Raw genomic sequence first — 120,498 nt, 5'->3', positions numbered from 1 at the left:
AATTAATATGAAAATAGCACTGATGTTGAGAAAAATAAATGGTTGTATTAGTCATAATTAGTTCTATAAAACAATTTTAATGCCATGCCTAATAAAGGATAAAACATGCTCACAGTGATCATTAAATGCTAATTTCCTGAGAATTCCAAGTTTTCTAGTGTTATTTTTTAAATTAAAGATTTGTTTCCACAGAGATGGGCTGCCTTAAACTGAATTTCTCTCAATACTAGGTTTTAATATGTCACACAAAGACTATAACTTAATCATTTGAACTGCTTATTGTGAAGCGATAGTAAAGTAAAATTTTAAATTAAGCGGTGAATTATAAAATATCAAAAAATAAAATTAAAAAAGTTTATTTAATCACTTAATTTCAAATTGACACAATCTTTATCAGACAGAATTAAATCATTTTTACAAAATAGAATATGCTGAACAAAATGTTATTTATTTGAAAGTTCCCAGAGTCTCAATGTGATATTTTTAACTCATATGAAAATTAAATGAACTCTTATAGAAATCTAAACAAATATACACTTAAATAAGTACAAAATTATCACACAGTACCCAATATACAATATTATCTACTTAAAGTAGTAAAATAAATACTAACTAAATAATTCCATACTTTAAAACTGGTTAACATTAAAACACAGTGCAAACTTGATATACAAAGTGTGATATTTGAAACAATTATTAACAGATATATTTAATATTTTAAAGCTTTATTTAGTACCAAGAGCCCTGAACTATACGTAAAATATTTTTTTAAAGAAATTCAAATTAGCTTATAAAATCAAACACCCTTTCATAGTTGCACAAGTGTGCATATATTCACATCAAACAATAGTATGATATTCACAATAAATAAGGTGTCATACAATGGTAGGATATCCATAATATTATGAGTTACTGGTTAGTTTATCATATGCAGTGTTTGTCACTTAACTTATATAATAATGAGTGAGACATTTAGTCTAAGTTAAAAACTTTAGTTAGTACTAAATTCACTGGAACACAAAACAATTTTTTAAGAAATTTCAGCGACCCTTTAGTATAATCAAAACCTTTCCTGTGTAGTGCAAACAAAAAAAAATTATGCTTATGGTAACCGACAACATTATGTAAGATCAATAAATACAACACTGTGTAAGATATCTTGCTATCAGGATAAGGTTTCTCAAAAGTAATCTCTTGCAGTGATCATCATATTTACTATTCAATTATTTATATAAAATTAGGTGAGAAGTCAAATATGCGAGTCTTTTAGTGCAACAAAAAAAAAATATAATCATTTGGCACGAAAAGCAACAGAACTAAAAAAGAGAAACTAATTGTCACACAATACAAGCATAAAAGAGAATCGAAAGATTGAGCAGACCCAGATAAAAAAAATTATTCATTAAGGTCCTGATATTTGGTTTATACCATTTTAGTAAACTTGTTTAAAGTTTTTTGTTTGAGTTGTAAACTGTCAACATTTAAGAAGTTGTTTAATTTCTTCTTTTTCAGCGGCATCAATGTAACTCTTACCATCTGGAGCAAATCCAGACTTTGTAGCTCCCTGGAAATATAATTATTATAATAATTAATATAATAAATAACATACATATTATATTTTTGTAACATATTTATATTAATCAGTTAAATATAAGGTTGGTAAAAAAAGCTTTTCCTGGAATTTCATTTCGAACTACAGTCAAAACTACAAATCCACAGTCTGAATAAAATGAATGCGTATCATTCACCAAAAATAAAATAAGTTATTAAAATAGTAATTACAGTATACCTTCTGATTATTTGTTGGTGGATCATCCCAGCTTGAATAAAAAATAGATTTTCGCAAAAAAAGAAAAAGGTTTTGATTTGTTGATGTGCTATTAATTGTGATAAATAAAAAACTTCCATTAAAAAAATGTTCCTGGCTAAAAGTTGAATCATTAACATAACGTATGCCTTAAGGCCATATCACACATACCGATAATTCGTTCAATTCAACCATCAACTCCGAAGACAACCCCGTCCGAAAACATAGGTGTGCTATACTTATCCGAGTTGGAACAACTACTGTTCAACTCTTTCACATCTCTTCGAAAGTGTTGAAGCAACTTCACAATTCAACCAATCAGGTGGCAGCAACCGCATGGGGTTATGGGATAGCACAAGTCAAAACAATATGGCGGCAAAGTTTATGCGACGAAGCAGCGTATCTAATTTGTTATATATTAATTTAGATGAGTTTTTAATTGAGTATTGATTTTAAAGTTATTTTATAAGAAAATAAATATGTTTCTAACCATTAAAGAAGTTTATGTTATAAATGTGTTATGTTTTTAACCGTGAATTAAAAGTATGATTTTCTACGCCAAATTCGCCAATCTGAAGTAAATTTAACAAGTACATAAAAGTAGTAGTTTTGTTTTACATTTTGACATTACTTTAAATGATAAACAAATTTTATGAATTGCATTTAATCTTTTTTGTACGTAACTGTATATTTGTTAGTATTCGCCAAATTAAAATGTAGTTTGTTTTTTTTTTCAATTACTTTGCTCTTTTTATAGTTCCGATAAGATTATACCAGCAATTATTCTAGAGTTGGTACTGAATTCAGTGATTTTGAATATTTTTTTACAAAGGAAAAAATTGCGTTATAAAAATTAAACTTTTCTGAAAACTTACTCATACCTAAACAACATGCTGACAGAATTAATTTCTTTGTATTATTTTATTTTTAAACTGTATATTTGTCAGTATTCACGGAATAAAAATTTGGTTTTTTCCAATTACTTTGCACTTTCTATCAGGGTTCGACAAGTGGCCCACCTTGAAAAAACCCACTTGGGACGCTAAGAGGGTTTTATTTAAAAAAAATGTTTTTATTAAAACTTATTGATTCACATTTAATTTTATGTAATTTATTGTGTAGCATAAGTTTGTCAAATAGATTTGCATGCTTTATATGATTAAGTTTTTAATATTTATAAAGTTGAAGAAACTTTAATCTGTAATTTTATATAACTGTTGAAAATTTTAAGCGGGTTTTTTCAAAAAATAATATTTAATGAAGTTAAAGTAGATAGAAATTTAAATAACATAGTCTGTAAGGATCAATTTTTCAAATGCAGTTGCATGCTTTATATTATTAATAAGCAGGTTTTGAATAAATAATGAAGGAAGTTGAAAATATTTTTTTACCCGTTAAAGCACTTAACAAGTTTTTTCAGGATAATATTTTTAATAAAAAAGTATTAACACACATTTAACTTTAAATATACTAATATGTAGGTACTTTTTATATCTCAGGGGTGCTACTCGCAAAATATCAAATTGTCTCACCAGAAATTGCATTTCGTCTCAGTTAAAATCTCTTTTTGGCTCAGTTTGTCTCAGCTAAAATTATTTTTTGACTCAGTTTATCTCAGCTAAAATAACTATTAATCAGTTTGATAACAATATAAAGATAATTTTCAGGATCCATAAAACCATTAATAACATACTAGGAGTACTACAATTATACATACATTCACTATTGCTAGGATTTTAAAAAACCTGCATATGATTGATTATAAGAGTCCACAAAATTGTTTTGTGGACTCTGTTGTTTTCATATATATTGCATTTATCATTTATGCCAATGAATAGTATCTGTTCCAGAATTTTACAAAGTAAATTTTAACTTTCTTATTTTTTAAAATATAATGGTGTAACCTTTCTAAAAAGAAATATCTATTTAGTTTTGGTAATTCAAAAGGGAAAATACCCATTGAGCTCAAATTTCATCTCAAAATATATAACTATTCAGTTACAATGGAAGGTCTACAGATTTCAATAATTAAAAGAGAAATTCAGTAATTAAATAAGGAGAGTTTAAGAAAATGTAAATAACACCTAAAAAAACACTCTTTGATAGAATTCAGTAGGTGCAGTGAAATTTTTAAATATTTTAGGTAGGAATTTTTCAAGAAAATTTTAGGGAGCACTTAATAGCCAAAAATTAGCATATATACATTTTTATATCATAACAGAAATATATAAAAACTATTATAAACAATTTAAAAAGACACATATAAATATACTTTTCTTTCTAAAAAGTAAACTTTTTAGTTAATTGGCATTGACTAGTCGATTGTACTTTCTTGCATTCACAAGATCAGTTAGTTGACTATGTTCTTTTAATTTATATAGCTAAATATCCAATCATAAAAAGTAATTATGAATGCACTTAGTAATTGTTTAAATGCAACAACTGTAGAAAAATATATCACATCTTTACAGTAACTAATTCAAGAAAAAACTTAATTCTACTTCTTTCTACAATCGTGATACAGGATTTTAAAATCGCGTGAATATGAATTGCGACATTGGGCTTTAAAATGGCGTGAATATGAATCGCGATATTGGATTTTAAAATCGCGAGAATATGAATCGCGATATTGAATTTCAAAATCGTGTGAATATGAATCACGATATTGGATTTTAAAATAGCGTGAATATGAATCGCGATTTTGGATTTTAAAATCGCGTGAATATGAATCGCGATATTGAATTTCAAAATCGTGTGAATATGAATCACGATATTGGATTTTTAAATAGCGTGAATGTGAATCGCGATTTTGGATTTTAAAATCGCGTGAATATGAATCGCGATATTTGATTTCAAAATCGTGCGAATATGAATCACGATATTGGATTTTAAAATAGCGTGAATATGAATCGCGATTTTTGATTATAAAATCACGTGAATATGAATCGAGCTGCTGGATTTTAAAAACACGAAAATACAAATCACGATATTGGATTTTAAAATCGCGTGAATATGAATCACGATTTTGGATTATAAAATCACGTGAATATGAATCGCGCTGCTCGATTTTAAAAACACAAATCACGATATTGAATTTTTAAATCGCGTAAATAAGAATCACGATGCATAACTTTTAGATCACGTGAATACGAATCGCAATGAGTAATTTTTAAATAGCGTACAAATACGAAAAACGAGATCTGATATTACAACTGCGTGATAACGAATCGCAATATTGGATTTAAAAATGCGTGAATACGAATCGCGTCGTTGGATTTTAAACTCGTGAGAATACAGATCGCGATATTGAATTTTTAAATTGAGTGAATAGGAATTGCTAGTACGATTTTTAAATAGCGTAAAAAAATCGCAACACGTAGTTTTTAAATCAGTTAAATACGAAAATCGATGATTGATATTAAAATCGTCTGATTAAAAATCGCGATTTTAGCATATTCCAGCTCAATTCCTAATATTTAAAATTCCGAAAATCAGCCAAACAAAAAAAAAAATCAAATATCGGCGGTCGAAACGAAACGCTTAGACTCTTTTTCCACTCTGTAGCGGAAGTCGCGGTAATCCGACTATCGTTCCGGCGGCTTGAGTTTCTCTAATTGGACTCCCTAAAAATTTTAGTTTTTGAACATGGTCGGAAATTTTAAAAATTGGGAGAAAAAAGCGGATTTCGACTTTTTTGCGGAAGTCTTTCATCCCTGAATTATGTGCACTGTACAGTTTCCTAAGAAAAAAAAGCAAGATAATAACCAATAGTATGTATAAGGAAAGAATACCCTCTTTTTTTACAAGATCACGTGCATACGATACTGATTGCTACTCACTGCTGTACATAATCCAATAGTAGACACCAAACGCATATTCTATATGCATTCCAATAGCTGATTTGCCAAACGGAATTTCTGACATTTAAATGACGTATTTAGGAGGCGTGAACGGCAAAATGCTCTCCAGGCGTAGCATCCCTGATATCTGCTTTTTTCATAATTTAATAGATTAATTTATTATTTGAAATTAAAGATAAAGTTAAAATTATTTATCTAAAAATGAAGTCTTTTTCTTAAGGTTAAATATTTGAAAAAATGGGACAAGTAACTGATACTCCTTGTAATTATGCATAATTTTAATTTCACTTTCTATTAAAAACATGGAAGACCATTAAAAAAAATTTTCAGTTTTTTCTGATTATAAAAAACTTACTCATACCTTAACAATATGTTGACAGAATTAATTGGTTGGTATTATTTTATTTTTAATGACTGTCCCTTATTGTCTGTTGCCTTAAATACACTTGCTTCACCTTTCTTAATAAAATTTTTTACTTGTATTGCAGCAAAGATGAGTCAAAATTTTGAACAAGCTCCTGTTGGGGAAACTTTTAAATGGAGCATCGAAATTATTGAACTCTAGAAGAAAAAAGAGAACATTTGGAATGTAACATTTCGCCACCACAGGAAACATCATTTAAGAGCTCATAAAAATTTAATCGAAACTGCTTTTACATTTCTTTTGGAATAAATTGTTCACTTTTATCAGTTCTTGTTTTTTCTAATTTTTAAATAGTTTGTGTTTATTCATGTTAACAAAATAGTGCCTTTTAATAGCTTTCTTTTTTTAAAAATTCAGTTTCACATAAACTTTTAATTTTTTATAAATAGCACAATTTTTTTCAAACTAGAGTATTTCACTAAACATATATATAATAATACTTATCGAACTCTAAAAAAACTATTTTAATAATTTTTCAAAAACTTAAAGTCAACATTAAAAAAATAATTGTTATTGCATTAATTTGGTGCAAAAATTATCAAACTCCTAAATTTTATTCTTTCTGTTTATTTTTACTTTCATATTAAATTTTGTTTTCTTCGTTGTAAAATATACATATATTAAATGTAAATTGCAAAAAGCTATATTATGTTATTAAATATATGAAAAACTTTAAAGGTAATTTATTTGAATAATTTAAAATAAGTATATGACTAAAGATAAAGAATAATCTAAAAATATATTTATAAACTAAAGATAAAAATCCATTGCGACTTATGTGTTTAATTTATGACAATAAGTGAAATTAATACAGCATGCAACGAATATATTTATAACAAAATGGTGATTTTTTTTCCTAATTTACTTTTCCAATAATAAAACTAATTATATATTTTTAACTTTTATGTCAAACATTGCACAAATGAAAGCAAACAGTTCTCTCAATAAATTTTCAAAACAGCCTAATCTCTGTCTTCGTAAGCGCCATGCTTTACTCCAAAGTGTCCTTCTCTTATCTTTGTTTTTCTTTATCAAACTGTAAATGATCAAACTTGAAATTGCTAAGGAAGGATCCATTGCCGTCGATTAAATGAAATTTAACTACAGTCTTTCGATGAAAAATTTTATTCGTCTATGTATAAAGCGCTAAATCGCCTAAAAAGAAAGAAATCACTCGTTAATCAATGGTCAACTCTTTTCAACCGTATGGCAACCATAGTTCAACTGTTTCAGGTGGTTGTTGAACAGAAAGTCGAAATTGGGGTTGAGTTGATGGTTGAATTGAACAAATTTTCACTATGTGTGATATGGGCTTTAAAGTGGAGGGTTCTTTCTTAGAAAAGTACAATTTACTAAAATGGTCAAGTAAAAAAAAATAATACACTATTATTATCTACTAATTAAAAATCTGTAACAAGAATTTTAAACGAACAAGCTTTCAGAATAATTTTGGAAATTAAAAAAATATTCTTTAATAAACAGAGAAACCTCCTGATATGGACATATGTATTTTTAATTCCCCGTGAATCTTCTATGAATAAACCATTATGTACATTCTCCTCAAAGCGGACACTTACATAACATAGTTTGCTTAGCTTAATATAAAACTGAAACAGTTTAAAACGTTGTTTATTTGATTCCTACTTGAAGCAAGTTAAAAATTAAACAGCAAATGTGGTTATAAAATGAATTTCTTAAATATGAAATCAAAAAACAATAATTTAAGATTATTTTTAAAAAAAATATATATATATAACATGCGGTACACTAAACACCTAAAAAATAATAAACTAATTTAACTGGTCCACTAATCGATAAAGGTTCTCCATCTCTACTTTATTGCATTGTTCAAAAAGTTCTCTTCAGTTATCAAGAAGATTTTAGATACCTTATGTTATGCAACAAAATTTCTGATAACTAAAGATGGTCAGCAAAACTGCTGCCATTGCTTAAATTATCATTATTTTAAAATTAAATTTTTTATTTTCCACACAAAAATTATAAAAGAAAGAAAGGACCAGGGATGAGATTAGCCAAAACGCAAAAAAGCTGAATTTTCACGATAGTAAATTTTACGCAAGAGCAACCCTTTAATAATAAATTCCAGACAGTTTAAGGTAATAAATAATGTATTGACATACAATTGTGTACTAATCTATTATTACAAAAACGATTACACTGATACTTAACATTTAGTGAGAAAAAAAATTACCAATTGAAAAAATAAAGTTGGAAATCATATTTTTCCTCAGTTCACATAAGAGACAATTACTACTTGAAAAACTACCTGGTTTAGCAAATTAAAACTACTGAGAATATAAATTAATATTTCATTTCTTTATGTGATTTATAGCAAATATATCAGTAATATTACGTTTTAAATTATATTGGGGGAAAAAATTTAACAACGGACCGAATCATTATGTTCATATCATAGTCTAATCTAACTACAGCCCTCTGAAACATATCAATAACAGTGAAGTAGAAATATATAGTAACTCCTTAATATACAAAAATTGCTATTTTAGTTTGAAAAATTACTTGACAATCAGCAACGGTTTAAATAATTGTTTTTTATTTGATAAGAATTTTGCATTTTATAGCATAAATAACAGCAATTATAAATAAAATTTTGATGAGTTAATTAACTCTTTCCCCCCCCCCCCCCAAGTATTTTTTTAATTAAATCCCTTTTTAAGTGATTGCTTTTGCTTGCGATATCTTTTAGGTTTGCTATATTTAGTCGTTAGTCCATCTTCAAACATCTTGTGACAAATCCTATTTTTTCTTCTTTGCAAGCCCAGAGTAAAAGTTTTGAATATATTCTATTCCAGTTTTGCTGATGTTGTAACACCTACATATACTAATAATCGTCGATAGAAAAACAGTCACCATTATAGTAACTAATTTTAAAAAAAAAAATTTACTTCTTACAAGAATCGCGATAGTTGATCTTAAAATTGCGTGAATATGAATAACAATTATGGATTTTGGAATATGAAACTAGATATACAATTTTGAAAATGAGAAAATACAAACTGGGATATAGAATTTTTAAAACGCGTAAATACAAATCACGATTCATAATTTTTAGATAGCGTAAATACGAATCATGATGAGTAATTTTTAGATTGCATAAATAAGAATTATGATGCATAACTTTTAGAATGCGTGAATGCGAATCCCAATGCCTTATTTTAAAATCGCGTATAAAAACGAAAATCAATGTTTGATATTATGAACCGCATGAGCAAATCAACACATTGAATTTTAAACTTGCGTGAATACGAATCGCTACATAGGTTTTTAAAAAGACGTAACTACGTATCACAATATCAGATTTTTAAATCTCGTAAATAAGAATCTCAACGTACAATATTCAAATCGCGTGAATAAGAATCGCAACACGCAAATATTAAAAGCTATGTTTGATATTAAAATCGCGTGAATAAGAATCGAGATATTAGCAGATTCCAGGCTTGGGATCTCTAAAAGGCTGGTCAGAAGCAGCGTCGTTTGAACTATGAAAATCAGGTCTATCAGGAGGGCGGGTAAAAAGTTCGGAAAATCTTATCTGCTGCGTGTAAAAGGGGAGAAAATAGGTAAAATAAGTAAAAATGAGAAAGGATTGGTAGCTATGTAGTTTGAATTTTCTGCTTCTCTTTGAAAATCAGTGAATTTTCTGAAAAAGCGGAATACTTGTAAAAAAAAAAAATGAAATTTTTAGAAAATCTGAATTTTTGATAAAAAAAAGCTGAAATTTAAGAGATAAAAGTGAAAAAAACGGAAATCCGTTAAAAAGCGGAAAAATCTCATCCCTGGAAAGGACCTTAAATTAATATCAGATTATTTATGAATGCATACTACACAAAAAAAAGTATTAATAGCATCTGAATCAAATTATTCAAGAAGGACATCCATAAAAGTTTTAGAGAATTATGATTGTTCCGTGATATACTTTTTGTTTTAGAGTAGAATATTATATAATGTATGAATGCTATGTATTTTTTAGTAGATCATTAAAATTTTTTTGTTTAATTCATTGAATTGTATCCATATGAACCTAGTTAATAAACTTAAAGGCATGTAAATAAAAATTTTTTTTTTTTTTGAAACTGAAATTTAGTCACTGGATGAATAAAGAAATTGCCTTCATGAAGCTTTCGACATGATAACATAAAATAAGCTATACCTTAAGATAAATTTAAAATTTTAAAAAAAATTTACTTTTTTTTATAAATTTATATCATATATTTAAATAAAAATCAAGATTAACGACTTACAACTACTTAATGATATTAGAATACCAGAATCATAAATGATTTATTTAAATAATATTAGTGTTACTTTTTCCAACATTAACTTGACACAACTGGTGTGACCTTCCCATATTGCAGCTAGTAGAGCACTTATTCCATACTTATCTTTAGCCTAAAATAAAAGTAAATTCTTTATTACACAATTTCGTTAATGTCAAAAAAATAAAATAATCTAATTTTAATGCCAGGAATATGACAAAATAAAGAATCCTCAAAGAAAAAAATATACAGTTATAAAATTTCCTTAAAATGCTTCCTAACATCAGTTCAAGAGTTTTAATTCAACATTAATTTTTAATGAACAGTTTTTAACTTACGTCAATATTTGCACCTTTATCTATGAGATAATTCAAAACGTCTCTTTGACCATAATCAGCTGCATAATGTATAGGTAATCTCCCATCAATACTATTATTGATATCCACACCCTGAAAGAATAAAAAGGTAAATAAAATTAGAAAAACCTAAGCAGTTTTTTTTTTTTTTTTTTTTTTTTTTTGTAAGCAGTAACGAACAACACTCAGTAACTTATCAAGAGACAACAAAAAATTTAACTTTAATTGACAATTTATTTTAATTATTTAAACATTATACAATTTTCCACTGCTATTGAAATGACATAAATTCAAATAATGATGTAATTATTGGCGATCAAAATGAGCTACAGATGGTGTAAAGCAGAACTCACTACCTATGACAACACTTTTACATGCTTTCACCATTAGCATATGGAGAGTCGTAGGCGAAGGAAGTTTGGCAATTTCCCTCTCGATTTTCAAATAGATTACAGGATTGCCACAGAAAAAAATTAACAAAATAATTGCATTTAGTAGCCTAAAACATGAAAATAGTAGCCAAAAACTAGGAAAATAGTTGCCTAAATAAGAACATAAATTCATCAAAAATGTGACTAAAATTTTGTTAATGACTTAATTGTCATATACCATGTTCCATTCAGTCAAGTTGGTATCAAATATGATCATTTTTATATAAACGTAAATGTTTATATATATATATAAGGCTTAAAACATACCAACGAATAATAATTAGATTTATATTTCAAAGGAGGAGTTATTTTTAGAATCTTTCCCTCTTTCACTTCCATATTAGGAAGCATTAAATGATTTTCCATAATAAGTAGGGTTATAAGGTATGCGGAGACTGAGCCTTTTTACCTCATGTTCTGTTAGTATATAATGCAGGAACAATCGTTTTTGCGTGTCTCTTTCAACATGATGTGATCCTGATAAAATCTGTCTGAATTGTCCGAGAGTTCTGTCCACCCCCTCCAGTGTGGACAAATGGGTGTGAGCTATTACCACCAACAGCCTACCTTTAAATAAAACTATTGAATGCGTATTTTGGCTCACGACTGAATTATTTGAGCTAAACATAACCAATGATAACAAAGATGTAGCCTTGTTATTACATATATGGGTGATTCTCACGAAACATGACAATTCACTGTTCCTTGCTCCAAGATCTAATACTATAATGCTAAAAGAACTTTTTTTTTTAAATAAATTAATAAGTAGCATTGCTGCAAGCATTTTAAAATGGCTTTGCACTAGCATTGACTGTTAGGCATACTTAAAAAATTTAATTGAATATCAAAGTGTCATTTGCCTGGCATGTCCCAAACAATATTTCCAATAGTAACTAGCTTCAAAACTTCCCATACATTTTTCAAAATCTAATTTTTTTTTATCTTATCCTAAGTAAGCATTTCTAGAATATACGCAGAGGGTATTGTTTACTAAAACTTTGTTTAAAATAATTTTTTCTGTCAATAATTTGTTTGTCCCCATGAAAATCTATAATTTTCCTGGCTACTTTTATTTAGTGATTTATAACCAAAATAGATAGCGCCAGGAATCAATACCTTATGTTAATAGATTGATTAGATACCCTCCTATCTGAACATGTCTTGTTGCATAAATAAAGAACCAATTCTCTGGCTCAAAATCTATTTCAAAAAATTTTTCAAGGTGAGTAGGTTTCTATGCTGTCATTTTCCTGGCTTCTTGAAATCATTAATAACATAAACTACATAGATTTATCTGAGTTATTTTAAGAAATACTGTTGTTTTCTGCAGAATATAAACATCGTCGGCCAAAATATTAATTTAAAGTAAAGTTACATGCTATAAAATTGCGAATTTGTCATTATCCTGGCTTATGAATGCCAGGACATTGAAGTGTTACTAGAAAGCACTGTCTTTTTAACTGCTACTGTCTTTTTAACTGCTAATACTGTAAAGAGGGAAAGCAAATATTAGCCTAATACCAAGTTTATGCATGATTGTAATATGCTTGGATGTAATCAAAGTTATTTATTTATTTAATGATTGATTATCATACACAATTTTATTCTGTACATATCAGCAACAAAAAATTTTGTTTCCTTCTACAGTGGATAAAAAGAATTAATTTAAGCAATTTATGGTCCATCTAACATAAAGGCTTAAGTTGAGTTACTTACTATTAACTTAAAATGAATGGTTTTTAAACTTCTAAGGTAATACAGTCGTCCCCACTTAATCGCCCCTCGGATAACCCGCTTATACGAATAAAATTTAATGGAACCAAATCATTTTATATTAAACTAATGTTACATTTCCCCGTTTAAATGGTTATTTGTTGTTTTTTTGCCCCCCGCTTAATTGCATAAAGAAGTGGTACTGAAATGAAGAAAAAAAAATTATTTTAGAGAAATGTTTCACCAGCTGAAATACAATTTCCCTTTTTAAGATAAGGATACAAGATGGTAATTTTAATAGGGACTTCCTATTCATTAGTAGGTGTTTGGGATGAAGTTGAAAAATTAATCAAATCTTGCTGCCAGTTATACATTGGAGTAAACGAAGGGTGTTTCGCCCCTCTTTGACTTACTTCACTCGCACATCATTTAGAATGTGAAAAAGGGATAGAGGGATTTGTTTTTAGGTCAAGACTTGTGGTCCCCTCTTGATGCATTATTAAGTTTTAAAAACCTAATACACTAGTGTAAAGAATGTTTTCTCTTAAGTAGAATAATTGCTTAATCCTGTGAATAATTTTGAGTTGGTTGCAAGTTGAGAGCGAAAAGGAATGATTTAAATTAATTGAAAAAAAACAATGAATCTTGGAATCAATAAATTTCAAAAAATCCCCTACTAAAATAGCGCATTAATTAGGAATTTCTCAAGTTTCGAAGATTTAAAAAAATAAAAAATCTGAATGTGTTTGAAAGGAATATGCCTCGAATCATGAAAATTTTAGTCGAAACTAAAAGGGAAAATCTAATTTTGATAAATTGACGAATTAAACGGGTACAAAACACAGTCTTCAATTATAGAATTTTTCGGATGGGATCAAATAATATTTTAGTTCCAACATGATTCACTAACATTGATTTATTTTTATGTAACTTTAAATGATATTTTTTTGTGATACTAAGGCAGAAAGTTTTAATTATAATTATTTATTGATCATAAAACTGAGTTTATTTAATCAAAACGCTATACTACGCATTAAATACCATTAAAAAGTAAAATTTCACAAAAATTTAGAATTTAAGATTGAATATAGCACTCCCCTTTTAATCGAATAACCCGCTTAATAGCATAGATTTGGCTAGAACCGATGGTATTCCTTTAAGCGGGGTTGACTGTACGTCATTTTCCTGGCATTCAAGATTTGGTGAATTTTTATTTTATTTTTTTTCTCGAGCAAATGGTCAATAAACTACACTGCTGTCTATAAGATATTCACAAGTGCAGCTAAATAAGTATACAAAAAAAATTTTAGATTATTTTGAAGACTTCAATTTTGAAGAAATTTTTTGGTCCGAATTGTCATGTTTCGTGAGAATCACCCATATATATAGCATAATAAATAAATACAAAAAAACACGAAGAAAATTAAGAAAAACAATAAGTTTCATTTATTGCGCATAAATTGCAAGTAAATAGAACTCATAAAATAAGTTCAAAATGAAGATAAAACAAAGGAAAATTACAGACTAATGAAAAAAGGGGGGGAAGAAATTAATAATAAAAATAACAAAAACTAAAGGGAAAAAAAAAACCGAAAAAAGGAGAGAATTCTTTTGAAAAATCCGGAAAATATAAGATATAATCTTTTCATCAGCCCACAAGATTATATCCGCAAAAAAGAGTGCTTTCTAATATTGTATCCATATAGCCAAAGCAAAATATATCAATACAATAGTGTGAGGAGCACTCAAAACATTTTAACAAAAATTACAACAAATAAAATAGAACACAATAAGTAAAAATAACAAATAAAAACAGAAAATAAAATATAAAGAAAAAACAGAATAAAACATAATCCATAAAGAGAGTAGCGAAATCAAATGAACTTACATGAACGGGAAATTTTTCACGAATGATTTAAAATATTTTCGTAACAAGATTGCCAGATTATAAAATATGAAAACAAAAGCGCAAATTGAGATAAAAGCGTAAATAGAGGAGTTTTGTTTTAAAATGTGCTCTTACTGCATTACTGAAGTGCATTTGATTTGTTAGTTACCAAGGATGGGCCCTAAAATGGATGTGCGCGAGGTAATATTATACTGGATAATTTAAAGAAGTTGACAATAAATAATTTTAGAAAATAAATATTTATTTCAGAAAAAATATATTTTTGCCCGAAATGGATTTGCACATGGAAAAATTACGTAAATTAACAAAGAAATCTTTTTAGTAAATAATTTCAGCCACGGATTTGCACATGGAAAATTTATATAAATTAACAAAGGAATTTTTTAGTGAAGGAGTATTTAGTAAATAATTTTGACCACGGATTTGCCCGAAATGGATTTGCACATGGGAAAACTATATAAATTAACAAAGAAATTTTTAATAAATAATTTTGGTGACAGATTTACCCGAAATGGATTTGCACATGGGAAAACTATATAAATTAACAAAGGAATTTTTAAGTAAAGGAATTTTTAGTAAATAATTTCGACCACGGATTTGCCCGAAATGGATTTGCACATGGGAAAACTATATAAATTAACAAAGGAATTTTTTAGTAAAGGAATTTTTAGTAAATAATTTTGACCACGGATTAGCCGAAATGGATTTGCACGTGGGAAAACTATATATATTAACAAAGAAAATCCTTAGTAAAAATATTATCAATAATATATGATTAACTCAATGATTTTATATAGAATTTTATTATTTTAGTTGGAGATCCATTGTTTTTTATCAAATTTCGAAAGAGTTTATCGGTTTCTTTGATAAATATTACTACATATTCTTTTAATTCTATTCATTTCATTAAAAGTGGTATTTAAATAGATGCTCCTAGAAACATTAGAATTCCAAGTAATAAGTTTATTTATATTAAAATTAAAACCATTCCTTTTATCGTATAAATCAACAAAGCAGATATTTTCTTCTTTTATAATATCCAAAAAATTTAAATTAGTATTTTCTATATATAACTTATATATATATATACACACACACACACAGTGAAACCTCCGTTAAGCGGACATTCATGGGACCAAAAAATTTGTCCGTTTACGGGAAGGGTACCCTAATAACGAAATTTAACACCGTAAATTGTTTTTAGAATATTTTCAAAGATGTAGAAATAATTAAATAATATCTACAAGGATACTATAAATATCTACAAGAATATTTATTTAAACAATAAGAAAGATAAAAAAGATATATAAAGAAGTTTGATATAAATACATAATTCTGAATGTAGCTACAGATAAATAAATAAATAATTATAATTTTCATATCAGCATAGGTACCGAATAGGAGCTTTCTGTCATCAGTCCGTTTCAATTATTAGTTTTACATCCCCTTACACCTACTTATCATTTGATAGGGACCATGGTTAATACCTTCTTGAAAAAAGAAAAAAAACCTCCCATGATTCATAGAAAAAAAAGTAATGCATACCTGTAAGTCATGAGGACTTATGGAGTTGATTATTCATAATTGATCAGCTATCAAGTGTCTGAATAAATGTTTCATTTATATAAACACCTCAAAGATTATACTTCTGTTATCTTTTTTTTACCCCAATTGTGTTAAATACAATCTTCAAATTTATAAGAAAATTAAAGAAATTTTCAATAGGGCATTGAGAGAAGTCATTTCAACTTGAGGGGTCTCATAACCTGTGTGGTCCAGATGAAAAGATTAAAAGATGTGGATGTCAGAATTATTTCAGGAGTGCAGTACCATTTTCTCTCCTTTCTTTACAAAGATAAGGCAAGGTGACAGGAGAAAGATTGAATTTTCAGTGGTGAAATAGCCTAAGAATATTTTTAGTTACGGATAAGGCAAAAAATTTTATTTACATGCTTTAAAAATGGTGAAAAGTTGCATTTTTTTTTAGCTTGCAATTTGAAGCAAAAATAGTTCCTTTTTCAAATTCAGAAAAAGTAATGTCCGGTTTGTAGAGATAGAAAGCAACATTTCAGGACCAAAATGACTGTCCGCGTCCGGTTACGGGAGTGTCCGCTTTGCGGAGAATGTACGTAATGGTATATACAGTACAGAACCAGTTATCCGGAAATCAGAAAACCGGAAAACCAAAAAACCGGAACGAAATTCGATAAATTTTCCGCCATTTTTTTTTTTAAAAATCGTCTTTTTCCTCATAAGATTTTAGGATTTTTCTTTCTTTTTTGAAAGATACTTACCTTACCATGATTTTGGAAATAATCATTAGTGAATTACTTCATCGTTTTTTCTTTTTTATAAGATTATTTCTAAGTACTTTTTTTTTTTTTTAGTTGGGTTTAACAATAAAAAAACGGCTTTTTGTAGTGATTCAGAAAACCGGAAAAATCAGTTATCCGGAATAGGGAAGGTCCCGATCGTTCCGGATAATCGGTTCCCTACTGTACATAGAAAATTTCCGGGGAATTAAAAATATGTCCGTATTGAGAGGCGTCCGTCTTGCAGGAGTGTCCATAACAGGAGGTTTCACTGTACATATATATATATATATGTTACCGGCATTGTATATATTGCCGGATGTTTTTAAGCAAAGTATGAAATGTGAGAAGTATTACATACTTTCCCTAGGCATTGTATAAAATACCTAGGCATTCTATAGAATGACAAATTCTATTTAGGCAAAGTATTAAAAAAACTTACTGATGAGGTTATTATGTAAATGATGCGCGCATGTTACTGTGAATGTTGACAATCACATAGTTGCTATGGTGAAAGTCCAAAATATTTATTACATCCGATTTGATATTACATAATTTATTTGTGGATATAATTACATTTATTCGATATTTTAATACTGACGATAGATTAGAAGAAACATCAGTGTTTGGAGTATCGGGCAAATATATACCGGGCAATGGCACTTGACCTTAAAAAAACAATAGTGTAGGATATACCAGGCACTGGCACTGAACCTTAAAAAAAACATCAGTGTAGGATATACCGGGCAAATGTATACTGGGCAGTGGCACTTAACTAGACTTAGTATGACTAGACCTTTGGTAAATGTCCAAAATATATACTAGATCTAGTTAAGTGCCACTGCCTGGTATACATTTGCCCGGTATATCCTATACTGATGTTTTTTAAGGTTCAGTGCCACTGCCCAGTATACATTTGCCCGGTATATCATACATTGATATTTTTTAAGGTCAAGTGCCATTGCGAGGTATATATTTGCCCGATACTCCGAACACTGACATTTCCTCTAATCTATCGTCAGTAAGTATTAAAATATCAAATAAATGTAATTATATCCACGAATAAATTAATATCTAATCGGATGTAATAAATATTTCGGACATTCACCAAATGTGATTATTGACATTCACCGGTGAAAGTCGACATTCTCCAGATTTCGGTCATTCACAGTAACATGCGTTTCTCAAAAATAAAAATGTTATTCTGAAAAAATACTGAGAGAGCCATTAAAAAACATTTATCCCAAATGTGTAAAGAAAAATAAAAAGTTGTGCAAAACATAATTTATGCCTTTCTTATTAAAGGAAACAAAATTTTCACATCAAAAAAAAAATAACTTGTTGCAACATAGCAGGTTTGAATGACATTTTGAGTCACATTTCATTACATTACGAAACGAATCAGAGATGCATTTTATACTTTGCCGATTTCTCATTTGGCATTCTACAGAATGCCTAGGAAAAGTGTGAAATATAAATCGTTTCATACATTGCCTGCTAGCTTTAGGCATTATATACAATGCCTAGGCATTCTATTGAATGCTGGATTTCAAACTTTGCCGGTAACATATATATATATACATGAAAAGTGATTACTCAAATTCGAAATTCATGCATCGTAATATCGTATAAACTTTTTTCTTTAAATCATGCGGAATTTCGTAGAAATAATCATTAAAAAGGCGATCGAGAAATGAAATAGACTTAAAATGGAGTCTGTGCAGATTATACGATTTAAAAAGGAAAGACTCAAATTTGCTAAATTTTTTATTTTTTAGGAAAAAAAAAGTTCAGTGTTCAGAAACTATCTTGTGGGTTATAGATTTTCCGCCCAATTTATGCTTAAAAAAAAAACATAGCTAGGAGTACAGAAATGTCTCCCAATAGTCTCCTTTTCCTGAAAATAGTTGCTTTTTTAGACTTTTCAGACAAAAAAAAGTTGCCATAGTCGCCTCATACCAAAAATAGTTGCATTTTAGTCGCCTGTGGCAACCCTGGATTATTATCTTTTGAGTTAGGAAACTATATGAAACTGAAAACTAAATTGAACATAGTTCTAAAAGAAATGGAAATTTATAAAAAGATTTGTAACAATTAAATGCCTTAGTACAGTAGAGAACCATTTATCCGGTATCCAGATAACCAGAAAACCGGAGGAAATGTTGCTCGGTTTTCCGGCCATTTTAAACTAGAACGATTATGAAAAAAAGCGGAAATTGGACTCATCCTTGAAGTTGAGTAGAGGAAAATGTAAGGAAGGGGAAATTTTTTTCCCTGTTTACCCAGAGAAACGTCATTTCTTCCGTGATCTTGAAGATCGAGAGGAGGCAGGCAGGGTTCGTTGATTTAAATCAGCTTGATTTAAATCACGATTTAAATCCTGATTTAAATCAAATGATTTTTTTAAAAAAATCATTGATTTAAATCAACTAATTTTTTTTATCCATATATATTGATTTCAAAAGTTAAAAAACAGTGTTTTAAATTTTTGATACTTTTATTATTTTCTTTTCTTAGTATTAAAATTTAATTTAAATAATAAATTGCTGCATTAATTAATTTTAGTTAACAAAATTACTTTCTTGGTGTGTGTTAAATTCCAACACATTTGAAATTACAATTTTAAAAATCGTTTGATTCTTGAGATTGAAAGTATAGATTAAAGTAAACATTTAATGCTGTCTTAATATAGATTTGCATAGCTGTGGAAAGTAATTAATAAACATGAATTTTTTTCAAAAAATAATACAAATAATGTTAATTAAAATTCTACCTTTTGAATGAAAAAGCGTGAATTAAAATCTACATCATATTTTATGGTGGAAAATGTATATTTCTGAAGTTTGAGATTATATTAAAAAGAAATTACCCTAATATGCCAAAAACAGAGGGGAAAAAAAAAGGGCTGATGAATTCAGGCGTTTTTTTTCCTAATATAGTGTCATTCTTCCCTTTTAAACTCTTTCGATGTTTATTTGATGCAGTAGGGTTATTAACTGGTATTTTTTTTTATCATAATATGTTAACAGTATCTTTGACATTATCTGATTTTCTATAAAGAAATTTTGTGAAAAAAAATTCCAATGAATACATAGATTTTCTAATTTTTTTTTTAGTTTAACTTATCTATTTTCATATAGAATTAAAAATGAATATTTTAATATAAAAATATATAGATTAAATGCTTATTTATTTTTTGATGAATGGCTACATTTATAAACACAGTCTGCTACATTTATTTTGTAATTTTAAAAATCAAGAGAAAAAAAAAGAAATCACAATTTTAAATTAAAGTTATGGTTTGCTAACTGAAACTTTGCTTTAATAGTTAAAGCACAGGGGTCTGTCCAAGCCGGTACTTTTACAAATTCAACTTTAGGAAAAATGATAGAATAGTCACACAAAATACTTTTTATTACAATTTTATTTTTTTGTCTCGTAAGAAACAATAAATCCATATTTTTACTATATTTGTGTTGATCTTTTAATATATATTTTAATTTTCACAAAATAGGTACCTCTCAGAAAAACCAAAACAAACGCCTGAAATATTCTTTAAATTCTCTATTTCATCTAGTCTTTTAAATTTTAATCATGCATATTTTTCAAAATGGTTGCTATGCATTCAAAGCCATGTATTATAATGCAAAATTATTTCAGTTAGAGCTTATAAAATATTGTTACAATATAGTTTTAATATTAAGTTAATTTGATTAAACATTTTTAATTTTTTTTTATCATAAATTAAAGTTCATACAGTGTATTTGAATAAAAATCAAAAAAATCTGATTTAAATCAAAAAAATCCGATTTAAATCAAAAAAATCTGATTCTTTTGATTTTTTTTAAAAAAAATCACGAACCCTGGAGGCAGGGAAGGGAGGAATGTTTTAATTTCTCCTTTAGGCCGTCAATCAAACTCAAGGGTGTGGCATGTTGATTTCGTTTTCAGTTTGATTTACAAGGGGGATGGGGAAAATACATTGCATGCATATCAGTGAACAGAAGATGAAAGAGAAAAATATATTCATCTATTTAACATCAATTAATAATCTTTTTCTTTTGAATGAATAAATTCTGATTCTTTGGGAGTACGATATCATTTGCAAGTTTTTCCTGATGTGGAATCACATCTGCTGTAATTAAAAATCGCTTTTTTATAAATAAAAAAATAAAAGGAGAATTGTTTATTAATTTAAACATAGGATTATTTTGATTGCAGTTTTGTTTTTCTGATTCCACTACGTTTGATTTTTTTTTCTTTTCACGATAAATTTCGCACTCAATAAATTAACTCTTTTTATTCATAAATTTTATCATTAGGTTTTTTTTTTAATACCGTTGATTTTGCCTTGTTCCGGGTTTTAATATTTATGCTAGTGCCTTTTTTAACTATCGTTTCGGTTCGATAATTTTCAAGTGTTTTTATTTAGATTAATAAGTTTTCCTATCGTTTCCCCTCGTATAATTAGGTATGAAATATGCTGCGTTATTTAATCATTGGTTTTGTTTATATTAGTTAATTATGACTTTTAATTATTTTTAAAAAATAAATATGAGAATTTTGTATTTTTTAAACTTGTTTTTCTTGTCTAAACTTGCACATTTTTTTATTCTTTTAAATGTTATTTTTCAAAAATTTTTTTCCTTTTTAAATTTAGGAATGCCTTTCTTTTTTCGGTTACTTTATGTGTTACACTTTTTCCTTGTAATTCGGGTTCGATAAAACATCGATTAACGACACTTTTTGGTCGATCCAGAAAACCGGGAAATTCAGACATCCGGGATAGCGATGGTCCCGAGCATCCCGGATAATTGGTTCTCTACTATTTAAAATAAGAGAAATTATTGTAGTAAATTCCTGTACAACTGAGGAGAAAGAAACAGGGAGGATCAAAATGACTGCAAGCCTTTAAAGCTATTGACTTGGCCCCAGAACTATCTCAAACAATAATAAAAAAATTTCAGAAAAGAAAGAAAGAAACGAAAAAATTATTTTTTTCTGTCTGAAAAATTTAAGGTTTACAGTACTTTCTCTCTTTTATGTACCTATAAGTGTCTACCACTAAATTGATTAGTATTCTAACACCTACATTTAATTTGATGAAATTACATTAATTAGATTAATTTTCAATAAATGCATTAAAGTCAGGAAATTGTTCCTATAAATGCATTGTACACTTTAATGACTACAGCTTTACATGACTTCCAATGGCCACCAACAAGGTTTTGAGCTAGTTTTTCCGGACCTTTTGAAAAAAAGATATTAATCACTGTTATTATCCTTAGAAACAATGCATATTTTTTTAATAAGTTGGCAATTTTCAATCTAAACAATTAATCTTTTGCATCTGAATAAAATTAAGAGATAAATAACTTTTGCCTTGAAACCCAACAACACTGCAGAATTTTTGCAACAAATCAGAAAGGAGTAACTAGTAGGTTGATCTTCTATAAAGAATGGAGTGTTATACATAAAAAAAATCTTTTATACACGGTTTAGGTAGAACAAAAGAAGACGCCTCAAATTTAATACAAAAATTCCTGATTAAAATAGTCAATTATATTTTTCAAAAGTTCATTTAATAAACACAAAAACAATACAAAATCAAGCCGAAATCCGCCTATTTCAACATTGTCAGTTACTACATACGAAAATGACATAACAAAAACGACAATTATTACTTGATTTTCAACAAAATCTTTCACTTGTTCTAAATCTCCATTTGTCAAACTCCACAAAAAATCGCTCATGATGAGTTTTATTAATGATAAATACGATTTTCACGCCTAAAAAATTAATCCCATTTGATGAGTAAAGGAAAATAAAAACAAAACTAACTTTGTTATCGTTACAGTTACGCATAATTTAAATTACGCTTTATTTTATTTTATTTTGTTGCTTATCAGCAAGTTTTATTTATACTACGGTTGATAAAGTGGGACCTCCCTGGCCGAGCGGTGTCAACCGCCTATCACTCTGTAAAGCGCAGAGGTAGCGGGTTCGACTCCCGCTGTAACCTTGGATGCATTCCTCATGATGTTCTTCTCTGTGTTGTACTATCTGTCCTACTTGACAAAGGTTGATAAACCTTAGTTAAGCACACCAGCCTACAAATGTATGTTGTACCAGCAAAACAATAAAAAACAATTGATAAAGCTTTTAAATTTGCACTGCGCAACTCTTGTCTTTGAGTGCCCATCTTAGCGGCCATTCTTACTGCTTTCAAAAATTACTTCAGCCGTGAGAAAACTCGCTAATCAAATTCTCGATCATTCGACTCCAAATTCGGATTCGCTTTTCTCTACGCACGCAGTGACAATGGTTTTTTAGCGTTTTAATTTATTTTACTGAAAGGAAAATTGTCTTTCAGTTCTTCTTAAAAATTTGAAATTACGAAAGTGGGTAGAAACATGGAGATTGAGTAGAGGACCTAGGTTAGATTAAAGATAATGGGAGGTGGCAGCGGGCTACTAAGCCTAAGCCATCTGGGGAGCAGAAACTAACGCACTTCCTTCTTAGGACTCTCCACGCGCTACTAATGAAAGCATGCGAAGTGGGAGTTTTGCTCTACGCCACCTTAAAACTATTAAGATATTATTAGACATCCACAATCTTATTATTTTACAATATTTCTTTGGAATAATTAAAAATACATAATATTTGGTCACGTCTGGCTTTTGGATTTTCTATAACCATTGGTGATCGAAATGGGCTACAGGTGGCGCAGAGCAAAACTCTCAACCTATGGCAACACTTGGAAAATCATAGGGAAGGAAATACGTTAATCTGTGTCTTGATTTTTAAACAGATTAAAATAACCTTTAAGTTATGAAACTATGTGGAACTAAAAACTGCATTGAACATATTTCTGAAAAAAAGCCTCGTGGAAATTATTAAAAAAAATTTGACAGTTAAATATGAAATATAATAAGAAAGGGGGGGAATCGAAGTACATTCCTATACACTGAGAAGAGATCACGAGCGTTGAGATCACGAATTCGTGATCACCACGCTTGAAATTGAATTTATACCCAAGATTCTAACAATGAAGCAATTGATGATTTCTCGTATTCTTACTAACGAACATATATTTCAAATCACTTTTGTTTCTTCTCATTCATGTATCAAAATATTGATAGCCATTTCTACGGCAAAACGTACATCAATCTTGAACTTTCGAAGCAGCTTAGTGGTATCACCATCTTCAGCGACTGCAGGTCTGCCTTACAGGCCCTCAGCAAAGGTACCTCAAGCCTAATCCTGTATATCATAAAACGATTTGGACAACTTCAGCGTTTCCGGAAAAAATGCTTCTTGCAGTGGATTCCCGCCCATGTGAACCTAGAGTTCAATGAAATAGCTGATTCCTTGGCAAAAAATGCCAGAGATCTCAATCAAAATACAATCTCAACCACATTGGCAGATGCAAATGCTTTTACAAAGTCAAGACTATTCACCCCTTTAAAAATCAAAGCCCACGATCAAATAACTAATCTTGACATCGATAGGAAGACAGCCACTACTCCCATCAGACTAAGAACAAAACATCATAAAAACATGAAAATTCTACAGATGGGACTAGAAAATATCAAAACTGTGGCAACTGTCTTAATGTGGAACTGACACATGACACCATCAGTGGCGTATCTAGGGTATGGCAAGTATGGCGAATGCCATGGGCGCATTATTTCAAAAAGGCGCAAAATCAATCAACATCAACGATTATTTTTTTAATTAAAAATTTTACTAATTTTTTTTTCAAGTTATGGCAGAATTAAAAAAAGCATCCAACATTTAACCTTTCCTCGAGGGCTCGAAAAGAAGACATCGAGGTCTTTCGAGGAACTCTTTTTATAACTGGGGGAGTGAAATATGAAAGGGAACCGCTAATAATAAAAACAAAGTAGGTGACGAGCGTTAAACAATTTTAACCTCCCACTGTTTTTCATTTTTTTAATAACTTCGTTTGAAAACTCATAGACCACCTCAGTTAGGGATAATAGGAGGGCCAAGGTTTCCAGCGCTTTTACATAACTCGAAGAGCGCGGGAAATCTAAGTTGTTATATTGGATTCAACATTAAAAAAAAATGGGGGAAATAAGAAGAAAAAAAACATTCCACATACCCCCTCTTTTTAAACAACTTGACGTCTGTGTAATAACAATTCATACACGTTTCTGCATTCATTCACTAGACACTTTTTCTTTCATTATACTTTCAAGTTGAGCAACAGAGGATTCGAAATAAATAAAAAAAACTTTATATTCATGAATACATTCAAGATAAATACTAAAATAAATCAGTAATTAAAAGTAGCTTTTTCTTTTCTACTATTATATTTACGATGATTTCGGCAAAAACCAAATTTTAATTATAATATCGTAATTTAAAGAATAATGCAGAGTTTTTAATAATTATAATTATAACTCTCTTTACTAACTTTTTGATACTTTCCAATAAAAATATTTTTAATTTCAGAGAATTTCCTAAATATTTAACATTTAATGTCGATCAAAATCCTTTGACAAAAAGACTTTTAGCCCCATATTTAATTTTATAACCGTCGTTGAACAGCCGACCTAATTCCGTAGCCTTGTAATTTTGAACTCAATCCAGAAGACAAGGGAACTCCTATATCGAGAAATTGGAGAAATTTGCCTTCGTGGAGCTAACCCGCATTTGCGTTACATGGAGAGGAAGACCACGAGAATCTCCCACGGTTAGCCTGACGGGAAGGGAACTCTAACCCATGATCCGTCTACAACTGAGGATATTTCCATGATATTTCACGTCAGCACTGTGGTCGGTGCAAGCCGGGTGCGGAATTCGTATCAACTGGGATTCGAACTCGGTTCGCCTCATTGCAAGGCGAACGCTCTATCCCCTGAGCCATCGCGGCTCCCATATTTAAATTAAAAGGAATTTAAACTTATTTTTTTCTAAAATGTAGCTTCTTATTGCTTCACGATACGTCAAAGCTGTAATAGAAAGAATTTAAGTTATCGCTGATAAAATGAAAAGACAAAATGTAAGCTCATTATTTATTATAGAAAATTACAGTTAATTTTATTTATTTTATTTTTTTAGTGCATTATTAATTTCATTTTTTCTACTAAAAACGAAAAATAAAGCACAAACTTAACGTGAAATTTTTTGAGGAAAACGAAAAAAAAAATTTTTTTTTCCAGGTATAAACGATGATAAAATAAACAGTTTAATAATGTTCATTCAGAAGGGTTATTCACGAGTAAGAGTTATAAATATTGAAGTTCCCAATATTATAAACAAGCAAGACATTATTTATAAGACTTTATTGAAACTGTAACTCAGAGTCAAACTATAATATTGCACAAGGGAAAAAAAAACACTAAAATAGCCACAAAAAATCATGGTTACATATAAAAGTAAAATAATTAACTTAATAACATAATTTAGATTACAAAAGTATGGAATATGTACTAGCATTAAGAATGTATATTGTAGAATTGTATTGAATGTGTATTGTAGTACTATGTATGATGTTATAGCTCTTGAGTAGCAAATATATAGATATAAGTCAATGCCTTTTTCCTCGGCAATACATAGCGTATTTGTTTAAAATCGTGTCCTTTTTTATAATAAGATGATAAAAACAGAAAACAAATCCTAAAAATAATATTTATTGATTTCGTTTATCTAAAATAGTTTACTTAGACAGTCAATTAAATTTAAAATAATTTATTTGGAAAAAATGCTTTTCTACTTAGATTATTTGATATTATTTATGTATAATTGAAAATGCTATACGTTAAATATAAATTATAATAATATAAGCTGAATCTTTAAATTTAAAATATTTATCTATATGAAGAAATTAGTAGTACAACAGACTAAAAAAATGAAAGGCGAACGAAAGAAACTTTGGAAGTTCAAAAGTTGGTGACAAACGTAAAGAAATTTTTCTCCCCTTATCTTAAGGAAAGTGAGACCTCCAGTTAAAAGAACGATTTTCGGGGGAGGAAATGAATGGAACCCCTTCAGGCAGAAAAACCAAATGGCCAGATGGTGATGACCAGAGGACAGAGAGATGTGAAAACCATGGGGTGTCCCAGTCTTGCTTAGACTAATTACTCTGTAGTGAAATGCTTGTAAATCTTAAATTTTATCAGGGGTTAAAATCTCTTTGAAAAACGTTTTCGGAATTTGCTGAATAGATTTCAAGTAGAGCCCCTTCTATAAATTAGCGTAAATTCTTCCTCAACAGGAGATTTTTACCACCCATGGTGGGAATCACCGCCACTAAAGTGTGAAATACTAAAAATAGGAGGTTCCTCTGATGACTCGCTCTACAAATAATTTAAACCAATGGAACGATTTAATAATGAATACTTTCCACTATTTTGAAAAATAAAGGGCAGGCGTTATAAGTAGTTAGGTGCTCATACAAAAAATTCTGCTCGTTTTAGTTAATGTTTCAAGATTTAAGCCAAGAAAATCAAATATTTAAAGTCTTTAGATTTTTATAATCTATTTTGATGCAGCTTCTGGACTTTTATAGTTGGTTCATAGATTTAAGAAAACAACGTGTACTACAAGGATTTTCTTTGATTGTAAGTAATCATTTCCTAAATATTTAAATTAATGCATTATACTTAAATTATTAATAGCGTTATATGAGTTCGTTATATTTTCTAGAAATGATGTCGATATGCAGGGATGTAAGATTTCTCCGAAATATTTTATTAAGTGGTAGAGAGTTAAAAACTAAACCTTGCAAAATTTTAGATGATATTGGTAAAATTTGAAATTCTTAACTGGAGTAAAATTGTATTTCATGGAAAATTTCGAATTATACATACGTAGTGGCGAAAAATATAATTTTAAATCAGATTTACATAAACCAAGAATAAAACATCAAAACATAAATTTTGCTACCACTAGAAAGAAGTTCCCCATTAAGTTGCAAGTTAGCATCTCTGTATGTGTAGATCGAGTGGGACATTTGCTCTCCCTCCTTTTAATGCTATAAATTAGAATTTATAATATTTTTTAGTTTTTATTGTTACTGTTTTATGACAGTACATTTTATATGCACATAGATTTTTTGTATTAATAATTATATATTGTATAATTAAATACTCGTTAATGCATTATAATTATAAATAATGTGTAATAAAAAAAGCAACGAATGTTAAAATTTCTAATGTTAGTGGGAATATATTTTCTTAATTTTCCTGAAAAATAATTGCGATAAGTAAATAATTTTGCGTTTATTACGTAACATTCATTACGTTCAGCAAATAGTTTCCAACAACCGATAAATGTTTCTCTTTCTATTCATAAATAGATTTTGAGTTTAACCACTTGTTTTTTTTCCTTCTTTTCTTTGAAGGGTTATATTAAGGAACAATGCTTTAAGTGTAAGTTTCAATAATCCTTTTACTTACAAATTGATTTTTTTTAATTCATAAAGACATGTTTGTTTTGTACTTTTAAATTACATTTATTTAATATTTATCAACCTTTCTTCGAGTTATGGAACACGCTTCCATAGCATCTCGGGTGCAAAATTTTGTCATCTTTCTTTCCCCTATATCTTTTATTTTATTTCAGATTACAATTTTCTTCCCTTTTCAAAAAAAAAAAGAAAAGAAAAATTAGATTAAATAATTACTTTTTTTTTAATTTTATAAGTCTTTTACAATACATATCACTTACATTATGTTTATATCACTACATATTATATTACTTGAAAAAAAATCAATAAAGTAACAATCACAATAATTATTTTTCATTAAATAATTATCCTTATTTTAAGAATATAAAAAAAACAATAAGCATTTTAAATATTGAAAAATTAGACCTTGTTAAATAATGAAGTATACGCATTCTTATAATGTATTTTCATAAAGATACAAAAAAAGCCCTCTTTTCCTCAAATATTCCAATCACTTATATTTCTCTTCTTCCTAAAAAGCAAATTTTAAAGCTAATTAATTTTGATTATTTTTTTAAAAAAAGTTTTTTTCCCTGTTATACAGGTTGGTCTAAATTCATGTTGTTTGAATATGGAGTTAGGATTCCTGAGAAATAGAATTAAAAAAAAGTCGGATATTTAAAATTTGATTTCTATTTTGACTATTGACTATAAATTTGACTATTTGATCAATTTCGCTAGAATGTAGTATTTTTTAAAACAATGTAAAAAATGTACATCTAACAATTGAATTTTTTTACGACTATTATAAATAAAATAATAAATATTTACGAAAAGATATTTTTTAACAAAGGACCTTTATAGTTATGGGAAAATTTTTTTGAAATTCGATTGAAAAGCTCTCGAATTACTTCTCATATTGTGACTACCCCCAATACTTAGGGGTACAGAAATCCAAATCAGTCAAAAAAATGGCATGTTTATTCAGAGAAAGTACGTTTTAGTGTCTGATTTCGTAACTTGAAATATTGTCCCTGCACTTATTAATTAGCATATTTTAAGTCACCTCCTTGAACCATTGACATGAGAAGAACGTGAAGATCTGATTATTATATCAAAAGTTATCAGGGTAGTCCGTTTATTTATTTATTTTTTTGCGCACCGAACGTCTACAAACTTGTGATTCAAATCTGTTTAATTTTTTTCTGCTTTCTCTCTAATTTGTTCCATTCTGATGCGAAGAAAATTTTTCATAATTTGATTTTTTTTTTGGTCTATTTCTTAACTTTTTGCCTTTTTTTTTCACTGTTAAAAAATCAATTATTTCTAGATATTCTTAAACTAAGACGTCAACTTCCTCTAATTTATTTCTCATTAAAGAATGTATTATTGTCGCTATTTTGTCTAGAGTTCTGTATTAATTACTATATGTATATTTTTTCTTATTATCGGTTATTATATAATGTTTGTGAAACTTAATTATATTAAGACCATCGGTTTTTTGTAAATAAAAAGCTAACGAAGTTATAAAATTTGATTGTAGCTATTTTATTTGTAATTGTCATAACAAATCGTAATTATTTACACTGTGATCTTTAATGAATTTGTTATATCTCGATGATTTTATTGTTTTGGTATTAGCAAAGCATGATTATTTCTAAAAACAATTAATTTTATTCAGTTTAAATTTTGAAAATAATGGGTAATCGTCTGGTTATGTTATAGTTCTTCTTTAATTCAGAGACATTTGTTGTGCGTGCGTATTTTTGCTACCTAATTGTATTTGTTGCTTAATTTAACAAATTGTTAGAATTGTTATTGACAGTTGAAGAAACGCAAGAGAATCTTCTTTAAATATGATAAAGCAGACTTTTTTTTTATTTCTAACTAATGCTGATTTCGAACACACTTGAATGCATTATAATTAAAAAGAGATAATTTTATTGTTGTAGTTAATTTTTTTTTATTTATTAATCTATTAAAAAAATTGCGTTGCAATCTTTTTGGAAAATTTTATAAACGTTGTTGAACAGCCGATCCAATTGTTTGAGTTTGCGACTGCTGATGTCCAACTTCGTAGCCTTGTAATTTTGAACCCGATTCAGAAGACAAGAGAACGCCTGTATCGAGCATTTTGGAGAAATTTGCTTTCGCGGACCACTTTTTTGATTGAACTAATCCGCATTTGCGTTACATGGAGAGGAGGATCACGAAAGCCTCCCGCGGTTAGTCTGACGGCAAGGGTAACCAATGATCCGTCAAAGAGGATATTTTACGTCAGCACCGTGGCAGGTGCAAGCCGGATACGGAAATCGTGTCGAGCAGTCATCGCTGGGAATCGAACCCGGCTCACCTCGTTGGAAGGTGAATGCTCTATCCCCTGAGCCACCGCGGCTCTTTTTGCAATATTGCCAAAAGGCTTAAATACTTCAAACAACGCTTTTATTTCGCATCGCATAAAAAAAGAGATTATAAATATTTTAGGAAGGGCGCCAGTGGGAGATTTGCCATAGGCGCTTCCTTCCATAGATACGCCTCTGGACACCATATCTTGTTTTTAACTGCCCTGCAATCGCTGCAGGCCTTCACCTCTTAAACTACCCCACAGAAGAGGATTTGTATTCATTTAATGCCATAGAAATAACAAAGACTATTCAAGCACACCATGAAATATGATTCAATAGAGGATACGACACCAACCAACCATGTATCAAAATCTTACAAATGGGTGCCTGTTTTTGAGGGCTCAAAACATGTCGACTGTTATTTATATATTTTTGAAGCGAACAAAGTTTTTAAGCAGGTAACATTAATAATGTATCATAAAAAGAATAAAGATAGAAACAATCTAACTCCGTATGCCCCCACACCAATTAGAAACTTTAACGTAATTAGATTAACTTAATTAAAGAGATAAAAGAATTAAAGTCAGGGGTACAAACTGCTTGCTTTACCACAGAGATAACTAATTTTCCATGTTATTTTCTGTTTGTGTGGAAGCTAGAAACTTGGAGACAGGGGTAACAGTTCAGACATTGCCTGGTTTGGATCGAAATATCGTGGCATTCCGATCATGAGAGAGTTCCGAAAAACAGGTTCATGATCTTTGGGGTGGAGTGAGGTTCATTGTCATGCAATGTTATTTAATGGATACACAGATACTGATAATAAAATATTTGTACAAATTCCTTCAAGCGTGTTGACAGTTATAGTGTTAAACATAAAATAGAAATACAGATAAATTAATATTGATTAAGCTTTATTCTTTATATAAAAGGGCAAAACAAATTTTTCCAGTACACTACAAACAAAATAAGCTTTTTTATTATAAATAATTAAACTTAACATATTAGAACTAAATATAAGTATCACAAATGTCCCAATAAAATAGGTTAACAAATAATACTATAAAAAAGCACAATTAACACATTTTTTCTGATTTAAGCATAATTTAATCAAAAAAGAAATCAAATATTTTAGTAGAAGGAAAAAATTTTATTTTGTGGTTCAATGATTATAATAATTACGCTATTTTAGTGTTGAAAGAATATTTCAATGAATCAATTGATGCATAAAATTACGTTTTAGCTGAATAGAAGAATCCTGACATAATAAAAGAAAGCTGACTGTAAATTACAAATCAGTATGGTTAATTTAAACCAAAAACCAACTGAGAAATTTAAGATTCAATAAAAAAATTGTTCAAAAATGTTACTTGTTCTTATTGAAAAAAGAACAAAAGAAACTAAATGAAATTTTAAAAAAGCACTTCGAAAATAATTTTTTGTACATGTGAAACCTATATCTGAATCACTATATTTGTAGAATGAAATTAATGACATAATCTATTTCCAATTTTTCAAAATAATAAAGGACAGAATAGTGATTGCTGAATTGGAACTTTAAATTGAGATTTAATTTATTTAATTCATACTCAAACTTGAAGTTTCCTTAGCTTTTAATTCCATTAATCAAATTTTAAGCAAACAAGTATAAATCTATTTCAGACAAGGACTTTACTATTGGCAGACAGAACGGACCTGTGTCACTTTAATAATTTTATTTTTATGAAAATTAAGTTTATTAATTATGCAAAGCTTAGCAGCTATTTAATTATGCAACGAGATAATTACAATTATATTTATAAAATAGACTTTGTTCTGTATTATAAATAACAGATAGGACTTTAACGTTACACAAGAATAAAAAAGAACCGTGTTTGTATCCTCAACTAGATGTATTGCAGCTGGAATTCGTTCATAGTTATTCTAGTCCAACTCAACAAAATTAGAAATCTTTTAACTTAAACTAGAAGCGCCTTGTAGTGTGTCTGAATAGAAAACATTCAACAAAGAACAAAGCTCTGACCAGTGAGGTCATGTTAGTTAAGTAATGTCTTAAATACTGTAATGTTTACTGTTACTGTTTTCCACCCCATAATTGGGCTAATTCATAACTTAATATTAAAAATAATAAATTCTATGCTACAACTACTTTTTATTTAAAAAAAAAACTAAGATCATGCATATGATGCTTATAGGAATATATTTAGGTAATATTGAGTACGTTTTTAAAAAATATGTTTTAAAATATCATGTTAAAGTTTAAATTTTGTAAATAAGTTTAATGTGTGCTTTTAGTGCAACTTTTAAAAGTTTAAAAAAAAAATTCTATTCATATGAATTAACTTTTCAAACCACTGGATTTGGATTTTGTTGTAATAGTCAATCTAAGAATCTTATTTTTTCCTTTATAGAAATACTTTATAATACTTTCACAAATATGCATGGCAAAAAGATATATTACTTTTAACAATTTTCTTTAATGAAATAATTTTTTGTAAATCTTACACACATTAAATATTAAGACTGCTAATTTTTATGTTGATAAATCAAGAGACATCATACCAATCAAATAATAATATTTCTTTTTTTTTTTTCAGAAGAGATCTTTTAGTGTATCATACAGCCTGTTAATACTGATAGTTGCAATTTTCAAAAGAACATATAGAACTCTTTGTGACTAACCCCATTAATTATCAATTTAAGAAAATATAATAGTACAAGTAACTTTAGAAAGCCAAGGTTTTCTACAGTTAAGTGCGGATGACACGGAGCATTTTTTATAGATTTTTTTAAAGGTTTTAAACACGTGAAATTTTCAACTGAAAAAAAACTCGTCTTTCAATAATAAAAATATGTTATTCTACTCTACTGATTGCCACACATACTTTGAAATAAAAAAAATCATAAATAGTATATGATTAATTTTTCTAAAAAAAAAAAAGAATTTTGAAAAATGCCAATTTATAATAATATAGCAAAATTTCTAAAATACAATCGGGTAAAAATTGTGTACATTTTATTGAATCTTCAATGGTAACACAAACATTTCTATAAATTAAGTAAATTACAGAAATGTTGTCATAGCTACATTTATTCAACTTACAACATATTTGTGAATTTCATTTCATGCTACAATACATAGAAAAGCAAAAAAATTACTGAATGCAATGTTCAGAAACAAAAAAAAAAAAAAATGAATTATTTAAGTTTTCATAATAAGAATTTATAAACTACTTTGTAATTAATGCATGTAATTTTTAGGCAATAAAATTTTTCATGAAGCAAAATTTGTTTATATTATTTTAATATTTAAACAAATTTGTATTTCTGAATAAATAAAAAGTTTTTAATTTTCTGTGTGTGTGCGAGTTATGAAGTTATCAGCAGATGGCTGTAAATATCAAAAGTGGAAAAATAGCTTCTAATAAACACTTAATAAAAAAATTAATAAAGTTAATGGGAAGTATACATCTTGCAACCTTATAAAGGGTAAAAATAATTTTTTTAACTATCAAAATAGTTAATATTTTTATTATTAAGTTAATAAAACTAAATGCAAATAATACAAAATTAATAACAATTTAAGTAATTAAGTCGCATAGTTTTATTAATAAATGAAAACATGTTTAAGGAAATGAAAATGCAATATTTGAAATTTTCAGTTCATATCTAAAATTTTAAAAAATGACATTTAAATATATATATATATTTAGACTTCTGTTTATTCATTTAGTTATTTATAAATACAATATCCCAGTTACACACATAAAGTTAAAAATTATGTATACAAATTAAATGCATAAAAAAATATCACAGAGAAACATAAATAAAACAAATGAATACAATATAAATAAGTTATAATCAAATAAACAACTCAACTTTGATAAAAAAAAAAAAACTGTAAGACTGTAAAACTGTAAACTTGAGATTAAAATAGAAAAAATAAATACATTTCTCTTTAACAGTATTACAATATAAGAGTTAACTTGTTTAGATCTACCTTATTTAGATTTAAATTTAGATATGTCTTTCAAATAAATAAATTGAAACCAGATCTTCTCCCATGCATTGAGACCATAGGATAAAAAAAAATTTTTGTTAATACTAATGGAATGAAGTTTTTATAGAAGTTATGTAGTTTTAATTTTCAAATACTTAGATCATCAAACTTATGACATCTGCTATATATTTTTAGCATGTTTCTGAGGAAAAAATCGTGAATTTATTTTGATACAATTAGTGTATTAAAAAAATTTTTATGTTCTAAAAATTCATGACCTCAATAACATACACTGAGTGTATTAGTTTTCACAAATTGCATGTGTTGAGATAAAAGAAAATGTATTTAAAGGTAGCAAAAAACAATTTTAATTTTGTTATTCTGTCAATACGTCTTTACTTAGAACATTAAAAGCTATTAAATGAAAATAAAATGTTATTAAGAAAGAACAAACTATTAAAAATAAGGGGGGAATAAGAACCTTGTATTGTATCAATTTGTATCTTTAAAATTTTTATAGTGAAAAACTTTTTTGGTTTCCATAAAATGAAAAATATATATTTTTAATATGTAAATAATTGCTTAATATACACAAATGGTTCAAAATATTTTTAAAAAAAAGAATTAATAAAAATGTCCAAGATAAACAAACTTACAAAATATATGCTTTGAGAAGTTTCTTAAAAAAAAATAAGTTAAAAATCAGAACAAATTATATTAGAAGAAAATGGGAGAAATTTTGTTTCTATAGTTAAAATGAAAGAAAAAAAATTCTAATTATTATATACTTTTATAATTTGACACTTTAGTATTTTTATGTGATAAATTCAAAACTTTAATATAATTACTTTTAATGAGCATATTTAAATGTGAAAGAGCTATTTGTTTTTATTTAAAATTATTATAACTCTTTTTGTCAAACTGTTGTCATTTTACAATAAGCTCATTGTATATTGAAAACGTAACGTTTTATTTAAACCAATAAGTATGCCATATATGCATATCATAAATATGCAATTTATAAGTTTATAAAAAAAGTACCAGCAAACTAAGAACTTTTTGGATAAGGTAAAAATGATGAATAAACATAAGTATATTCAATTCAGTCGAAGAGGATTTGTCTAAACTAGGCAATTAGCACCAATTTCTATAAACAATAAAACTTAAAGCTAATATTTTCAAGTGAAAAATAAAGACGAAAAGTTTTTAATGTAAAACAAACTTTGTGACTAGAAAAAACTAGTAGTGTATTAAAAATAGGAACACAATTTATCATTTATGAAACTGAAAACGTAACAATGACTTTTTTATGGTTTTAATTTTCTAAGCATTTACATTAAAACAAACTAGATTAACAATAAATGTTTTGACAAATTTAGGAAATACCGTTACAAAGCATTGATTATTTCTACAATATGTATTACCTATTTTGTAATGGGAATATACATACAAATAAAAAGGAAACTTTTCCAAGCCTAAAATTTATCATTGAAAATTAATTAACAAAGAAAACATATTAAATGCTGTTACTGAAGTTAACAATACATGATACATGAATGAGAAAAAAAAATTATAAACATGAAGATATTTTTCGAAAACATTTTATGACGAATTATTAAAAAAATCTCAATAAAAAGTTCTCAGTAAGCAAAATATTAGATGTTTAGCATTTTATGAATTTATACTTAGTTTAAGAAAAATTAAAAATAAGGAATTAAATTTAAATATTTCATTAAAATTGTACATCATAAAGCATCAAAATAATTCCTATTTCTTAAGTGCATATTTTGACTATTCTGAATGTATATTTAACTCAGCTGTTACTAATTAATGAATTCTAACTTGCCAGTTTTCGTTGTTAGAACATATTACTATATTTAAACTTAAAAAAAAAAAAAAAGGATTTATAAAAATCACAGTAATTGAAAAAAAAAAAAAAAAAACAAGAACATATGTTACTTAGTTACTAAAATAAGAAATGTTTACATTCATGCAAAAAAGAGTGAATAAATATTAAGTAGATTTTATAATATATAACTATATAAAAATAGGTAACAACTAGTATATACATCTACAACATGTTTTGTAGAATAATAAATCTGAACATTAAAATTGTCAAAATCAATTCATAAAACTGTGCCTAACATAATATATTGTAACAGAATATATAACAAAAATTTTTTTGCTAGACTATGAACTTGAAAGAAAAAAAGGTAAAATATGATAACTGAAAATATTTATATTTAGGTTTCAACCATAATGTTAAGAAGAATAAGTAATGGAAATAATATTATCTTATGTATTCAGAAAAAAATATAATATGCAGTTATTTGTAAATGCTCACCATAAAATATTTTGTTTAAATGCATTATACATAGTCACAACGCTTTAGGCTTGGCATTAATAATGCAGAAATAGTGATCCTTTTAAATTTACAAACAAAGAAATTAATGTACATAGCAGTTATTCTGTATATGTAAGCTTTCACTACATTTTAATAAAATCAATCCGCAAAAAACAATTCCACGAAGTTACTTGTATTTCATAGATTGAGAAAATATAATGAATAAAGAATGCTAGACAGGATTGTTTCCAATCTATATTTTTAAAGTGCATCTGAATGCATATTTGATACAGAATTTAAGCAGCTTGTGTGTATGCTGAAGAGTTACGCTACACAAATATATACAGTAGTTCCTCATTGCAAGAGAAACTCTCTCTGTGTAGGACTTATTTGAGCTATCTTGCTAGATTTATTTCTTTCCAGAACCTCCCTGAAAAAAAAAAGATGAGCAGTTGAAAATAATGAGTAATATCAAAGAACAGAAAAATAAAGTTTAACAAGAAAACCAAAAGAAGCATATTTTTGTTACGCAAAATATATCATACAGAGAAAAGTATTGCTGCAATAGAAACAGGGAGGTCATGTAGGGTAAAGCTCCACAATTTATGGACAGCATAATTGTGGCAATGTGCATAAGCTGCCTTTATTTCCAATATAAGCTGGTACCCATTAATCAGAAGCTGGGTGGGCTTCAAGCCATCACTGGGAATCAAACCCCAGTTTTTCAAAACGAGAGCTCAGTGCATTTAATTGCTGTCCACATTTAATAAAACATACAAAAAATTTATAAATTTTAACTCATAAACTTGGTTCTCTATTTCATATTTATTACTCCAAAACAAAAATAACTACTTTGCTTTAACTGCAAAAAGCAAAAAATAATAATAATTTTAAATATAACATTAAAATAAAAGAAATAAGCTGATATTTAAAATTTCAAACATTTGGAACTGCATATATATGTAATCTGGTTCAAGGCTCTTGATTTAAATGTATTTCCAAACGCTGACAGATGCTTTCAAAGATGATACTTCGTCTCATTCTTAAGTTTTAAGATGGCACAAAGCATTTAAAAATGATTTAAGAATGCTTAGAAACTGAGGAACTTTTCATTCAGCTGTCAATAATAAAAATAATTTTTAAAAGAACACATGCAAAGGTTGCTTAGAACTCTGACAAAAGGGAAAGTGGGACATCATAATTACTGAAGAGATAAGAAACAAGCCCAGATATTGTTGACTGATGGCAGCTTCATCAGGACAATCACAATAATACATTATTAGTGAAGGATTTTCTTGATCTCTAGCACAGTTCTTATTTGTTGCCAAGGAATTTTGAAAGGTCAACACTTTGAGACCGATTTCTGAGATTCAAACCACTGTGATGTGAGTCTTAAAGGATAATACATTTGATGATTTTAAACAGAAGTATTACCACTGAAACCCATGTATGGATGCTCCAGGTGTTTATTTAGAAAACTATTAAGTATATTTTCCAAATATTCCAGAAATCTATTTTTTTTTAAACTAGAATATTATTATTTTGGGGACAGACCCTGATCCGTAATGACCACCATCAATAAATATGTTTAAAAATTAGGCAAAAAAAAAGGATGCACATTAGGGATCGCCTATTAATATTTAAGGAAGTAGAAAAAGTACTGCTAAAGCACTCAAAAAGGGAAAATAAATTTAAAATGACAAAACCAATTTAATTGTCATTATAAATGTAACAAATTAAATCAAAACAAAATAAAACTATTTTTATTGTTATAAAAATAGTTTTCAGTCTAATAAATAACAAAGATACATTTTTATGAAAGAAAAATTTTAACAAAATCTAAAGCTAGATTCAAAGAATTGAGAAATACTATTTATAAAATATTAATGTAATGATATAAAATTCATTCCCTTATATTGTTTTGAAATTTAATATAAATTTATCTTACTCTTTTTCGAGACTTCTTTCGTTTTTCTGATTTGCTTGGTAGAATATTTGACTGTAAGGAAAATTTTAAAAGTATACAATACCATACATAAATTAGTTGATGTACAAAATAAAGGAATTAACTTTCAATAGTAGAAGATAATAATAAATTTCTTTTAATATAACTCTTAATAAGTGTTATTATCTTACAACAATAATGAATATAAGCTTTACAACTTGTTAAACACATCACAAAAAATATATATAAATAACTTTTAAAATAAAAATTAAATAAAACTTACTTCTGAAGACTCTAGTAGGTTGTTTTCACCTATTGGACAGGTAGAAGGCTTTGCAACCACATCCTATTAAAAAAAATTATTTTGGTATGAAACAAGTTTATAAAAAATAAGTTTAAATAAATCTGCTTAAACTCATATATGCTTCGTGACTCTTTTTATAGATAGTTTTAAAAAGGCATCATATGCTTAATGGAATTATCTTTTGACATATATTCTTTTTCTAAAGTTTAATTCAAAGTTAGTTTTTAAAAAGTATTGTATTTGTTAAACTCATTTATCTACATTCAGCTGCTAACATTAACAAAATACTCAGTTAAACATAACAAAAATATTTGAATCTCATATAATTTTAGATTCTTAAATTTTTTTTCTCTTGTTTCAAAATTTATGGATCTGTCAAAATTTTTAAGAATTATTAAAAATTTTCAGTGCAACAACAACAGAATCAAACAAGTTGTAATAAAAACTCTACACTGCAAAAACTGTACATATGCACAAAGAATAACTATGAATTTGAAATTATTGGAGGCACATAAGTCACTTCAAAACAAAAATTACTTACAATCATTTGGATTTTTTCTTGCAGAATTTTTTTATCAGCTTCTTCTTTATGCAGTTTAAGTTTAAGGTCTTCTATTTCACACAATGACTATAAAACAAAATATTTACTTACAAAATAATATATCTTGATAAATATATTTTGGAAAACCACATGCTTATGATAAAATAGCTGTATTAGATATTTAGCAATACATAAATTTAAACAAACATGAGAATGAACTTTATGTATAATAGTTTTTCGACTATTTGATATTGGTTGAGATGTTATCAGTTTTATTATTATTTCATTATTATATTTAATATATCTGAAAACTATATTGTATTAATTAATGATATATGGTACAATAGAACATTATTTTTTCATAATATTTCAATAAGGTTATCATCTTTTCTTAACTCTATCTTTTAAGTCATTTTAGTTAGCTTTTCCCCCTCAAAAATTTTGATTTATTTTTTATTCATCTCCATAAAAAAATCACAATTCAAAAGGGACAAGTCGTCAGCTTCTCTAAGGTAAGTGGGCCCCTTGAATTTACCATCAAAGAAGCTAAAAAAAGAGTCAATTCATTGCTGAATGCAGGTCAGTCACAACCAATAAGAAATATTCTCTTTTCTGCTATCCAAGTAATAACAATAATGGATATGTTTAAAAATATTTAAAAGTAATATCAAATATTACTATTTAAATGAGACAAATACAATAAGTAAATATATTAAAATAAAATGAAATACTTAACACTACCAGAAATAGTGGCCAATTGACTTGAATTACACAGTTTTCAAGATTTATTGTTTTTGAATTTTTTTTAAACAACAGCACCTATCATCAAGCAATCAGTAAATAATGCAATTTTTCTTCTTAACTAAAGAGTCTGACTCAAGAGTATTCTTTTACGTCAAGAAAGTGCAAGCATATGCTTTGATTTTGTTACACTATTCAATAAATAAAAAGTAAGTTAGTTTGAAAGACATTAAAATTTCTTGAAAAAATAAAAAATACAAACCTCTTTTAAGTCTTGTAGCTGCTCTAAGCTTAGTCGCAATTTGTTATTTTCTAATTTAAGACAATCATTTTCGTTTTTAATCTGTAATAAATATTAAATGAAACATAATTAAAGTTTAAAAAAAAGATTAAATACAAATTTCAGAGTTAAAAAGAATGAACATATATTGTGGAAGTCGGTTCATTCTTTACTAATAGTTGAGAAAAAAAGGTAAATAAAAGAAAGAAAACAATATATGAAAAGGGAAAGAGAAAAAATCAAAATCTGATGAATCATCCTTATAGACACTCAAAGTAAAGATCAATTTTATCTATCAAAGGTACTTTATTTGTTAGATGAAATAAAATAACAGAGTCATTAACTTGTTAGTTATTCATTAATATTAATTAAGAAGTTTGGGAATAAATTATTGTCCATGATAGGCTATAGTTTTTAAATTTGATTCAATTGTTTTAAATTAAACAGTATTAATAAGCTATATTTGAATTATGGAGTTCTACAGATGAATATTCATATATTATCCAAATATGACAATTAATTCACTTTTCACAAAAATTCTAAAAATGTATGTCAAGACATATATTATTAAATGAACATCACACATAAGTAAAACTCAATATTTATACGGATATTATAGTCTGCCTAAAATTGCGATTGTGTACAAACCAGATTACTTTCTGGTACAACAAATGGGTTTTATTTATAGCAATGAATAAAAACATCATCAAACTATGGTAACAGAGATAAAATTAATTTCATTTTGCAATTTATAAATTAATTGAGAGCAGACTAAAATTATGACTAACTTGTCAAACTATTCATAGTTGTTAACCCTTTGCCAACGGCGGGCACAGCATATGTTCCGCTCAAAAAAACTTGCCCTTACAACGGCGTTGGCTCAACAGTTGTGCCGGTTGTTTCTTTCCCCTGAACTTTTTTGACCACCCATTAACCTATCATTTCATCACACTCCTCTTTCAAAAGACCCTTTTGTTGGAAAAGGAGCTATGAGTATATCAGAGTCTTCTTTGACTTGGCTGAAAGATATTTAGGTTTTTTTCTATTATTTGGCAAATTTTGAGTGCTTATAAACTTTTCATTGTCTTTATGATAGCTGTGCTATTATTTCATTACTTATTTTCATTTGAGATCTATTTCATAAAACTATTTAATATTTTATTTTTTATTGTTTTTATTTATTTTGTTTTATTTTAGATTCATAGTCCTTTCTTTATATTATTATTCCCCATTTGTGTTTAGAGCTTTATGAAATTTTCAATTATATTTTAGTGAAGAAAAAAAAAATTTTCCATACTAAATATATTATACAAAATTTCATACAAAAATATTTTATTTTAGAGCTAAAAAATTTAAAAATAAAATTTAAAAAATAATAACTAAGTAAGTTTTTGTATAGTTAAAATGAGTTTCTTTTAAGATCCAAATAATTTTTAAAAAAAAATGTATTTAGCTTCTCATGGCAAAAAAAAAAGTAAAAAAACACAAATTTCTCTTAATAAACTAAATTGCGCTTTTTCTGATCTAAAGGGGGAAAAAAAAAATTTTAAGAAATTATTATTAAAGAAAATTAAGAATCGGGCGGCCAAAACTGAATCTAACCTTCTTTTTCAAATGCAGATTGTTTTTGAACTTGTTCAAGAAATAATTAGTGGAAGAATTTAAAATCCTATTATTATTATTATCCCTTTTTTTATATACTGCCAGGAGGAGACTTGATTAATTTCTTTTTCTACCACTTATCCATCTTTAGGCAAAGAAATGACTCAGGAAAAAGCTATTCAAATTCATTTTAAGTAACTATATATAAACTCAAACATAAATATGATTATGAGTTTATTTTATTAGAAGAACTTCAGAAAATTAAAGGAATTCCTAATAAAAAAGAGTGAAAGAACAAGTATAAGTTCTTAATGGTGTATTGAAGGGGAACAGATATAGTTATAAATAACTAAAGATCGATGAATACTTAAAATGCTTGAATTCTCCTTTTAAAAATTAACAATTCTCAAATTTTGTCAGGTATGATGCACTTTAAAATTACGCAGAATCCTTCATGTTTCAAAATAGAAACGATAACGCACCAGACGAGACTTTGGAGGTCTGGAAAATTGAGTTCTATATAGATTTTTACTTCACAAGACCACCTTAAATGATAATGGTTGTAAAGTGAATAGAGTTGCTGTTGTAGATAAAAAAAAAAAAGCGGCTCAATAAAAAGGATTGCAGTCTAAAGATAAAATCATTCAAACTGTGCCTATTCTCGGTAGTTGTCATGTGTTTGGAAGGCAGAAAAGTTATTATGTGAACATCTATAGGATTGTTTTTAATATGTGACCTTGAACAAGTTTATTCCCAATGAAATAATCTCCATTTCTCAAAATGCCACCCACATGATAAACTATTGAACTACATACTGCCCCCGCTCTATTCTCTGAGAAACCTGTTTTTCGTTCTAAGTTTCCAGGAAATATTTCTATCTATGCCTTCACAGCTTGCCATAATGTAATTTACTTCTCACAAAATAAATCGTTTCCCTTATTTAGAAAAAGACATGACATCGAAACCATTTCAACCTTTCAGTATTGCCTCTTTCACAGGCAAAATGACATTTTCTGCCTCTTTGTTTATCTTCAGAAATATTGATAATATATTTCGGGGTCTGTCATTTTTAAAATCTTTAACAATAGCTAATTCCCGATACCTGAGGAAAGGACCACACAATTACCAAAGTAAATGCATGTTTTGCATTCAGTATGTCAATCAAGCTTGTATGGATGTGTCTGATAGATGACTTGAAACTTTTTATTTTTAATGCATTAGTTGCAAAAGATTTCAGATCAACAGATACTTTCTTTTGAACTGAACTTTGCAGCTTTCAACAGAAATAAAAATAAGTAAAACTTTTAATTATATTTAAAGAAATTATCCAATCTTAGAATAAACATTATCAAATCTTAGCAATGTAATATTGGATACAATGAAACATCTAGCATACAATACCTACCGTTATTTAAATTTTAAACATATCAAATGCTCGAGAATTTTGTTTTGAATTTCTTTTATTTTTTAAATTTATTTTATTATTTTTTAATGTGACATAAAATTTGTAGACAAATAGGCGCACGAATTTTTGTTACGAAAAATAACAAGTTCATTTTCTATTAGAGAAAAAATAAAGACAAAATTTATTAGAATTATGTACATGGAAACTGTCACATGCACGTAATCTCATAAGTATTAGCTACACTATACTTATCTATAAGTCACCAGTATTTTTTATTAAAAAAAGGAAAAAAACTGAATATTTTAATTATTAAGTGTAAGAATGAAAAATAAATAATGTAGTTAAATGAATAAATGATAAGTTCTACATACGAAATATTATTGCAGAAACAACCCGTTTATTAAAAGGGATTAAATAATTAATATTAAACTTATTCAATTTTGTCCAAGAAACAATACTCCAAAATTAATTTTATGTAATAAAAATATTAATGATTTAAACATAATTTTTTATCTCTTATGATATTTGTTTTCAATTTTATAAGAGTGTACTTTATGCAATCTTAAAGGAGATAAACAAGTAAAATAGTTAAAGAAAATCTGAATAACAAAATTTGCATTTGGTATCACTTTTTAAACCGATAAATTAAATAAACTTTCAAAATATAAAAAAAAATTATGCCTTTAACTGTTTTATTCACATCTCATTTCAAAAAGTTTTGAAAGCTTCTTTTTTTAACAATATCTAATAGGATAAATTTGTTTACAACTTTAAGACAAGAATAAAACTTCAAACAAGGTACTATTTATCGAAGTAATGTGTTTCTTTTGTAGCGGTCTATTTATAATCCTTCAAGAATCAAGAACATCAATATACACGTTTTAAAAAAATAAAAATTTTAAATAATTTGTAAAATATTTGCTTCTTTTTTAGAGAAATAGTTAATATACTTAGGAAAAAAATATCTATAAATGTTTCTTTTGTAGATCATTTCTTCAAGAATCAAGATCACTAATATACACCCTGTTTTTAAATAATGAAAATTTTAAATAATTTATATAAAAAAAACTTGCTTGTCTTTTAGAGAAATTGTTAATATATTCAGAAAATTTTTTTTAAAAATTATGTTAAATGATGTCTACATTAGAAAAAAAAGTAAGCCAAAATATGTATAACTATGCCAAAAATAACTACTGTTCTACAACCCTGCTTCTTCTCCCTCCAAGAAATGTGAGGTACAAATTGCAACAAAATATTTCCTATTTATAACTGGTTCAAGTAGTTACGCCCCACTGAGTAAGTGGGGGGATGAATTTCGGTAAGAAAGCGCCGTGGTAAGAGGAGAATTTTTTTCATCTTTGTTGCCGTAACCAAAAGGTTAAATTATCAAAAGTGGAGATCCAAAAATAATTTAGCAAAGAAAAAAGAAATCAAAGCAAGAGTTCAAACACACGTTATACTAAAAATTCTAAATTCAAGGAAAACACTGCAGTCAAAATAAACTCTTACTTACAGTTTCTAATATTTGATCTTTAAAACTGAGATCAGTTTTCCATTTCTTTTCTTCTGATTCAATGTGGTCTTGAAGAGATTTCAGAACACTTTCCTTTAAAGAAAGAAAATGTGACAATTTAAAAAATTTGAATTTAAAATAATGAGTACAAAAAATTAATACATAAAAAATGCACATTGAGTACAAATATAAGAGAAATTAATGGTAATGAATGTAAAGATATCTTTGATTCACATAAAATTTAAATATATAAAAAACGAAACAAATCTTTTATATATCAAGTATACAAGACTTTTAATTAATTTCTACTCATAAAATTTGTAAACTTTCATTAAATTTCTGAATAAAATTAATAGAGTGAAGTTACAATATTTGGTCCATGGATTAATTTTGGAATTCCTATTTAGCTACTTATGAAGTATTTGTGTTCTATAATAATTTTTATATATTGTGCCACCACTAAATGTATTGTATTAGGTACTTAAATGTTGTAAATGAATGTATATGCTAATATACATGTTATATGCACTATATGTTTAGATGCATGGCCTATTAAAATATGCAGTATCTGAAAACTAATATAATCTATAGAAACAACAACAACAAAAAACACCAGAAACAGACAATGTATAACTGCCAACATGAAGAGAAAAAAATAAGGTAGATTTTATGAAATTCAATAACTTTTATGCCCTATTGCACAGTATTTGAAATGTTTAAGACTGAGGAAATTTCAGGAATTTTTAAAATCTGCATTGCACTAATAGTAATAAATTTCAAAACGACCGCAATATTTTCAATCCAAGACATTAAATTGTTTAGATAAAAAATACATTAACATTAAGCACATTAGAATAAAAGAAATTATTTTATTATGTTTCCTATATCTAACAATAGCTGTAACACATTATATCTTATTTTTTAATAAATTTAAAAAAAAGTTCTTAGCAAAAAAGTGAAAATTTTAGAATATTTAAAAAAGAAAAGATGAGTGACTGGATAAACTGAATACTACAAATAACTTCATAGTTTGGCCTTCATAATTTGGCAATATTATTTATTTAAATAACAAAGTAAACAATAAACTGACTTTCCAAGGATTGAGTCCTTGGGTAAAATTATACTGAAATTCCCTTGCTATGCACCACTTTCTCATTAAAGAAAATAAGGGTAATTTTTTTTTTTTTTTTTTTTTTTTTTTTCAATGCTGGATAACCTGCTACAGAAAGCTCAGAAAAACCCAGGACAAATACTCAGGGGGTAAAACCCAAAGACCAATAAAACAACTTCCTTTTTTGCATTTTAATTTAAAGACAAATACTTAAATTTATTCTTAGCAACTTTATATTTCGATTAAATACATATAAAATAGCTATATATTGAGCTAATATATTTGGCCTTTATAAATGCAAAAAATAGAAAATATTTACTAATTATCATTAGATTTGATGGATATGATATAATATTTTAAATAAAATAGAAAATTGTGGGAAAAATTGTTTAAAATAGTTGGCTTAACTTTTGTAATAATTAAAATAAGGTACAGTTTTTTTTTTCATTTAACCAATATTTCATTTTATATATTAAATGGTTTAAATCATATTGACTGAAAATGAAAAAACTACAGTTTCTTAGCAAAACAACAACAACACTGCTGAATTAAGATGACAGAAAAATAGTAGGTAGAACATTTTTTAAATTAAACTTTATAACCTGTACTGCACTTTACAGCAGATATTTCTCTATATAAGTAAGATTGACAATAAATTATGAATTATATACCACTCTAAGTGAAAATTATTTACTAAATAAACATAAAAAGAAAATCCTGAGATTTCCAATGTTTAAATAAATTTCAAAGAACTGATTGCAAAATGTATAGTTTTGAGTCATTTAATTTGAAGAAAATTTTTTAGAATTTTAAGTTGATAATAAGTTATAAAAATTTAAATCTAATACTTCATTATTATTATTAGAAAAATAAAAACTAGGAAAGTAAAAAAGCTATTTCACATAGCAAATATATTAAGTTTACTGCATACATACAAATATTGTTTGGACGGAAACTCATTATTATCTAAATCAAATACAAAACTAGACATAAATGAAAACTGAAATAACACTGATTGATTCAAGCTTTACCGTTTCAAATAAGACATTTTCATACACAGCTATTCGGGACTCTAAATTTGCTTTTTCCAGCGACTTTTCTTCTAATTGCTTCCCTAGGTTTATAAGATCTTTAGAATCATGAGGCTTCTTCTCTTTTAGATCTTGGATATAAGCTTGCAACTCAGCTTCACAATTTTTCAAAAATGAGGTATCCTAATTTCATGAAGGCAATCAAATTATTAAATTTATCGTTACTACAAGTATTTATTACTAAATAACAAAGTTTATGCATTTGCTATTTAATCTATTACAACATTAATGTAAGAATTATAAATAGAAAATTAGAAGCAGGCAGGTAACTATACATTTAAATGAATATTTCAGTACTTCTTGACCATGTATAAATTATCTTTACATGCATTTGGAGGGAAAATATAATAATGCTGACTGACTGACCGCTTGACAATGAAGAGACATTCAAAAAATGATTTCTCCTACAGAGACGTTAATTTTTACTTATTTAAATTTTATAATATAAATTTACTAAAATATGCTACTATACAATAGAAATTAACTGAACATTTTCATATGCTCATGAAAACCTTTTTAAAAGAAATTTTAATTTTGTTTTATTTATTTATTTCAGCATCCCCTTCCTTAGAAAAAATATTTACCTGAAATCCTCCTTAAATATTGGATTGGATTTTAATTAATCTACCTCATTTATAAGTTAAAATGTAATTTTATCTTTAAGAACATGAGGGTAGAAAAGGAAAATAAAAAGCAAAAATGATAAATATTTAATATAATGCCATGTTTGAGAAGAAGAAAGAACAATCAGCCAATTAGCAAGGATTATGTATGAATCATTTGATTCATACTAAACCCCAGTTTTTCACATTGGCAGTTTAAAGCCTTAACCACTAAGCCATCATGACTTATATATTAAGTATTGCAATTTATAAAATATTTATTATTGTATATTAGGAAAGTATCCTGCTCTCATAACTGTGTTATGAAAGAACATGTGGGTAGAAAAGGAAAATATAAACCAAAAATGACAAATAAATTTAATATAATGCCATGTTCTAAATGAATTAAGAGCAATCAGCCAATTAGCAAGGATTATTATGTTCTTCTTTTGAATACATGTAAAGGTAGTTTATATGCTTCCTCATCTTATGAATGAAATGATTCATACTAAATATTCGTATTGGATAAGCAAATCACCTGGTAAACAAAGAATACCCAGACTTGTATATTTATTCAAATAATAACAAACAAAACATAATTTATTGAGTATGAAAGTTAAAGCTTCCTCACAGCAGCCCATTGTGGGCCGGGAGTCATGGAGGTTAAGGCTCCACTATTTTGTGACAAAGCATTGTGCACCAATTGCCTTTACTTCCCAGACAAGCTGGTGTCCATTGATCTCAAGTTGGATAGGATTCAAGCCACCACTGGGGATTGAACCCCAGTTCATCACAATGTCCCAACCACTAAGGCTTATATATTAAGTATTGCAATTTATAAAATTATTATTGTTGTATATTAAGGTAGTATCCTGCTTTTATAACTGTATAATGAAAGAGGGTTAAATATAATTCGTTAATATATGACAACCTAATTCTGTAAAGAATGTTTAATACTTCTTTCACTCACTTACTAGTACATTTATTAGATCAAAATTTAGAGCTTTTCTCTTTGATTACCAACATAGACACATAATACAATAGGGAACCGATTATCCGGAACGATCGGGACCATCGCTATTCCGGATAACTGATTTTTCCGGTTTTCTGAATCGCTACAAAAAGCCGTTTTTTTTTATTGTTAAACCCAACTAAAAAAATTTTTGTTTGGAAATAATCTTAAAAAGAAGAAAAAACGATGGAGTAATGCCCTAATGATTATTTCCAAAATGATGGTAAGGTCAACATCTTTCAAAAAAGAAAGAAAAATCCTAAAATCTTATGAGGAAAAAAATAAAATAATTTTTAAAATGGCGGGAAAATGTATTGAATTTCGTTCCGGTTTTTTGGTTTTCCGGTTTTCTGATTTCCGGATAACGGGTTCTGTACTGCATTATTCAAATAATAACAACAAAAAAAAATGTACTTTAACAAGCATAAATTTATCACTGGAAACACAATTTATTCATGTTTTTTAAAATAATTAAGATAATGACTTACAATGTTTTCAGGAACAACTAACTTGGGAAAAATACTTTGCAAAAGATTTTTAAGGGTGGTATTCATCTCTTTCAGTTCAGTTGTGATTAACTAGAACAACAAAAAAAAGGAATGTAATATTTTTATCCAGATTATTATAACTAAAAAATAAATGGTAATGTGCAATATTTTCTTTTCAATTTAACATTTTTTTTTAAAATTGGACAATATTGTTATCTAATTAAAAAAACAAACGTTTTTAAAACATTTTTAATAATCATTATTTTATAAAAATAGTGAATATTTATAAAAATAGCAATAGACTAGACCAAGTCAAAACCAACACTCACTGAAATAGTATCGCTGTTAGTAGTTATAGCTAATAAATAGTATTGACAATACTGATCACAATATTATCGTATTTGATAATTATCCCATATACTCGTTTATTTCAAGACATGATAATTATGATATTTCAAATTTCAAGGTCCTTTTTTTTACCAAAATCAGGTCCCATTTAAAAATAGTATAGATCTCCATTTAAAAGAAACACCTCAGGAGTAAATATTTTATGTTTACTTTCCAAAATGTATGTTTACTTACCAATGTTATGTTTACTTTAAAACCTTCAAGAACTTCATTAATTACAAAATTTCATGAGAAATAAAATAAATTAGTATTTTAAACAAATTTTTAAAAATTTTGAATTTAGAAAAAAAGAAAGAAGAAGTCTCCAAAAATTTTTTTAAAAAAAGATATAAATGATCTGTAATATTGAGCAGAGGATAAATTCTTAGCCTTTTTAACCATCTAATTATTACACGCACTCATAGGTATTTCGTCTATTAATAGACAAAACAAGAAAAGAGTTGTATTCGAATAATCAAGGCTTTTAATTACAAATACTTGCGTAGAGGAAAAACAATAAAATAATTTGATATTCACTGCATTGTATTATCCTTCTGATGTTAATACTGAAGTGAAAATAAAAAAGATTTTTTTTTTCTTTTTCTAAATTTGCCCAGAATAAAACAAATTGGTAGGACTGGGACCCATTTATTCTGACATTACAGGTCTAAATAGGTTACAGGTGAATACATTACAGGTGAAAATTACTGGTTTAAACTTTATTTTTGGTACTATCTACAATCTTGCAGTGTTTTCATCATAGAAAAAAATGGGTGAGAATTTCTCACCCTTTCTCAAAAACAGGGTGAGATTTCAAAAAGTTAAGTGAGATTTCTAAAAACAAAAAAAACACAAAAACTCTTGAAAAAAAAATCATTTCTTTAATTATAATACATTTTTAACGTCTTCTATTTTTTAAAGCATTGAATATTTTTGGTGCATCATCATAGAAGATTTTGCCTTTACAAGGTATTTGTCCATCTTACATAAGTGCTTAAAAAATTTGAACGTCTTACATGAAGAAACCTTACCTACGGTAAACACGTGGTTGCAGAGAAATGCGTTCTGAAAGGGGTTCCGTGGTTGTGTTCGAAAAGTTTCTGAACAATACTGGTAAATAGGGTGGCTGGATAATGGGGCAGATGTTGAAAATAATGAAAGATCCAGGAAGAAAAGTGAAACGGATTTTATTCTAAATGGCGTAATTTGAAGCTTTTTTCAAAATGCGAGAGATTGGCGAATTTTGAAATTGATTTATAGAATGTGCGAATTTCTCGCGGTAATCATTTTTTAATGCGAGAAAAGAAAAAATATGCGAGATTCTCGCGTTCTCGCGCTGTAGTGAAAACACTGATCTTGGCATCTTTTGACGTATTTATTACAATCTTGGCATTTTTTGATGTGCCATAGTGTGTAAGCAGATGAACTGCGCAATGTGAGAATACTTTTGAAAATATACATATTTATATATATCATGATGCATCGCTTAACTCCATTATAGGAACAAAGATAGATTGATACCTCTTTTTCTTTCTGTACTTCTTTGACTTTTGATTCTGTTTCAATGTTCAACTGATTAAGCCTTTCGTATAAACTTTCCTGAAATTCTTCAAGCCTGAGGTTAGCTTGAGATTCCACTTTCTGAACTCTTTCATCAGCCTGTTTCTTAATGTTATCAGTCTCCTGGTGCGCATTTATAAGCTCTTTTGAAAAACTCTCTCTCAATGCTAACTCAACTTCTTTGATCTGTTCATTCAGAAGATTTTGCATCTCTTTTGAGTGCTTGTCTGACTTAATTTGAGCTTCTTGGACTTTGAGTTCAGCAGAGTCAATCACTTCCTGCATTTTAGATTGGGATGTTTGCAAGGCTTCATTCAATTCATTGTTTTTTTCAGACAGTTCCTAAAATTGATTAAGCAATATTTCTTTTAATTCAAATTTTTTATTTACTTTAATAGAACAATAACACAAACTGTTAATAAAGAAAATTCAGTAATTAAAATTAAATAAATAAAAAAACAATTTAAATTACTAAAAGTTTATTAAATTTATCCACTAAGAGGCTGCATACAACTGGAATTATTGATAATTCATATTCTTTATTTATAACCATATATATATATATATATATATATATATATATATATATATATATATATATATATATATATATATATATATATATATATATATATATATATATATATATATATATGGGTCATTCTCACAAAAACAGTCATTTTCATGTCCCCAGTATATTTTATGTTTGTTTTACAGCTTACGAAAAGAAAAAAAAATCTCGGAAAGTGCCCTTCAGAATGCAAGCTAACAAAAAAATAAAAATAAAATTATCAATTTTTATTTTTTATTTATTTTAGGTAATTAAAATATACCAATATGTCATTCCCTCACTTGTCCCCACTGCTGATTTAAAAAAAGAAAAAAATTGTAACTGAAATAAAATTTTTTTTTTTACAAATTCGTGTTTTTTATTTCAGAATACTAAAATATAGAATTCAGAAAATCAATTTTAAATTTAATTTCTGATAAAAATATTAACACAGCACTATTTTAAACTTTGTCCCCAGTGTTTCGCGTCATTCCCTCACAACAATGTTCTTATCACCTGCAATCTTCTTAGAATAAAAATATTTTAATAAAAACTTCAGAAGTTAACAACTGGCATCATAGAACAAAATTGCAGTATGTTTCCATCTTCAACTTAAAGAAGCTTTGCTGTGGAATAAGTTTGAATGAATCAAACCCGGTAAAATGTTTTACATTTGTCATTCCCTCATGTCATTTTTTAGAGTAAAATAAAATACAACTTCACCGAGAAAGTGGATAATTATATGTTGCTTTCTTGTATGAATATAATTGTATGTGATTGACTTCAGAAATTAATTAGGCCTAACTGTTATTTTTGAATTTTATTGAATTCGTCATTCCCTCACTAGTGTATAAAGTGAGGGAATGACGAAGCGAGGGAATGATTCAAGACGAGTATATTATTAAATTTTTTTTCGTTTAATCGTGCCAGCCAATTTTATTTCCCAAACCTGTAAAAACTATTAAATATATAAGAGTAAATTATAATAAATATTAGATATACTTAGTATGTTATCATTTTCAAACTTTAGGTAGATGTAACTTAGATAAAAACATGTATTAAAATAAAATATCATTCCCTCACTATTAGTGTCATTCCCTCACTTTTTAAATAGTGAAAATAACTAATTTACTTATTAATTAATTTGAAAAATAAATTAAAAAATTAATAAATTAATTAATTTATTTATTAAATTAATTAATTAATTATTAATTATTATAAATTAATTATTTAAAAAATTTATTAATTTAAATATTAAGTATATTTCATAGGATATATACTTTCTTTATAATGCCATTACATATTTCTATTAATATAAAAAGTCTCAGAGCTTTTTATTCACTTTACTTTTTCGGGATTTTATGAACTGAAAAATGACAGTTTTCGTGAGAATGACCCATATATATATATATATATGTATGTATATTAGGGGGCTAAGCCCCTTGTTCGCTGCTGCTCATCAGCCCCGATGATTGCTACGCAATTGTCGTTTCTTGGCAGAAAACAGTCTTTCTACTTGAGTTAAAATTATTCACGTAACATATATGTGATGAAAGGAATTCTAATTGCTAATTGCTTACGCTTGTGCCTCCACTTCCCACATCTAAATATTACTATCCATTAGTATTATAAACATTTAGATCTTTTGGTGATCAGAAGTAATTTTTCTAAGTAATCATTTTTTAAAATAACATTTATATTGTTATAACATTTATATTGTTCAAACAATTTTGATGAGTTCACAACCGTAATTTAATATTTTCGCTTACCAAAGGGGCGGATATATTAAATACAATTTTTGCTAGCATCTCATCGTTCATGGAGCTGGTCATTAAGTTTTAAATCATTTAACAGATCTCTTTAATTATAATTTATAACAGTATATTAATGTTACTTGCACAAAAATAATTATTGTAAATAATATTAATATTAGACCACCTTTCTAAACAACTTTATCTTAAAATGTAGCGCATAATTACAATATAATAATAATAAAAATAATTCATTCTCTTAGTTTTAAACTCTAGAATTCAAAGCGCAATAATAGCAGTAAAGGAAAATAACTTTAAATTAGAGATACACAAATACTTATAGAAAAACAATACCTTTATAACTTTTATTAATTTTATACTGATGACAACTAAAACCATATGGAAATGAATTAGGTAGGAAAAACTGGATCCTATCACATGATTTTCCGGCCAATAAAAAGGCTCGGACAACAATAGATAACTGTCACATTGTCATTAGAAATACTCAAAACAAGATAAAAATTGCAACAAGCTGTAGCTGGTAAGTTTAGTTGTAACATTTTAGCAGGCAGCATTATTAAAAATTATTACCTTTTCACACGCATGCATTCTTAAATTTGATTGGCTGTTTTGTGTGTTACTAACCGCAAGTCTTCAGTGATTGGCTATGTGTTATCATTTCACTCTTTTCTTATAGACATATATACATATATTTCAAAGTTAATTGACAAAAAGTTTCAACAAAACATCATAATGCAGTTAAATGCAATTAAAAATTTACAAGCTGAAATTGATTAATTAAATTAATAACTGGAAAAAATTCAATAACTTCAACTTTAAATTAGTCAATTTTATTCAAATAGATTAATTATGTTTTTTTTTATAGTTTTCCTAATTAAGCTATTAACCTAATTTCCTAATTAAGTGAAAAGTATGATTATAATTGAAGAAAAATCTAACAGCCTCTACTCACTTTTTCGAAAACTAAAAAACAATAAAACTGAATAAATTGTCTACTTTACAAAAATTCTTCTCAATCTATGTTGTAACAGCATACGTTGTTGATTATAAGGTTGGCACGTCCATGTTTTAAGAAAATGAATTATATAAAAAAATTTAAATGGATTTTAAGTTTTAAAAATTTAATTTTCATTACAAAATTTAAGAAAAAAATTATAATACCCTATTTTAATTGTTAGAATAAATTCTTTACAAAAAGTTTTAATAAATAATGTGTTCATTAAATAAGTTTTTTATAAAATTATACATTTTTTAATTTTAGTATTTCTTAATTATCATATTGATTACTGTGATTACACGTCAATGACATTCGATCCCTATTTTATATGCAAAAATATTTCTTAAATCTGATTCAATTCTCTAGTATATGAGTGAAACCATGCAATATAATTTCGAAATCATGCAATATAATTTCACAAATCATAAATTAATTTTTGCTCAAAATTAGTGAACATAATCTAGTAAGATAGAACTGCTTTATTACTAAATACAACATACATTTTCAGGTATTGTGGACAATAATCAATAGGAATTCAGGCATACAGTTATTTTGGAAAGTTTTAAAATGTTCTCAGTAATTTGTAGGTAAAAGCAAAACGGTTACTACAAGTCCATCAGTCGGACTGCAGCCTGATAAAAGGCTAAAATGCAGCAGTTTTAAAATACCACTGGTGGCAGAAAAAGGGAAATGCATGGAAAAATAATTAAAATAAATAAATTAAAATAGTTGTTTGCCAGCACTCAGAGGGTTTTCTAATTAGTTATAATTAATTTTCTATAACTTTCCTTTTATATTCACCTAAATAATTTAAAAACTTATGCATTTATTTTCAACACATGATTTTCAGACAGACAAACCAACAGATACAATTTTGATTTAGTCTACATATGAGAATTAGGAAATAATATATGAGACTATAAAAATTATTAACTGATACAACACTGCAACCTCTTTTATTAAGCGGACTAAAAGTGCTTCCTCTTCCAAAGAAGATGCCGACGTTTTAGAGCCCTAGATATTATTCTTTACAGATTATGGTTGGACATATTCCATTGTAACGTTTTCAATCTGATCAGCAGATAGCGGAATTTGAGGCCATGGCATTTTTGCATTAGATTATATTACAGGATATGCTTAATTAGTAATTAATTAGACATGCTAAATTAACACTGTACCAGTTCAAAAGAGTGATTTTTTCATGCTGCAACATCTGAGATTATTAGCTATCTTCTAATGTCTTCAAATAACAAAATATTTTACAGAATATCAACTCACTTCATTGTTTTTTTTCTCACATGCCACCTCATTCAAAAGATTGTCTCTTTCATTATTGCACTGTTCAAGTTCTTCCATCAGAGAATGGACTACATTTTCATTTTTCTTGAAGCTAAAATTTTTATTTCACCATCAAATATTTTAAAATATTAAAAAAACAAAAACAATGTTAAGCTCAATTAAACAACGAATGATTTATTAATTAAGGATAAAAATATTTCTACATTATTGTGCTCTCCCCACTTTAAAATTTATTCAAGTGCAGTATGACAAAATCACAATTTAATTATTAGTTAAATTGTGATTAATTATGTTTTATACTGTTGAATAAATTATGTGTTTAAAATAAAAAGAAATTAAATAGAAATGAATTAATGATTTTTAATGAATGTTTTGCTTATTGTAATATTTTTAATTACAATTATTACATTTATTAATTACCCTTTGAGTTTAAACTATATACTAAAATGAAATATAATAAATGAAAAATAATGTCCATAACAGTTTATCATAACTATTGTTTTTAAAGAAAAAGGAATGTAACTATGTATAATAATATGACATAAATGAAATTCTTTTTCATCATTAAAATATACTACTAAAAACTATATATTTTGATGAATTCATTGTGTACATATATATGAAACATATATACTATATATTTTTAAAAATATAATAAATAAATGTCGACTTACACAGCCTCTTGTTCTTGAAACTCTATAGTTTTAGCCTATTTTAAAAGAAAAAGCATTTTTAATAAAATATTATGTTTTCACAATTGATAAGTTAAGTTGATCAATGCATTTTGTAAGTGACATTTTGAAAACAGCAAAATTAAAGGTTAATTGAGTATAAACAATAAAATATGTTAAAATCAGAACAACATTTTGAAAACTTCAGGTGCATACCTCTACTTATGCTATGTTTACATGATGATGTGTGAATATTCCTATTATTCTAGAAAGTATTATTAGGATTGTATTTAAATTTAAATGTAATTTTATAATTTCTAGAAACTTATGAGCAATAAATCAATTTGGGAAAATTAATATCATGATATAAAGAAAAAACCAAGTGTAAGTATTGCATGGTTTGATTGCTATCGTCAGTTTGTTTTCAGGTAGAATAAAAGATTTACCTATTTAATAATAAATAACCTATATTATGCAGTAAACAGTACAAGTACAATAACAAAATAGGATGGCATGTATTTTAGTCTTCAAAATAAATAAGAAGTTGTAACCCAAAAATCTTATTATATGCTGCCACCTGTGCTTAGCTTTATTCGGTTAATCAACTGGCAGTTGAGCAAATGGGCAAAATTGAAAAAAAAAATTTTTCCAATTCACTATTTTCCTATCTAATAACATAGAAAAGCAGAACCGTCAGTGGGTTCAGAATTATTTGTCCAAAACAAAAAATTTTAACAGTTTCCAGTATAATTTTAGTAATGGAGCATTGAAAAACTCATAATAGTTTTAGGTCAATGAATGGAAACTTACAGCACTAATATAACCAGTGTAACCAGACCACTAAAATAACCAGTGTGAATTAATTAATGTTCCCTCATACCAATACTCAATTAAAATTTGTAATTGAGTTCAAGCCTTCTTTAATCGCATAATTTTAAAGTATGATGAAAACACAGTAAATATGCCTCTTAATATTTTTGTAGAAAAGTAATTTATTGGATCATTCCTCAATTTACCATTTAAAAATTCAATGATATAATAATTACCATACAGTTGATTAGAATATATCACTTTTAAAATCAGATAAAATAGATGAATCAATAACTGTGAAACTACAAAACTATGATTCCAGTTAAAATTTATAACCGCATTTGCTGAAAGCAATAATTGCATTGATCTCTGAATTCATTATCATAAAAATTTGGAAATGTAAAACTATTAATTGGGTTTCTATTCTATTGACTAAATTCTCAAAAAGTTTGAAATAATGAATCCTACTGCTAAGGATTCATTGCTATATACATGTTGATATATGTAATGCTAATCATATACATATAGGAACTATGTATATGATTAGCATTTTAACCATTCACAATTAGAGGACAGTCTTTAAGTTTGAAACTTTCGTGATAAATTTTACAAGCAAATTAATTAAAATAAATATTAGATCCAAAATTCATTGCTCAATTTTCCAAATTAGTTATTATAAAGTAGGAAGTTTATTGCCCACTTTATGTCCACGCAAGTCACTGCTCACCTCCTAACCCTTTAACAAAACAGTGGTTAGATGGGCATTCTTGCTCTTCCCGCACAGTGAATGTGATTGAAGGCTGATGTGGCAGACGTCTTCTTTTTTTGTGTTAATTGATTTATATTCTGTCCTGTATTCTATACTCATGTTAATAAATGTTTGTTAATTTAATTATAGTCCTTGCCTTTTCCCATACTTTGCCCCCAAAATATGGGCATGTTAACAATATTGTTGTCGGTAATAACAGCATGTCAATAGTATTTGTTCCCGCGCCAAATTAATTAAAAAAAGATCAAGAGATGGCGCTGGGAAGAGTCATGTGTATTAAGTGAAATAGAAATAAAAAAGATGGAGGAAGAGCAAGTCGTGTGTCCTTTATTGTGGTAAAAAACAAAAAAAAGAACCAGCTAAAAAGTTTTCTGATCGAATATTGTTCAGATGGTCCGTCGAGCCGGAGGGGGAATCCCGGTGAGCTCTTTCCAATCTTTATTTGAAATAATTAGTTAGGTGAATTTGTTGTTATAAAGTTTAATTGCATATTTTAAAATGGACGCATTAAAAATAAGAAAAAAAGTTTTGAAATCCGCTTTAACGCGGCATAAAGATAAAGTTGCGTCCACGTTAAAAAGTGTTGATAGTATACAATTAAAACTTTTTGAAACTAAAACTAATGAAATTTCAAATGATTTAAAATTAGTGTTTAATGGAATTTTTGAAGCTTGTAGTTCGGACGAGTTAGATGGTTATATGGAAGAAAAAGATAATATTGATGATTCTATCGATGAATTAAAAATAATGATTAACCGTCAACTGTCCGAAATCAAGGGTGAATCTTTGAATTTAACTACACCTGTAATAAGCGGTAGCATTAATGATATAAAATTACCAACACTTTCGATTCCAACCTTTAATGGTAAAATCGAAAATTGGATAATGTTCAAAGATATATTTAAAGCTAGTGTAATTGAAAACAAATCCATTTCTAACGCTATGAAATTGCAATATCTTAAAGGTAGTTGTAAAGATGAAGCAATAAGGGTAATAAATTCAATTTCCATTTCTGACGCAAATTTCGATATAGCGTGGAAATTATTAGAAGAAAGATATTCGAATAAACGTGAGCTATTAAATGCTATTATTAAAAAACTTGTGAATCAACCGAATATCACTGAAACAGCTAGTTCGATTTTGAATTCAATAGACATAACAAACGAGTGCGTTAGATCGCTAGATGTGTTAGAAAATAAAGTGGAAAATTTATCAGAAACAATGATAGTTTTCATAATTGTTGAAAAATTTGATAAGTCGCTTCGTTACTGGTGGGAAAAAGAATTAAAGAATTCGGACGAATTCGGTACACTAAGTCAATTACTTTCCTTTCTACAAGGTCAAGCTAGAACGCTTCAAAATAGTAAAATGAAAGAAGGGAAATTAAACCGTAATTCGCAAAATAAAATTATGAGTATGGTTTCAACAAACGAGAAAAATAATAATTTAAGATGCATTAAATGTAATCGAGAGGAATTGCACGGATTATATAAATGTCCCGAATTTATTTCTCTTTCCGTGCATGAAAGATACGAATTTGTAAGAAAGAACAATCTTTGTTTTAATTGCTTAAAACGGCATTCAGTTAAAAATTGCTCATCTAATTATCGCTGTCAAAAATGCCATAAAAAACATTCCGTGATGCTTCATTTTGAAAATTATAAACAAAACGATAATGAAGTCAAAACAACTGGTGATTCATTTTCGATTCCGAACTCCCAGGAAATGTTGGCGCCGTCGAAACTTAATCCAAATGCAGATAGTTTCAATTCTTCGAATAATCAAAACACATTTTCTGCCACATCTGTGCAGAGAATGAATCATGAAAAAATTGTTTTTCTTTCGACCGCTTATTTATTCATAATAAATTGTTGTGGAAAATTAATAAAGGTTCGAGCTTTATTAGATCAAGGGAGTATGTCATGTTTTATTAGAACTGAGTTGGCAGATTTATTGGGCATAAAAAAGGAAAAAGTTTCTTTTACGGTTTCGGGTCTAAGTAATGCTAAAATAAATGTAAAATCTAAAATAAATGCAGTGATTTCTAATGGATTTGGTTTCAATTTTTCATTAGAGTTTTTATGCGTATCTAGCATATCGGATGCTATCCCAACTAATCGTATTGCATTTCCAATTAACTGTATTCCCGAAAATGTAAATTTAGCGGATCCCAAATTCTACCAACCTGGAAAGATCGATGTTTTATTAGGAGCTGAGATTTTCTATGAAATATTAAAATTCGGACAAATTGAAATTCCCGATACGAATTTAAAATTACAAAATTCTGTCTTTGGCTATATAGCCACAGGTACAGTTTCAAGGTCTGCATGTGAGAATCCGCAAAAGACTCATTGTGGACTAATTTACGATTGTAATGATTTAGAAAGCGATATTAAAAAATTTTGGGAACTTGAATCAATAGGGATTAAGGACGATCCTGGGTTTAATGAGTTAGAGCAATCCTTAGAAACCTTTGAAAAAACTGTGCGGTATAAAAATAACCGGTATGAGGTAGAGTTACCTTGGAAAAGAGATTGGAGAGAGCTCAATGATAATTTTAAAGTTGCGGAAAAAAGATTAAATTCACTTATGAAAAGATTTCAAAGAGATTCTGATCTCCATTTAGAATATTCGAACACTTTGCTTGAATATAAAAATCAGAACATTATTGAAAAAGTTACTGAAGCAACTAAACCTAACGATAGAGCTGTCTATTATTTACCACATCAACCGGTTATCAGAGAGGAAAGTCAGACTACAAAATTGCGCATAGTTTTTGATGCGAGTTCGAGTAAGGATTTCAAAAGTTTAAGCCTGAATGACTGCCTGTGGGTTGGAGAAAATCTTAATTCCAAGATTTTCGATATATTAATAAGCTTCAGGTTGAACAAAATCGCCTTTATCGCCGATATTGAGAAAGCTTTCCTACAGGTATCACTTTCTGAAAAAGATAGAGACGCTGTAAGATTCTTGTGGAAGGAAGATGGAATTCTTCATACTTATAGATTCAGCCGAGTGCTCTTCGGTGTAACAAGCAGCCCGTTTCTTCTTTCTGCGACAATAAGAAAACACCTGAAGTTATTTCAAGACATGTATCCCCTTACTGCAGACTGTTTGCGTCGATCCTTTTACGTCGACGATTTCATTTCGGGAGCGGACAGTTTGGAAGAAGCTATAACTGTTTCTAAAGAATCTCTAAATATCATGGAAAAGGCTAGCATGGTATTGCGAAAATGGAAGACTAACAGCGAAATTTTGAGGCAACTGTGGAAAAATGAAGGTTTTCAAAGTGATCCAAACAACATAGAAACACATCCAACTAAAGTTTTAGGGATGACGTGGAACATAGAGGACGATAACTTCATTTTGGATATGCCTAACATATCAGATATACCCTTTCAAGAAAATACTAAGCGATCGCTCATGAGAATGATAGGGAAAATATACGATCCACTGGGGTTGTTAGTTCCATATACGTTAAGAATAAAGTGTTTAATGCAAGAATTGTGGTCAAAAGGTATATCGTGGGACGACGAACTTCCACTTAACATCAAAGAGCAGTGGGTTCAGTGGTGTTCTGAGATTCCTGTTTTAAAAAATGCGAAGGTTCCTCGATATGTGCCGAACTCTTGCTCTGATGAGGAAAACGCAATACTGGAGATACATGGATTTTGCGACGCGAGTGCAAAAGCTTATGGCGCGTCAATTTATATTAGATTTTTAAAAGAAAATACCATAGAAGTAAAATTGCTTACATCTAAATGCCGTGTTGCCCCCTTAAAAAAAATGACTTTACCGAGATTGGAGCTTCTCGGTGCCTTATTGTTAGCCCGATTGGCTAACAAAGTAAAACAAATAATGGATCAAAAACGAATATCGGATGTTTTTTTGTACACCGATTCAAAAATAGCTTTATACTGGATTAAAGGATCCTGTAAAAAATGGAAATCTTTCGTAGCTAATAGAGTTACGGAGATACAAAAACTGACTGACACCAATTCTTGGTCACATTGTGCTGGCAAGAACAATCCAGCAGACTTTGTGACTAGGGGTACTTCTGCTGAATTTCTTCTTGGCAACGATGTGTGGTGGAATGGCCCTCAGTTTTTGAGAGACAAAACTGATCTTTCAACAGAGGGTGATCTGATGCCAGTTTCAATCGATGACATTTCAGACGAACTAAAGAAAAATAATGACATTGACGATTTTCAATTTAATTTTACTTGTCTTAATCATGATTCCATTATTGATGATATTCTCAAACTTAGTAATAATTTTATAACTATTATTCGTATTATGTGTTATATTCTTAGATTCATTAATAATGTAAAAGGTAATAATAGGATTATCGGACACCTTACGCATGAAGAACTAAGGAAAGCAGAGGTAAAAGTTCTTCAAATTGTTCAACAGGATCATTTTATGCAGGAAATAAAAAATCTCAAAGAAGGTAAGAGTGTTCCAAATAATAGTAAGGTGAGATCCTTAAATTGTTTCTTGGATAATAACTTTATTTTGAAAGTGGGTGGAAGATTAAAAAATTCTAACTTAAGTATTAATAAAAAACATCCCATAGTATTGCAAGATAAACACCCACTTACTTCGATTATTGTAAGATATTATCATTTAATCTATTTACACGTAGGTTCTAATACATTGTTATATCTTTTAAGACAAAAATTTTGGATAATGAATGGGCGTAACATTTGTAGAAAAATTGTACACGAATGTCTTGTTTGTTATAAAAGTAAACCTGTATTGGAGAATCAAATTATGGCAGATTTGCCAAAAGAAAGAGTAACCCCTAGTTTTCCCTTTATGAATGTGGGGACCGATTTCTGTGGTCCGTTCTATGTAAAGTTTAAAAACCAACGTAAGGGACAATTGAATAAAGTATACGTGTGTATATTTATATGCCTGAGCACTAAAGCCATTCATTTAGAATTCGTAACAGATCTTACATCTGAAGCATTTATTGCATGTTTGAAACGTTTTTTTGGTCGTCGTGGCAAATGCTCTAAATTGTTTAGTGACAATGCAAAAAATTTCGTTGGTGCTAGTGTAGAACTTAAAAAACTACATAGAATGGTTAAGTATCCTGATGAGATCTTAGCAAAATTTCTTTCCAGTCAAGAAATTGAGTTTAAATTTATACCTCCGAAATCACCAAATTTCGGAGGAATTTGGGAATCGGGTGTAAAATCCTTTAAGCATCATTTAAAACGTGTAGTCGGAAATTCTCATTTAACTCTTGAAGAGTTCGTTACAATAATTGTGGAAATAGAAAGTGTTCTTAATTCAAGACCACTTACTCCGTTGTCCTCCGAGTTTGATAATTTTGAAATTTTGTCCCCCGGACATTTTTTAATAGGCCGCCCCTTAACTTCCATTGTTGAGCCTCAGATTGTTGACATTCCTGAAAATAAACTTTCTAAATGGAAAAAAATTACTAAATACAGTCAACAAATTTGGAAGCTCTGGAAACGAGATTATCTATCCCATTTGCAACAACGGGGTAAGTGGATGTTTCCTAAAAACAATGTTAAAGTAGGTTCATTAGTTTTGATTAAAGACGAAAGTATGCCTAGTACCAAATGGTTGACTGGAAGAATATCGGAAATTATTTTCGGTAAGGATGAAAAGGTACGAGTTGTCAATATAAGGTTGGCCAATGGCAATTTGTTGAAAAGAAATGTTCGTGATATTTGTCTATTGCCTATCAATGATAATTAAAATTTTGTTATACTTTACTAATTTACTTGATTGTGTGAATATTGTTGAATTTAAATGTTTTCCATATATTGCTTATTTTGTATTCTATATATATTGATTCTATATGTTATCATTTATTTAGTTTGAAACCCTTAAGGTTTCAAGGTCGGGAGTATGTTCCCGCGCCAAATTAATTAAAAAAAGATCAAGAGATGGCGCTGGGAAGAGTCATGTGTATTAAGTGAAATAGAAATAAAAAAGATGGAGGAAGAGCAAGTCGTGTGTCCTTTATTGTGGTAAAAAACAAAAAAAAGAACCAGCTAAAAAGTTTTCTGATCGAATATTGTTCAGTATTGATATTTTTATTTTTAAAAAAATCACAAGAATACCAATAATAATAACAGAGCAATGGAAGATATCAGGATTTCAAAAAAATCCAAGTAAACATTCATAACAGTAATTGCCGAAAAAATGATCAAAACAATACATATATTTACAATTGAATCAATGTGAGTTGTCAGCGATAAAGTGAAGGCTCAGATGTAAGATTAAAAACGTGCATAACATATTAAAAATATTGGATCGCTTTTATTTCAACAAAATTAAAAAAAGTGACAAATGTACTGCAATGAATAATTTTTCTCCTACAAATTTCAATACCCACTCAAAGTCATATTTAATAAAAATGTAAAATAGTGTGTTCTTTAAGATAATGGAAGAAAGAACATCATTTCTAGAACAAACTAAATTTTAAACTTTTGCAATTTTTCTTTTTATATTATCAATTTGAAATTCTAGCTGATTCAGCCAGTCATTGCCACATTTTTTTTTAATTCTCAAATAAGAATAGAGAAATCACTAATATCTCCTCCAATGCACTAGAAAAGCATCTTTTAAATATAATTTTGAAGAAAAAAATCTTTCGCAAATTTCTGCAGAAAAAAACAACACAATTTTTAACTTCCCAAAGGAAAATTCTTTCGGCACGAATTCAATTAGGTTCTGGGACTATGTCGCCGTGATTCTGCCACGGGCCCTTATAGAAGAGCCACCTTTGGCGCAAAAAAGTATTCGACAAAAATGCTGCAAGAATCTAATGGAAGTTAAATTTAGGAAGGGGGGAGGAGAGGTCACACAAGGAAAGTAATTTAAGCTTTGTTTGGTGGGGTATCACAAAATCCACTTGCAGGGACTCATGTGACCATCCACCAAAATTTATTCAGAGTTAGATGTACAAATAAACTTACCTCTAATGAGCCTTGCAACTGAATGGCATTTTGCTCAGAACTATTCAGCTGATGCTTCAGTTCCTCCAGTCTTTGCCGAAGAGATGAATTCTCAGCTTCCAAGCTGCTGCACACAGATTGAGCATTCTGAAGTTCTTGAACTAAGGATGCACGGGCATTGTCAGCCTGCTGTATCTTATTACTTAGCTCATTGATGCGCTGTTTGTAGTTATAATCGTCTTCCTGGTGAGAACTGATTATCTGCTCCAGTTGGTGGATTTCACGATGGAGGTCTTCTTGAGTCTGCTGCATCGTTGATTGGTGAGATTCAAACTTTTCTCGAGAAGACCTCAGCTGATCTATCTCATGCTGAAGGCGGGAGATTTCCATAGAGCTTCGTTGATTTTTTCTACATTAAATAAATATTAATTACTTTAAGTTAATGCAAATGAATAAAGTTTAGAGATTAAAAATCTGTCAATGTAATAATATTGCTTAAAGACAAAAAATATTTCATAATGTAGTTTTAACTTACATGCGCATAGTTACCTTTAAGTATATTCATGCATATTAATATTAGCTTTACTACAAATATATACATTTATTGCTCTCAAAATGAATAACTAACAATTAGTTAATTTTAAATTAGAAATCAATATTGTTTGATTGAGTCTAAAATCATTAGTTATGAAGAGAGAAATATGGGGTTAATTTGCAACTAGGACTGGGCTATAAATCGATATATCGCGGCATATCGATTTAACGCCTGTATCGGCAGGCCGATATAGCGATACAAGATATAGCGATATACGATTTAGTGATACAAGACACGAAAGGATATCTTACGTTACGATGCCAACTCGCGCTAGAGAAGATGATGTTTGTATCGTTATATTGAAACGGCCTTGATTGATGAGCGGTAGAATCAGAATCAGTTTTGAGAACATATATCGTGATCGTGCATGCTCGTTTCCGCACCTCTTAGTTTCTTTTTCTTCTTTGTCGCGACTTGATATCATTTCTTGTAGTTTATTTTCAGTGGAACTGAATTTGTGATCGCCATCGTTACCTTGTTCTGAACGTAATCTATTATTGAAAAGAATATATAAAGAAGTGTTTCTTAATTAATTTAGGTAAATTTTTTTTGAAACAAAACTTTCTTTTTTATTTTTAAATATGAAAATTATTTTTGATATTATATGTTTAAGCATTATTTTACATTATTGAATTTATTACAAACGGAAATATATTTTAAGGTGCCCATAAAGAATTAAATAAAAAAGTAATTAAATTTAATAGGCTATTTTTTACTTTATTTTAATTTATTAAAAACTTTTTGGATAAAATAATAATTTAATGGGTTTTTATTACTGATTTTAAATTTATAAATCTTTAGTTGTTTTCATTTTTATAAATAAAATTATAACAAAACTTATTTTTCCTCTTTTGGATTTGGACATAAGTCAATCAACTTTGTTATTCAAACAAATTAGTAATGTTTGCGATTGCGACTTCTTTTTTTAAAATCATTTAGCACTTCGTTTTATTAAAGAGTATAATCGTGTTTTTTAATTTTCTTTCAATATTGTCAGTTGAATATATTATCGAATATCATAATTCTTTTGTTTTTATTTTTAAGAAACTAAACCTTACTTTGTTTTTTTGTTCAGAATTTGGTAATTATTCAATTTAACTTTATTATTTATGTGAAATAATAATGATAAAAAATAGTGTTGTTTTAAAAGTGTTGTTTTTTTTAAAAACTTATTTAGCACTTTGTTTTAAGCATACAAATAATTTTTATCGAACTTATTTTTTAAATTTTCTTTCTATATTGTTAGGTAAATATATTGATAAATTTCAATTTTATTTATTTTTTTATTATTTATTTTTAAACTAAGAAATCTTTCGTTATTTGTGCAATCATTTTTAGAAAATATAACTTTAATATTTTTCTTAAGCAAAACATATACATCAAATTCATAAATTGATTTAAATCAATCTGAGTATGAAGTTTTGATAGAAATCCGACTTTATGCGCCTTACAAGTAAATGAATTTCAAAAATACTATATCGCTATACATTGCTATATCACGATGCAAAACTGACGATGCATCACAATATAAAATTTCTTATATCGCCCAGTCCTATTTGTAACATAAGGGTTCACTTTATGATTTATTTTCCACGACTAAATCCAATAAGATCATAAATCAAGAGGGCCATCGGACAAACTGATATCTGTGATAGGCTATTAACCTCCTTGAAATAGGTTGATAAATTAAAAACATGCCAAATTTATAACTAACCAGGAAAATAATTTATATTTTTAAAAAAAACTAAGCAATTTACTCTGATTCCATTCTATTCATGGACTGCAGTTGACTATTTTCTTCTTGTAATCTCTGAATAGCAAGAGCATGTTCTTCTTTCATCATGCTTTTCATCTATAAGGAAGAAAATTAATTATACATCATATAAAAAATATCAAAATTGTACATAATTTTTTTTTAAAAAAAAAGAAGAAAAAAACTATATTAGTCTGTTTCAGAATTTCAGATATTGAAGATTCTTAAAAAATTGAGGGTTAGATACTGTTTCAGAATGATTCAGTGGCGAATGGGTGTCTTAATTAAAGAAACCATATTTAATAACAAACAAATTTAATAAGCAATAAAACGATTTGATACGAAATGGGGCTCGCCAATGAGTCATCCAGTTCAATCCATTGCCTGCCACATAAGTGATTACAGAATTATTGCGAGTGATTACAATGCCCTCTTTTGGTCAGGCAGAAATTCGTAACAGATACTCTTGCAGAAGCAGTCAATCCACTTTCATCAACTGTTGCATTCATGAAACCTGATTTGCTGAGAAGGGTTAAAAAATATGAGGGGAAAGTTTTATTAGTATAAAAAGTAACACAGGTTTTGAATATTAAAGGACTTTGTATCAATTCTCATCTGCTTAAAATTATTATAAGCCCTAAAAATAATCAAAAGCACTTTTTTAAAAATTAATTTTATTGAAAGATAACAATCCAAAATTTGCACCATTATTAAAGTATGAGTTTTTAAGTAGAACTACAGCATCATAGACCACATGAAACATACCTACTGCAATTGGCTTCAGTGTGAATTAAACAAGGGTGAATTCTTCAAAGCATAATATTCACCAAGAAAATCTGACTGTGAGTGTTAGGTTCTTTAGCACAGGGGTGATACATTTTGATTTTTTGTAACCTAGCACATCAATCACAATAGAAATATACTGCAACTAACTAGAAAAAATTTTCAAAAATTTGGGGAAAAATAGCTTAGATTGATAAAAAAAAAATCATCTCCTGTCTTATCACATGGCATTGCCAAACGACAAAATGCACAAATGGCTATGGCAAAACTACAGGAATTAAAACTTCTTCATTATCCATCATTTTATCATGCTCACTAGACATAGCTCACACTAAATACCACTATTTTTTACATTATACAACTTTTTAATACTAGGAGCGCTGACCAGACTGTGTAGGGGTCAGGGAACTGGCCTTGCATCAGAAAGGTTCTGGGTTCGAATCATGGATGTTCTTTCATTCTCTGTACTATCTGTCCTTAGTGTGGGAGCAATGTTGGTGCCCCTGAACTTGTGGCCAACAAATCTGCCCCTGTAAATGCCTGAATTGATGAAAGGTTAACACATGTGGGCATCGGAAATAAAAAAACTTTTTAATAGGAAAACAATTTAACTTTAAATATGCTGAAAAACTGCCCTTCCAGGAATCTATTTACTCTTCTCCGCCAGTCAAAATTGTCTGAACAACCTGCTGCGCAGGTGACAAAGGAGAAGAGAAAATACAGGTACATGCTTTGATGAAAATAATAATTCCTTATAATCAAGAGGTTATCAACCAACTTTGTTTTTCTTTTCAACAAATTTCTTACTTGATGACCCAATGTCTTACCCTTCATTCATAGTAGGGGTTCCTAAACTTTTTCAATTCACAGCATTTTTTTTTTTTTTTTTGTGATTAAGATTTCACCATAACTCCCAAACTCAAATGAAAATAAAATTATATAATTTCATTAATTTAACAAATGTAGCACTCGCTTTGGGGATCACTGTCTGTAGCAAGAGATAAGGCTAACAGTAAGGTAAAAATATATAGCTGTTGGTGTCTAATTGAAGTAGATGATGAAAACAGGATCATAATGATAATAAAACTCTTATTTCATTGTAGACCTCGAAGTGCAAAATAAAAAGAATATTGTTATCCAAGTAAGATTATAAATTTTTGCATAATATTAATAAGGAGAGAATATGGGACCTGCTGATCATAAGTTATTACAAAAGCAGTATTAAATCAATGCTTTTGAAGTACAAGAGAGATCCATCATAGGCACATGATCAAAAAAATGCACTGCCAAAAATAAAATCAGACAGTCTCACATCTTAGTATCTAAATAATTTGGCTGATGAATTAAGGCCAAAAAGTTAATTGGAAATTAACGTAAACCTAATAACGCACGAGCTAATGTTTTATATGGATGAAGAAAGAAAAATTAAAAATAGATTTTGATGCTCAGTTGTTGTGACATTGATAAACATTTAGTTAACACTTGCAATGAAATAAAAAGTTAGCTGTTACATTTATTTAGAATAAAAGTATTTGAATTTGCTTTTTATAAAATTGAATTAAAAATAAATAACTGACTTTATTTAAAGAGGGAATGATTAAATTTAAGAAATAATGGAAATTTAAAAGCTAGGAAATATGTAGGTAATACCTATAATGGCATCACATATACTAACTTAACTTAGAGATCAATACTAAGAGATTTTTCTAATAGGTTACAGAGATACAGATTTGATACAATTTCTGTTATATTAATGAATCATAAATTTAACACTAAACAAATTTTGAAGAAAAATTTTCACATATATACCAAGAAAAGATTCACGATTATAAATAAAAATATTTAAGAAAAACTTGTGTTATACTTAAAACTGTAAGAATGTAAAGAAAAATTTTCAGAAAACAATAATTATAATAAATTCAATATTAGATTAACATATTATTTTTAAATAAGAAATAACATACTTTTTTCATTTTGGATTGCAGAGCTGAAATTTCATCATTGTAATGCTTTTGCTTACGTTGCATCATATCATGCAATCCTTTGATTTCTTGCTGCTCTTGATTTAAAGCAGTTCTAAGAGATTTTTCAACAGCAGAAGCTTGTGATTTTGTATCCCCTAATTCCTGTAAGAGGTCACAAATTTTCTCATTTGCCGCTTGAGATGATTTCTGCTCATTCCTGAGCGCATCTTCCTTTTCTTGAATTATTTTCTTCAATGCTTGAAATTCACTTTTCTACAAAAATAATTATATGAGTAAAAAAACTTTGAATTCAAACATAATTTGAAATCTTCTTTTGAAATAGGAAATACAAACAAGTTTAATTAACAAATTAATGTAAATATGAGAATTATTTGATCCTTGTAACCAATGATGGAAAGCTAAATGTTTATATACCAAAACTTGAAAACTCCACAGCAAATGGGGGAGAGAGTATATTTTCTATATTTAAATAAAAGAATATACTGTATTAAAATAGATCAATAAAATAAATTGCAATACATTTTTATTAACCGACAGAGCATCAGTCCTGGCTTTTTCCAAACTTTCAGATGCAAAAAAATGATCTTAATGATCTAAAAAAAATTTTAAATTCCCGAAGGAAAAATTTTTCTGCAAGAACTCTGTAATGTTCTGGAACTATGTAACCTCGCTACTGATTATTTATATTCTTTAAGAGGATAAAAAACCTACATTTTTCATCATCTCCCATTCACTGCTTATTTACTCTTCCCCAACTATAAAATGACACTTGATTTGAATTTGCAATTTATAAAATTATTCAAATCATTGTAAATTTGCATTTTGATTTGAAGTTTTCTATAGGAAAAAAAATTTATCATAAAATTTTTTTAAGATATGCCTTTGGCTAAGAATTAAATTTGGCTAATACTTTTGGTATTTGACTATACTTACTAATAATTTGAAGTCCTTAGCACGAGTCCTGATACTGCGTAAATAAAATGAAATAACCGAATGAATAAATAAAACCAAAAATAAAATAATCCTAAAATCAAAAAAAAATAATAATAATTAATTTTAAAAAAAACTGATTCATCATTTTCTAACAGAGAAAAAGAGTGTAAAAATGCAAACATAACAAATCTTCATTATGAATAACGATCAATAGAATGTAGTATTAACAAAGTTATTTAATTTACATTCAAAATTATTTAATTTACATTATGTGGTGATTATAAAAAATTTTAAGAACACTATTCTTAAATAATAATAATATATTTGTTGTTGTTGTTGTTCATTTACGTCACACTAGAGCTGCACAATGGGCTATTGGCGACAATCTGGGAAACATCCCTGAAGATGATCCGAAGACATGCCATCACAATTTTGATCCTCTGCTATATAATATATTTATATATATTTAGCATTTAAATATAATAATATATTTAGCATTTAAAGACAGAATGTATTTAAAAGCAATCACAAAGTTTACTTTTCCTAATTAAAACCAACATTGCCTTATAAACATACTAAACACTAGGAAAATTTTAGTTATTATACCTTCTTCTCATTAACTTTGAGGCGTGATGAAAGAGCATCAATTATACGCTGCAGTTCTTCATCGTTCAACTGTATCATTTTAATCACACTCAAAACTTTGGTTTCATTCCACTCAATAAGTTCAGAACCTAATATAAAACAACTTGCATCATATAAATGATTAATAAAGACATCATAATTATCATCATTCTATATTTCATTTATCCTAAATTTTTCTAAAGATATATTTAAAGTATTTACAAAACTTATGCTTTAATATTTTCTTTTTTAAATAAATTTGATTTAAAATAGTTTTCATTACCACTTCATGTCGACAATCTCAATATAAAGAAGTTCTGTAACTCAGTTTTCTATAATTTTAAGCGTAATTGAAATTGAAATATTTTCTTTTCCATTTATTTGACAAAATTATCAAACTAGAAAAGAAAAGAAAGATTGCAAAAAAAAAATTTTCTTTCACGTGTGGAATTTTGATGTAGTGCACGCGATACATAGTAGATGTGTAGGTAGCAAGAAAAGCATTGAATTCTCTGCAAATCAATAAGAAAGGCACCTGGACTGTTGCAAATTGCAGAATTTTTTGTCCACCTGCATTTACTTGTCTAGTTACACTTGGAAAAAAACACAATAATCAAAATGTTAAAGACAAAACAGACTTTCTGAAACACTGGTATAATGCCCAAGATGGGTGAAAAAATACTACTGTTGCACTAAAAATTTCTTAGCAGAAACTAAAATGTTCTATTAAATGATAAGAATCACAACCTGAATGATAACAGGGTGAATTTTAACCATAAGTGAAGATATAATGGCAAAGATGGAGAATTGGAATCTGATTGCCAACTTTTGAATAATTGTCTTTTCAATTTACAGCTGAAAAAATAAAAATTATTATTCAGTACTATATATTTATGATAGTAAAATTAAAATTCCGTGTTTCCAGACACTTTTCATTTATCATTATCAAATCACATAAATTTTTAAAAAAAGATCACATTAAGTCACCCCTACTTAAATCTAATAAAAATGTATTATACAATTTTGTAGAGTAGCTTATGTTACCTGACTCTGAAAGATCTGCCTTATTTCTTTTCTTTTTCAGAGGAGACTTTTTAATGGGTCTTGAGACATCTGTCATTTCAGCCTTGTCCTGAAATTCTCCAATATGTGCAGTTGGAGATTCCGAACTTTGACTTTTGTAATCCTCCTTTGTGCAAATAATTTTATCAGCAAACAGTGGTGTTTGATTTTCTTTGCATGTTTGTGAAATATCTGGTAAGCTACTAACTGATGGCAACTCATCTGTCTCATCAGAAGAAGATAACTGCTGCGCTTGATCTTTTGAATATTGAGTCGGTATAACTAATTTGCAAAAAAAAAACAACTTATTAGTATTAGTTTACAGTTAAAAATAACAGTTGTTCCAATGAAAGATGATTTATAAAATATAGGTGTTACGTAGTAATCATCTTTTATACATATTTTTAGAATCTTTGGGAAAAAAATGAAGTAAAATATTATTTACATACAATTACAGTTGAACTTCGATAACTCGAAGTCTCAGGGGACCCTCAAAAATATTCGACTTATCTGAAGTTCGAGTTAACTCGAACTCCTTTCCTCTGGCCCTCAAGTGGCCTGTGCTATAAAATATGTACATTTGCATGCATTTTAATTTTTTAATAGCATATGGAAACAATATGAGAATAATAAGGTCCAATGCTTTATTGAAACTCATAAAATCTGGCTTCACTACATAATATGTACTACATAAATCTCATTTGAAAAAAGTGGTTAGTTTTGTTTGTTTAAATTTTATAAGGTTGTTGGCATTCACACAGTCACTTAATTTTTGAACACAGTTAAATAGGGTGTTATCTGCATCATCGGCGGTCTCCAGGTATTGTTGTAAGATGTGAACAACGTCATATGCTTGTTTGCCTGTTGGAGGTGAGGGGCTATCAGATTCCTCTTCGTCCTCATCTCCTTCTGGTTCTCCGCAAATTAAACTCACTCTTGCTTTGTCAGACAAGGGTTCTGAGGTTGTGATGTTGTCATCGATGCACATGAAATCTCTTAACTGTTCCCAGTCCATATCCCCCATGCCTTCAAAGAGATCCCAATCGTCGGCTTCCGCTTCATTGTCATCTACACTTGCACTGAAGAAACCACAGCTCTTAAAACAGTTCTCAATCACAGCTTGAGAAACATCACTCTCCCAGGAGTGCGAAATCAAGCGCATGGCATCTAACACATTATTTTGTGCTCGACTCCATTCTCCATATCCACGAATGATTGGCGCACCCAGCGTTTTAGATAGGCATGTTTCAGGCACTTAATGATGCCTTGGTCTGCAGGCTGCAGTTTTGAAGTTGTATTTGCCGGCAGGAAGACCAACTCAATCGCGGACAAGTTTGCGTTATCACCGTGAGCAGTACAGTTGTCTAGGAAGTGTAACACATTTCTGTTTTGGGTGAAAAACTTTGGATCTAGTTTCCGGATGTATGTCTCAAACAAGTTCAAAGTCATCCAAGCTTTTGGATTGGCATGGTACTCTACGCAGGATTTGACATTTTTTTAGCACCGAGGTTTCTTTGTCTTTCCAATGACCATCAACGGAAGTTTTTCAGTCCCATTGGCGTTCGTCCCTACCAGAATTGTCAACCGTTCCTTGCTGAGCTTGCCACCAGAGCACTTCTCACTACGAAACATCATTGTCTTGTTAGGCATGCCTTTAAAAAAAAAAAGAGTCCGGTTTTATCCACGTTGAACACATCTTTCAATGCATATGACTGCAGAAGATGTGGCAAACTCTTACTCCAATTCTCGCATGTTTCATCAGAAACATCCTTTGCTTGTCCGCGTAGGGTGCGGAACACGATCTTGTTCCTGGCTTTGAATTTGCCCAGCCATCCCGCACTGGCGTTGAATCCTGTGACGTTCAGCAGGCAAGCGAAGTTCATTGCTTTTTCTTTTAACAACATTCCGATGAAGGGAATGTTCTTGCTTTGGTGAGTTTCGAATCATTTCAGAAGTGCTGCTTCTACGTCAGGAAATGCACACGTTTTTGCTGGAAGAGTCAGCTCCCGATCCAAAGCGGCTCGAAATCTTTTGTTTATATCCTTTAACACCGTAGATAAAGTGGTTGGAGGAATGCCATATTTAGCAGCCACATCTTTCTTTTTCAACTGAGGATTTTTTTTCTACTTCCAAAATGAGCTTTACTTTTGATCTAAAGTAAGCATGATCAATTTACGCTTAGACATTCTGGCTACAAAATGCTGATTTAATCAACAAGCAAAATCCAAAGAAGGCAACTGCAGCGTCTCGGAGTCAAAGAGAGGTGACCGTACAGCTGGGAATCCTTATCACGAATAAGCACGTTTTCTGAGAGGACCCAACCCTATTTTCCCTTTACAAAACATTGTCGTCAACCCCTGCCGTCATTGCCCCTTACAAAACATATTACTCGTCCTCCCGCCCCCAAGAGAGTGACCACCTTGAAGTCATTCTTCTGGCGCACTCCAGATTCCCCTTCCCACCACAATCCCTTATCTGTTTAACCTTTAGGACAATGGAGGAAAGGAGAGTGAAGGGCATTCCAAGAATGTTTGAGGCACAGAAGACAAATGTGGACTGGTTTTCGAAGTTGCAAACTGAATTGCGTTATTTAATTATCTTGCACTATATCTGGAAAAACCTATCACAAAAAACTTTGATTTAAAAGATGTTATCTTCGAGTTATCGAGACAGTTTGACAGTTTTTAAAAGAAAAGTATAAGAATGATTTGGGACTTGATTAAAAGCTCGAGTTAGAGGATTATTTGACTTATAAGAAGTCGAGTTATAGAAGTTCGACTGTACAATATTTGTTGCACAATTATAACATATTACAATATTTAAGTGAAAACAGTAACAAAATTATCTTCAAATTCTGGCTAACGACTTTTAAAGTGAATAAGAATAAATGAGGAATTGAAATAATTTTGACTAGTATTTTAAAGAAGGAATCTAAAGGTGGCTATTGGCAAAATTAGTGCATTCCGGTCATACTATCAACAAAACCAAGTTCTAAACTTGTTTTTGATGATTTTAATCTCTTCCATGCCCCAATAATGTTTGGTTAAAATTTAGAAATGACCATTCAACCTAAATATTTAATTACGATCTTCGATGCGCATAGTCTTTTTTAAATCTATCGATATTTTACATCCTATGCCAGAGCTAGGCATAACCACCATCTCTATGATGGCAGTTCTTTACTGATCAGAGACATATAAAAAGTTAGAATAAAATAACTAAAGACAGTCATTAATTAAAACAATTATATACATTCATTCTTTATCACATACTAAGTAGCATCAAGTGCTGGCAAGCAAAGTGCTACTCTCATAAAATGAGAATATTGTGACTATATTGCAAAGCATGTTTGTAGCATAATGGGAGAAGAGTGTTGAAATGTCAGTAATGTAGATAAAATATAGCTGAAAGAAAATGTAAATGTTGACTTTCTGGGTTATAACTACAATTTCTATGAAGACACTAGAATGCTATGTTGTTAGAAAATGAAACTTGAAAAATTAACAAGAGTAAAAATTGGTAATTAACAGACAAAAAATGTAAAAATTTAAATGCTAAATAATAACAGACTGAAAATAGCTGTTGGAGGTATTCATTAGAAAAATAAAGTATAATTAAAAGGCCAGAGTCAACATAAACCCCACTTTTTCAATGTGACGTTTTTACATCTAACAGTCACTTAGTATTGTTTTCAGAAACATACTTTACATGCTTTCAGAATTTCCAGTAAGAAAAAGCACAATGCACAATCCACAAAAATATTCTATTTTTTATCAAAAATAATCTCAAAAATGTCTTGATGTTCTATTTATTGTATGCACCACTTTTGAAATTCTATGAGTATAAATCATGTAAAAACACAACTCTCCTAATAAAATGGTTATTTTTATTTATATATTTTTTGTAGCTGAAAACAAAATCTACCGAATACTAATCGAAAATCAAAATGAATATATTAATTTTATAAAACTGGGAAGGAAATTTATCCAATTATCTCAAATTATAACTTGATAGGGGAGAATGTTTATCTTGGACTGCCTGTAACTCGGAACAGCATAAATATCTTCTTGTGAAGAAATTTCAAAATTCAGCATATTTAGTTGATATTATACAATCCTCTGTGTTTCAGGTTTCGTCAGATAAAAGAATATCGTACTTAAATATTTTTTCTTTTACAGGAAATATATTTAAATATACCTCCAATTTTTTAGTGTCAAATTTGAATGGTTATTAAGTTTATCTAACAGCATCATAAGATGTTTTCTTCCCTAAAATACAGGACATATATTTATGGTTCAATAAATAATTATGCAATCGAATTGGATATTTCAGTTGTTATTTTGTTTTTACGTATGAATTTTACATTATTTTCTCTTACATTATATATTCTGACAGTACATGAATTTTTAGAGATTTAATAAATTTTTTTAAAAAATCATGTAGTTTTATTATACAGTAGCACTAATACATTAAAATTAAATGCGAAAAATATGCAATATGTAAAATAAACAAACACATTATTTTAAGCTGTCTCAGTAATAAAATTAACGTGCATATTAGTCATAATAAATAAAAAATAAGTAATACATAAAAAAATATGCAAATACCATCCTTTTCCATAAGCACAGTTTTCCTTTGGCGTGTTTTTTTCTTAGTGGAAATTTTCACATCTATATTTTGACTAGAACTATTAGAACCACTGTCACCTTTCACGTCCCCATCATCAGGAGCAATTTTGTTATCAGTATCACAAGCATGACTTTTATCATCTTCACTCTTTTCCTTTGATCGTTTAGCCCACTTACGAAACTTCTTCTCTTTCCTACTTTTGTCATTTTTGGAATGCTGCATGGCTTCTTGATTGCGGCGACGCTGTTCCTCCATTGCTTCTTCGTAAGTACGCTCCCTCATACCAAAGGCGGATATCAAATACACAACAGCAGCAGAGATTACAAAAACTCCACCACATATAAAAACAGTTTGTATATCCATGGCTGATGTAGAATTTGAAATAAATGAAAGAGTGTCCTTGATGAAGGAGTCAAAGATGTAAGTAACTGAGGGCGATAACATACTAAATTTAAAGAAAAGAAATATTTTATTGATTTTTTTAACATAAGATTTTCTACCATTTTTTTTTAATCAGAATACAGTCACAAGAACATCACACATTATGGCAGTATTTCTTTTTTTTTTTTTTTTAATCCAGGGTGGATGCAGAATTCGAAATAAATAAAATTGTATCTTAGATAAACTAGCCAAAGATGTGAGTAACAGACAGCAATACAATAAATTTAAAAATAAAATTATATTTTATGGATTATTTTTAATGTAAAGTATTTTAATCTTTTTTGTTAAAACATAATCTAAAGAACCACAAGTGCATTACACATTAATATTATGGCTGTTTGTACATCCATGGCAAATCAAAAACTATAAAAAAATCATATAAGAAACTACATTTTAATGATTTTTTTAAAATGTGATATAGTTAATTTAAAATTAAAATCAGATAGAATCACAAAAATTCCACATATTGTAAAAGTTTGCATGTTCAAAATGAATGTAGAATATGAAGGAAAAAATGAAATAGTATTCTTGAAGAAAAGGTCATAAATGTGAGTAACTATACTAAATTCCATACAACATAACAGTTTAGATATAGCCGTGACAAATTTAGAGTTTTAAAATAAATTAAAGAGTATCTTTGAAAAATATGTTAAGATATGAAAAACGGGTGTTGATTTACTAAATTTGAAGGAAGATGGGGAAAAAATTTTCAAAGTAGAAATTAGCCACATTTTTGAAAAAATCCCAATATATAAGGGTTATTAGAAAAGGTACTTTTAGGAGTTGTTAGCAATGCTTTAATCCAAATTAATAATGTCGAAGCAAACATGTAGCAAATATATAGCAGACATGTAGCAAACTTATATATTTAGTTAACCACTTTTAATTTGTTTAAGTACCATTTATGCTTAAAAATTCGAATTTAAAATAGGTAAAAGATGCAAATTCAAAAATATACAAGACCTACATTCTAAACTCCATTAAAAATCAATATTATTTCTCTAATAAAAAAATATTAAATTTATAGATAGTTGCAATTTTTATCAATCTGACACACTTTCTTTTTTTTTACTTTTTTTTCTCCAGCTATTGTAATTTTGGCATAAAGAAACAGTATTTTTGCAAAATATATGTCTCTATATGTTTATTAAGTCATGATTGAGTCATGATCTTGACTCAATCTTGACTTGATGAGACTTGGAATTGTTACTGCCTTGCACTAACAATTCCAAGTCTCAAAATACACAATTGTGTTTTCTAAGAAATTATGAGTGTTAAGTAATTATGCTTTTGGAAATTATCTCTTGCAAAGTAGTTTCTGTAACTATTTATGATTTAACCCTTTTGCGTCTAACGGGACACATACGCCCCAAACAAATTTTTAAAAAATCTTTTGGGACAGAAACGCTTCTCCGTCTAATGGGAGACTTTCCCACCAGTCCTGCCAATATTTTTGAAGGTATTTTCATTCACAGAACATATATGGTACTACCGTACATAATGCTGCTCTACTCATAGTTTATGCTACCAAAATTATTCTGTTGTAAAAATTTAAAAAAACTCATCGCGAAAGGGCTAAAACACTAGGACACTTTTAAAATAGAATTTAATCTAACTGGGTAGCCATAAAGTTAGCTTGGTTTGCAGAGATTGCACAACAATCTTTCAATTGGAGAAATTTAGAAAACTGGGAGTGGAAACAAATAGTTATGATACTAAACCAACTGTGGCAATGATTAATATACCTTCTACATTAAAAAAAAAATTAATATAAGAATGTTTATTGCCAAGAGAGGTCATAAAGAGCCAAAAATTTCATACGATCATCTTTAGTAAAAATCTTTTTTTTTTTTTTAAGATACTTCTACCATGTTAGTCAATTATTATAATCACATCAAAGAACCTTTATAAATTAGCATATTTTATAAACTAACATATTTAGACTTTGTAAAAACTAATTTCAAAGTTAAACTTTACTACAAATACAGTAGGGAACCGATTATCCGGAACGGTCGGGACCATCGCTATTCCGGATAACTGATTTTTCCGGTTTTCTGAATCGCTACAAAAAACGTTTTTTTATTGTTAAACCCAACTAAAAAATATATATATTTGGAAATAATCTTAAAAATAAGATAAAACGATGATTTTGAAAATACCACACTGATGATTATTTCCAAAATGACGGTAAGGTAAACATCTTTAAAAAAAGAAAGAAAAATCCTAAAATCCTATGAGGAAAAAAAACAACATTTTTGCAACAACTTTGCAAAAACAACTTTGATCTTAAGTGCTTTACAAATGTCAAGTCATAATTAACTGACTATGTTGAGTTTGGTTTAAGGATATCTACATTAATTGTCCATAATTAATAAGCAACTTTTTTTTAAAATTATTTTACACTACCTCTCCTTTTTTTCTATTTTAACTCTGATCCTTCAATTCCCACAAAAAGTGGAGAAAATTATAATATTGATACTTGTTTATGCAAACTACTATTGCCAAGGTACCATCAAATTTCAGTACTTGCAAAAAATTTTAAAAAAACATTGCAATGGTTTGTCAGTTATGGTAACGGTTCTACCCTTCCAGATATACTTACCTTTCGGTGATGTTTTCTTTTTTTTTCTTTCCAGTTTCTTGTGTGCTACTGACCGATTGTCATTAAAATTTCATGACTTTTTGCTGCAGGTAGCAATACTGAAATCTTCCCAAAAACTGTAATCCACACATGAAGCTTTGCACCTTTGATTCGTATGTGGCAGAATGGGATTTGTTATCTACATGCTACAGAACTTGAGGAGAAAAAAGTACTTAGACCCCAAAAAAAATAATAATTCTCCCTTTTTTAAACAATTGCTTCTAAGAATCTTGATTCTATAAATTAGGGACAATAATTTTATTAAAAAATAGTTTTAAAATGTTTGGATGGAACATATGATTCTGTTCTAACCAAGCAAGAGATTTTAAAATCCAATATTTTTTATTGGTGTCAGTCTCTGAATTTCATTTTTTAAACATGGATAAAGTGGATAAAGTTAATTTGAACAATTTACTCACATTTAAATGAATCACAATTTAATGTTTCAGCAGAAATAAGTTGATACAAAACTCTTTATTGGAAAATTGCTCTCATAGATGCACCTAAATCGTAGAAGTTCAAACAATTAAAACACATAGACAAAAGAGCATTTTACTATAGTTAATAAATACACATACATTTGGAGAACAAATATAATGAAGTTTTCAGTAGTGGCATTTTCCTAAATGGCATTTAGGAAAATGCCAGTACAGAATACTTCATTATATTTGTTCTCTAAGTGTATTTATTAACTATATAAATTAGCATACCATATATAGATATACAGATTTAACAAAGTAGTCAAATAGATAAAATTTTGATAACAAAGTTTTTATTCCTCATAGTTTTTTTTTTATTTTTTTTTTTTAACAAAATGCTAATGGGTTAAAAAAGCAAATACTAAATGCCAGTACTAAAATGAAACAAGACATATTCTTTCACTTACTAATGCATTTTATCACATTCTACAAACAGAAAATCTTTAATGAAAAAATTGTTATGAAAATCATGCTTTCTTGGGAATGTTTTTATCCATACAGATATAAAAAGAGAAAAACAGCTATTATGACACAAACAAATAATGAAATTAGCAAAATATATTATTCCAATTAAAAGTACAATATCTGATTAAATTTGTTTACTAATGAAAAATATTCAGGCTTCTAGAAAGATAAATGAACTCATACTAATAAATTTTGATACATTTTGCAAATTTTTATTTTTTTTTTGTAAAAGAATTTATGAATGCAGCTTTGAATTTAAGAAGAAAAAAAAACGTTCTTTTGGCTTCTAACTGAAATTAAGAGAAACGACATAGTAATTAATCATGAGTATACTTAGCCGGGGGACTGTCAATATATGGCCCTCTCAATAATTAGATATCTTTAAAAGTTCCCCTCAATATTTCAGACAAATAAGCAAAATTTTCATGAACACTTATTGATATAGATTCATCATAGTTAAAAACAAAAAAGATATTAAAAATAAAATAATCTTTTTGCAAATGTAAGAATTTTTTTTCTTGTGTGTGAAGACCATTTTGACAGAATTTTATTTTCCTCTCCCTAAAAAATTGAACCCCTGAGACGCTCATACATTTAATTAAAAAAAGTTTAAAAAAATTATGGAAAATACACACAATAAGTTAGATGAGACATGTGGTTTCATATCACGAATTTCATTTTAAAAAAATGGTTCAAATTCAATAATTATAAAATTTACCAAGTTTACAGTTAATTATAGTTCTAATAATGCCCCCTTTTTAGGGAAATCAAAGTATCACTTCCGATTCATTTTGTATTTCTACAAATTTATTACTTCTACAATTATTATTAAGCCGGCCAGGTGGCCGAACGGTCAGCGCTCCTGACTGTGAAGCCAATGGCCGCGGGTTTAAATCCCGCTCTGGGCATGGATGTTTCTCTCTCTTGTGTTCTCCTCTGTTATGTGTAATGAGTGAATGTGGACCCCACCCTATGAACGGGTTTGAGGCAGTGTGGCGTGGGCAACGTTACTCGCCTCCGTGACTTTGATTCTCAGGTGCCCACTGGGTAACGCGAAATGAATAACAACTCTGACATCTTCAAAGGCGAAACGACTAAAGATCAGAGCCTGCCATTCGGGAAAAAAACAATTTTCATTAAAAATTTTAACAAACTTTAGTTGCAAATTTAATATAAATATTTATAAAATATCAATAAATTAATTTAGATTTAAAGCTCGATAAAGGTAATAATTTTCAGGATGCTTTATAATTAGAAACATCAATGTTGTGGAAGTTCGTTATCTACTTAGTAATTACAGCTAATTAATGATTTATACTATTTTAATCATGCTAAGTCATTTTGCTTTATCAAGAACGTAACGATAATGAATAAGTTAGTCAGCACTTTTCTCTTCGATGTGTATGAAATAATTTATGCAATATCACTTATTTTAACAAAATAATTAACAACAAGTCAAAAGAAATATAAATTGTGGCACTTTAAATGACAATTATTGAAAAAGATAAAAGAAAATTGAGATTTCAGATGCGCATTAATATGTTTTAAGCGTGTTCGAAATATAACCGCATCAAAATTATCAATATTATTGTTTACATTAAAATAGAACATAACAGATTCAAAAAAATGAAAAATCATCATTAGTTTTAAATAGAAATAATTACTAATGCACGCTTTTCACGCCGGCAAATGTTTTGGATTAAACTCTCTCCCGCGGATAAACATTGCAGACATATGCCTCGATTGGACAAAGTTAATCACGTGATTTAGTTTTTCTCAGAAAACGAAACTAGCTTGTTATTCTTCGGTTTCATTAATTTATTTGTTTTTGATTCTTGCTGCGATGTTTAAATTGTATTAAATTTTATTATTTTCTTACATAATTTATTGACACAATCAAGAAAGAAGAAGTAAACGGTTGCTATTTACTTAAAAAATAAGATATCTTTTCATCGAAAAGATGAAACGATATGAAATGCCAATCGCAAAAAAAGATGTTTTACACGTGACACTATTTCACCAATCGCACGCCTTATAAATACCTCCTGAAAAAGTTGAGATGTGCTAGTGAAGATAGAGCTCCTCAATACTCTTAACGGAACAGTCGAAACTGAAACCGCCGCAGCCTTCTAAGGTCGCACAACATTAAATTTTTTGTTTTTAATTATTACGGGTCTAGTAATAAAATGTATACTGTTTCTAATAGTTCAAATAGACCTTTTAAACTTCTTGCAAATACTCGTAGAGGTAAATTGCTTATAATCATGAAAATTCCTCTGTATAAATGTAATAAAAAATTCAATTTGATTGTGCGTAATTTATTTTATAGGCATCTCACAAAAAGTTGAACCACTTGAGTCTGCAAGTAGTAATCGTGAATCTACGAAATGTGGTCCTCAACCAGAAATCAGGTATCAATGTGCAAATATTTTGTTTTTCCTGTAATTTTATTTTTCGTTAATTTTAAAAAATTTCAGAGTTAAAATTACTTATGCAATTGTTCAAAATATTACATAATGAGGAAATGTTTAAATTTATTGACCTCGATTAGAGTCATCACTAAACAAGACGAATTTGCGTAATCGCTCGGTGAAAAGCAAGTTTTTCTTTTTAAAATAATTTAAATTCTTTTCATGTTTTTTTTTTTATTAAATGCAATAGTTTTTTCTTTTTCTGAGAAGCTGGAAGTTACTAGTGTAAAATCTGTGTAACTATTTTTGCAAAATCATTTTTATTATGTAAATTTATATTATGTGTGATATCTATAAATAAAATTGAATTGTTTCATAAGTAAAGTGCCATTGGTAAAAAATTTTTATTATTGAAATCGTGACTTTATGAAAAATTCTTATTATGCACTGAATTTTATTCTGCCTTCATGCAATTTTGACTTATAGATTTTTGCAAAATTTCTAAAGGAAGTTGTTTTTGAAATTTTTTTAAATATTGCATCATAATTTTTGCCCGCCATCAAAATTATCACCTAACTCAAAAAAAATTCAAATGTATCTATATGTTTAGTTCTAAATAATTTTCTATGCATTGCAATTAGTTTATCTGTTTCAGAACTAAATCTACATAATCCTTGTAAATTTTTTTTTGTTAGCATATCTCATGAGGATTTTTTACCTGTATATGGATACATGCAGGCATACCACTTTTCCGTGGATCTTTGTAATTCCACTTTATTCGCCTGTTTTCCATCATGAACTTGACAAAACTCTTTATTAATCCTTAAATCAGGGTTCGTGATTTTTTTTCTCATTTAAATCTGATTTTTTTTTTATTTAAATCAGATTTTTTATTCAAATACATTGTAGGAACTTTAATTTATGATTAAAAAAACTTTATAAATATTTAAACAAAATTGAATTAATAATAAAACAATATTATAACAATATTTTAGAAGCTCTAACTTACAAAAATAATTTTTCATTATAATGCACAGCTTTGAAGGCATAACAACCATTTTGAAACAAATGCATAATTGAAATTTGAAGACTAGATGAAATAGAGAATTTAATGAATACTTCGGGGGTCTGTCTAAGTTTTTCTGAGAGGTACTTATTTTGCAAAAATTTAGACACAATTTGTGAAAATTAAAAATAATATTAAAAAATCAACACAAAAATATGAATTTATCATTTCTTATGAGACACAAAAATAAAATTTTAAGAAAAAGTATTTTGTGAAACTACCATTTTTCCTAAAGTAGTAGGTAATTTGTGAAGGTACCACTAAGCGGTAGCAAATTTAGCTTGGACAGACTCTTTAACTATTTAAACAAAGTTTCAATTAGCAAACCATAATTTTAATTTGAAATTGTGATTTTTTTTTCTCTTGATTTTTAATATGATAAAATAAATGTAACAGATTGTGTTTATAAATGTAGTCATTCATCGAAAAATAAATAAATATTTAATCTGTCTATTTTTATATTAAAATATTCATTTTTAATCCTATATCAAAATAGATAAGATAAGCTAAAAAAAATTTTTTTTTAAATCTATGTACTCATTGGAATTTTTTTTCCACAAAATTTCTTTATGGAAAATCTGATAATGTCGAAGATACTGTAAACATATTATGAGAAAAAAATACTAGTTAATAACTCTACTGCCTCAAATGGAGTTTGAAAGGGAAGAACGACACTATATCAGGAAAAAAATATCTGAATTCATTAGCCTTTTTTTAAGCATTTTTTCTTGTTTGCTTCTATCTCAGTTTCCCATCCCTAAATTTTTCGTACGCAAGACGAAGAGTAATTAAAAAAATAAAAATTATACATTTTTTGTTACTACATATTGTTTTTTTAATCATTTTTGTATTTCTTTTTATTGTTCGTTTATTTAAAAAACGTTTAATAAAAGGGAGCGGTTCGGAAAAATGAGTTAAAATTGTTTGCAGTATGGATATAGTGAACTCCCGGTTATAGTGAGCCAAAATTTCAGTCCTTGAAGGTTTGACTGTATTATGTTATCTTGAATTTTATTGTTTATTTGTTATTCCAAGTTTAAGTTATAATGAAATTTTAAAAGTCTCCCTTCAAGTTAATGATATCAGAGTTTGACTGTATTTGTCTTTAAAAATAAAATTTTATTTATTTATTTTTTTTTTTAATATATTTTCAAATAAAATCCTAAAATTATTAGATTTAAGTTAAAGTATGCAAACAACTAATATTTTTCTTTCAAATACCTCACAGAACATAAAGATGTAACAAATAAATGTTTTCTTTATATTAAATGGATAAAAACCTATTAAGCAGTTATCTTTTGTGATTTTAAATTTTCAAAATCTCTAGTTGTAGTTTAGTACCTATTGTAAAATAATTTATGTAAATTAAGTTAGATAAAATGGTGAATTTTTAAACTCAGAATAGGAATGAGCATTTTTAAGATCTGTAAGGTAAAGAATCTTCTGATTATTTATGCTGTTTTAAAATAATTTAATTTGATTAATTAGTTACTTAAAATTTGTATTCTCAACTAATTCGATAAAAACTTTTGCATTCTCTTTTTTTTGCCTAACAATGTTTTTAAACCTTGAATAACAATGATTTAGTTACAGTGGTAACTATGAAATTAATTTTTGATTTAGCGGCATATTCATACATTTAGCTCTAAAATTTGTCTGTTTTATATATTTTTATATGAAAAATTTATGAATATTAAGGTGAAGAATGTTAACAACTAATAACTTTTTTGAATTTTAAAGGAAAAAAACATATTGAACATTTTACTCAGTGATTTAAATTTTGCTTCAGCTTAGTGAAGATCATAGAATTTTCTGAGTACCTAGTTATATATATCAGTCTGCCAATTCATCAAAATGAGTCATTGAATTTTAGTAAAAATATGAAATTTTTCTTACATTGTACGTTAAATTTTTTTAGTATAATATCTACCTATAATAAGAATGTTAATCATTATTTTTACTGAATTATTTTTTACTTGTTCTAATATCTAGTTTACCTAAACCTGTATTTAATCACCAAGCCAATGGAAGAAGAACACAAACTTCAAAAAATCATCAAGCATCAGAAAATTATCCTCCACATTATGAAGAATTAATTAAATATGTTAGTGATTGTAAGTATAATTATATCTGTTTTAACTACACTTTTGTGTTATACTTATGTTAGGTGTGCACCAACTGTACTCTGGAAGCTATTTACAACCATAAAATAATCAATCAATCTGCAGCCCTTCTGAAAAGTAAATTTTTGAAAAGTACGTAACTAGCATAAAATTTCATGACTGTGACTTTAAAAATTAATTACAATTGACTTTTAAAAAATAAAAACACTGAATTTATAACATTAAAACTTCAAAATCCATACTATTTTAAGGTGCCAAGAAAATTTTGTTTTTTAAAACATGCTCTGAACAAATGTGGTGCAAGGATTTATTTAAAAATGACAATGTAAGTAATTTTTATGTGGAAAAAATAATCAAATTAATTTTTCTTTAAAAAAAATTTATAGCTTATTAAAATTTATTTTGTTAGGTGTGGCAAACTTCAAAAGTTTTTCAGTTGAAAATATGATAGGGTGACCCGGGGTAATTCACGATCACTCTGTTTCTGGGGTAAATAATGATCACCTAAGTTATATTTAAAAAAAAAAAATTTTTTTTTAAATTTGAGACATGGGCAAGAATGTTTGTACACTTTACTAAAGTATAACTACATTTACTTAATAATAGCTTTTTGTTTTATCTAACAAAATAAGTAGCTTTTAAACTGCTTTCTGTATTTTCAATTTCAAAGATGGGTTTCAAAACGTGCACATTTCTGCAAAGATCCCCCTCCTTCTCTTAATAATAAATATTTTGAGTTACTTTATATTTCTTTGATATAATAATAGTGTAAGCTTTTGTTTAATTGTTTCACATCTACTGTAAACATTATTATTGATAATAGGAAACTATATCAAATGTTGCCCCCTACAGATGGGGTAATTATTGATCACTGGGGTAATTCCTGATCACTGTCATTTCTTCTTATAAATAGTATATAAAATAGCTAATAAATAGCTAATTGTCTTTTCTTAAATAACAGTTCATATTTATTAAGTGGAACAACTATAAAATATATTTTAACTGTCATCACAAAATTTGTTTTTAACGGTATACAAGACTGTATTCTGATTTGCACCATTTCTGGTTTGTCATACCTTGCTTCTATCTTAATTTTATGTGTGTACATTGTTAGAATAATTTTTAAGTTTATAAATTAGCTTAGTATAAATATGGTGAGAAATTATTAGCCTAAAAAGGATACTAAGCTTCTAGAAAGCAAAATTAGAGAATTTCTTTTAATGATTGAAAATGAAAATTTCAATGTGAGAGCTGCTGCCAGAGCTGTTGAGTTGACATACCTTACTTTACTTTACACTTTCACTTAATGAAGTTAAAAAATCCAGCAAAAGTAACCCATGAGGGAACTCTCTTATATTTCAGCAGAACATGAGAATGAGTTGGCTGATTGCCTAAAATGTATGGCATGATGCAAAGATTTTTGGAAAATTTAAAGTGTTAATCTTTCTTCTTGCTTTTCAATAAATAGTTTTATTAGCTGCTTAAACATATCTTTTTGGTTTATTTGTTTGATCTTGATGTCTTATTTGTTAATTACCATTATATAATTATTTTTAAACAGCCCCTTTACAATAAAAACTGGTGATCAGTAATTACCCCAGAAGTGATCAGGAATTACCCCAGAAATGATCAAGACCAGGGGTAATTCCTGATCACTAAAAATTTAAAATCTTTTAAATTCTAATTAGATTTTCAAACAAAAGAAGGAGGCATAGGACTCATCTCATATAGCCTCAAACTTCCAGTAAATATTAAAATTCTATCTTCAATAGTTTTTTCACAAAATAGATGTTTGCATTTTTTGATCAGGAATTACCCCAGGTCACCCTACCCTTAGTCTTTTAATTTTTTAAGTGAAATTTATGTTGTTCTTATTACACTGAAGAATAATTTTGTTATTTTCATTTGATATAAAACTGAATTTGTTTCTGTCCTCAAAAGCCAAATATATATATATATATATATATATATATATATATATATATATTTCCTTTAGTTTTTTAAAAAAAGAATGGAAAAATTTTACTCTTATTTTTTGTGACATGTTAAAGAAAAAATTTGTTAAGATCAGTTTTAAGTGGCATAGAATTTTATTATTATTTTATGAAAGTTATTAAGTAAGAACATTTTCAATAGAAACTTATTTTATAATCACTTTCTTGATGTGTCCATACATTCTTGTCAAAATGTTATTTTTTTCCCCTAAAAAAATTCTTTAACTGAACGTTTTTTTTTTTTTTTTAAACTTTTCTATTGGTACTATACTTAATAATGTCTAAAATACTTGTTAAAGTCTTTGTTTTCATTATACTTTTCTATTCAATTCAATTCAAAAGGTCATTGGGCTATCGAAGCGGGGGTGCCATCCCCTCTGCAGAGGATCAAAATTGTGATGGCATGTCTTCGGATCATCCTCAGGGATGTTTCCCAGACCGTCGCCAATAGCCCATTGTGCAGCTCTAGTGCGACGTAAATGAACAACAACAACTATTCAATTCAATGTTTTCTATTTAATTTTCTATTAATTTTATTTAATATACACTATCTTGCAGAGATTATTGTTGTAAAGATTCAGCTTTATAAAACATACTTTATTTGGAAATTATATTTAAAAACTCTGTCGTTCAAATTAAAGTTGAATTTTATACATATTCAACTAACATTGATTTCATAAACGATTGATTAACAAAACACATAATTTAAATATATCAAGTTATTACACGACTTAAATATAACCCAACTGTACAAAAAATAGTTTTTACTTAACTACAACTTTTAGAATTTTATGTCACATTCATTTAATATATGTATTTAATTTTTTAACAGTAAACAATTTTGAAAGTTATGGTTAAATTTCTAGAAAAATTTTGTAAACATCTATACACTTAAGTCTGCAATCAAGTAACAGAGAAAAGATTCTTTGCTTTTATTTCTTTGTATTTAAAGACATTTTTTAAAAGGCTTTAGACTGTCAAATTATTGTTTTGTAATCAGTTTATTTTCGTTTTTATTGTTCTGTGAATAATTTAATACAGTAGGGAACCGATTATCCGGAATGATCGGGACCATCGCTATTCCGGATAACTGATTTTTCCGGTTTTCTGAATCGCTACTAAAAGCCGTTTTTTTATTGTTAAACCCAACTAAAAAAAAATATTTGGAAATAATCTTAAAAAGAAAAAAAAACAATGAAGTAATACAGTAATGATTATTTCTAAAATGATGGTATGGTAAACATCTTTCAAAAAAGAAAGAAAAATCCTAAAATCTTATGAAGAAAAAAAAAAATCTTTTTTTAAAATGGCGGAAAAATTTATCGAATTTCGTTCCGGTTTTTTGGTTTTCCGGTTTTCTGATTTCCGGATAACGGGTTCTGTACTGTATTTGAACAAGCTATTTTTGTAAATTAACTTTTAATTTTTTTTTTATTTAAAGCTTGGGATAGTGTTCAAGAAGAATATGAGTGCTCTAAACAATCAACTGATAACAGAGGTAATTCTGTATTTGATTAACATGTTTAACTCTAAAAAATTTTCTATCTTGTTTTTTTTTTTTTTTTTTTTTCCTTTAAATTTTACTCACACAGATTTTTTTATGCTAAGTGGTGATTAGAATGTTGTATTAAATAGATATTAGAACCAAAACAATTTAATCAAGAAATAATTTTTATTTAAATGTAAATTTACATTTTCAATCATCAATGAACTAAATTAAGCTTTCACTAGCAATGTGGGGGGTACATTATGGACCCCACTGCAATTTTCTATTGAGAGAGAGAGAATAAATTTTTTTAAATAGCTAACCTTCTTTATTGGTAAAGATGTTTATTATTATTCTGTAAACTATCATTCTATAACATTGATAAAAATAGACAGATAAGAAAATAATAAAAAAAATTTAAGCACAAATTAGGTTTATTATGGACCCTACATAAAATTTAAGTTCCAAATTTTGTAATATTTTAAGCTATGTTAATATTTTATTTAATAATAATAAGCGAAAATATGGTTACTTATACATGTGGTCAACTATTAAAAATAGTTGTCAAGAATAAAAATAGAAAATTAAAGAAAGTCTATAATGCACTCCAGTTTTCTATTCTTATTCATTGTCAATATTTTGCTTTGGAATTTAAATAAGTAAAATGTATTACTGGTACTCAATTCGAAAATAAATTTATTAAGTAAAGTTAAATTTAAAAGATTCTAGAAAAAAATTTTAATACTAAACTATCATTTAGAATTTAAATTTTTTCTCATATAAATTTTCAACCTATATGTATTTCAGTAATATGTCCCAAAAATTCAATATCCTTTAACATTCAAAATTATGAATTTATAATTACAATAAACTTATTAATTTGTATTAAACCCATTTGATGTTAACACAAGTAGGTCAGTTTAAATTAATAGTTTTTGGCGTAATATAATATTCCTCTTTGGCACAACAGCTCAGGGGACCTTTGACTTTCTCATGAACATTTCTGCATGCAGGTCTACGCATAATATATCTTTCTTATTTTATTTCCAGTTATTAATCACAAAATATTCCTAAAATTCCATATATTATACATTCCTATAATTCCATATATTGTATTGTAAGTATATCTATTTGATTTTATACATTGCGCAATAGTTTTGCATAAAATTTTTATCATGTCTTTGCATCAACTGACTTTGTTATCTTTTGTAATAGTACTCGTGAAAAAGTTCAATTGAAGTAATATTTACATACCATTGGGAATTTTTATTTGTACTTAGTGGCATTAAATCCTACATCACAAAATAATTTTTCTTGTAAAAAATTTAAATATGCATCTTAAAAATTCAATTACTTTCTCTATTTTTCTTTCAAATATATTATGTTTTTGTAATTACCTATTTAGTTAAAATATTTCTCTTTTTTTTTTTCCTTTAGTGCCTAGGGTTGTTTATTACCAAGACAATAGTACAAATTCACATCTAGCTAGTAAGTAAATTCAAGTATTTAAATTTCCAACTTAATGTTATTTTTTATTCAAATTTTTTGTATTTGAAAAATTAAAATATGCTGTTGTTTAGTTTAAAATTGAAAATTCCTTGAAATAAAATAGCATAAGTATTAAATTTCTGATTGTAAGAATGTGATGTTTCAATTGTTTTTGTTGAGTATCATTTAGAATACGTTTTAAGGTTCCTTTTAAAGCACACTACGACAAAGTTTTTCTTTTCCTTCCCCTTTATCAAGACACTCCTATTTATTTATTGCTAGTAATTAAATTATCTTATTTTTTTAAGGCTTTATTTAAAAAAATTCATGTAATTCATTTTGAGAATAAAAGAAATCATTCATTTATCAAAATTTTTTAATCTAATAGTTAATTGTGTTTTATAATTTCTCAAGATAAAGAGATTTTTTTGTCTGTACATACCCAAGAATTCCAACTATCTCTGTGGTTTCCCATAGAGAATGAAATTTAATTTGAAAGAAAAATATGACCAGTATTCTACTTACTGAAGTTTGCAATGTGAAATAAATTTATTATACTGCATTATAAATATTGTTCATATAGTCTTTCTTAATGAAATATTTTTAAAGAAGTTCCATTTTAATTATTTTTACCACAATTTAAAATTTTTTTGTAATGATTCTGTATGGTTCATTTTCTAAAATGTTCTTTTGTTTAGAATCTGAGTTAATATAAATATTATTATGGCTTTTTCTTTTATTATGCTATTTTCATCTGATCAAAATAAACGTTTCTCAGTATACATAAGCATTTTCTATTTTTGAGATTTATACCAATTTTATATATGTAATTTTAAGTATGATTTAGTTTTAAAGTCATTGTTAAATATGATTTTATTTCAAAACTCAGGCAAAACTTAACAATGGTAAATTTTCTGTGTTTAATTATCTTTTATTAATTTACTAAGGAGAACAATGGGTAAATTATAATATTTTATAAGATCGACAAAATTGCTCTCTTTTCAAAATCTATTACAATTACTTCACTATACATATCATGAAACAGCATAATTTATAATATTGTATTACATCAGGGTTTCCGCTACGGTAGCTTTTTTCGCAAAATGCGAAAAGACCCCTCAAAAATGCTAAAATTCAACAAAGCATTTTCGCATTTTTGCTAAAGGATTTTACTAAATTCCATTAAAAAAAAAGCTTCCGCGAAAAACCATGACGCTAACATCCATGAAAAAAACTTGATCAAACAAGAAGGAGAAAAAATCTAAATATCTTTCGCAAGAAGAACCATGACGCTAGCGTTCACGAAAAAAACGTGATCGTGAAACGTGTTATAGAGTATTGTGCAACAATACCAATGCACACTGTTGACTGTGAAAGGGGCTTTAGCTGCCTTAATTTGATTAAAACTAATGTTCGAAACAGGTTGTTAATCAACCATGTAAACATTTTGTTAATGATTAATATTGAGGGCCCTGAAAGTGCATTTAACTTTCAAGAAGCATTTGTAAAATGGGCAAACATGAAAGAAAGGAAGATTGTTAATTGTAAACCAAAATGTTTTGATAAATAATAAATGTGTTTTTTTTCTTGTTATAGGTATTCTTTTTGATATTCTTGTACATTAAGCTATTCTTTGTCAGATAACTTACAGTACTTGTTTGATATAAAGTAATTTTATAAGCCTAATGGCATTTTAGCATTTTGCTAAAACTTTTTTTCAGATTTTAGCTTTTTCGCTAATGAATTTTTAGACTCAGCTTAAACCCTGTATTACATATACCAATTTAACATCTTATTTAAAGAGAACTAAAAGGAGATTGACAACGTTTTCTCTATAATTTTCAAATACTTGTTTAATAGTTTTTGCTAGTTTTGTTTTTATTATACAGTGTTATTTTTCATACTTCAAAATGGAATAAATTCCAGTTTTTATTTTTCTGTGAGCAGCCTTGTATTATTTTGTGATTATTTATATTCTTTTTCTTTCTCTCTCATAGATTTTGAACCATTTGACCTGGAGTCATTCTGGGGTGAAAGATTTCTTCAGAATATACAACAGTCTACATAATTAGAATGCTATGTAGAAAATTCAGACAAATTTAGTGAGATAGTGAAATTAACTAATAGAGAATAGTAAGATGGGAGTGCTTCTTTTTTATTTAGCATTCCATTCATCCTAAACCCGAATAAACTATGGATTCATTTTCTTCACATTATTTTAGCCCTTTGAACAAGAAGTATTTTATATTAAATCAAACATGACTCATTAAAAAAGGCGCTTTACATTATTTCTTTTTATTTATAATTTTACATTTTGTGCAATCGTTTGACAGCATAGAAATTTCTGATCTGTGATCTTTCTGTAAAATATATGAATTCATCAATCTCAGCAATAAAACAGTTTTGTTTAAAAAAAATATATATAAATTTTATTGTTTCTTATTATTTGTCTTTTTTTTCCCCTTCATAATTCTGAAAAATCAGAGTAGGGATTTCTTCACAGGATACAGAGAGAAACTGGACAAAATTAAAAAATCACCTATACAATTTATCACTAAAGTGATATGTATTATAAGAATAGTTTAAACAAATAGAATTTAATATTGTAAAAGAAATTTAAAAGCATTTTTCATTTATTTAATAAAAATTATTTTCATATTATTTATTGTAGTTTTATACAAAATTTAAAAATTATTATAATAATTTATTTTTAATATGTATTTAAGTTATCATTATTTCCCTAAATAAATATAAAAGTTCATACCCGAATTATTTGTTCTTGCATTATATTTTTAATTTATTAAATATTTGTTTTAAGATAAAATTATTTATAAAAAATATTACTTTGTAAAATATTAATCAAAAAGTGATAATTTGAAAAAAATACATTCTTTGTTAAGGTTATTCTGTACTCGTTAAACTTTTCCCTACAAACTAAAGCTAGCAAATATAAAAGTTATAGTTAGTAAATCCTAAACAAAATGCTTAAAAGTTATTAAAATGTGAAAAAATAACAGATTTAGGTATAAACTTTTTACTAAAATTTTATTTTTTTTAAATAAATAGTTTATTTTCAAAATTTATTAATTTACTAATAAAAATTTAGTAATGTGTGTATAAAGTTCCCAATTAAAAATGCTTAGGTTTTTCCACAAATTATAATTAACGAATTATTTTATAATCAGATATGCAAAAATGAAATTGATATTAAAACTACCTTTAGCATATTATTTAAGACTTATTTATAATATTCATACTTTACAATATTTTATTAAGAAAATTAGTGGGCACTTTCTTATTATGAATAAAATTCAGACTGGAGTTTATAATACTTCATTCAATTTAAGGGTAAACTTTTTTCATTGCATATATTTCTAATTGCGTTTTAAAGCGTTGAAATTGATGCTCATTATATACATGGTCAATTGATACTGTATATATACATGGTTCTATATATGCCTTTAATATTACCCTATAATATTCAAGCTTGGTAAGGTACTATATTATTACATGCTATAGCAAAAGTATAAAGGGAATTATTATAAACAAATTAAGGAGGTTACAACGTGGCACAATATTTAAGTATGTATGTATATATTTCACAGTGCATAAAATAATCTTAAAATGAAGAAATTGTTGCTTATATACTGCATACATATGTGGCTTTTTATCTCCCCTTAATATTAACCTATAATATTCAAACTCGGTCAGGTATTAGATTACAACATACTGCACTACCATACCAAAGGAAATAATTAAGGAAAAAAAGATGCATAGAACTTTAAAAGCTGTACATATAAATGGCCCTGTATCGCCCCTCAATATAAAACCATAAACTCGTTCAGATATTATATTATAGTATGCTATACTACCATAGCAAAGGAAATATTTATAGGTAAATAAAGGGGGCCCACAATGTGGCATAATATGTAAGTATGTAGGCATATATTTCTAATGGAAAAATTGTTGCTTATATACTGCATACATATATGGGCCTGTAGATATAAATAGCCCCTCCAATCTCATTAAGCAAATTGTGTGAAATGTGGACACACGTCGGGTAAAAGGATACTATAGCCACTAGTTGTCTAATTTTCCTTCAGGTTCTCCCCGGACCTTTTAAGAGAAAAACTTTAGATAAGATAATCAGATTCTATCAAGAGGTATGACGAATTCTTATGTTAGGTATTCGTAATTTAAATTCACTCAAGTTCAAATTAAAATGATCCACTCAAGGAATACTGATCGTCAATTAAAAGTGATTGAAATTTACTCAAGTTTCAGTTGACTCTTTAACTTGAGTGAGTTTAACTCAAGATGAGAAGGCTCCTTTTTTCCAGACAAATGAGTGAAATTTCCCTGAAGCTGAGTTATTTTAAGTGAGTATTATATATTATTATCTTACTGTAGAAGACAAAGGGGACATTTGAGGGAAATGAAACAGGTTACTTTAAGTATTCATCATCTCTCATTTATGTATTAGTTGGGTTATTCCGCCTATTTCTATAGCGTTTTTTGTTCATTCATCACTTTCTTCTATTTAAAGTTTCTATTAAATGTTTGCCACCAAAAAGAGTTGTTGGTGCTTTCGATTCGCTGGAGTGGCAATTGTTTCCCTGCGAACTTGATCACTATTATGAATCTTGCTGTAATCATTATAGTGATTAATCACTTATGCTGAAAAGATCTGTCACGCACGTCAACATGCTTATGTTCTAAAATTATCAACAACGTGCTATACACGTCGGCAGGCAATTAATTATACCTGTAATTAAAATCGCGTCGCAGAAATAGATTGTTTCGATTTCTATGAGGCATCGATTAATCTCTTGCAGTTGACTACTTTGGTATATTTTTATTTTTCTATTGTATGTTTTCTAGTATTTTTTTATATAAAGTATTACATTTTTATTGATATTTTTAATAAATGAAAAACTTATTAACAGTTATTAATAATTAAGCTAAACCATAAAACACCAATTTTCAAAGAGCTAAAATTTTTACTACGCCTTAGCAAATTATTTTTGAAAGAATTGAATGTCAATTTTAGAAGTTTTTTTTTTTAATTAATTTTTTTTTTTTCGAATGAATTCTTGCAGAGTATGGAAAAACAGTTGAAAATTGTTTCTTTAATATTGTTACTGAGAAAATACTAAGTCTGCAATTGGTCGGCTGTAATAGTGTGAGTATTAGAGGATCACCTTAAATCGTAATGTGTAGTTTATTTATCACTATTTCATTACTTTAATTCTAGAATTGAACATGGTCCGATTTTTTTTTTCTTAAGTAATTCAAGAGAACCTCCTCTTACCGCTGAAATCGTGCAAGATTGACCACTGATGTTCCCTCTCCCTCAAATGTCGGACAGTGGTCATAGATTAATTTGGAATTTATATATTCACACACTCTTAATCTAAAAGAGAATTTGAAATAAATCACAGAATTTTCCTTCATTCTCCTCTCCAATTTAATCTCCTGCGTTATTTATCTACTAAAATACATCCTATTCTTACACAAGCCTCAAGGTCGCGTTGTGTAACAATAAACAAACCTTGTTTATAAAATGATTTTGGCAAACTTTCTTCTCTATTGAATAAATTTGACTTAAGATGCTTTTTTGTTTCCTCATCCATTGCGGATTGACAAGTGAAGAAATACAAATTTATTTTGTTAACACTAGGTTTACGAACGTTTCTTATATACCTATCTCTACGGACACACGTCAATTTGACGTAAGAAAGAATTGTGATTCTTAATTTAATAAATTCAATTTAGTAGATTTTTATACACCACTATTTCTAAATAATTCGTAGACCTATATAATTCACCACTTCATATTTCAAAATTTAATTTGTTGTTATTTACCATTTTTTTTTTTTTAATTATTTTCGCGTGTCCGGAGCAGTTGGCATCTCTGCACTTAGAAACCAATGTATATGTATACTATAAGAAAAGAAATGAAGATATGAGATATATATTTATGAAATATTCTAGTATTTTATGTTTCAATACTCGAACTAAGCAACTGAAACCTTCAAAATCTGACATCAATTGACATTCTGCGTTTGTTCTTTCTATTACTGCTTATCGGCAACAGTTGTTTATCACTTGTTTTATTTGAGATAACGAATCGAAGTATTGTCGGTACATTCCTATTTATTATTGATGTGATAATTGCTTGTTTACTTAAACTTTTGTCTAAATTATGATCGCGTCAAATTGACGCATATCCGTAGAAATAGGTATACCTAGGGTGACCAGACGTCCCCGATTTCCGGGGATTGTCCCCGGCGAGGACCTCGTGTCCCCGGTCGGTTTGCGTCCCCGGTTATAAAATTAAAAAATTTTGTGTAAAATATTTGATAAAAATATGTTATATGCAATTTTTATTTTCTCAAAAATTTTCATACAAATTAATGTAAGCATTGAAAATTAAATGTAAACTAGTTTTTGAGAACGCACTATAACTTATACTACAGAAATTTTGGAACACATAACTTTAATATCTAGTTATGTTTACATTTTTACTAGGCTGTACGCCAGACAAGTTTATATAAGAAAAGAAGTTTAAAGCAAGACGTAACATGAATATTAGTTGCTGCTTTTAAAACAATTAATATCTTGGGTTACATAAACTGCCAATATTAGCTAATTTCCACTAAAAACAACAACAATTACTACATTTCCGCTTTATTTTAGAAAAATAACTCAAAACATTTTAAAATCAGGTAAACATTTTATAAATACCTAACCAATAAAATATTAAACCATTTTTTATGAAATTGTTATTATTATCACTTACGACTAATTAATTTTCATAAATTCTAATTATTCTACATTTTGAAAACCTCATAATTTATTATCGTAATAGATATTTAGAAAAATATTTTTATTTCTTTAAAATAGATGTCAATATGGCAACATAAACAAAAAAAAAGAAAATGTCATTATTTGGATGATTGGAAAAACGAGTTTCCATTTATTGAACCGAATCCTAATAATTCTTCCAAAGTAAAATGTACAATGTGTAGAGCAACGTTTTGAGTTGGAAGTGGAGGACGAACAGCTATAGCAGATCACATTCTTACAATTAAACACAAAGAAGCTTTGGCAGCAAAAACGAAATCGGTCAAACAGTTTTTTCGTAAGCTGGAACCATCCAAAGAAGAGTTTGACTTAGCAACATATGAAGGAACGCTTGCATTTCACACCATTCGTCACAACCAATCGTTTCGCAGCCAGGCCCCTCTTCCCCACTGGGCACTATGGGCACGTGCCCAGGGCCCCGCGATCGAATGGGGGCCCCTAGTTCCTGCCAGATTACCAAATGATAACCGATACATTATTACCGAAAAACATTAATTTTGAAAAATCTGATGATAATGACTTACTACAATACCTACGCTTATTATATTAGCTTTAGTTTGCCGCATGCGGATAGCTATACCTTGTACAACATAGCTTGAACTTTTTGACAGATGGGTCAGTGATGGGAAACAGAAAATATCTATTGGTGTAAAAAATGTGTTGGCTAAATATGTGGCTGTATGTATGTTTTAAACTATTCAAAATAAATAAATTCATTCGTCAATCAATTTTATTGCACTAGACATAAAAACATTGGGTAGGTAAGAAACCATTGTTTTCAGTTTTTCTATTTAAATTTTACCTCGAAGCAATAAAAACCACTTAAGACTTTCGGAAAATGCTTGAGTCCTTAACAGGTACTTTTATGTTGTGTGTCTATTCTTATGATTATTATCAATTTTTAATATTATTAAAATAAGAAGATATTGTTCGTCGTTGCAAAGTTATATCGATTTCAGATTTGACATCTGTCAAAAAGAAAGATCAAACTAATAAATAAACAGGGTATAATACTCCACTCTCTCTCAAAAATGAGTTTTTCCGATATTAGTATGTTTAGGTTAATTTAAATACCTATATGTAAGTATAAGAATACAATTTTAAAAAAAATTATTAAATTAAAAAAAGAATTATTTGATGCGGTGTGGTTTATGTCTTAAAGAAACCTATTCGAACGTCATTCGTAATACCAAAGACAAAAAAGGGGAATTCCCGATTCCCGATCGTCGTTTGACTTGACGAACGGGAATTCCCTTCAAGTATTTGTCTGCGATGTTGTGGCGTTTGTTTTGTTTGTAGTTGTTAGTTTGTTACTGACTGTGCTCGAGCTCTGATAAAAAAAATAGTATTGTTTGATTAAATCGTCGTTTTGTCTGTTTTGTGTTAGTGAATATTTTCGTTATAAAATTAATTAAATAGTGAATTATAATATAAAATGTCGAAACGGTCATATCCTAGTGGATCTGAAAAAAGGAAAAAAGCTCTACATCAGAAAGAAGTAATTGAAAAGTTACCAAAATTAACATCATATTTTACTACTACTACTGGAGAAACTTCTGTAAGTAGCAATCAACTCATAAATGTTCCACATGATGACTCAGCTCAATTACAAATTGCGGGAATTTCTAAACCTTCATGTTCCAATTTTGAAAAAGAGATTGAATCAGAAAGCGACTATTCCTACGACGAAAGTGCAACGACTTCAGTGACTTCACTAAAACCGACAACTCCAACTGTGTCAATTGAACAGCAGTTTTCCAACACAGAAGAATTAATATCGCACGATCCCGCCGATTATTTTCACGAAAAGTTTGTTGAAATAAATCGCGAAATTTTAATTCGTAAGGGACCAGTATATTTTCAAAATAAAGATTCTGACTTTTCCGAGGCATCCAGAACATACAAAGATGGTAATAAATTAGTAACGAGATATTTCAACAAAGCATTATTTATTCGCAAATTAAAGAACAATGAAAGCGTCGAAAGAAAATGGTTGCTGTATTCGCCTTCCAAATGCTCTGTATTTTGTTTTTCATGCTGCTTATTTAACCGAACTGATGTTAATCTTTGCTCTCGGAATGGATGTAATGATTGGAAGCATATTAATCACATAATTTTAACACATGAAAATAGCCCAGCGCATAAGCAATCTATGATGACTTATCTGGCACGAAGTAAAGCGGTTGGTAGAGTAGATATAGACTTATTATCTCAACATCAAAAGGAAGTGGATTACTGGAGAAACGTACTTAAACGGATTGTAGCTGTTGTAAAATTTTTGGCATCGAGAGGGCTTCCATTTCGCGGCGACAATGAAATCCTAGGATCTCCAAACAATGGAAATTATTTGGGTTGTGTGGAATTATTGAGTGAATTTGATCCATTTCTTGCAGATCACTTAAAAAAATTTGGGAATCCTGGAAAGGGTAACATTTCTTATTTATCAGCAAATATCTGTAATGAGTTTATTGAAGTAATGGGAAAACAGGTTCTAAAAAAAATTATAAATGAAGTTAAATCAGCAAAATATTTTTCCATAAGCGTTGACAGTACGCCCGATCTGTCTCATATTGACCAGCTAACTTTCATCATTCGATACGTAAAAGACTGTGTTCCTGTTGAAAGGTTTTTGAAATTTATACCTATTAAAGAACATAAATCTAAGTATTTAGCGGAGACCATCTTAAATTTTTTAGAGATACATGATATTCCCATAAAAGATTGCAGAGGACAAAGCTACGACAATGCTTCAAATATGTCGGGAAAGTATAGTGGTCTACAAACAAGAATCAAGGAAAAATGTGAATTTGCCACCTTTATACCATGTGCAGGACATTCACTAAACTTGGTAGGTGTCCATGCTGCTGGGTGTGTACCGGAGGCATCACAGTTTTTTGAAATAGTTCAGAAAGTGTACAACTTTTTTTCGGGCTCTACCCACAGATGGAATATGTTAACAGAACATTTAGGTTCAAAAAAAGTTGTTAAGAGTCTTTCACAAACCAGATGGTCAGCCCGAGCTGATGCAGTAAGTGCTTTGCATGGGGGTTATAAAAGAATATTAGAAGCTTTAATCACCATCGCAAACGATACTGAACAGGCACGAGAAACAAGAGACGAAGCCCTTAGTCTGTCTAGAAAAATGGGAAATCTAGAATTTATTATACTGACGGAAATCTGGAGCACTATATTGGAAAGAATAGACAAAACAAGTAATTATCTTCAGAAAGAAACAATAACACTGGACGTTGCAACCAATTTGTTGACTTCACTTTATGATTTTATTACTAACCTCAGGGATAAATTTGATAACTTCGAATCATCTGCCAAAGAAAATAACCCAGAATCTGACTACAAGGATCTATCTCAAAGAACAAGACGTAGAAGCTCACGGCAGAGTTTTTTTGATGGCTCTGCGCCATCAGTCCAATTGAATGGAAAAGAGCGATTCAACGTAGAAACCTTTCTCCCAATAATCGATACCTTGAGTGTTCATCTAAAACAGCGACAAAGTTCATATGAGATCGTCAGTCAACGTTTTAGTTTATTTTTTCACTTAAAAACTCTGAATTCCGAAGAGATACGACAAGGATGCAAAGAATTTTCTCAAATCTATCACGAAGATGTAAATGAAAAAGAGTTAGAAATAGAATGTCAACATTTAAAAGAATACTTAATAAATGTTCAGAGTGAAAATGAAGCATCTAACAGTGTACAGGAAGTATATAATCTATTAAAGCAAAACAAAATTGAAGACACATTTCCTAACGTAGAAATTGCATTGAGAATATTTTTAAGCATGATGGTAACTAACTGCAGCGGAGAACGCTCCTTCTCCAAATTGAAACGAATAAAAAATGAATTAAGAAGTACAATGCTTCAAGAGAGATTAAATAGTTTGTCGCTGATGTCCATAGAATGTGATATTCTCAATACCATAGATTTTGAAGAAGTGATTAACGATTTTGCTCATCTTAAATCTAGAAGGGTACCTTTGCAATCAACATAGAATTAATCTAAGGATTTTAAGTTAAGCGAGTTACTTTTGTAGATTATTTTTTATATTTCCTATTTTTTTATAGCTAGTAACTAAATAAAAATAAATTTAGAACCTTGTTTGTCTTTCTTTATCTATTGTAACTAAATAGTGTTTTCTCAAGGTCATAGGGGCCCCATGATCCTAATGTGCCCAGGGCCTCAAATAGTTTAAAGACGGCCCTGTTCGCAGCATGGACTGTACTTCAAATTTACAAAAGAAATTTGTAGACAAGAAATTTTCTTGTGCCCGAACAAAATGCGAAGCTATCGCTGTCAATGTTTTTTCTCCGTGGGCATTTCTTGAATTGAAGAAAGATTTACGATACTTCCAATCACAATCGTGTAAAATTACTTCCTATTTTAGTGCGGTATTTTCAGTGGGACAGTGCTAAAGATCCAATTAATAATAAACTTGTATCACTAAACGAAATTAAAGGAGAAACTGTAAAGATTTTATCTTCAGAAATATTAAACGCACTATTCGAGTTCCAATTGAAGGATAAAATGGCTGGTTTGTCTGCGGATAATACTAACACTAATTTTGGAGGATTGTTAAGAAGAGGAACAGAAAATGTTCATGCTAAAGTTCAAACTGAGTTAGGAAGAGATATTTTTGGTTTCGGGTGTAATGCGCATATTATACATAATGGCGCTAAAACTGCTTTTGATTGTTTGCCTGTAGATATTGAAGTTATGGTATCTAAACTTTTTAGTTATTTTAAAATTTACACAGTCCGAATTGAAAGACTGAAAGAATTTTGTGAGTATGCTGACCAAGAATATCATAAAATTTTAGGACACATTCATGTTAGGTGGTTGACATTACTTCCTGCTGCAGAAAGAATTCTTAAAATTTATTCATCTCTTAAAGAATTTATGTTGTCTGAAAAAAAGTGCCCAAAAATCTTGAAGAATTATTTTGAGAGTGAAACAACCGAGTTATGGTTGTTTTTTGCGCATTCGCATGCTGCAATTTTTAATCAAAGCATCTTGAAAATTGAAAGCGATGACAAATGTGTTATTGAATCTGGAACGGTTGTCAAGGATTTGATATTTAAATTGAAAGCACTAAAGAATGCCAAATTTGTTCCACTTGTTATAAAACCTGAATTGACTAAATTGATTGCTGAGAATATCGTTACTGAAGATTCTTATTGAGAAACGTCGAAAGAATTCTATGAAGCTGCGATTTCATATTTAGAAGCTTGGAACGATAACAACGATGATATGTCTGATTTGAAGTGCCTTCTTTTAGATTGTAAGCCTTCACGGTCTGAATTCGACGAGGCAGTTCTGTCTCTCTCTTCAAAATGTGCAATTTTGAATGTTAATTCCGACGATTTATTTGACGAGTTTACTTATCTTGAAGGTTATTTGGATTCAAAAGACGATAAATGGTACCAATCCGTACACATAACAGACAAATGGCGCGAAATAAACAATTATTTTCAAAAAAACAATATACCATTTACAAATATCAAAAGAATTGTTGAGCTTGCAATGTGCTGGCCAAGCATCAATGCGCCTGTAGAACGGGTATTTTCGCGCATAAATAACTATTGGACTAATGAAAAATCGCGAATGGATGCGAATACAGTGAAAACGGTTTTATCTGTACTGATTAATTTTGATTTTTCATGTGACATATTTTCTCAATTACTCGAAAAAAATCCTGAAATTTTAAAGAAGATTCATGCTTCAGAAAAATACGGTGTTTAGAAATAGTATAATTTTAAAAGCAATACAATTGTTTTGTTAACAGATTTTAAACTTGTGTAAAAATGTTATGATTACGATTTTAACGATATAATTTATATACTAAATTATAAAAAAAATTTATTTTTTAAGATAAATGATCAAATTTTTTTCAAAATTTTTTTCTGTCGTTTAAATTGGGGGGGGGGGGTAGAGATGAGTGTCCCCGGAATTGCCCGAAAAAATCTGGTCACCCTAGGTATACCACATAGAGAATTTCAATATTTCAACGCTTTTGAGGTAAATAGCATTTAATATATATTTAATTCGATCAATGGTTAAAAGTCATTACAAGAGATAAAATAAAAATTCAAACGGGTTTTATAATTTTCCTTACAAAAGTCGAAATCCGTCAAAATGACGTGTCCCGTAAACCTAGTGTTAATCAGAAAATGCTTTTAATTTTTTTTTTTTTTTTTTTTTTTTACTATTTTAAAGATATATATCTTTAAAAAAAGTTGAAAAATTAATATATAAATGGTAATTTTAGTTACTGGTTATAAAAAAATTGCTCTTTTTTCGAGATTGAAACTCCCTCCCATATTTTTATAATTGGGAAGATGAAAGTAAAAGAGAGTAATTAATATTTAAGCGAAGGGGAGTACATCGAAATATGACGAAGGGAGGGGGGTTAAAATTAGAGATATTTTCTCTGGAAACCTAACACATTTCGATATTTTCCATCCTGCCTTTTTCACTAGTGAACTGTCGGACTATTCAATATAGGCGATCGCAACGCTCAAATACGCCGCCATGCCTTTGGCCCTTCTCCCTTTCTCTTTTCAGTTGTATAGGAATGTACAACGACATTTTTTCCTTTTCTTAATATTTTCCATTTTTAATTAATAAAAATATTTTTTTTTAAATTTCCATGATGCTTTCTTTTAGAACTATGTTTAATGTAGTTTTCAGATTAATATAGTTTCCCAACTTAAAAGATTTTAACCTATATGAAAATCGAAACTGAAAGCATGCGAAGTGTTGCCATAGGTTCTGCTATACGCCACCTGTAACCCATTTCGATCGCCAATCTCCCCCCCCCCCCTCACTTAAATATTAATTCCAGATTCTTATTGTTCGCTGAAGATCAAAACTTGAGTGTCATATCTTCGTTAAAAACCTATATAGTGTCAATGTTGTTGTTTCTAATCCTTTCCTGACAGAAGTCATTCTAGTTCCATCAGGTTGTTAACATTTAAGAAGTTGATAGCAGTCAAAGGGTATAATATTACGTCCTTCCTTGTAAGTCCAAGATTGCAGAATGTGTTTAGGCAACGCTCGAGACACATTGCATTGCATTTCTGCATATCTGACGGGTCAACAGAGCAAATATAGTGCTAAAATTAGTGTGGACATTTGACGAAATTGTTTATAATTTTTTGCTTTAAAACTGGTTTTTATTAAAATGTGGGCATCTTCCCTACAATACCTATACACTTCTACAAATATTTATAGAAATTTTGAAAAAATTTTCAAAAGAGACAAGCTATGGTTTAGCGCTCGTCTTCTAGTGATCTGACTCATGTTTGAATCCCTGCAATCAGATGGGAAGGTGGGCGCACGATGCGCCCACTTAAAACTTGGGAGGAGGGGGATTTTTACACTAAATAAAACGAATAGTTTGGGGGGGGGGGGAATTTAGACGAGCGAATTTTTTTTTTTTTTTTAAGTACATAAATAAAATAAAAAAACTAACATGGAAGGGGGAAGTTAGCAAATTTTTTTAGGGGGGGGATGGGGGCCACTGCCTGCAATGGCTAGTCAAATCGAACTTGATTCCGGCTCACACTGTCGTAAAATACCCTCAGTAACAGTCGAGTCATAGGTTGTAATAAATTTTCAGTCGGGCTAACCGAGGGAAATTTTATGGGTTTTCCTTTCGACGTGAACACAAAGTCCTGCATGCCTAGAAATTTTTACCGAAAGTGTTTTAAAAATCTCATTTAGTCCAAAATGGACAAAGGCTGGAATATATATAACGTTAACATAAGAGTAAGCAGTTTCCGATTTTATTTATAATTTTTTTGTAACGCGTGATTCAATTCGAGCTGGTTTTTAGCTTGTTTACCTTTTGAATCTATATTTAACTGGAATTCTGAAAATTTATCGGAGGATTATCATTACGGAACACACTGTTTTTCTAATTTTGTGCTTGTAATTTATGTCTTATCATATTTTAAGTCATTGGATTCGGATACTGAAATATAGATAAAACAGAAAGTTTATTAGGATCAAAGATCATTCTTTACTTTACAGTTTGTTTAAACTTTTTATTTGGCAGAAGTTAAATTCCTCATGAAAAATAAAATGTATATAGTTGATTAGTTTCTAGGATGCGTTAGTAGGCAGGAGTTAGATTAAAAACAGGAAGATTTTTTTTATTTACTAGTGCTCTACGAATTTTGGTTGATGGTATTTCCTTTTTGTTTAGCTTCATTTGTTGAATGTGTAACTTTTATCATTGATTTATTTGTCACTTCGAATAAATCTTACACAGAAAGGAAACACTTTGACAAAATAACTAGAACAACGATAATTTTATCATCCAAATACATGGCAATTATTTGTGCTTTATAAATGTTATGAAGAAAAAGAAATGGGATAAGGCAATACCTCCTAGAGGAATAAAGCCTCACAACGGGTTACTATAGGCGATGATGACGTAGTAGAGTTAGGCCCAGAGGAAAACCAGTCAGGGTAGCTATTTTTTCGAAAAAATCCGAATCTGATCAAACGAGCCATTGGCGATATTCTGAAGTATTGTAACCTGTGTACGCATTCAGCCAATTGGCGAATATTTTTGATTAGAATTTGTAAACAACGGTCGGTGTTCTGATGTACACGTTCTTCGTAAAATTTATATTTATTCTACAAATGTTATAAACAGCATTAATTTAATTCTTAGTGTTATGAATAATGGTATTTAAATGCTGTGTACCAAACTGTAGAGGAAATTACAAAGTTGATGGTATAAAAGTATCTGTTTTCGGATTTCCCAAAGATGAAGAATTACGTAAGAAATGGCTTGCCGCCATACCAAGAGATTTTGAAGTTACAAAGAATTCTAAAGTGAGTAATATTTGTTTTTATTTTTAAAAATGTAATTATGATTCTTTATTATATTTTTACTTAGAGTAAATTATTTTAAATTGTGGATAAATTAATCGTAATAATTAAGTTGTTCTTATCAATCATATCGAAACTATTGTAATAAATTTTGTGTATAATGACAAAATAACTATATAGCTATTTATATATATATATATATATAGTTATTTTTATAGAGTTTTATTTTATAAAAATATTAATAATTTTAGTATTTTATTAAATTTTTGCTCAAACTTTAAAACATTTTTGTTTGACCGTAATATAATGTAACTGCTTAAAGCAAATTTTTTTTTATTTGATTTTGAAATTTAAATCTCTTAATTTTTCTACAAAAATCTATTAATTTTTCATGCATGAATATAGTATATAATATTTATTTTAAATGCACATATAAATAATGTATTCATTTTGTTATAGGTATGTGAGATGCATTTCAAGGAAAATGACATTAGGAAAGCTGTGGAATTTGTTTGTGAAAAAACTGGAAAGAAAACAGTTGTGCCCTATGAACAACCAAGGTTAACAAAGGAGGCTATTCCATCTATATTTCCTGGATGTTCAGAATATATGACCAAAAATGAGCCAATTCGAGAAGAGCCAGAGGCAAAGAGAAAAAGAATAGAAATGTGCCAGTTGGAAAGCGTCCTTGCTGAAAGTTTAGAACTTTATGAACAGCATAATGTAAAATTTAAAGTAGATACTCTAATTGAACTGATAGAAAAATCTAGTTTAGTGGATTTAAATGGTGTTTTTAATCCGGTAAGTATTGAAAATAGTTTTTCTTTTGTGAAAATCAAATTTGTTGATCAGGTTCCCACATATATTACTGTTATAGTTGATCAAAATCTATCTTTAAGTGTTTTTATTGATAATGTAAAGATTAAGAAACTTCATGATTTAACATTTCCTCTAATCATCAGTAATGTTCAGCAAATTTCAAATGTTTTATGTTATTTAAATAAGTCTAATGATCTAAAGTTTGATAATATTCCAAATCTTATTAACTCTATAACTGTCCAACTTACAGAATTAGAAAACTTAAGCTCAGATAATCAAAAATTAGGTATTAACTTTCTAAAAGAGCAGCTATCTTTACTTTTTACTCAAAAAAATCAAAACCGATACTCTACAGACTTTCTCATTTTTTCTTCATTGTTTTTATCTATATCTCCTCATGCATATAATTTTTTGAGAAGCAGTGGTTATGTTATTCTACCGCATCATTCAACTATAAAAAAATTGATTATGTCATATGATATTAGTCCTAAAAATGAATCCACTGAGGAAAACTTCTTATCTTACATTAAACAGAAATTTGATTATTTAACTGATGCAGATAAAACCGTTACTGTTATGATAGATGAAGTCCATTTAAAACCTTTTTTTGACTTTAAGGGTGGCGATATATTAGGAGCATCATATAATTCTATTGAGGCTGCTAACTCTGCCTATGTTTATATGGTGCAGAGTGTGGAATCAAGTTTCAAAGATGTTGTAGCAATAATGCCAGTAAAAACCGTGAATGCTGATGCACTCTATGAGTTTATTAAAAAGACATTAATTGGTCTTGAAACTATAGGTTTTCATACATTTTGTGTCATAAGTGACAATAATTCTATAAACCGCAAGGCAATGTCCAAATTTTCAACACCTCCTAAAGTTCAGGTTGAATATCCACACCCATTTGATAGCAGTAGAAAATTATTTTTTATTATTGATAGTGTTCATATAATTAAGTGTGTTAGGAACAATTGGCTAAATCAAAAAAATTATAATTCTTGTATGTTTTATCCAGAATTTCAGGTAGATGTTACTAATGATATTGACACTAATGATAATGTAAAAAATGTACCATTAAAAACTGCTTCATTTCAAGCTTTACGTAAGTTACACGAATTTGAAAGGTCTAATTTGGTTAAGTATGCACCCACATTGATTACAAAATCTCTTTTTCCTTCTAACATTGAAAGACAAAACGTAAAACTTGCTTTAAATATATTCAATAGACAGTTAATAGGAGCTATAAATTCACTTAAGGAAAAATGTAATATTTTAGATCTAATATCAACAGCAGAATATATAGAAATTTTTGTAAATTGGTGGGATATTATGAATGTTAGAACAGTAACTAAAGGATTTCATAAAAGGAATGAATATCAAAAGCCCTTGAGATTAAACGATTTTTCTTTTAGATATTTAAGCGCATTTCTTGAATGGTTATCATTATGGGGCAAAGCTATTTCTGATACTGGTAGATTAACCTCTGAAACTCACTTAGCCTTATCTTTAACAACACAAGGCATACAAAAAATTTGTCGCTATTGCACTGAAGAGTTAGGTTTAAAATTTATACTGGCAGGTAAATTTCAAACTGATAGTTTAGAAGCAAGATTCGGTAAATATAGACAATTAGCTGGCGGCCAGTATGATATATCAATAACTCAATTATATGAATCAGAAATGAAGCTGAGGCTTCAATCTACTTTGCCATTGATTTTAAAATCAAATGTTTTTGGCTATGTTAAAATAGATTTAAACAATATTGAGAACGAATCTGAATTTCTTAACAGTAATTTACTATGCAATAACAAATTTGAAATAAATGTAACAGAAGAGGATTTGCTACAATCTAATAGAATTATGCCTGTTATTGTTTACCTTGCTGGTTATGCCGTTCATTCAACATTAAAATTCCTTAAAAATTGCCCTTTTTGTAAGTTATTGTTAACAAGAGATGAAGAAATTCTTTATCATGAAAATAACATTTTGATTCACCATCAAGATCGTGGTGGACTAAAGTACCCTGTGGAGGAAGTTATAACTATTGGTTTGTACTCTTATGTAATTATTTCAAAACTATTAACTGAATTTGAAGAAAATTTTTTAAAAGTTCATAATCAGAGAATTATTTCTTTAAACATAATCAAAGCTGTATTGAATGATGAAGAGAAACACTTAAATTTTGATTATTGTGATAATGAACATTCTTCAGATGTTGTCATTCATTGTATTGTAAAGAAATTTGTAAACATCTTATTAAATAACTATTGTAAATTGAAAAATGATAGCATTTGTTATGCCTCCCATTCAAAAGCTAAAGAAAGAAAATTAAAAACACTTATGAAAGCCACTAAAAATCTAAGTTGATAGGTAAAAATTATAATTTTTTAAATGTTCAGTAAAATTTGTGTTTACATTTTATTTATCATTTTTTGAATTTGTTATGTAAGGTTGTGATGGGTAAAAATTATTCTTTTTTAAATGTTACTCTAAGTTTAACATATTTCGGTAAAATTTGTGTTTACATTTTATTAATCATTTTTTGAATTTGCTACTTAATAAAATATTTGTTATCTAAGGTTGTGATGGGTAAAAATTATACTTTTTTAAATGTTACTCAAAGTTTAACATATTTCAGTAAAATTTGTGTTTACATTTTATTTATCATTTTTTGAATTTGCTACTTAATAAAATATTTGTTATCTATGGTTGTGATGGGTAAAAATTATACTTTTTTAAATGTTACTATAAGTTTAACATATTTCAGTAAAATTTGTGTTTACATTTTATTAATCATTTTTTGAATTTGCTACTTAATAAAATATTTGTCAAAGGTTGCTTACTATATTTTAATTTATTAGTGTGATGGGTAAAAATTATACTTTTTTAAATGTTACTCAAAGTTTAACATATTTCAGTAAAATTTGTGTTTACATTTTATTTATCATTTTTTGAATTTGTTATGTAAGGTTGTGATGGGTAAAAATTATTCTTTTTTAAATGTTACTCTAAGTTTAACATATTTCGGTAAAATTTGTGTTTGCATTTTATTAATCATTTTTTGAATTTGCTACTTAATAAAATATTTGTCATCTAAGGTTGTGATGGGTAAAAATTATACTTTTTTAAATGTTACTATAAGTTTAACATATTTCAGTAAAATTTGTGTTTACATTTTATTAATCATTTTTTGAATATGCTACTTAATAAAATATTTGTTATCTAAGGTTGTGATGGGTAAAAATTATACTTTTTTAAATGTTACTATAAGTTTAACATATTTCAGTAAAATTTGTGTTTACATTTTATTAATCATTTTTTGAATATGCTACTTAATAAAATATTTGTTATCTAAGGTTGTGATGGGTAAAAATTATACTTTTTTAAATGTTACTATAAGTTTAACATATTTCAGTAAAATTTGTGTTTACATTTTATTAATCATTTTTTGAATATGCTACTTAATAAAATATTTGTTATCTAAGGTTGTGATGGGTAAAAATTATACTTTTTTAAATGTTACTATAAGTTTAACATATTTCAGTAAAATTTGTGTTTACATTTTATTAATCATTTTTTGAATATGCTACTTAATAAAATATTTGTTATCTAAGGTTGTGATGGGTAAAAATTATACTTTTTCAAATGTTACTATAAGTTTAACATATTTCAGTAAAATTTGTGTTTACATTTTATTAATCATTTTTTGAATATGCTACTTAATAAAATATTTGTTATCTAAGGTTGTGATGGGTAAAAATTATACTTTTTTAAATGTTACTATAAGTTTAACATATTTCAGTAAAATTTGTGTTTACATTTTATTAATCATTTTTTGAATATGCTACTTAATAAAATATTTGTTATCTAAGGTTGTGATGGGTAAAAATTATACTTTTTCAAATGTTACTATAAGTTTAACATATTTCAGTAAAATTTGTGTTTACATTTTATTAATCATTTTTTGAATATGCTACTTAATAAAATATTTGTTATCTAAGGTTGTGATGGGTAAAAATTATACTTTTTTAAATGTTACTATAAGTTTAACATATTTCAGTAAAATTTGTGTTTACATTTTATTAATCATTTTTTGAATTTGCTTCTTAATAAAATATTTGTCAAAGGTTGCTTACTTTATTTTAATTTATTAGTGTGATGGGTAAAAATTATACTTTTTTTAAATGTTACTCAAAGTTTAACATATTTCAGTAAAATTTGTGTTTACATTTTTATTTATGATTTTTGAATTTGCTACTTAATAAAATATTTGTTATCTAAGGTTGCTTACTTTATTTTAATTTATCACTTCTAACAATCACACTTCCACAGGAAAAAAATACAAATTATAATCATGCTTTTGATATGTTTTTTTTTCTCTATCTAAACCTTGTTTGAAGACTGCATTTGATTTTCTAAATTTTCCTAAGCTCATTTTATGTCATTGTTTAGATACAATTTCTAGTTCTAATAACATGCAAAACATAATCATTAAAATCCGAAATAATCATCTACTAAAAATTTAAGTATCGTATTATAAAAATTAGATCCCTTCTTAGTTTTATGTCAAAACTATAATAATAATAAATGTGCAAAATCCCTTGAAAAATATATTTCTTTGTTTTTAATCCATACATTTTAAAACAAAAAGCTAGATAAAATTTTCCAATTTATAAAATAAAACTGGTATTTAATGCTTAAAAATATTTTTTTTTCATTCACACATCAGTTATTTTTGTTAGAGTTGCTTTATTTTTATTGTTAATCATTTCTGAAAACAAATAAATTAAGCATTTTTACACAATTTAAGAACATTTAATCTAGACAAAAAAAAATATATAATAATTTGTTGCAAGTAAAAATTAGTAGAAGAGTAACGAAAAAGTGTCGAGAAACGGAAGAAAAAAAAACCCGTCATCGTCAGAAGTGATCAGCAAATCTGGGCCTAACTGTATGAGTCATCGTTTTACGTCCTTCGGCTTTCTCCCATCTAGGAGGTATTGGATAAGGACAGTCAACTTGTTTGTCCTTCCTATCAGAGGCGATTTTTCAAAATAGTCTATATACTCATATGCTGAAATATTCGCTAATTTTATTTTCCCATTTCCTAATGTTTAATGTAAGCTATACATTTTACTAATTTTAAAAAAAATTGATTAGGCAGAGGTGTCAAAGTATATATATAATCAAAAAACTAGTATAAAGTAGAACATTTGAAAACGATTTCGAAAATAAGTCAGTTATAAAATCGTTTTCTCTAAAACTAATGTATTTTTTACACATTAAAATATTATTTAAAAAATGAATAAAAATAGTAATAATTATTACACGTTTTGAATTCAAAATTTTTTACATAGTTATAATTTGCAAGTTGTGCAAAATTTGAAAATAAATTTTATTATATTTTAACATAACATTTAGAAGATAATATTTGTTTGTTTGTTTTTTTCGCGATCGCAACGCTCGAGTACGCTCTCTTGCAGGAGCCTGAAAATATCAAGCATTAATTTATTAACTTTTCATTTAGTTCCATCAAAATCATTGACAGAATCAGACGCCATTTTTTAGCAACAAATAAGAAGCAAAATTTCCCTAAGGAAAAGGCCGAAAAACTTGAAAAAACGCTTTAGAATATTGGTAAAACTTTCAGAAACCGAACACGCCAAACATTTGAAGAAAAATTCCTCAATAATTTTTAACTTCTATTATCAACAAACTTGCAACTGATGACTTCCGATTTCGGTTACAGATGTATGTATTACGGTAAAATACATTTTTTCTGTCTTCAATTCATTATAAATCAAAGTGAAGTCAACATTGCTTTCTTCATTCCAATGAATAAAATAAATGTGAATTCAGAACTGTAATAGTTATAGAATATTCTTCTTCGTTTTAGAATAGTATATATTTCTGTATCTATATAATTCGGAAAACGACAAAAAAAAAAAAAAAAAATCATCCAAATTACTTGAAATAGTGTCATTTGTGCTGATTATTAATAAATTTTTATCGTTTTCTTGGTAAGTATTTTTTACGGGGAAGCGTAACGAGTAAATAGAACAAAGGAAGTTCATTATTAATGAATGATGACGCAATCCTAAATTCATTTATTGTATTAAGTTCGAAATTTTTTGGAATAACTATCTTCTAATAAATGTTATTCTAACGGCACTTTATAAGTTAGTATTTTCTAATGTATATTTAACACTAAGAAATTAATTGTTATTCCTCTCACATTTGTTCTAAACAACGAGCTATGGTTGAGGCAGTATTATTTGATTTGTTGCATTTAGACTGGGTATCTCCTTTCTCGAATTACGGCAAAGAATTTGATGCTCCGAATCTGTTGGGTAATACACCAGTTATCGCTTCATTAAATGACGAAGTAGACATTCTGACATTCATTGGTAAAGAATTTTGGTTTCATGTTTTTAAGAAAGAAATTGATTGTATTCGAATTGATAATGAAGATTTATATGTTCTTCAAGATAACTCTTTCATGTTTCTCAGAACAACCAAGCATAGCTATCGGTATTTGAGATCAGGACTTAAGTCCTTATCTGCATACATGTGGACTTGTACGCGGAGCTTTAGAGAATTTAGGCATAATATCTGCAGTAACAGCTGATGTCATCACTCCTCCAAATTGTAAATTTAATGTAAAAGTTCGTCGAATATAGTTTTAATTTATGATTTAAGTAAAGTTTATGTTTATTCCATTGCATTAATTTTCTACAGTTATGCTCATTTTCTTTTTTATTACCTATCTGTGAATTGTAAGCAGAGTGTTTCTTAATTACTGCCCCTAATATATACTTTTAGAATTCTTGGATAAAACGAAGTCAATAAAGTATAAGCATAAAAGGTTACTAATTAATATTAATTAACTCTTGGTGTCCTAAGGCAATTAAACATGTTTCGACATTTTCACTCCCACATTTTTTAGTCTGTTTCAAACTCGTCAGATTTTGTTGCCGTTTATTTTTTCTCTACAGTATTTAAATTATAATATAATTTGCGACCCATAATCTGCATATTTTTTCGACATCACATTTGCAAAAAGTCAAAAATTTATATACACTCATTACAGTTATAATCTTATGAACTCGATGATGCCCAAGTCGCAAATTTCCAATAATATTAGACTTATAACACTCATTGTTGTTATTATCTACTAGAAAATTAATAAAAATGATCCTTTTTGCATTTTTTTAAAAATTTATTTAAAGAAATAAGTAACAAAGTTGAAAAATTAAATAAAATCAGAAAAATTTGAGACACAATGAAAAATACCAACAAATTATTCGAAAATAAAATTATGTTCATTTCCAAATAAAAAGTATTCAACCAATTATAAGTTCTAAACAATTGACTTTTAGCTGAAAAAATAGAAAAATAATAACGTTACAGAATTTTTTATTTGTTTTTGAATTTGGCGAAAACTTACTTTTAATTTGGATTTTTAAGTAAGCTGTATTATTGGAACCCTTTGTACGTGTTATTCTTTTAAAAACAATTTATGTCGAGAAAAAATTTCTGTGAGCTTGTGAATAATATATTTTTAGAACCGTCTGTAAAAATTAAGGTGGACACTAATGGGTTAAAAAGGAATGATTAGTTCATATTTTACTGTTCGCTTAAATCTTATTATTATGGATTTATGATCCTTTTCAGGCAGATAATACTTCCTCCTTGCCAACTTATGAAGCATTAAATGAATTAAAGCTCCTTACTTATTCAGCAACTAATTAATGTTTTTGAGTACTTTTTATTTTAATTAACTCATTCAAGTGTTCCATAGTTACCAAATTTTTGTCCCGAGGTATCTTTACAATAAAGTGTTAATTCTGTGTGACTCCAAAGCTGTCTTAGGATAGGGGGACCTTGTGCCATCGACTTGAACAACAAATATACCCAGAAAATGTAACAATGAAAAACCCTCGCAAGGAAAAATATGAACGAAAAATGTAGAGTTTAACCTAAAAGTTGATATTAATTATTTAAAGTTAGGAGAGTGGATGTATTCATTTTACTCTTCAGTTTGTGTTGTTCCAATTTCTGTTTAATAAAAAGAACTGTATGATGATAACAAAAAAGAACAGAATGCACCAAGTATAATATTTTGAACATCTATGAGTTTTCAGCTCAATTATAACAGTAAATTTAATATTTTCGCAATCGCGTGGACGACAAATGTCTACGATTGCTAAACTACAGCTATTAAGAGCCTCATTGAGTCTAAATTGTTCTGGATATTTTATCGAAAATACTCAGATCGCCACCCTTAGTTGCAGTAATAATCCCATCGATTCAATTCAACTTTTTATTGTTTAACCTAGTTTAAAAAAAGTAAAATTGTTTTTAAAAGTTATTCAAACTCGTTATTTCTTAGAAATTCATTTTGAATATAATGAAATTTGTAATTGGGTGCTTGCACTTCAAGAAGAAGAAGATCACAGATGCCCGCATGTGTGACCTATGACGTCAGCGCCAGCTGATCGCTTATAAGCAAAATGGCTAGAATTTGTTGAAATATAATTCTTTCTCGTCTACGTCTTTAACTTAACTTAAAATTTTTTTTATGTATTTTGTTGCAACCGTGATATAATTTTGTTTTGTGTACCTTCGATGCATAATTAGTTTGTTTATGTTCTACATGGATTCTTTGTGTTAAGCAAGAAATATATAGCGGAAGAATTTAAGTCTTTGTAAAAGAATGATGAATATATGAAGAATATGAATAGGTCAAAAAATGTGTCACTTAAGAGAATTGGTACAGGACAAGCTTGGTTTACTCGGAATAGAATGGAAAGAACTGTAGCTAACGTGAACAAATGCCCCGTTTCAACAACTAATCAGGATCTAGATACCCACACTACGTCACTTGCAAATATCCAATTGTAAAGAAATAAGCATTTCGGAAATAAATTGTGACTCGTCTGCTAGCGAAGTTCTTTTCAAATCGCTTCCGCCCACTTGTTCGCATATTTATCTGTCCTAACCACAGCGGGAGAGATGACCGATAAAATTTCCAAAAAGATTATATTGAGTTGAGCTTATGTATGACTCTTTTGCTAACACTGAGAAATAATTTTTTTTTTCTGCTGCTGCATGACATTTTTTAACAGATCTTAGATGCTTTCGCTTCGCTGATTTCAAATCTGAAATCGGTTTCTCTATCCAAGTTACATTTTTTTAAATGACACTTTTAGTCTATTGTCGAAATGTACTAGTTTACAAAGGTTATAAGTAACTGGGTGTCGCATAAATGTTACGACAAACTTCTAGGGATGATAGGGCACACCATCAGGATTTAAATTGCATTGGAACCCATGCCCGGAAATATCGTCTTGTGCTTCTAGGGGCACTCTCCTATTATGAACTGTTTCTTCCTGTACTTCTGAACAGCTCATAAATAGGGAGTGCCCCTAGCCGCGTAAGACGACATTTCTGAGAATGATTCCCTATGCAATCCTGACGATGTACCCTAACTCCCATAGAAATTTGTCGAAACATTTATGTGATCCCTGTAATGTGTAACGTTTCTAAGCCTGTACATTTCGTCAAAAAATAGCCATTTTAAAAAATAATCTGTAGCTTCAGGAGCAAAGCTAATTTCAGGTCTGAAATCCTCACACCCGAATTAGCAAGATCAAGTACTTGTATAAATACAACAAAAAATTTGTTCCCCATTGTAACTGATACGTATTCGTAAGAAAAGCGCAAATTCTTTTTTTAGTTAGGCCAAAACTAATTAGAAATTTAAACAAAGTAAGGCGTGCCTCTTATTTTCAGATGTAAGACGTGACTGCAAAAAACCACTCATCTAGAGCTAATAGTTTTCATTAGTTTAAGTACGCAATGTGAAATTTTTTAAAAAAAAAATTATGAAAATCAAAACATCTTTGACAAATTATATCTGAAATGAATGATCTACAATCATTTTCTTACGTATTAAAATCTACAAATACTAACTTATTTAAAGCCACATAGACTAAATTGCCTTTTATCAAACAACTGCCTTGTTGCAAACTGCCAACTACTTGTTTTACAAGAACTTGAGACGAACTAGAAAAAAAAGCTAAAATTATAGAAAGAAAAAAAAACTCTCTGTATATGTTATGTACATAAAGGAGTACATGTACATAACTCTCTGTATATGTACATAAAGGAGTCACCAAAATAAAATAATCCAAAATTTTTCTCATAAAATAAAAACAAACAGTTGGAACATGTTGTCTACCGGAAGACAGAAAGAATATTTTACTTTTTAAGTCTAAAACTAATTTGAAATTTAAAAAAAAAAAAAAAAAAGCCAAGATCCTTTTTAATTTCAGTCGTAAGAGCATTCCTCATTCATAGAAAAATCCAAGAACCTAACAAGGGTGAAAATATAGTGATAATGAAACCTCCATGAAAGACCACCTCTATTTATGACGAGTTTTGGGAGGCACGGAATTTTTTCCATAGGCTTTGTATTCAAGAAAATCCTTAGGAGAGACCTCTGCACCAAAAAAAAAAAAAAAAAAAAAAAGTCAAATAAGGAAATACGAAAAAATATCAAAACAAGAAATATTAACAAAACAAATAAATAGTTTAAAATGTATTCGGAATATTTGTGTCTGTTGCTATCAATGATTGCAATCTGTTGCTATCAATGATTTATTTTTAGAGTTGAAAGTTAAATTTGAAGAAGAAAAAATAATAATAATAATTTTAGAAAAAACTAAACATTTCAAATAGACAAACCTCTTCTGATTTTTTAAAGCTAAGTTATATTTATAATTGTTCATTTATTTAAAATAGTTTTATCATTCATAATTGGAAAATTTTTTTTTACACATAATTTTATCAGTGGAGATCATTTTATTTTAATTGATATTAAATTTTATTTATCGATCTGGTTTTCATGACGCCAACACAAGTGGCATTTCCACTTCAAGTTCCGTGAAGCTCCCGCTTACTGGCTGCGATCAGTAAGCGAGTAGATGAGCACTATGATCAGTCAGATTACGTAGGGACCGAGGCAGGGGCGGATTAAGCGCACGCGGGGCCCTAGGCCATTCAAATTTTTGGTGCCCTTAGATTAAATTTTTTTCTCGTATATTTTTTATTTATTCAAATATAAAAGTATTTGCGTATCTTTTCATTTAGGAAAGCATATTTAGAATAAAAATAAATAATATCCTGCACCTCTTAAGCAGTGACAATTTCAATCTATAAAATTTTATTGAAAGTGACCAGTTGTATGAGTTTTTTCTAGAGTATATAAAACAATAAACAAACACTTACTTTTTAGTAAAATATTTAGTAATTATTTATTGATCAGATAGAATTATGGACACTAATTAATTATAAAACACTAAAAAAATTATGAGACACTTCA

The 120,498-nt window shown here is 28.2% G+C and overlaps 4 protein-coding genes across 9 annotated transcripts; 2 read left to right on the top strand and 2 right to left on the bottom strand.

Moving 5' to 3' along the window:
* Positions 1–340: 340 nt before the first annotated feature.
* Positions 341–23,060, bottom strand: LOC107455793 (myotrophin). 3 transcript variants are annotated; one of them, XR_006226299.3, is made up of 5 exons: positions 22,795–22,975; positions 10,728–10,838; positions 10,439–10,522; positions 6,029–6,228; positions 341–1,564 (listed from the first exon to the last, which is right to left on the bottom strand). XR_006226299.3 is itself a non-coding variant. In XM_016073502.4 (4 exons), the coding sequence occupies exons 1-4, from the start codon at positions 22,861–22,863 to the stop codon at positions 1,475–1,477; spliced, it is 354 nt and encodes a 117-aa protein (XP_015928988.1). In that variant the 5' UTR covers positions 22,864–23,060; the 3' UTR covers positions 341–1,474. The 3 variants fall into 3 exon arrangements, 2 of the variants coding, with proteins under 2 accessions (XP_015928988.1, XP_042908015.1); XM_016073502.4 differs by lacking the exon at positions 6,029–6,228 and having other exon boundaries at positions 22,795–23,060; XM_043052081.3 differs by lacking the exon at positions 6,029–6,228 and having other exon boundaries at positions 10,375–10,522; positions 22,795–23,035.
* Positions 23,061–33,873: 10,813 nt separating this feature from the next.
* On the bottom strand, positions 33,874–83,799 carry LOC107455790 (uncharacterized). 4 transcript variants are annotated; one of them, XM_087160011.1, is made up of 19 exons: positions 83,661–83,799; positions 81,014–81,555; positions 77,949–78,415; positions 73,324–73,623; positions 72,262–72,389; positions 70,702–70,974; positions 67,959–68,053; positions 65,628–66,015; positions 57,093–57,127; positions 56,398–56,509; positions 51,762–52,142; positions 49,854–49,943; positions 47,692–47,874; positions 45,550–45,642; positions 41,012–41,092; positions 40,009–40,095; positions 39,447–39,509; positions 39,167–39,217; positions 33,874–37,648 (listed from the first exon to the last, which is right to left on the bottom strand). In XM_087160011.1, exons 3-19 carry the CDS (start codon positions 78,412–78,414, stop codon positions 37,628–37,630), a joined length of 2,847 nt encoding a protein of 948 aa, XP_087016137.1. In that variant the 5' UTR covers position 78,415; positions 81,014–81,555; positions 83,661–83,799; the 3' UTR covers positions 33,874–37,627. The 4 variants fall into 4 exon arrangements, with proteins under 4 accessions (XP_087016137.1, XP_015928985.1, XP_042908013.1 ...); XM_016073499.5 differs by having other exon boundaries at positions 81,472–81,555; XM_043052079.3 differs by lacking the exon at positions 83,661–83,799 and adding an exon at positions 81,939–82,006 and having other exon boundaries at positions 81,472–81,555.
* A 264-nt stretch (positions 83,800–84,063) lies between these two features.
* On the top strand, positions 84,064–94,981 carry LOC107455791 (MAPK regulated corepressor interacting protein 2). Its single transcript, XM_016073500.5, has 6 exons — positions 84,064–84,243; positions 84,326–84,407; positions 87,466–87,587; positions 91,032–91,088; positions 92,514–92,564; positions 94,562–94,981. Exons 1-6 carry the CDS (start codon positions 84,183–84,185, stop codon positions 94,630–94,632), a joined length of 444 nt encoding a protein of 147 aa, XP_015928986.1. The 5' UTR covers positions 84,064–84,182; the 3' UTR covers positions 94,633–94,981.
* A 13,050-nt stretch (positions 94,982–108,031) lies between these two features.
* LOC139426379 (uncharacterized) lies at positions 108,032–111,586 on the top strand. Its single transcript, XM_087160010.1, has 2 exons — positions 108,032–108,293; positions 108,750–111,586. Exons 1-2 carry the CDS (start codon positions 108,141–108,143, stop codon positions 111,477–111,479), a joined length of 2,883 nt encoding a protein of 960 aa, XP_087016136.1. The 5' UTR covers positions 108,032–108,140; the 3' UTR covers positions 111,480–111,586.
* The last annotated feature ends 8,912 nt before the right edge of the window (positions 111,587–120,498 follow it).

The sequence above is a fragment of the Parasteatoda tepidariorum genome, chromosome 3, assembly GCF_982258835.1.
Source record: "Parasteatoda tepidariorum strain Cologne lab strain chromosome 3, Ptep-v5.0, whole genome shotgun sequence".
NCBI lineage: Eukaryota > Metazoa > Arthropoda > Arachnida > Araneae > Theridiidae > Parasteatoda > Parasteatoda tepidariorum.
This window is presented reverse-complemented; position numbering and strand designations above follow the sequence as displayed.

Coding starts and splice junctions, on each gene's coding strand:
- LOC107455793 (XM_016073502.4), bottom strand. CDS start 22,863: ATGAGCGATTTTTTGTGGAGTTTGACAAATGGAGATTTAGAACAAGTG. Junction 10,523..10,727: donor ATAAAGGTGCAAATATTGAC/GTAAGTTAAAAA, acceptor CTTTTATTTTAG/GCTAAAGATAAGTATGGAAT. Junction 1,565..10,438: donor TCAAGTTAATGTTGGAAAAA/GTAACACTAATA, acceptor TTATATTTCCAG/GGAGCTACAAAGTCTGGATT.
- LOC107455790 (XM_087160011.1), bottom strand. CDS start 78,414: ATGTTATCGCCCTCAGTTACTTACATCTTTGACTCCTTCATCAAGGAC. Junction 56,510..57,092: donor TTTCAAGAACAAGAGGCTGT/GTAAGTCGACAT, acceptor TAAAAATTTTAG/CTTCAAGAAAAATGAAAATG. Junction 49,944..51,761: donor AAGTACAGAAAGAAAAAGAG/GTATCAATCTAT, acceptor TTGTTGTTCTAG/TTAATCACAACTGAACTGAA.
- LOC107455791 (XM_016073500.5), top strand. CDS start 84,183: ATGTATACTGTTTCTAATAGTTCAAATAGACCTTTTAAACTTCTTGCA. Junction 84,244..84,325: donor TCTTGCAAATACTCGTAGAG/GTAAATTGCTTA, acceptor TTTATTTTATAG/GCATCTCACAAAAAGTTGAA. Junction 84,408..87,465: donor GGTCCTCAACCAGAAATCAG/GTATCAATGTGC, acceptor TCTAATATCTAG/TTTACCTAAACCTGTATTTA.
- LOC139426379 (XM_087160010.1), top strand. CDS start 108,141: ATGGTATTTAAATGCTGTGTACCAAACTGTAGAGGAAATTACAAAGTT. Junction 108,294..108,749: donor AAGTTACAAAGAATTCTAAA/GTGAGTAATATT, acceptor ATTTTGTTATAG/GTATGTGAGATGCATTTCAA.